This window comes from Pelobates fuscus, chromosome 4, assembly GCF_036172605.1.
Source record: "Pelobates fuscus isolate aPelFus1 chromosome 4, aPelFus1.pri, whole genome shotgun sequence".
In the NCBI taxonomy this organism is placed as follows: domain Eukaryota; kingdom Metazoa; phylum Chordata; class Amphibia; order Anura; family Pelobatidae; genus Pelobates; species Pelobates fuscus.
Genome location: NC_086320.1, coordinates 171077861 through 171211425, shown reverse-complemented (window position 1 = coordinate 171211425; position 133565 = coordinate 171077861). Strand labels below are relative to the sequence as shown.

The following is a 133565-nucleotide window of genomic DNA, read 5'->3' as shown; positions in this document are numbered from 1 at the left end:
ATACATACACTTCAAAGTGTATCCTAATATTATACCTGAGTGGTCTGTAGATGTGAATCAGCTTTTAGCTGTATGGACCCTTCTACCCCTCAGGAGGGCTAACCGGCCCCACATACAGCCCTGTTATTACTAGGGGTGCCCCCCCATCCCCCTGTCCATATTCCTGGGGGTCTACCTGCTACTGGACCATAATAATGGACGTGTGACACCATTGTGGGCTGGATGACCCCCTCCCTCTGGCAACATGGCTACTAATGAGTACCCTGCTGGCTCTACGGTGTCCTGTAGGATTAATGCTGAGGGTGACCCCCTCCTGCTTCCTACACTAATGCTCTGGCAATGTCCTGCTATTATTATACCGAGAGGGAACCCCTCCTACAGTCTGCACTGCTGGATCTGCAGCGTCCGGGTATACCCGTAAAAGAGGGTACCCCTCTCACTGATTGAGCTACTGTTCTTACGGTGCCCTGCTATACACAGATACTGAGGGTGACCCCCTCCTGTGGACTATTCTGCTGGACCTACGGGGTCCTGTTATAACCATAATGAGAGTGACCCCCTCTCGCTGACTGCACTACTGGGTGTACAGACCTCTATGATACCACACTAAGGGTGACCCCCTCTTACCTACAGCTCTGCTGGATCTGCAATGTCCGGTTATGGGTATATAAGGGTGACCCCCTCCTGCCGTCTGCACTGCTGGACCGGCAATGTCTGGCTACTTTTATTATACGGCTAACCACTACGGCACTACTGTACCTACAGTATCCGATTATGTTCAGACTGAGGGTGACCCCCTCCCCTGCTGGCCTATACTGCATAATATGCTTGTGCTTGTTGGGTGACCCCCTCTTGCACGCTGGGTGACCCCCAGCTGGCCGCACCAGGTATCACTCAGACAGTGTTACCTCTATGGCAGTTATGCAATCACGTCTGAAGGCTAACCACTACGGCACTACTGTACCTACAGTATCCGATTATGTTCAGACTGAGGGTGACCACCTCCCCTGCTGGCCTATACTGCATAGTATGCTTGTGCTTGTTGGGTGACCCCCTCTTGCACGCTGGGTGACCCCCAGCTGGCCGCACCAGTGAGGTCAGCCGACAGTGTTACCTCTATGGCAGTTATGCAATCACGACTAACTGACAAATCTCCCATGCCCAGAAGGTCACTTGGCCTGTCCTCATGCCACCCCGCTGACCTCATTGCCAGAACCCATCGGTACCCTACAGGGGACACTCCACCGGCCATCCTAGACGCTACACCAAGCACCCCTGGTACGCGTTGGCTAACGGATGGATTCATCTAGAGGATCAGTCTTCATGACGGAGTCCGGAAAGGACCCCGCAAACACCTGATACAGGGTTGGCACTCTATCCGGGACTAACCACTGGATGTCGACGACACGCGGACACAGATGTTTCCTCGGGACAAATGACGCGTTACAGCTTGGAAAGTGGAAAATACTAAATTCCCTTTGGGAATGGACCTATATGACTTATAGGTATCGCCTAGTTGGTTTCTACCCCTGAGAACCGCAAATGGCCCTTGTCCGAGCTGGACATCAAACTGACGGATTTGGCATCCAAGGGCTGAGTCTGCTCTCCGGAGTTGCCCTCACGTACAAATTGAGCTGACACGTCCCCCCCAGCAAATCATGCGGGGGAGACAGGTTATGGAGAAATCCCCCCCAGCTCCGCCGGCCCCCCTCATGCTGCAGCCGCCCGAGCGCTCTGCAGAGAGCCTCAGGCGGCTGCAGCTTTGCCCGGGCTGGTGCGTCCATGAGGGCGCACCGCCCGGGCGCAGCATGAGGAGAGGGGCTGACAGGAGGTAATCGCTCAGCGCTCCCTCCTGTCACTCCCTCACTGTAGCGTGGCCGAGCCCTGTATGGTCCGCGGGTACAGGCAGCACCTGTCTCCTGTGCCCGGCCGGACTAAAAGGAAGTGCACACTGAGTGTGCACTTCCTTTTAGTCCGGCCGGGTACAGGAAACAAAATCTCCCTGTACCCGCGGATCATACAGAGCTCGGCCACGCTACTATAGAGGTAGGGGAGGGGGGAGGAAGAGAATGACAAGGGAGGGAGGGGGAGAAAAAAGAGAGTGACAAGGGAGGGGGAGAAAAAAAGAGTGTGACAGTGAGGGAGGGGGAGAAAAAAAGAGAGTGACAAGGGAGGGAGGGGGAGAAAAAAAGCGTGACAAGGGAGGGAAGGGGAGAAAAAAGAGAGTAACAAGGGAGGGAGAGGGAGAAAAAAGAGAGTGACAAGGGAGGGGGAGAAAAAAGAGAGTGACAAGGGAGGGGGAGAAAAAAGAGAGTGACAAGGGAGGGAGGGGGAGAAAAAGAGAGTGACAAGGGAGGGAGGGGGAGAAAAAGAGAGTGACAAGGGAGGGAGGGGGAGAAAAAGAGTGACAAGGGAGGGAGGGGGAGAAAAAGAGAGTGACAAGGAAGGGAGGGAGGGGGAGAAAAAAAGAGAGTGACAAGGAAGGGAGGGAGGGGGAGAAAAAAGAGAGTGACACGGGAGGGAGGGAGGGGGAGAAAGAGAGTGACAAGGGAGGGAGGGAGGGAGGGGGAGAAAGAGAGTGACGAGGGAGGGAGGGAGGGAGGGGGAGAAAGAGAGAAAGAGAGTGACAAGGGAGGGAGGGAGATTGACATCCATCACACACACACACACAATCATGCAACCCTTACACACACAGAGACACACAATGCATTCCTTACACACACTCAATGCACCCCGTATACACACTCAATGCACCCCTTACAGACGCACACACTGCATCCCGTACATACACACCTTGCAGCCCTAACACATACAAACACAGTTTCACACAATGCATTCCTTACACACATATCAGGACATCCCCTACACACTCCACCCCCTGTGAGCTGTGTAAAGGACCCCCCAAAAATTGAGCTGCTTCCCGTTCTCCCAGAACATTGATTTTTGTGACCACAGTTACAAACAGCCTCCAGAGAGCCTGTTCTACACCATCATCATCCTCATCTGGTTGTAAGTAGGCAATCTAGTATATTATTTGTGGCACTAATCTCTAAGTTACCTCACATTAAAGAAAAACTATAGTCCCCAGAACCACTGCAGCTTAATGTAGTGGTTCTGGTGTCTATAGCCTGTCCCTGCAGGCCTTTTAATATAAACACGGCGGCACTCCAGCACTGGTGTTAGTTAACATGGCAGAAAAATTTACGGAATTTACAGAATAAGAATACACCCAGCAAGTAAAAATGCTATCCCCCCAGATTTTTTGGGGTTCCTACGCCCATGGACCTACGAAGGAAGGTGCGGAAAACACTAGGCATGTCAGAGATCAGATAAATTAATTAAATATGAATTTCTAATAATTTAGAAAAATAAAAACAACATTGGTACATTAAAAATAACCTAGTAGATAAAATGCTTACCAACAAATTAAAAAAGCAATTGGGGGAGAATAGGATAGGTAAAATAATCCATAACTATAAGCTCTATAGATCTCCTAAAGAGATTGGCCACAGATTTAACAGCTATTATAAAACGCTATAAGATTGCTCTAAGACGCCTAATTCTTGTATGGTATTCAAACACCTAAAATTAGTCTAGAACAGAAAGCATCACTTGACAAAACCATCCATCTGAACCAGGTTATTAAGGCCATTGATACATTTAAAAAAAAAAAAAAAAAAAAGGCCCAGGTCCGGATGGTTTCAGTGCCCACTTTTATAAAATTTTTAAAGCAAAAATAGCTTCCGAATTGTTACAAACGTTTAATGATTATATCAATCAATCTAACTGCCCGGCAGAATTTCTGGCAGCTAATATTCTTCCTATTATCAAGCAGGATCAGGATCCAACGTCTCTGAAAAATTACAGACCAATATCTCTTATTAATACCAATGCTAAAATGTTGGCGTCCATTATGGCGGACAGACTTAAGCTGGTTATTGCTCAGGTTATCTCTCAGGATCAAATAGGTTTTGTCCCTGGTCGGAGCTCTATAAATAATATCCGAAGGATAATTGACATTCTCGACATAGCTAAGAAACAACATAAACAACTAGTTATTACTGCGTTAGAGGCAGAAAAAGCTTTCAACTGGGTGGATTGGGGCTTTATGATGTGGTGTTTACAAAGATTTGGCTTTGGAGATCTATTCTGTAGGGCAATAAAGGCTTTGTATAATGCACTCATTGCAAGAGTTATCGGGCAAAACATATGTGCTGTTCAATCTGGGGAATGGCACAAGGCAGGGTTGCCCACTGTCTCCATTTATGTACCTTTTAACAATTGAAATATTGGCAATTCGTATAAGATCAGATAGAAATATTCACGGATATGTACTACCAGGGACATTTTAGCCGTGAGGCAAACAAGGCATTTGCCTTGGGCGGCAAACGCCCAGGGCAAATGTCTTGTTAGCCTTGCGGCTAACAGACATGCCGGCGGGCTGCTGGGCGGTTGGGCGGCGCTGGCGGGCGGCTGGCGAGGGAGCTGAGTAGAGTGCTCAGAGGAAGTGCTCCCTCGCCAGCCGCCCGCCAGCGCCCCCGACCGCCCAGCAGCCACTGGACCACCAGGGAGAAAGATGACCCCCCCCCAGCATTCCCAAAGGTAAGGAGGCTGGGGGGGTTAAAGAAAAAAAGTGTTAATGTGAGTGAGTGTGTGTGTATGTTAGTGTGTGTGTGTGTGTGTGTGTGTGTCTGTTAGTGTGTGTGTGTCTGTTAGTGTGTGTGTCTGTTAGTGTGTGTGTGTGTGTGTCTGTTAGAGTGTGTGTGTGTGTGTCTGTTAGTGTGTGTCTGTTAGTATGTGTGTCTGTTAGTGTGTGTGTTAGTGTGTGTGTGTCTGTTAGTGAGTGTGTGTTTCTGTTAGTGTATGCGTATCTGTCAGTGAATGTGTGTGTGTCTATTTAGAAGGCGGGGGGGAAGGGTTGGGGGGGAGGGGGCGCCTGAGTTTTGTCCTGCCTAGGGCAGCCCAAAACCAGGATACACCACTGTGTACTACCCCAGAAAGAATATAAGATCAGTATGTATGCTGATGATATTCTTTGTACCATAACAAGGCTTGAGCGGTCACTGCCGCTATGATGGAAGCAATATATAAATACTCTGAAATATCTAATTATAAATTGAATTGTGATAAAACAATAATTACGGCCCTTAACATAGAGGATTAAAAAAAATAGTTACGACAATGCTTTGGCTGTTTTTGGACCGAAGAGTTTACTTACCTGTGAATTAAGAATTCTCCAGAAGTAGGGAACATCTTAGAATTAATTTTTTTGTCCTTACTAAAGGAGACAAACTATGCTCTAAATGGATGGAAGGATCAATACAGTCAAAGTGTATATTATTCCTAAATGGCTGTTTATCTTTAGACATCTACCCATTCAAATACCTGAAAGTTGATTAAGTTTAGCTCAGATATCTAGCTCTCTTTTTGTTTGGCAGGGCAAAATTATTAGGACAAAAGACAACAAATACAGGGTGCGCTAGATAAAATAAAAGAAGGTGAAAAAAGTCTCTATAGGTACAGTGTAGACCTTGAGTAACTGTTCTTCTATTCTTGCTTTGGAATCTCAGTAGTTGAATATGGAATACAAAAGCAGAGAAGGGGGAGACCAATAGTGCAAAACCGTAATGCTGAAAGGATCACGAACAACACAGACGTGGAGAAGTGCCAACTTACAATTTTTAGAGCTAAGCCCAGCTCTAGGTAAAACAGCATACAGTGGTATTTAATACTCCTCACATGTAGGATATTACTGGGCAATTGGAGGTGTCTCCACACGATTCTTTACAACTTCTGAGACAAACCCAATGGTGCAATAACTTAGATAATGCTGCAACAACAGACAACACTGAGGTTCTAAGAGTGCCAACTTACAATTTGAAGAGCTATGACCAGCTCTGAGTAAAACAGCATACAGTGATATTTAAACTCCCCACGTGTATATATTCCTCTAGTGATGCTTCCAGTGCCGGTCTTATGAAAATAAAATCACAAGAGAGGGCCCATAGTGTTTTCCATATCCAGCACAGCATAGAACTCAGAGCTCCATCAGCTGATAGCTCTTCAAATCAGCTGATGGAGCTCTGAGTTCTATGCTAGATCAAGGAGACGGTTATAAGATTATAGAGAAATTGAATAAATTACTTGATATAGACATAAATCGTGAAGAATGGCTCTTGGCCATAAAAAAATATAACAGCGATATCTATTGCACTAATATTCTTGAAAATCAATATAAAATTATTCATTTCTGATACTTGGATCCCTTGTTAGTGAATAAGTTTATCCCTAATTCTAAGTGTTGGAGATGTGATATCGAGGGAGCAGATTATCTCCATATGTGGTGGGGCTGTAAAATTGCGGATAACTTATGGAAAATAACATTTGATAAACTTTGACATTGGGGAGATTCAAGACAGAGCAAAAATCCGAAATAGGGATCTTACATTTCAATTGGCCAGTGCTATCTCCCAAAAATGCCTTGATGTCTACTTATTTTTTTGTAGCTACAAAACTTCTTCTAGCACGACATTAAAGATCAAGAAAATGTATAATTTGGCTAAATCTTAAAAGCCAAATTTTGTCTAAAATAAATAGTATGTACATTCAGCGTTGAATGACCCAATTGAAACCTGTAATTTAAGCTATCAATATATTGTCTCTTCCCATCTGACTAATAGTATCAGAAAGTTATCTGGTTTATTTAGATATGGAAATTGGTCTTTCTCCCGATGACTTGTAGCTAAATGTTTGTATGGTTTTATGTGAGATGTTTGATTGTCTATATATTGTATATTGGCTAATAGGTAACATTCTTTTTTATATATCAGAAATATTACAATATATGGTTTTGTGCATTTGTTTCGGTATATGTATTTATGTTTATTCATAAAAAGGAAATATATAATAAAGAATTATTGATTGAAAAAAAAAAAAAGTCTATTTTCAGCTGAATTCATATTGACAAACCAAATAGTTACGCTTTGCCCAAGTCTAGTAGGAACTTATACTATCCTTTTATCCAGCTCACATACCAAATAAACTGTTGTAAAGAAAGAAGATACTCAGCTGAACACTGACATCTACTGGTGGTATTTACATACACAAATTGAAAGTTTTTTTTTTTCTTATTTTGCAGGACTATCCAGGCTCTAAGAAATGTCTGTCTTGTGATATGTAGGTGATACACAGGGGTAAAGTTTGCTTATTATTTAGTAAACACTGTGAAAACATTCACAGAAGTATTAGCTGAGTTAAGAATTCAAAGTGAATTCAAGGTGAATTTAAAATTTAAAGAATCACTAAAGGTACTCAGACAGCTTCATTTTATTGAAGTGCTTTGGGTTCAGTGGCTCTTTAGTCTGAACTCTTTAGGCTCTTGTCTAAGGGTTAATCTTGCTATATTTAAAATTACCAAAGGTTATACTCAATAAATAAAATACTATAATACTCAATAATGAAACAGCAAAACAAATATCTGTAAATTAGTTCAATATTAACATAGATAAATCAAGAGCAGTATCCTGTTGGTGTCTAGAGGTGGATTTTGGGAGTGGTAGGGATTTCACAGAAATTGTATTTTGGGCTTAAGCTAGACATGTGCATTTGTTTTCGTACGACTACGATTTCATCCACAAATTCATTTTATTTTTGTATTAGTTTGCTAAAACATAAACAAAAGCCCTACATACGAAATATAAACTAAACTAAAAGGCAAATGCATTACCTTTTCGTTTTGTTTAGTTAATTTAATAGACTCAGTGCTGCAGGGGAATTAACCCCCACAGCACAGAGAAAATAACACTGCGCATACGCAAAAAAACAAACAAAAAAAGCGCTACCAGCTCCCTCCTTGTAATAATATTAATTCCTATTGCTCTCCCCCACCCCCCATTAAAATGTGTGGGGTCTCTATGACCACCATATTAATAAAAGGGAAGTTAAATTGTCCCGCTTGCCCCTACTTGCGGCATGTTGCTTAAACAAATTCAAAAGTACTAGTGAATGGGCAGTTATTGGCTGCTCGCTGTCATATAAAACTAAATATAAATCAGTATGGGAGACCCATATTGATAAAAGCGAGTAGGGGCATGCGGGAGGATTTAACCTCCATTTTATTAATTTGGGGGTCATAGTGACTCCCATAGGGTTTAATGAGGGAGGGAGGGGTAGGAATGGTTTCTATTACAAGGAGTGAGCTGGTAGCACTGCCGGCTCCCTCCTTGCTTTTTTTTTTTGCGCATGCGCAGTGCTGGCTAACTCTAATCCTAATGGACGAAAACTAATTATTTTTTAACGAATTTCGTTAGAAAACAAATGGTTTAATCGAGATAGAGCAGTGGTATAGATCAATTCAAGAAGTGAAAAAATCGTTGCATTGTTTAAATATCATAGAGCTCCATTATAAAATTCTTCATCAATGGCATAGGGTACCAAAAATTCTAAATATAATCAACCCTGATAATTCCAAACTTTGTTGGAGGTGTGCTTGTGCTGAAGTTAGCTCTAAACATATCTGGTGGGGATGTAAGCTTTTAAGACCTATATGGAATAAAGCATTTAGAGTTATATCAGATTTAGTGGGAGATTTGGACGATAAATTAATGGTTGCTCTTTTCCATTTTAATTTAAGAAGATTCTCAACTCAAAATAGATATCTAATAATCCAATTTATGATGGCCATAAAAATAGAATTATCAAGATATTGGCTACAGAAAAAGACTCCATCTTGGACCCAAGTGCTAACTCAGCTTAAATACCAACACGATATGGAAAGGGGAATATCTTTTCAATATAATAGCCACTTAAAATTTGATAAGAAATGGTCACCTTGGCTAGATAATCTGATAACTATATACCTTGTTGCGTTCTCTGTTATGAATATCCTTATATATAAAGATCACTCTAGTTCTTCCCTATGGTACTGTATTCAGGAAAGTTATGAAGTAACCTAATTATTATAGTTTAGATGCGCCTAATCCGCTCAGTCCTTTTAAATTGTGATATTTGTGTTTCTGTGTGCGAAGTTTACTCAACAGTTCATATATCCTTCTATTGTAAATCAAAGTCTATATGTCTAATTCTGAACTGTTTTTGTCTGTGATGTTACATATGTAAAATTTTCAAAAAGAATAATAAAAAAGAAAACAAATGGTTTCCGGACGAAATTCCGGGTTGGCGAATGAAATTTTTATTTAGTACGAAACTAAAATTTCACTGGTGCACATGTCTAGCTTAAGCCCCTGGTATTTTAATATGGACTAAAGGGATACTAAAGGCATAAAAACTAATTTAGTTTAATAAAGCAGTTTGGGTATATAGATCATTCCTCTGCAGTCTCACTGCTCAATTCTCAGCAAGTTAGGGGTTAATAGCATGAAAAAAAAATGGTTTAATTTTCAATCAAATTTTAACTTAGTTTAGATGTTTGTATCTCGTGCTCTGTAAATTGAACTTTATTTATACACAAGATAGTCCTACAGAGTCTAGAAGGAGAACAGGAGATAAGAAATACTAAATTAAACAGAATGTGTAAAAAAGGAACCTAAAGTATCTAGGTTCCTTTTCAGGAATTGTTTAGGAAAGCTGTGTAAGTTCCATGTAGCAAAGTGTTACTAGGGCTTTATAAACAAAGTGATTTTACTTCTGAATGGCAGAGAATTGAGCAGTGAGACTGCAGAATTAAGATCTATAAACCCAAACTGCTTCATTCAGTTAACATTTTTTTGGTACCTATAGTGTTTCTTTAATCATCTGTCCTTGACAGAGTATTACAATTCTCCAAGTAATACAGTACCTTTGTACCTGCTTCAGACCCAAGGAAAGGTTGTTCTTTATATTTGTGATTCTATCTGAATCATTGTGGGTTTTTTTTCTTAGTACAAACTGCTTTTAAAATGGTGACTAAAAGCCATACTTCTAAAAAAGAAAAACAAGGACAGTAAACTGGACAAGAGCTTAGTTGGTCTTTTTCCCTAACTGCTCTAAAAGATCAAAGGGAGAAATTTGTGAGTTTCATTTCAGACAAAGCTTTAAATTCTCTGTGTTAAGAAAATATTAAGTGTGCACAAAATGTTAAATACAATCAGCTCAAAACAATACACTTGTGGAAGGTTCCCTTGACCAAAATAATCATAAATAGCAATATACGTTACAAGTGCAAGGCTTATAATACAAAGTGGAGCGTTGTGTGGGAAGGAGTATCTTATCCCCTTACAATATGCAGTACAATAGCAATGAATGTTAGAATAGCAGCATATAAAATATAAAAACTGAGAGAATAACAAATAGTAATGGTAATATTCCTTGGTAAATGTGAACAATGGGGTGCAAACACACTCACATGTAATAGAGCCATAAAAAAATATAGGCTCACTTAATGCATAGTCATGCTTTTCCAGTTAGCACCCAGACTGTCTTCTACTATCTGCCAAAGTATTATTGTGACAGAACACTGAGTCACTCGTGCCCATACCAGGAACAGCCCCACACCAACCCCCAAAGGGCATGATCACTGTAGCCCATCATATGCTTACCACCAATGTTTCCTCCAAGAGACCTTTGTCACGTATTCATCCGCACATAAAAATGTGGTTAATGGCATTTACCGTCCTGACAGGAAGAGCTGTGCCGAGCAGCATTACTGTCCTGACAGGAAAAGTTGTGCCGAGCAGCAATCATGCACATGGAAACCTGGTAATAGCTTTTGGGGTCAAAGGCCGGTCATGGCCAATCAGATCCACAGGAGGCTTATTTAAACCCAATTCTCCTTTTGCTCATTGCCCTGTCGTGGTTTCATCCTGATGGTAATCCGAAAGTGCGTTCCTGATCTTGATTTTCTGGCATTTTACTTTGGCTTCGTTTTGACTTCCCTGAATTCTGGTATCCTTAACTTTTGGCTTACCCTCATCGTTGTGTCTGATTCTGTGTTACTGACCTCGGCAAGTATTTTGACTATTCTTGGATACGTTAAGTCCGGCCATTCTAAGGTCCGCTTATACGTTATCCTTAGTCCTATGTGTGACACAGTTCTGCGTGCTGGATTAACTTACATTACGACAGGGCCATAGATCCTGCAGAATTGTGTCAGCACATAGCAGCTTGTAAAAGAGAAAGTTAGGGGAGAATGATCACTGTATGGATCAATTTGCCCATGCTTTTAACACGCTCCTTACTAGGACAGCTCATTTACAACCTGAGGTTTTTCCCGATTATGTCACCGCTGCCTAATGTCAGGGCCGTTTGAAGGAATTTGGGGGCCCCAAGCAAAAGGGACATGGAGGCCCCCCTAATACCCCCTACACGCACACAAAGCCTACAAGAACCACAGCATAGCCATACAGTTTAAGTTCACCCACACTTTATATAAATTAAAAATTGTTACAGCCTCTTCCTATACCCAGTATCTCATGGTCCCATTTATCGATGGATTTCATTGTTGAACTGCCTAGTTCCAATGGGTATACAACCATACTCATGGTGGTTGACAGTTTTTCCAAAATGGCACACTTTACTCCATAGTCTCAGGTGCACATATTTATACGCGATATTGTCAGGCTACATGATCAAAATATTGTGTCTAACAGGGGTTCCCAATTTGTGTCACGGTTTTGGAGGGCATTCAATAAACAGTTGGGCATTGCTTACCATCCCCAAACTAATGGTACAGCTAACCAATCACTTGAGCTGTATTTACATTGCTTTGTGAATAGTACACAGAATTATTGCCCTGGGACGAATTTGCAAGGAATAACACTGTTTGCAAGGAATAACCCTGTTAATCCTGGAATGTCTACAACTCTGGGGGCTACTTGACTGATCTGGGCATAGTCCATTTTTTGTCAATATGGGTCGTCATCCTGCTGTTTTTTCTGATATGGCTATCCCTACTCTAGATTCTTCTTACCTCTATTCGTGATACCTGGACTAAGGTTCATTCCACTGCTTGCTTTAAGTTTCATACAGATAAACAGCAGAGTGCCAGTTTACCAGGTGGGTGACTGGGTTTGGTTCCCCTCTGTCAGAGTTCTCACTGTGATATCCAGACAACCAGACATGGTCGCCCCAGAAGTGCCCAACAGGAGATTTGAACCTGGGAACTTGGCAGTCCTGGGTCTGCTTTCTACCATTGAGCCACAGCAGCTTTGTTTATCTTCAAGCTATTCCAGTCCTGTTAATCCTGGAATGTCTACAACTCTGGGGGCTGTACCTTGACAATTGCTGTGCTTCACCTGACCCTGATCAGATATCAGCAGGGTATATAAACTCAGCCTTGCCCTGTGATCTGGATCAAGTCTTTGATCCTGTTGTGTGTGTTCCTTACCAGTGTTCCTGTCATTTGATCTTCTACTTATTATTGACCCCGGCTTCTGACTATGTTTACTCTGACCTCTGGCATCCCTTGATTTCGGCTACTCTTCGTTAATCCTGACCTCTGGCATCCTTTGACTTCAGCTATTCCCTGACTATCCTACTGTTTGTGTCCTTGCCTGTACTGCGACTTGGAATCCTGCACAGCCCCCATGCACAGACTCACAGGCCAGGTGAATTCTTACCTGACCACCTTGCCCTGTGTCTATTTGCAAGGGTGAGCAACATATCTGTGAGCCCATTTTTTGATGTGTCCGGACAACTCAGGTAAGATTCCTGACAAAAGACTTGATCAATATGGAGTCCGCAGAAATGTGCAGGCAGCTTACCCAGAAAGTGTCCAGCCTGGCCCAGACTGTTTCGGAGTTACAGCGAGAAATTGTGATTCTTAAAGGCGCAGTGCACCCAGCCCCAGAACCTGCTTATCCTGAACCGTTCGTCAACATGCCCGAACGATTTGATGGTAGCCGCACGTCCTTGAAGTCCTTGAAGGTGGATTGCGAGGTGTTTTCTTTAAAGCCTCGGACATATGCCACAGATTTCATCATGGTCCGAGTGGCTATCAACCTGTTGTCCGGACACATCAAAAAATGGGCTCACCAGATGTTGCAGATGAAGAGTCCTGTCCTTGATAGCTGGGAATCCTTCACTACTGCTATGGACTCGCAATGCAAGACCACTGTGCCCAAGCCTGTTCCACGTACCAGAAGACCCCAGATTCTTATAAATCAAGAGACCCAGTACCAACACTACACCCCAGTGTTGCCTCCTTATGATCCTATTCCTAGGAAAACTCCACTTGACCCTGAGGAACCTATGCAAATAGGACTCGTCCACTGCAAAGTGACGTGTGAGGAAAGAGACCGGAGAAGAAGCCATGGCTTGTGTTTCTTTTGTGGAGAAAAAGGGCATATAATCACACTTTGTCCTATTCGTCCTCCTAGGCCACCAGCTCTACGACTGGGTACTATTGTTCTTCGTCCTGTGTACACTGCATGCCAGTCTAAAAAGCTACATAGAAGCCGTCATTCCTGCCCATGCTTGGCATCCTTGAGAAACTCTCCATCTCCTGCTCCAAAAAGGTCTGCACCTCCTCCTGAAGACACTCCTGTTAAAGCTAATGCCATCACTACTTCCTGCCAGCCCAAAAAAAGAACTACCTGTGGATTGTGTCTTTGCTTCTAAAGGCACTATAGTCCGTACAGTGGATCTACAAATGTTCAAAAAGGCATTGTTGGCCACGAACTCCGCTCCTGCTGAAGTAATGGAAGTACTCACCATCTGTACCCAGATCCTTAAAGACCTTGACTGTTCTCCAGCCGTACCAAGGAGCCCCATGCTGAAAAGGGACTCCACACTGGGGACTTTGACTACAAGGACTTTCTTGATTCAGATAGTGAACCTGAAGAGGAGTACTGTTACAACAAAGCTGAAAAAAAGCTGTTATACAGCTGAAAAAAAAACTAGATCAGTTTTATGGTAGACAGATTAATTAAATACCTTGGAAGAGTTTTGTGGGGATATTTATGGGATAATAATAGTAAACAGTTGAGAATTGCCCACTATTTCAATTCTCAGATCCCAAAGATCGTTATCATGTAAGTGAAATGTATTCCATATAAATAAAATCACAATTTGTTATAAAAATAGATACAACTTATTGTGACAAATTAAATAATAATAATAATAAGTAACATTAGTGACAATAATCAATGAATATTTAGTATAACATAGTATGCAATACAATGGCAATACACATTCCAATGGTTAACATAGCAATTGTCAAGACAAGATTTATGATGGGCTTCACAGAGAAAGAAAGTGAAAGTTTCACACAGAGAAAGCTTCCAGCGAACAGCCATAAAACTTTAGCTTACAGTTAGAATAACCCTTTCAATGCTGGCTAGACCTCCTAGGTAATTAAGAAAGAACACAATGTGTGCTGGCACTCAATTACGCAAGGTGCAGGTGTTTCCCAGGTCGTCCAGGGCAGACTCCGCCGCGGTTAGTCTGGAGGACAGCCGGTTAATCTGGGCTGCAGCGGCATTGTGGGCCACAGCCGTGGACTCCAAAAGTCCATTTAAAGGATTGCCCAGCGACTTGCCAGTCTGACCGGATCATACAGCACACTGATGATGAAGTGACCGCTTTTGCATTAAACAGGAATCTTTTTTCATCCCCTTCTACTACATTACCATCTGTAATCTTCAGCATCCTCCTACTATGGATATCAAACAGCTACTGATACATTGGTGAGATCCAACCATAAATAAGTGAAACATATAGTGCACTATATTTTGGACTGCTACCTAGTCAGGACTGCATTATTATTATTATTCTTTTTTCTTTTTTCTTTTATTCTTATTTTTTTATTTTTTCTATTTTTCATATATTTTTTCTATTCTTATTTTTTCTATTTTTTGGATCATTACCTACTGTATATTGATGTGTATATATTATGAACTTTATCACGGACGAGGGAGGATTCTGTGTGTGTATATATATGTAAATAGTTTGAAATGAGTGTCACTATGAGGAAATACTATTATCTTTATGAATTCATCTAAAATCAACACAATAAATATTTTGAAATAAAAAGCAGGATTAGCAATAAGTTTCATTGCAAAAATCTCTTTGAGTGCGGTATTCATATTTGTTTATGCTTCTAGGTGAATTAAGACCTATTCTCATGTAATTCGAAATAAAATAACACCTAAACCATCTCATTAGTCATTTCCTGGAACCATCCAATAAGAGTAATCTACCATGTTCTATAAGCAGAATTTTAATTTGCCTAAACAGATATTTTATCTTATTTTAGAGCAAATCAATACAGCTGGATAAATATCACGATATGCTAACATGTGATAAGTCACATTAATACATAATTATTCTAATTCCATCTGCAGAATGGAATGGTTATAACTATATATTCTTTAGTTACTAAGATTTCTAAATATCGAAATCTGACCGTGATTTATCCAGTCATATATCATGCTATTAGAAAATGTTTAATTAATTTAGATTAATTAAATTAAACCAGTATAATTACCAGTTAGGTAGATATTCTCATCATATGAGTAGGTAGTCTCAGGAACTTGTTTGGATTTCTCGCTCTGACTATGCTTTTCTTTCTTAGCCTGCAATCCTGACTTCTTACGATCGCCTCCACTGCTCACTTCCCCCGATTCTTTGACTTACCACTTGGTTTGTATATACAAACATTCCTAAGCTCCCAGCTCAGTAGTTAGCGTCACAGAAAGGATAGAAATCTTTGTCTTTTGTTAGCTTGAAAATAACAAAATGGAGTCTGCTCTGTCAGAGTGATTCTGACAATATACATTTTAATTTCTATCATAGCACAAAATGTCTGCCGATATAAATACCCTGACAGTTTTTGTTATCTGGGAGTGGAGGCAGTCAAAAATGTGGATAGAACGATGGAGATACATTTTCAAAGCCATCTCTAAAGGAATGGAGGCTGGAAGTGATTTCATGGTGGGGTAGAATAAACACTATTTATTCATTGTTTATCTAAATGGTCTTATCTTTTTCAGATGATTCCAGTTAAAGTACCTGGTATTTGGCTTAAGATGGTTCAAAACAGTTTTGCTAGCTTCATTTGGAGAGTGAGAAGACCAAGAATCATTAGATATACCCTGGAATCCAAAACAAAAAGGAGGACTTAATATGTCTTTGATTAGAGATCAATGCAAGGCAATTATATTTACTCCTATTTAAAGATCCCAGTTTATATCCTCTAGTCAGGAGATTTGATGGTTAATCAAATGTAATTTACTAAAGGCTAAAAACTGGGAATGTATGATTTAAAAGGTTTGAAGATAATGAATAAAATCTGCAAATCTAACTTAATTGTGAGTAATATGATGGAAGAGTAGGAAAGCTTGATGATAGATAACTAAATTTTGGATTATTTACAATTAGAATCTTTAGAACAGAATATAGAGGATTTACCCATAAAACAATGGTTACATTAGAGGTTAGTATGTATTAAGCCGCTAATGGAAGGAAATTCTATACAAAATAAAAAAAACTTTCATTGTATGCAATCTGAATTGTCCCTTTCAAAACAAGAATTGTTTACACCCTTTAAGAATATTTTTTTTTAATACTTATACTATTAGGTCCCCCTGCAGACCCTATATGCTTACTATGTAAAATAATGAGATATGAAAGTGTTGAAAGATTTTAGAACTGATCAGATTAATCTCCCCAAATATTGCTCCTTCAGCATTTTTTACATGGGAAAAAGAACTGGTATGTCAAATAGATAATTAGAAATGGTATGATGCTTTTTATCTTACTACTTAAAACCATACAATGTTTAAATAATGCAGAACATTAAAGTAATTTATAAATGGTATTATGTCCCAGATAGGCTTAATAAGATATTCTCTTTATACGCAGATGCTCACTAAAATGTAATAAAAATGTGGATACTTATATTGATATATGGCGGAGTTGTCTGGCTATTAAATCAACTTGGAATTTGAGCTTTGCATGTTTGAGATCTATGGGAATCTTTGATCTTCCTGAAACACAAGTAGTGGCTCATTTAGATTGGCCTAAAATGAAAACAACTAGATCACTAAATAATTATCCATTGATTCATCGTAGTTAAAATCTGTATAGCTTATCACTAGAAAGAAACAGTAACTCCTATCTGGGCACATGTTAAAAATCAAAATGTCTTTAAATTATCAATGGAAAAAAAATATTAGACTAAATACATAAGTTAGATGTGATAGAAAGTTGCATTAAAACTCTGGTATTGTTTGGGGAAGGGGGCTGTCAGTTTGTGTATGTGAGTGATTGTGTATGCATGTCTGTCAGTGTGTATGTAAGTAATTGTGTGTGTGTGTGTGTGTCTGGCTGGCAGTGTGTGTATGTCAGTGTGTATGTCTGGCTGTTAGTGTGTGTATGTGAGTGTGTGTGTCTGCAGGCATCTGCCTTGGGTGGCACTTTGCAAGGGGCGGCAAAAAAAGCCGCCCCCCCAAACGCCCAGGCAGATCCCTTGCTTGCCTCACGTCCTAGGGTGCTCAAGAGCTGGCCGGCTGGCCACTTTTAACCCCCCCCCCCAATGCAGGCAGCGAGAGAGCATACTCACCTAAGCACTTCCAGCTCAGTTCCCTCCACGCCGCTTAATGAAGCTGGGCACCAGAATATTACGTCGGACCGGCTCCCGGCATCACTAAGCGCCGCCAACTCAGCCTGTGCGCCCCCTGCCTGCCTCACAAGCAGCACCACTGGACAGGTAAGCAATCCATTCCAGCTCTCCCAGGGATTTAGAATAAAATAAAAATAATAATTTGTAAGTGTTGGGAGAAATGTGTATGTCTCTGTAAGTGTTTGTATGTGTCTCTAAGTGTGTATGTGTGTGTGTTTGTGAGTGAATGTGTGTATGTGTCGGTCAGTGAGTGCGTGCGTCTGTCAGTGTGTGTTCACATAATAGTGTGTGTGTATGTCATTGTTTGTCAGTGTATATGAGAGTGTGTGTCTGTAAATGAGTTTATGCGTCTGTTTGTCTGGGACGAGGAGTGCTGTTGGGGGTAGAGGTGCTGAGTGCGGGGGTAGAGGTGCTGTGTGCGGGGGTAGGGCTGCTGTGTGTGGTGGGGGTAGGGGTGCTGTGCGTGGTGGGGGTAGGGGTGCTGTGTATGTGGGGGAGAGGGGTGCTGAGCTGTGTGTGGGGGTAGGGGTGTGGGTGCTGTGCGTTGGGGGTAGAATGCTGTGCGTGGGGGGTAGGGGTGCTGTGTGTGTGTGGGGGTAGGGGTGCTGTGCGTGTGTGGGGGTAGGGGTGCTGTGTGTAGGGGTGCTGTGTGTGTGGGGTGGTAGGGGTGCTGTGCGTGTGTGGGGGGTAGGGGTGCTGTGTGTGTGGGGGGTAGGGGTGCTGTGTGTGTGGGGGGGTAGGGGTGCTGTGCGTGTGTGGGGGGTAGGGGTGCTGTGTGTGTGGGGTGGTAGGGGTGCTGTGCGTGGGGGTGCTGTGTGGGAGGTAGGAGTTCTGTGTGTGTGGGGGCTTGGGGTGCTGTGTGTGTGGGGGGTAGGGATGCTGTGTGTGGGGGTGGTAAAGGTACATTTAAAAAAAAGTATATTAAATCTGTATCCCCCCCCCTTATTCTTACCTTTGGTGAAGGAGGAGGGGACACCGCTATCCCTGGTGGTCCTGTGGTGGTAAGTATGAGTCTGGGAAGCAGATCTTCTGTCCTACCGCGTGATGCTGTTTGGAGCGTTGCCATGGTAATGCGTGGCAACGCTCCACACAGATTGCTTGCGGGAGGACAGGAGAGCTGCTTCCTAGATCCCTCCCCCTGCTTCCATGTCCTTCCGACAAGTAGGCAGAGTAGGGGTCTGCTGTTTTGGGCAGGCATGTGCCTACTCTGCATTGTTACAGACAGCCAGCGGCCCCCTCCCCTGGTGACTTATAGCTGCGTGCCCACGCGTACCATAGGTTTGTCATCACTGCTATAGGGTCAGGAATATGTGTTTGTGTTCCTGACCTTATAGTGTTCCTTTAAGGATTTTCCTGCACAGTGAGGCAATAATTTAAGGTGTGACGAAAGCCACTTTGCCACTGGGCTTTGGAGAGGACTACTTGCCAGCCTTTTACCCTGTGACTAGGGCCCCTTTAATTTATTTTGGCTGAGAGACCCTAATTGTGCCTATTGGGACTTTAAACATTGGTTCTTCGAAATCCCGAACAGTCAAAGTGGCCGCCATTCGCCATTCGAACATGGGGTGGCGGCCATCTTGCTCGCATGGGCTAAAACCGCGAATAGACTTCAGGGGGACTCAGCCACGAATGCCCTGGAACTATTTTCGGCATGACAACCTTGCGGTTCCCAGTCGGTCCTCCTGCGGCACTTAGCTGCGTTTCTATGGAAGTGTTTTGGGCATGAAATCCTGTGTTCGCCTGGGCAAAACTATGACTTCCATAAAATTTTTGAACCCTTGATCTGATCTGGGTGATTTGGATATGTTGTTCACTCAGATCAGAGCTATTAGGAATATGTTATGTGTTGGGGTACTTATGGGACTTTATAAAAATGTTTTTTTTTTTCTGCCAGTGGATCATTAAGTTAATGCATTAACTACCTTAATTACAGTCAGGTCCATAAATATTGGGACATCGACACAATTCTAATCTTTTTGACTCTATACACCAACACACTGGGTTTGAAATGAAACAAACAAGATGTGCTTTAACTGCAGACTTTCAGCTTTAATTTGAGGGTATTTACATCCAAATCAGGTGAACGATGTAGGAATTACAACAGTTTGTATATGTGCCTCCCACTTTTTAAGGGACCAAAAGTAATCTGACAGATTAACAGTCATAAATCAAACTTTCACTCTTTAATACATGGTTGCAAATCCTTTGCAGTCAATTACAGCCTGAAGTCTGGAATGCATAGACATCACCAGACGCTGGGTCAGGGGAGGGCTGGCAGCCTTAGGCCTGGGGGGCAAAACCAGTCAAGTGGCCCATTGCGCCACCAAATCAGTTCACCATCCATGCCCACCTTTTCCTGGTTTTATAACGGATATTGATGTTATGCTAATCAGTAGCTCTTTGCCATACCCGCTCCTTCACGGCTCTGACTTTCAATGTTGTCAGAGCACAGGCTGAGAATCTCTGAGCCTGTGCTCTGACTCACTAACTGAGCGCCGGAACCACGAGGGAGAGGATATGATCTGACTGCACCTACTGCTGGTGCGCACCAGTGGACCACCAGCGAATCGTTTAAATTAAATATGCTGGTGTACCCAACTTGCGAGCTGTGTTTGCCGCCGGGTGCCTCTGTTGTCATGGCACCCTGCGCGACCGCGCAGCTTGCCCACCCCAACGGCTGGCCCTGCTGACACACACTGACTTTACTACTTAGACATCCCTCAATATTAATACAGACATCAGAGTAAACACCAATAAACTGTGTGATCCCCACAAAAAAGGTTTGCTTAGAGGATTTATTGTAAGATTAAATCATGCCTCCTCCTCTCTCTCCCCCATGCGCTGCTCTGTAGGCTGGGAGGAAGTGAAGAGTAATCACAGTCTCCCAGCACAACGCCACCTGTGGCTGCATGGGGAACAGCTGTTTAATGTAATGCTTGCAGGACGGCCAGCTGCCGCAGAACCTCTTTGTTTCCGTCTCTGCAAAGGGCTCCAGGCACTGCTTGTTGTGAGTGTGACCCACTGTAAATTAGGGGCAGAGGGGCACTTGCACTGCGGTCAAGACGGGTCTGGGCAGGAGGAGAGTGCAGTGCAATCAGTGCACTCCCCTCCTGTGGGTCACCAGTAGCCTGGTGCACCTGCCCAGGATCAGAGCCGGTGCAAGGATTTTTGCCGCCCTAGACAAAATATACATTTGCCGCCCCCCCATGTGACATCACAATGCCCCACCCATATGATCTGCCATATGAACTAACGCCAGTGCTGCACACAGTGTGTGTTTACATTAAAAAGCCTGCAGGGACCAGCTATAGACACCAGAACCACTTCATTAAGCTATAGTGTCCCTTTAATGTGAGGTAAATTATAGATTAGTGTCACTAATAATATACTAGATTGCCTACTTACAATTAGATGAGGATGATGATGGGCTGCAGTTTGGCTCCACTGGTCTGGTGTAGAACAGGATCTCTGGAGGCTGTTTGCAACTGTGGTCACAAAATTCAATGTTCTGGGAGAATTGGAAGCAGCTCCATTTTTTGGGGGCCTCTTACACAGCTCAAGGTCTGGGCCCCAGGGCCTGACGGTGGGCATGCCCATAAGGCCCACTCATAAGTCCACTTATATGTTCCACCCACCCATGAGTTCGCTCACAGGGAGTGGAGTGTGTAGGGTGTGGGGTGATGCAACCCCTATTTGACTGTTTTCTTTTACCTTACTCATCTCACTCACACTAATTCCTGTTCTCCCCTTTCCTACTTCAGATCTCATAGTTTACATAGATAAGAGGGATATATTATTATTTTTAAATGTGCTCAACATAAGAGAAGAAAAAGTGAGGGAATGTGGTGACATTCTGTCTTCAAACTAGCATGGTGACCAGGGGTCATGTGATCAAGTTCATGTAGATCTTTCTTACAGGGGGATAAGCTTTACTTTGATATGGTAATTGATATGGTAATTTACAAGTCAGGAAAGAGATAACCACTCCCCCCACTATCCTCATTTTCTCTCTGTTCCTTCTTGGATGTGCTGCAGAGCAGACGTGGGCAGACACCATGTGCTAGCATGGGGAACCATGTTACACTCTGTTGCTTCCTTTTCTTCCTTGGTGGATGTGATGTTGGACTTGCAGCAGTGAGCCATTACTAGATGTGAAGGCCTAACCGTGGGTGAGATAAAACGTTTGTGGAAGGGGATAACTATATAGATAGATAGATAGATTTAAAAGGGTTGTTGCTCCGTGGGTCTGGGCTGTGTGTTTGTGATACATTTATAGTATTGTGTTGTTGTCTTCTAAATACATACCTTTTAATGTAGACGAACCTTGTGTAATATATATATATTAATTTGGTGATACACCACATAGGGGATGTGTTATGTGTTATTGTAGAGGATCTAATATGTGTGCTTATGGTATGTAGTGTATAGGGATACCAGTTTGTGCAGGTGATGCAGTGTGTTTGTGTGTAGTGGAAGCAGTGTGTATTTGTGTATAAGGGATGTATTATGTGTTTCTGGTTGTGTGTAAGGGATGCATTGTGTGAATCTGTGTTTGTATGCATAATGGATGCAAGGTGTGTGTCTGTATGTGTGTGCATTGAGTGTAAGAGATGCATTGTGTTTCTGTGTGTATGTAAGAAAAACAGTGTGTGTGTTTGCATGTGTGTGTAAGGGTTTGCATTGTATGTTTCTGTGTATGTGTGCAAATGATGCAGTCTTTGTGTGTAAGAGTTGCATTGTGTGTGTGTGTAATGGTTGCATTGTGTGTTTATCTATGTGTAAGGGAAGCATGCTGTGTTTCTGTGTATGTGTAGGGATGCATTGTGTGTTTCTGTGTATGTATAGGGATGCATTGTGTGTTTCTGTGTATGTATAGGGATGCATTGTGTGTGTGTGTGTGTGGGTGTGCGCATAGTGTGAAAGAGCTCCCTGTCTTGCCCCCTGTCCTATAGAGCTGTCCCTTCAGTCCCTTAGAGCTCTCCCCTGCCCCTTAGTGGTCTCTCCTCACCCCCACCCTCCCCTAGCGGTCTCTTCTCACACTCACCCACCCTCCCTGTGCTCTTCTCATCCCCCTCCACCCTCCCTGTGTTCTTCTCACTCCTCCCTCTGTGTGTTCTCCTCACCCCCCCTCCTCCCTGTGTTCTTCTTGCTTCCCCCCCTTGTTCTTCTTACCCCCTTGTTCTTATTACTCCTCCCTTCTTCTTCTTCTTACTCCCCCTTCTTCTTCTTAACCCTCCTACTTCTTCTTACTCCCCCTTCTTCTTCTTACCCCCACTTCTTCTTAACCCTTCTTCTTCTGACCCCATTCTTCTTCTTACTCCATTCTTCTTCTTACACCCCCTACTTCTTCTTACCCCCTTCTTCTTCTTACCCCCTTCTACTTCTTACTCCCCCCCTCTTCTTCTTACTCCCCCTTCTTCTTCTTACCCCCCTCTTCTTCTTACCCCCTTTTTCTTAACCCCCTTCTTCTAATTACTCCCCACTCTTGTTCTTCTTACTCCCCCCTTCTTCTTCTTACCCCCTCTTTTTCTTATCTCCCCTCCTTCTTACTTTCCCCTTCTTCTTCTTATCTCCCCTCCTTCTTACTTCCCCCTTCTTCTTCTTACCCCTTCTTCGTCTTACTCTCCACTCTTCTTATTCTTACTCCCCCCTCTTTTTCTTACTCCCTCCTCTTCTTCTTCTTACTTCCCCCTCTTTTTCTTATCTCCCCTCCTTCTTACTCCCCCTCCCCCTCTTCTTACTCCCCTCCCTCTTCTTTCCCCCTTTTTTTCTTTTCTCCCCTCCTTCTTACACTCCCCCCTCCCCTCTTCTTACTCCCTTTCTTCTTACTCCCCCCTCCTCTTACTCCGCCCCTACCCTTACTCCCCCCTCCCCTTACTCCCCCCTCCCCTCTTACTTCCCCCCTCTTATTATCCCCCCTGCCCTCTTCTTACTCCCTCCCCTCTTCTTACTCTCCCCCTCGCCTCTTCTTACTCCCCCTCCCCTCTTACTCCCCCTCCCCTCTTCTTACTCCCCCTCCCCTCTTACTCCTCCTCCCCTCTTCTTACTCCCCCCTCCCCTCTTCTTACTCCCCTCTCCTTCTTACTCCCCTCTTACTCCCCCCTCCCCTCTTCTTATTCCCCTCCCCTCTTCCTACTCCCCTCTCCCATCTTCTTACTCCCCTCTTACTCCCCCCTCCCCTCTTCTTATTCCCCTCCCCTCTTCTTACCCCCCTCCCTTCTTCCTACTCCCCCCTCCCCTCTTCTTACTCTCCCCCTCTCCCCTCCTCTTCCTCCCCCCCTCTTCTTACTCTCCCCCTCCCCTCCTCTTATTCTCCCCCCTCCCCTCCACTTCCTTCCCCCCTCTTCTTACTCTCCCCCCTCCTCTTATTCTCCCCCCTCCCCTCCACTTACTCCCCCCTCCCCTCTTCTTACTCCCCCCCTTCTTACTCCCCCCCTCCCCTCTTCTTACTCTCTCCCCTCCCCTCCTCTTACTCTCCTCCCCTCCCCTCCTCTTACTCTCCCCCTCCCCTCCTCTTACTCTCCCCCTCCCCTCTTCTTACGCTCTCCCCTCCCCTCTTCTTACTCTCCTCCCCTCCCCTCCTCTTACTCTCCCCCCTCCCCTCCTCTTACTCTCCCCCTCCCCAATTCTTACTCTCCACCCCTCCCCTCTTCTTACTCTCCCTCCCCTCCCCTCTTCTTACTCTCCTCCCCTCCCCTCCTCTTACTCTCCCCCCTCCCCTCCTCTTACTCTCCCCCCTCCCCTCCTCTTACTCTCCCCCTCCCCTCCTCTTACTCTCCCCCTCCCCTCTTCTTACTCTCTCCCCTCCCCTCTTCTTACTCTCCTCCCCTCCCCTCCTCTTACTCTCCCCCCTCCCCTCCTCTTACTCTCCCCCTCCCCAATTCTTACTCTCCACCCCTCCCCTCTTCTTACTCTCCCCCCTTCCCCTCCCCTCTTCTTACTCTCCTCCCCTCCCCTCCTCTTACTCTCCCCCTCCCCTCTTCTTACTCTCTCCCCTCCCCTCTTCTTACTCTCCCCCCTCCCCTCCTCTTACTCTCCCCCTCCCCAATTCTTACTCTCCACCCCTCCCCTCTTCTTACTCTCCCCCCTTCCCCTCCCCTCTTCTTACTCTCCTCCCCTCCCCTCCTCTTACTCTCCCCCTCCCCTCCTCTTACTCTCCCCCTCCCCTCTTCTTACTCTCTCCCCTCCCCTCTTCTTACTCTCCTCCCCTCCCCTCCTCTTACTCTCCCCCCTCCCCTCTCCTTCTTACTCCCCCCTCCCCTCTTCTTATTCCCCTCCCCTCTTCCTACTCCCCTCTCCCATCTTCTTACTCACCCCTCCTTCTTACTCCCCTCTTACTCCCCCCTCCCCTCTTCTTATTCCCCTCCCCTCTTCTTACCCCCCTCCCTTCTTCCTACTCCCCCCTCCCCTCTTCTTACTCTCCCCCTCTCCCCTCCTCTTCCTCCCCCCTCTTCTTACTCTCCCCCCTCCCTTCTTCCTACTCCCCCCTCCCCTCTTCTTACTCTCCCCCTCTCCCCTCCTCTTCCTCCCCCGCGGGGGGCGCGGAACAGGAGTTTCTGTTTCCTGTAACCGGCCGGACTGACAGGAAGTGCACACTCAGTGTGCACCTTCCCATCACTCCGGCCGGGCACCGCGGACCGGAGAGCAGCTCGGCCACGCTACAGGGGAGGGGAGGTGAGGCAGTGCGGCAGCCGCCTGAGTGCTCTTTACAGAGCGCTCAGGTGGCTGCAGCATTTAAAGGGCCGGCCCGCCGCGGCCGGTCCTAAAAGAATTTCGGGTGGCCTGGGGGGCAATTGCCTCCCTGCCCCCCCGGCCCAGCCCGCCCCTGCGCTGGGTTTCATCCCTGGTGATGCTCTGCTAGGCCTCTACTGCAACTGTCTTCAGTTCCTGCTTGTTCTTGGGGCATTTTCCCTTCAGTTTTGTCTTCATCAAGTGAAATGCATGCTCAATCAGATTCAGGTCAGGTGATTGACTTGGCCATTGCATGACATTCCACTTTAGTGATGTCCCGAACAGTTCGGCGGGAACCGTTCCCTGGCGAACATAGCTTGTTCGTGGCGAACGCGGCAGGCGAACATATGCGATGGTCGGTTCGCCCCCTATTCGTCATCATTGAGTAAACTTTGACCCTGTACCTCACAGTCAGCAGACACATTCCAGCCAATCAGCAGCAGACCCTCCCTCCCAGACCCTCCCACCTCCATGACGAATAGGGGGCGGACCGACCATCGCATATGTTCGCCCGCCGTGTTTGCCACGAACAAACTATGTTCGCCGGCGAACTGTTCGGGACATCACTATTCCACTTCTTTCCCTTAAAAAATGATTTGGCTGCTTTTGCAGTATGCTTCGGGTCATTGTCCATCTGCACTGTGAAGCGCCGTCCAATGAGTTCTGAAGCATTTGGCTGAATATGAGTAGATAATATTGCCCAAAACACTTCAGAATTCATCCTGCTGCTTTTGGCAGCAGTCACATCATCATTAAATACAAAAGAACCAGTTCCATTGGCAGCCATACATGTCCACACCATGACACTACCGCCACCATGCTTCACTGATGAGGTGGTATGCTTTGGAACATGAGCAGTTCCTTTCCTTCTCCATACTCTTCTCTTCCCATCACTCTGGTACAAGTTGATCTTGGTCTCATCTGTCCATAGGATGTTGTTCCAGAACTGTGAAGGCTTTTTTAGATGTTGTTTGGCAAACTCTCTAATCTGGCCTTCCTGTTTTTGAGGCTCACCAATGGTTTACATCTTGTGGTGAACCCTCTGTATTCACTCTGGTGAAGTCTTCTCTTGATTGTTGACTTTGACACACATACACCTACCTCCTGGAGAGTGTTCTTGATCTGGCCAACTGTTGTGAAGGGTGTTTTCTTCACCAGGGAAAGAATTCTTCGGTCATCCACCACAGTTGTTTTCCGTGGTCTTTCGGTGTTGCTGAGCTCACCGGTGTGTTCTTTCTTTTTAAGGATGTTCCAAACAGTTGATTTGGCCACACCTAATGTTTTTGCTATCTCTCTGATGAGTTTGTTTTCTTTTCTCAGCCTAATGATGGCTTGCTTCACTGATAGTAGCAGCTCTCTGGATCTCATATTGAGAGTTGACAGCAACAGATTCCAAATGCAAATAGCACACTTGAAATGAACTCTGGACCTTTTATCTGTAAATGGGATAATGAGGGAATAACACACACCTGGCCATGGAACAGCTGAGCAGCCAATTGTCCCATTACTTTTGGTCCCTTGAAAAGTGGGAGGCACATATACAAACTGTTGTAATTCCTGTAGCGTTCACCTGATTTGGATGTAGATACCCTCAAATTAAAGCTGAAAGTCTGCAGTTAAAGCACATCTTGTTTGTTTCATTTCAAACCCATTGTGTTGGTGTATAGGGCCAAAAAGATTAGAATTGTGTCGATGTCCCAATATTTATGGACCTGACTGTAATTAAGGTAGTTAATGCATTAACTTTTTTTTTTTCTTACTTTTTTTTTTTTGCAGTGCATATTAGTTTGACATACGTGCACAAGGTACCCCAACAGCAATCCTCGCACAATGTTTAGCCATCTGTAACAAAGGGGTAGTTGAAAATACATGCACAATTTTTGTTTAAGCAGATAGTCTTGTGTAACTCTACTGAACTAAGTATACATAGTAAAACAGGCTAGATATAACAGTTCCTTTAGATTAGCAATTAGGCTCATGTTTGACTGACTCATAAGGTGGCTATACATCTCTCTTGCCTACCTAAGCTATGAGTGAGTGATGAGTGAGTGATTGCATGTTATGCTAGACTTAAGCTAGAGTGTGAGTGACTTGAAAATAATAAAGCATCAACAAGATGATAAAAGAACATATATGAGAAATATAAGTGCAACATCAACATTTAAGATTAGGCTTGCCACTGGCCAGGTCTGCGGGAAGCAGTGTGTTTAAAGCATTTTCAAGCGCTTTTGTCAGCGTTAGATTACGTTACAGTCCAGGGTCATGCGTTCAGCCTATTCCGGTCGGCAGGTTGCTCTGGGTGTGGATCCTAAGGGGGTCCCAGGTTTCTGCAGCTGGTGCATTGTGGGGGATGTGCCTCCCGCCCCAAGCCGACTTGCAGGCCAGCATCTTGGATCCACGGTCTTGGGGCCTCAAAGGGCCCTTCATTGGGTAGACAGGTGGACCGGATGTTGTGCCTCCGCTGGCTGTGGGCGGTCCTCTGCCCGTGTGGACGATGCACCGTGGTCTTGCCCTCTGTAGCCTGCGGCCTAGGTGGGCCATAATGTGGGTGTTTGTGTGTGTGTTCCGATGGGATGCCCAGAGGCTTCCCGCCACTTTCACTTCCCACTCTGCTCCTGGGGTCCCGTGTGTAGAACGGGTATAGCATGCCCCAGTCTTGCCTCTAGGGTAGTGCAGAGTCGCTGACAGATTTCGTCCAGGTGCTGCAGGAATCTGTCAGTGTGGTCTTGTTGCAGCTTCCTGGTCTGTTATTCACCGACTCCTGAGGCTGCCGCCATCTTTGTTGAGTAGGTCGCGGGATCAGGGTCTGGGGCTCGTTGTTGCAGGCCAGCCAGTGTGGACCGGGATAACCCCCACCAGTCCAGAGGGGAGGAAACGGAGTTGTATCTTGTCCTGCGGACGCCCAGTGCCGCACAGTACAGGCGAACGGCCGTCTCGCCTCTTCGACGGGCTCACTCGGCCTCACTCTCCTCTTTATCGTTTGCAGAGGGAGCTGCTTCCAGAGGCGTTCAGTTTGCTCCAGTAAGTCGCAGACGCAGGTGAGTCTTACATTAAGGGCCACAGGGCACTCCGGAGCTCGTGTAGGGCGCTCACAATGAGGTTAGTTGCCGGAGCTGCCTGATAGTGCTGCCAGTCGCCATGCTGCCCAGGCCCCGCCCCCTTAATACATTAACTTAATGATGAAAATTTATAAAGTCCTATAAGTACCCCAACACATAACATATTCCTAATAGCTCTGATCTGAGTAAACAACATATTCAAATCACCCAGATCAGATCAAGGGTTCATTTCATTTCAAATCCATTGTGGTGGTGTATAGAGCCAAAAAGATTAGAATTGTGTCGATGTCCCAATATTTATGGACTTGACTGCATATCACAGGCAGAGGGGAGGGATTTTTTACTGTATGTGGGACTGTCGTACTGTTAATTACTGTTTTCATTGGTTTACGTCCCTTGTGTCCCTGTCCTCCATCAGGTCCAGTGTGTGTGCCTCTGGCCTGAAAAACTGTATAAAAATCCAACCTGTACCATTAAACTCTCAGATCTTTTTACCCTCAACTCGCAGCCTCATCTTGTGTTGTAGGTAACTGCTTTAATCATCATACTCCCTTGGATAATAACTAGCTCTTGTAAGAGCTGTTCCTGCTACGCTCTCTGAAGGAAGAGAGGTTCACCCACTGGAGCCTGGAACCTTGTCGTAGATCCAGGGTGGGTAGGAGACGGAGAGACCCCAACCAAGCTGCGGCGCTTCGTGGTGTCTGGTGCGGTGCTGATGGCCCTCGGTGAGCACTAGGAGCATCGATTGACGGAGGGTCTGTCACATAAGGCATATTTATAAACTTTACAGATTTTAACATTAGTCTTGGATACAAATTTGTCAGTTATCAACCTTCACATTAGAGCACATATTAACTGCTATGTGTAATGATTAATACGTGGGTTGGAAATGAACTGACACTGTATATTTGATGTTTTCTGTTTTTTTTTTGTTTTTTTTCTTCTCCCTATAAAGTGCACGTTACTGGTGTTGGTCTAATATACCAGTACCATCTCTAGTTTGCAGCGGACCACTGGCATGAAGGCAATATATATACACACCTGCTCCCCCATTCTTTAATTGTTGGTGTAGCTCTTCTTAGGACTGAAGACTATTCACCTTTCATCAGTTCTTGTCTTTTTTAACCTTATAAGGGTCTTACTGATTTGCACAATAACCGTCTAACTTACTTGATATGGAATCATCTCCATCTGTCCATAATTATCGTTAATCACTCCATTAAAACAGATGAGGCTTACTAATAAATTAACTGGTCTCGTAATATCCACAATCTAGCCACATTTCTTTTGCTTTTTTTTCTCCTACGCAACATATATCTTTCTATTTTCCTATACATTTTATACTATTGCCTTGCAGCAATAACGCTCCAATACCACAATATGACAAGCTATGCACATTCCTTGGAACTCTCACATTCAAATCTGGCATATTCCTCAGTTGAATGTGGCAAAGAGGAAACAATTACAATTACTTGTGAAAATTGCCTGATGCAAGGTATATTATCAACCAAATTCAGAGTCAACCTACAGATTAAAAATGGAGAGATAAAAATTATTATTCACTGTGGAGAACAATTTTCCTGTGCTTGTGTATGGTTTTGAGTAATACTCCACTTGTAGTTATGGACTTCTGCTCCTGCTTTGACCGTGAAACTGACCTAGACAGTAAATATATCCCTATCTCAGGGATGTAAGAAGTAGTAATAGAAAAATTGTGAACTAAAGGAGTAGACCTGTATCTTCTAAAAATTATAAACAGGCTTGAGCGATATTCAGATGTACCAAGCTACTTGTGACTCCGGTACTAACAGATGGGGAAAGGTAAACAGAGGTGCATATTAAACTATACAAAGAATGTACTAAAAGAGCAGAGGGAATACATACCTACCTTATTCAGACAGGTTTTAACAATGAACCTACCAGCCACTAAGAAACCTAATGAGTGTAAGGAAGGTCATCTCAGTAAGTTAACTGAACAACTAGACTGGTATAGAGAAACATAAAATGCTTGTCAGCAATACCTAACTTGCAAATTATAGAAGAGGTTTAACATAAGGATCCCTGAATGTCAGAGAAATAGTGAGAACTTAAAGAATATGAGGAAAGTTATGGTAATTTAAGATTAGGAAGCATAGTTAAGTGTAGAGAGAATCATCAATGAAATACAAAACGTAGTAACAATGAGCCATACAGAAACTTTAGGGATTCTTACACCCACAGCCAAAGATAACATATCCCTCTTAAAACAACAAACCCTCTACTATATAATGTACCGAAATATAAAATATATGTATTAGATGTGAAAACATCTATACATGCTATATGAACAACATATATTTACACTGAGTAGTACAGAGTAAGTATAGAAAGAGAGACAACGGAATTGGGAAAAACCCAATATGCTGTCTTAAATAGGGTCAATGAGGCAATATGGGCATAACCCAAGTGAATATAATTAGAAAATGGAGGCAAATAAGGTAAGGAATCTACCTAGAGGGGTAGAGTCCCACCTTACTGAAAGTACCTCATATATTAGATCATTCAAAGGTAATATCAAAAAGATTTTAATATAAACCGTAATACAATACTTTATTTAAACAAAAACCTGAGAATAAAATAAAGTAAATAGAAAAAACCTGTGCATACAGAAGAGGGGAGGAAATGTCTCTAAAGTATATTAAAGAGGGTTTTAGGAAATCCCTACAAAAATACCTAGGTAAGCTGCATGTAAATAAGAGTGTGTAATGTAGCCTGGGTAGGACAGAAAACCAATATACTCTATCTGAACCCCATAGGCTCTTACTGGTCTCTGTTACTTCCACTATCTGCTCTACCTGCAGTATATAAGCTATGCAATTTTCGTTTAGCCTATTGTGTAACTCAAACATATCAAACTCAAAGGCTGACACGGACCAAATAAACAGGTTTTAAGTTTATATGGGCCGCAAAAAAACAACAACAAAACTTCAGTTTTCAGAGGAACTTTATTTAGAAAAGTACAGTATATAAAAAAAAAAGTGCCTGACCCTGGACATCCTCACGCTCGCAGGGCTTCAAAGTAAACAAAAGAGCAGATTTATTTTAACCCCTTAAGGACCGGCCTGTTTTTGCGATGTTTGTACGTTAAGGACCAGAGCAGTTTTAACATTTTGTGGTGTTTGTGTTTAGCTGTAATTTTCCGCTCTCTCATTTACGGTTCCCATACAAGTTATATATTGTTTTTTTCACGACAAGAAGGGCTTTCTTTACATACCATTATTTGTATTATGTCATATATTGTATTTAAAAAAAAAAAACATATGGTGAAAAAGTTAAAAAAAAACATGTTTTTGGACTTTTACTTGAAAAATCTTTTACTTATCTACAAAAGCTAATGAAAAAAAACTGCTAAATAGATTCAAAATGTTGTCCCGAGTTTAAAAACACCCAGTGTTTACATGCTTTATTGCTTTTTTTTTTGCAAGTTATAGGCCTATAAATACAAGTAGGAAATTGCTGTTTCAATATATATATATTTTAAATGTATCAATAGTGACATTGTAACACCATTATCTGTCATAAATCCCCGAAACACACCTAACATGTACATATTTTTTTAAAGTAGACAACCCAGGGTATTCAAAATGGGGTATGTCCAGTCTTTTTTAGTAGCCACCTAGTCACAAACACTGGCCAAAGTTAGCATTTATATTTGTTTGTGTGTTAAAAATGCAAGAAACGCTAACTTTGGCCGGTGTTTGTGACTAAGTGGCTACTAAAAAAGGCTGAACATACCCCATTTGCAATACCTTGGGTTGTCTTCTTTTGCAAATGGTATGCCATCATGGGGCTAATTCTCATTCCTTGGCTACCATACGCTCTCAAAGGCAACCTAACCTATCTGACAAATTTCAATTAAAAAAAAAGTAAAATCAAGCCTTATATTTGACCCTGTAACTTTCACAAACACTATAAAACCTCTACATGTAGCCCCATGTAGCTAGAGCGCAGCTAAGCGGAAAAAGGCCTTGACAGGGGTTAGGAGGCGGGCTTAGGAGGAAGTAAGCGAGGGTTGGAATTATGGGTAAGTGGGATTGGCTATTTAAATGAGCAGCCATTTTAGGTGAGTCATTCTAACTTCCTACCTGGTCGAGTTTGTGTTCGCCTCGGTGTGCGCGGACTTTGCTTGGTCGGATTTCTTTTGTCTCCTCTGCAGGAACAATGGACGACGTGGAGCGTTTGCTGGAAGGGATCAGGTCGGCAGCACGGCATCAAGGTGTGGACTGGCTACGGGCACAGCTTGGCCCTGCCCTGGCGGAGGCGGCGGATCGGGACGGCGATGGCGGGAGACCGGTCCGGGCCCGGAGGCCCCCGAGGAGGCTAAGCCCGGGCGCGGGGCCCGGTGAAGTGGTGCCCGGTAGCAGTGGAGTGCCAGTTACGACCGGCAGCAGGCCCGGGAGCCGCGTGGTCGAGGCCTTGCCTCCCCGTGTGCGGACGGAGCCTCGGATGTGCACTAGGCGGCAAAGGGATATCGTGGACGGGGGCGCGGCTGCTAGCAGGTCGGAGGCGGCCGGGCGGCCCCCTGGTGCTTCGAGACCCACGGAGGGGAGGCCCAGGAGGGCTTCCCCCCCTTCGGACAGCGGAGACGATGAGGAGACTGGATCCGGGAGACCGCATGGCAGGCATCAGGCAAGTGCAGAGGGCTCAGGTCGGGGCCCTCTTGGCGGGAAGGTTGTTCGGGGGAGCTCTGCCACTGGGGGGGGCGGGAGTAAGCCGGTTGGGGGTACACAGGCCTTAGTGGGAAAGGGGGAGGGCCCTGGGGCCCCGAAGAGAAAATGTGGCTCTAAAGGAGTAAGTTCTAAGGGTGGTAGGGGTTCCCGGGAGGGGGCCAGGTCAGACAGAGGGTCTCCCGTAGGGGTGGTGGGTAGTTCGGGGCCATCGGGGTCTGGCAAGCAAGGGGTCAGAGGTAAGGGGGTGGGGGAGGGGGTTTCGGAGGTAGCTAGGCAAGGGCGTAGGGTAGGCCGGGAGTCGGGTCTTTCCGTAGTGGAGGGGCGCAGGGGGGGCCCGGGTTCCAGGAGTAGTAGTGACAGTCCCTCACCCGTTAGATCTCTGGGGTCCCGGGATGCTCGGGGGCGGTCGGGTCGGCACTGCTCCCCCTCGGATAGCTCAGCAGGGGAAGGTGCGGCAGCCCCTCGGTATGGACAGCAGGGGCGGCTTGCTGGTAGAGACGGGAGGAGTCGTAGCCCCAGGGGTTCCCGGGTGCCACGTGGTGGTAGAGGTCAGCGGGAGGCTTCGGTGCAGAGCAGGCGCTCCCGGGGTCGGGGCGGGAGGGGAGTGGATGTTCGTTACCCCCTACCCAGGACTTCTTCTCCTTGTCCTAGATTTCGGAGCCGTTCTGCTTCCTCACAGGCTGGGCACCGGGTGGGCTCCCCGGTCGGCGAGATGGCGGCGGAAGTTCCTCTTCCCGGACGTCAGGCGATCGGTACTGCAGCCCCCACCGCTCCGGTGTCGGGGGGCTTGGCCGGTGAGTCCAGTGGGTCACTACACTCTAGCGCACTAGTTACCACACTTCAGGCACTACTCCACTCATTGGGGGCGGGGGGTGACACTAGCGGCGTTGGTCAGGTGTGGGCTCCGGGTGCAGTGGCTTCAGGTTCTCGGATCCGGGATTCCGCGGGGCCTAGTTCGGGCGGGGATTTGGTGGTGCCGCAGGACGTAGGGGAGGTTGGGAGCGAAAGGGCTGAGTTGTCCGGGGGTATCCCCGACGCGGCTAGGCAGCACGCGTACGTATCTTTTGCGGGCCCACTGGGGGTCCATTTGAAACAGGACGTGAAGGATAAGATTTGGAAGGGCGAGTTCTGTGAGATTTTCTCCCTCCTCCCATTAGAGGACTTCATTGACCTCAAGGAGGAGGATAAGAAGGATGAGAAAAAGGAGGAGGAGGAGAAGAGGAAGCGGTACCGCAAGATACCGAAGTCCTTCGGTAATTGGTTACGGGCTTTTTGTGTGCTGGCTAGCGTGCTCGGCGAGAAATCGCCGGGGTTGTGCTCGTCTTTGTTCTGCTATTTGGATGGCATTTGGGAGGCGTACCGGATTTACGGGGGGTTGGCCTGGTGGAGGTACGACGAGCAGTTTCGGCAGCGGCTGGCGGCTAACCCGGGTATGCGGTGGGACCAAATGGACCTGCCGCTCTGGATGAAGCTAATGATGGCGCAAAAAGCGCAGCCCTTTCAGAGCTCGGCCGGCGCCAGGGGGCAGTCCGCCTCGTCGGCCACCTTACAAAAGGGCTTATGCTGGCTCTATAACGAGGGCCAATGCAAATGGGGAGCCTCCTGTCGTTTCAAGCATGAGTGCTCCGGCTGCGGGGGAGCTCATGGGCTCAACCGCTGCTTTAAGAAGGGTAAGTCCGGAGGCGCCGGCGCGGCTGTCGCGCCGGGGGGAGGGGGTGCATCCGCTTCCCCTGGGCCTAACCCCAGTGAAGCTAAGCGCGATGGAGCCGTGGCTAGGCCGCTACGGTAACAGGGCGGACGCTGCGGTGCTCCTGGCGGGGTTTGCGGTGGGGTTCTTTATTCCGTTTCAGGAGCGACGAGGGGGTCAAGGGAGGCTGCGCAACCTGAAGTCCGTGGCGGACTTCCCGGATGTGGTTAGGGAAAAGCTGGGCAAAGAAGTCGGACTGGGCCGCATGGCAGGCCCGTTTGTAGTGCCTCCGCTGGAGGGCCTGCGGGTTTCCCCACTTGGGGTGGTCCCCAAGAAGGAGCCGGGTAAATTTAGACTCATTCACCATCTCTCATACCCGAAAGGGGAGTCGGTGAATGACGGTATTCATAAGGAATTGTGCTCGGTGTCATATGCATCTTTCGACCGGGCGGTCGATTTGGTCCGGCGGGCCGGGCATGGGGCCCTGATGGCTAAGGTGGACATCGAGGCCGCGTTCCGGCTGCTACCGGTTCACCGGGACTGTCATCACCTGCTGGGGTGTTTCTTTGAAGGGGCCTACTTCGTGGACTTGTGTCTGCCCATGGGCTGTTCCATTTCGTGCTCCTATTTTGAGAAATTCAGCACTTTTCTCGAATGGGTGATACGGGTGGAAGCGGGGAGTCGTCTTATTGTACATTATCTAGATGATTTTCTGTGTGTGGGACCGGCCGGTTCCCTGGATTGCCTGCGCCTGCTGCGGACGGTTGAGTGGGTGACGGGCCAATTCGGGGTTCCGCTGGCGGCGGATAAGACCGAGGGCCCGACCACGTGTCTGAGTTTTCTAGGTCTGGAGATTGACTCTGGGAGGGGAGAATGTCGGCTGCCCCAGGATAAGCTGGCAAGGCTTCGGGGGGCGGTGGCTGCCGTTGCTGGGGCACGCAAGGTGACTCTGGTGCAGCTACAGTCTTTGATTGGGTTGCTCAATTTTGCGTGTCGGGTCATCCTGATGGGAAGGGTGTTTAGTCGCAGCTTGTCGGCCGCTACCGCGGGGGTTAGATCCCCGCACCATTTTGTACGGGTGTCGGCGGCCATGCGAGCGGACTTGGGCATCTGGGATGCCTTCTTGCGGGATTTTAATGGGACGGTGTTGTTCCGGCAGGAGGGCCAGTCGTCGGCCGAGCTGGAGCTTTTTACGGATGCCTCGGGCAGTATAGGCTTTGGGGCATATTTCGGGGGCTCCTGGTGTGCGGAGCGGTGGCCGGACTCTTGGGGTTCGAGCCCTCTTATGCGCAACTTGGCTTTCTTGGAGTTGTTCCCGTTGGTCGTTGCAGTAGCGTTATGGGGTGACAGGCTGCGTGATCGGAAAGTGGTATTTTTCTCGGATAACATGGCGGTGGTTCACGCGGTGAATCGCCAGTCGGCGGCCTCAAAGCCGGTGGTTCAGCTGCTTAGGCGACTGGTATTGCTGTGTATGTCCCGAAATGTTGTTTTTCGCGCGCGCCATGTTCCCGGCTATTTGAATGAGGTGGCTGATGCTCTATCTCGTTTTCAGTGGTCCCGTTTCTGGCTGGCGGCGCCGGGGGCATCGAAGGAAGGGCTGGCTTGCCCGGACGAGATTTGGCAGCTGGGGGCGTCCTGCTTGGAGGACTCGTGAAGGCTTCTCTGGCACCGGCCACTTGGGCCTCGTACAGTAAGGTTTGGGGCTTGTGGGAACGGTCACTGGAGGGGTTGGCCATGGACAGCGGGGAGGCCCTGCGGGACGCTTTCTTGTGGTACACCTGTCAGTTGCTGACAAAAGGGCCGTCCCCTGCCGTGGTGGACAGATCCATGGCGGCTATGGCGTTTTGGTTTCGGTGGCATGGGAAGGAGGACTTTACCAAGACCTTCGTCATCAGGCAAGCCCTGAAGGGTTATCGCAGGGGGCGCAGGGCGCCGGATACCAGGCGCCCGGTGTCGGTGCGGCTGCTGGGGGACTTGGTGGGTATATTGCATGAGGTTTGTTTTGATGGGTTTGAGGCTTTACTGTTCAAAGTAGCGTTTGTTTTGGCGTTTTTTGGGGCATTCCGAGTAGGGGAATTGGTGAGTGCTAGTAAACTGGCGCAAGGGGGCCTGCAATTGTCGGGGGTCCGTATCCTGGATAGGAAGGTGGTGATGCACCTTGGCAGGTCCAAAACGGACGTCCGCGGCGTGGGCCGGGACGTGACACTGGGGGCCTTGCCAGGCTCGGCTTTGTGCCCGGTGGCTGCTACGGTGGAGTATCTGGCGCGGAGGCCAGCGGTGGGGGGCTCCTTATTGGTGCATGCTGACGGATCGTCCCTTTCTCGGTTCCAGTTCACGAAAGTTTTTCGGTTGGGCTTGGGCAGGTTGGGGCTTCAAGCTGCACGATTTGGGACGCACTCGTTCCGTATTGGGGCGGCCACGGAGGCCGCACGGTTGGGATTGGGGGACGAGGTGGTGAAGAGGATCGGGAGGTGGGAATCGGTAAGATTCCGCTCCTATGTCCGGTTGGGTCTATTGGATTAATGGCATGGGACTGTTTCGTAATTCAAAAAAAAAAAAAAAAAAAAAAAATGTAGAACCATCAAATTCAAAAGGTTTGTGTTATGATGTGAGGGGTTAATGGCTATGTTGGGATGTTTCGCTGTGTTGGTTGGGGATGGGGTAGGGGTCTCTGTTGGACTTCCCTCATCATTTGTTTTCTCCCCCCAGGGCGTGTGGCATGGATCGTGGGCCATTCGTTTGTCTTCTGGGCCGAGAGGAGGGCCGCAGCTCGAGCGCAAGGCCAGCAGCTGGGTTTTCCGAGAGGCCAGTTGGCAGTTCGTTGGTTTGGGTATCGGGGTTTTTGCTGGGGGGATGTTTGTGGGAAACTGTTTGGGATGCTGGCAGCAGGGTACTCGCCAGACGTGCTGGTATTACATGTGGGGGGAAATGACCTGGGCCTTACGCCGCAGCGCCGGCTGGTGAAGTGGATGAAGCAGGACATTAATAAGTTAAGGGGCCTGCTTCCGGGGGTAATGTTGGTCTGGTCTGAGATTGTCCCGCGGCGCCGGTGGCGGCACGCTCGGGATCCGGGGGCTATGGAGAGGTGCAGGAAGAAGGTGAATAGCTTGATGGCAAGCTTTGTGCGGAAAGTAGGGGGTGTAGTGGTACGGCACCTGGAGTTGGAGGAAGGGTTGCCAGGATACTACCGCTCGGATGGTGTTCACCTCTCGGATGTGGGTTTGGACCTGCTCAACTTGGGTTGGCAGGATGGTATAAGGATGGCTCTGTTTCTTCGGGGTGGCGGAGCTCAGACAGCTTAAGGGGTCAAGGTCTGAGCTTGTGGCGGGACGGGGAGCTGAAGGAGAGGAAATAGGCTCCCCTGGATGAACGTGAGGTGGAATAAACAGATTGTGGTCATCGGTGGTTGAGAGGTTTCGAGTCCTGGAGGTGGCTCAGAACCTGGTGGGGCAGGGGTATCCGGGTATACCCCTGCCGTGGTTAATGGTGGTTGGCACTTTGATATAAAGTTGGTGTATGTTATAATTATGTATATATGTGTTATTATATGGGGGTCATTGCCTTTTGTATGGTAGCCGAAGGAACAGGATGCGAGGGGGCGGAGTATGGGGGGCAATGACCCATGTTTACCTGTTAATTTATTATCGATATTATTATTATTATTATTATTATTATAATTATTGGTTAATAAAGCTGTGGACAAATTTCCCCATACTACTTAGTGTCTGTGTATTATTGGGTTAGGTTATGGGGGTGGTTTGTCCTGGATTCCGACTGCCCAAATGGCGACTATAGACCTGTCATGTAGCCCCATGTAGCTAGAGCGCAGCTAAGCGGAAAAAGGCCTTGACAGGGGTTAGGAGGCGGGCTTAGGAGGAAGTAAGCGAGGGTTGGAATTATGGGTAAGTGGGATTGGCTATTTAAATGAGCAGCCATTTTAGGTGAGTCATTCTAACTTCCTACCTGGTCGAGTTTGTCCCACCCACCCTCCCTTTGTTTGTTTTGTGTTTATTTAACCCGTTTCTTTCACAGCGGCGGGACGGGGAGCTGAAGGAGAGGAAATAGGCTCCCCTGGATGAACGTGAGGTGGAATAAACAGATTGTGGTCATCGGTGGTTGAGAGGTTTCGAGTCCTGGAGGTGGCTCAGAACCTGGTGGGGCAGGGGTATCCGGGTATACCCCTGCCGTGGTTAATGGTGGTTGGCACTTTGATATAAAGTTGGTGTATGTTATAATTATGTATATATGTGTTATTATATGGGGGTCATTGCCTTTTGTATGGTAGCCGAAGGAACAGGATGCGAGGGGGCGGAGTATGGGGGGCAATGACCCATGTTTACCTGTTAATTTATTATCGATATTATTATTATTATTATTATTATTATTATTATTATAATTATTGGTTAATAAAGCTGTGGACAAATTTCCCCATACTACTTAGTGTCTGTGTATTATTGGGTTAGGTTATGGGGGTGGTTTGTCCTGGATTCCGACTGCCCAAATGGCGACTATAGACCTGTCATGTGGGGTACTGTTATACTCAGGAGACTTCGCTGAACACAAATATTAGTGTATCAGAACAGTAAAATATATCACAGCAATAATATCCTCAGTGAAAGAGCTGTTTGTGTGTGAAAAATGCAAAAAACTTCACTTTCACTGACAATATCATCGCTGTGATATGTTTTACTGTTTTGAAACACTAATATTTGTGTTCAGCGAAGTCTCCCGAGTAAAACAGTACCCCCATGTACAGGATTTAGGGTGTCATAGAAAGTTACAGGGTTAAACACAGTGCTAGCTGGGTTGGCAGGCAGGTTCCTCAAATTGCAATCATTAAAATTACTTAATTAGGTAAAAATATTACATAAATACGCACGTATAATTTTAATATATATACATATTTATATATTTGACGTCTACGTGTATATTTATGAAATTATTTATGTAATTATGTATGTGGACATATGTATATTTCGTATTATTTTTATTTATTTATTTATACATAGATATATATATATATATCATTACATTCTAAGTGTATTTTGATATAAATATATATATCAATATCAAAATACTGTTAGAATAAAATTGCATATATATATATAATTTTTTTTAATTATTAAAAATTATTATTTTTTTTTTTTTAGAAGTTCAAAGCTTTATTTGTATCATCTGAACAGTTACAATAATAAAGCAGAGGAAAACAAAGGAGACTCGCAGGTCCCGTTTAGAAACAAGTAACAGTATTATATGGCATAAGATAATTAAGTAACATTGCTATTGAGTTTAGTGCATCGCTGTTATTAGGAGAAGCATGAGTTGCTACCAAGTAGCCATACTTGTTTGAGTTTATGCTGCAGATCCGATCGTGCATGTTCGAGTTGTTGTGGTGCGTGCTAGATATTATATTGGACCGGGTGGGCGCTCATGTCCCAGCAGTGGTGTCGAGTTGTATAGGTGGTGTAGTGTTACCTAGAACAGCTCTTCTGTTCATAATGCGTTGTGTGTCTGAGGAGTGTGCCGTGAAGTTTGAGTACAGCTTAGGCTGGGTTATTGTTGATATGTTGGTGTTCTGGAAATAGTTTGTTTCAATGTATGTCAAGCGGTATTGTCGGCAGGGCTTTTATTGTTAAGCTTGTGAGAGAGCGTTCTATGACGGGCGTGTCCTGTTGTGCATGAAGGGGGACACGTCAGTCCCGTGAAACTGTTTGTGTCGTTAAGGCAGGCTTGCGTTATATAGTTGCAGCTTTCTAGTTTGGTCGTGGAACGTTTTCTGTTTCTCATCTGTCGGTAGGACTCGTCTAGTTAGCAGTCATCTTGTGTCTATGCCCGTGTTGAGTTGGTAGAGTAAGCAACAATTAGTGTTTCATGTGACTTCAGAGGTTTAATTGGTTTTATTTCTAATGTGGTGTACTATTGGTGTTTTGAATTATGTGGCCATTATATTATTTTTATTTTTTGTTATTTATTTTTATTAACATATTATTTGTATTTTATAATAATATATATATACCATATATATAGTTATTATATATATTGTATATATTCATGTGTAATTTAAATATAAGTGTATTTTTATATTAATATACAAATATAAAAATACACTTAGTATGACATTATATATATGATACATATACATACATTATATATAGGTATATATAGATATAATACATGTATATATATCATATATATATACACATATTATTATTTTTTTTACACTGATTGTTTTTTTTTCACTTTATTTTATGATTTTTTACTTGCAGGGAGACTGCCTGTCAGCACAGACAGTCCCCCTGCAGGCAGACACATGGACCCCTATTGCGGTCATGTGATCGAGTGATCACATGGCCGTGGGGTCCTGATCTGCCGAGGGGGGACTGGCAGTCCCCCTGGACCGGGAGGAGAGCTGATCGCCGCCGTGGGACCGACGGCGATCAGGTAAGTAGCCCCAGACCGTTATGACGGTTCAGGACCGTCAGCGGTCCAAACGCACGTTTTACCGCTGACGGTCCTGAACCGTCAGCGGTCCTGAAAGGGTTAAGGAGATGTGCATTTGCATATAACCAGTGTTTCAATCAGACTACCTTGACATATTAAGAAAAAGTTTGGTAATGGGACTGACATGGTGAATGTATGCTGTTGCACAGCTGTAAAAAACAAATTACATTATCTTGTTGATTTTGAAGTCCTAGGAATGTGTTCTTCACTTTGGCTGAGATAATTAAACTTGATGATCGCAGCCAATCCAATGCTTTCCCATAGGAACGCATTGGGAGCTTTCAGCGCCTCCATGCAGACCCAATCTTATACACTACCCCCTCCTCCATTCTAATACACTGCCCACAAATCCAATACATTTCCCCATACCCAACCTAATACACTGCCCCTTAATATTATACACTGCCCCCACTCTAATTTAATACACTGCCCTCCGTCCCCCCAATTTATTACACAGCCCCCTCCCCCCAATTTAACACACTGCCCCCTCCTTCACCCAATTAAATACACTGCTCTCCTCCCTCCCTCCCCCAAATTAATGCACTGCTTCCCCTCCCTCAAATTAATACACTGTTCCCTTCCCCAATAACACACTACACAGGAAGGTCCTCCAAGCCCATCTTTCCCTATCTTAAGATGAGCCGCCCGTCCTCCAGTTCCAGCCCTCCTCTGCTCAGGCAGGTCAGACGCTCCTCTAGCAATGCGAGCAGGAGGGAAAGCGGAGTGGCTGGCCTGCCCTGAAGACAGAGCGCCACTATGCCCTCTAGTGGCAGGGGGAGGTAAGACAAGAATCAGTTGCAGACACAACACAAAGCAGTCACAGGGCTGGTGGCCCGCAAAAATAATCATTGTGAGCCGCAAGATTGACATGCTTGGTTTAACTAATACTCTGGGTATATTGCTTTTTTGTCCTACCCAGGCTACATTAAACACACTCTGATACATAAATGAAACACTCTGCTATAGTATACAGAAACCAGGAGCTAACCTATGATGTTGGCTGAGTATGGTAGAAGGTACAAGTATAGAGATTGCAGGTATATAAATGCGTACTGTGCCTTTAAGATATAAGAAATGTGTGCTGTGCCTTTAAGAAAACTAACATAATATGCGTGGCAGGTCTATTAGCAAGAAAAAATATAATAACAATAAAAAAACGGAGGGAATAGATGAATAATAGTGGTAAAAACAAAGGATGAGTCCAATAAATCACAGAAAAAAACAAAGAGAGAGAGATGAAAAAAATGGAGAGAGAGAGAGATGAAGAAAAAAATATATAATGATAAATAAAAGCACTAAAATACAATAAAATAAAAAATGATAAAAATAGAAATAGAAATAGAAAATAATAAAAATAGAAATAGAGATAAAAAGTAGATATAAAAAATAAAAATAAAAAATAGAAAATAGAAAATAAAATAAAAATAATAATAAAAATAAATAAAAATAGGTAAATAGTAAAAAATGCAGCCAATGATGTGTGCAGTGCAGATATCTCTATCCCTAATATAAAATAGGGTAGTTGATATCCGCTCCAAATATTATACTTTGTATATTTCAAAGATGCGATTCAAATGTTTAAAAGTATAGTAGCAATACAGTATAAGGAACTGGATGCTAGGGTGGTACGAGAAATGTATCACTGGATATAGAAAGCAATGGTACAAACTGGATGTAAATAACATAAACCAGTTTATTGGTAAAAAGATAAAAATATATAAAAATATAAATCAGGAACAGTTCATACAGTGGTTACCAGTCTAATGAGGCTCAGAAAAGTGCAGAGACCCTTGGATTTGGCTGGGATTGATGTGGATTGACTTCGGCCGATGAGCTTTGGAAATCCTGCTGCCGGTGAGGACGGCGGGCTTCTCTGTGTGCGTCCCGATAAGGATCTCTCTCCAGGGGACGTGCTCTGTAAACGGCTCCACTCAGCAAATGCGCCAAAGGTCCTGTGCGAATGCGGTTCTCTGCTGGTAAACGCTCAGTATGCTGGTACTCAGTCCTGATGAATTACTGTGTCTTGTCTAACGCGTTTCGTAGGAGAGTGCCCTACTTCTTCAGAGACGGGATGTGGACCATTGCTTTCTAGTTACTTATATATACATGCTTGTAATTGCTAATAAAGCCTTATAATCATACATTACATTCTCATTATTAAAAAAGGACTTAAAAGACTCATCGGTCTGTACATAATACATAAACCTCACATAAATTTCCATGTATGTCATGTATGAAATACAAGTTATAACATAATTATGTGAAAATTTGAACCTAATTGTCAGTTCAATTAACAGTGTGATTCTTGATGATTGACAGTTATACAGTGTAATAAAACAAATAACTTGATGGTGCTACAATGTTGTTCTTATTAATAACTGTGTAATCACTCAATGCACAGGGAAAATGATACAAGAAAAATGATACAAGAAAAACAAGATGGTAAGATAAATAAAATAAAATAAATTAATTAAACTAAGAATAGATCTCGAGGAATATAAATGAATGGATGACATGCCTTATATGAAAAGTAAAACAATGAGGGGGGCGTGGCCAACCGCCGAGCTTGATGGACGCACATTAAGCCCTCTGCTTCTGACCCGAGCCTAATCCACAGCAATCGGAGAGAACCATAAAACATGGGCAATCACAGAAAACAGAATAACCCTCAAGGCAACACAGGGAAGACGCCTGTATCCAAATCGGGTTCGTTAACCCGCTATTTTAGAGAAAATCCTGACCGTGCGTCGGAGGCCGCGGCCGCGGCCCAAAACATGGCGGATATGGACTCCCCTTCGAATTCATTATCACATAGTCCCTGTTACTCTGAAAACTCACAACTAACAGATAAACAAGACGAATTAGATATTAGAACTCTGATCAAAAACTTACCATCGAAGGCTGATATCCAACAAATACAGCAAACGCTGGGAAAAATAGAAACCTCATTCCAATCCAAACTGGAAGTAATGGGCACAGACGTCCAACAGCTCAACTTACGGGTATCGGACCTGGAAGAAGAAAAAGACGTATTACAAGCCCAAATTACCAATATAGCAACAACATTGGACTCACAAATTCTAAATTGGGCTGCAACCCAGAGACACATCGACGACCTCGATAATAGAGGAAGAAGAAATAATCTGAGAATCAGGGGGATACCGGAGGCCCAAGGTGAGGACATAACGCTAATACTCGCTGAGCTATTTAACCTAATCCTCGGTTCCCCCGCAGATAATCCTATATTGCTAGATAGAGCCCATAGATCTCTCCGCCCGAGAGGCATAACACAAGACTCACCAAGAGACATAATTTGTAGACTTCACTACTACAACATAAAAGATAATATAGTGAAAGCCATCAGGGACACATCACAACCCCTACTGTTTCAGGGCAACCCCATACAAATCTTCCCAGATCTGTCATGGTACACCCTTCAGGCGAGAAGGGCCCTAAAACCAGTCACAGAATTACTCCGACAGAGAAATATTAGATACCGTTGGGGATTCCCCTTTGCGCTGATTGTAGCCGCCAAGGGAATAGTTCACTCTATCACGTCATTCCTGGATGTCGCTCCATTCCTCAGAGCCCTAGACCTCCCTACCACTACGATCATTGATTGGAATACACCACCTCCGAATCAAGACTCACTCCATCAATCCCAGCGAAATAAGTGGTCCACTCCAGCAAGAAAGAGACGACCGGATCAAAGGTTCCTTTCCCCGAACCAGAGACAGAATAGAATCCCGACTGAAAATACACCTCAGAGACAACGCCCGCAAGACATTGGAACAAACTGAAAACCGCGAAACAAATATCGAAAAATCCTCCTCCTCTAAACTGAAGGGAAACAATACTTGAAAAGCAACCTATTCATCTGAACTGAGACTTATCAACTGGACCTTCATATTTTATCTCTAGTCACAACTTCCTACCTAGAGAACTTTCCTCATATGTGACTCTCACTGATATCCTACTTAGATCATTCCTAATAGAGGCTCCAGGAAACCAGGCCTCACAGGTCGTATAATAATCCCTTTTTTTTTTCTTTTTTTTTTTCTCTTTAACTGACATGTTAATTATGATTTTATAATGCCAAAGTGAGATGACGAGTATAGAAATCCTAAATATTATCTGTTCTATTACTCTAATCGGCTAGACCAAAGCAGTAGACTGTTGTTATCTCACCTTCTGTATGTCAATATCGCTATTGTTTAGACTCTCCAGTGATTGCTGCTTATCTAATTGAACCACACTACAAGGCACCTGTTATTACTTATAAAGTGTAACACCTGAGTTTGCACTTGCACAGGGTTATAACCGACACATAAACCTTAAGAGTAGCTCGTTGTAAACATGTTAAAACATCTGTAATATTTGGTAATGATACTGCCGGGTTTTACTATCTGAGTAACATAACGCTATAGGAAATTTGCATATCTCTAACCAACCGCTAATTTAGGCGGTCTAACCCTAGAATATCTCTAAAGAAATATGTATAATGGTGTAGATATTTTCCACCATTCCTCACCAGACCTGATATGGACGAATACTGGTGACCCTACAGTCAGAACATAGGCACAAAAGGATTATTAACTACACAATTCTTTTTTTTTTTACTTATTTAATATTTTATTCTTTTTCTTGTTATATAGAACATATACATATACATATCAAACATACAAAACAATGACTATACATTAACAAAAATACACAAAGGGTCCAGACTGGGGGCTTTCTTGAGTCAGATTAGATTTTAGTTAAGCAGTTTTACATTCCTATTATAATAACTAGCTATCTCTGTAACATATGTAAGCAGGGTTTAACTATAAACTAATTTTCCTGTATAATACCTAGCCAGTTTTTCAAAGTACTTGGTTCTTTAACTATCCCTATCTCCATTTTCAGCTGATAAATTAGTTGTGATTTTACTTCCTCCCATATTGGGATTTCTCTGGCTTTCCATTTCCTAGCAATTGATATTTTGACTGCTAATAGTGTATGGATTATCAGGACAGCATATTGGTCCAAATTCTGAGACATGTGTAGTTGTAACAGAAATAACTGTGGTTTCTTGTCAACCTTAATTCCTGTCCATGATTCAATATTTATAGTTACCATATCCCAAAATCTTTTTATCTCACCACATTCCCACCATATATGTAGCATTCCTGCCTTATGATCCCCGCAGCGCCAGCATTTATCCGATGCATCCGGGTACATTTTAGCAAGTTTATCTGGCGTTAAATACCATCTGTTCATGATTTTATATTGGAGTTCCACTAAGTTCAGACAGTGTACATTTTTTATGGTCGAATTCAGTGCTATCGTCCAGTCATCATAACTTATGTTATTATCTATTTCCTTCTCCCATTTTGATATCACTAAGCCAATGATTTCTTCTGGGTCAGTTTCTATTAAATTAAGACACTTTGAGACTAACTTTTTAATAATAGTATGGTCTTTTAATAATTGTTCAAGTATTAAATGTTTCGCTGAATAATTTTTTATTAAGTGCTCATTAAGATACCCCTTTATTCTTATATAGGTAAATATCTCTTTGGCTTGTAGCTTATATTCGTCTGTTAAAGTATTAAAGTCTTTTATCTTACCATTCTCTATTATATTATTGATTTTATTGACCCCTGCGTTGATCCAGCTCTGAATGTTTAAATCCCTTATATTTTTTTGCAACTGTCTAAACTCAATGCTAGGAAGCAGTTTACCTTGTAGGTCTAGGTCTTTTCTTAATTTGTACCATATGGGGATTAAATTATTTAGGATTAAGCCCTTATCATATTTACCTTGTCTAAGGTTTTTTTTATGGTCTGTCTTCCAGAAGAGAGAGTATATATCCTCCTTTATTTCGTCGTTTAGTAGACTCTGTTCCATTTTAAACCAAATTTGTTCTTTTGCTACATCGGATTGGGTTATTATTACATGTGCTATGTTACAAGCTCTCCAAGTATAATTTAATTGTGGGATTCCCAGTCCACCCGATTTTATCTTTAATTTTGAATGGTTTCTACTCAATCTAGGACGTTTTTGACCCCAAATAAATTTGTTAATAATTGATTGTGCTAGGGATAACCAACTTTCTGAACAATAGAGGGGTAGCATGCGGAAGAGATACACCCACTTTGGGTATATATAGAATTTTATAATATTTATTCTCCCCCACCATGATACTTCAATTCCCTTCCAATTATTCAGGGTTTTTGCTGTATTTTTCATTAGCCTTAAAAAATTTTGTTCCATAATACTATTCGGTTCATTAGTAATTTCTATGCCCAAAACTTCCATGGTTTTTTTTTCACAATTAAAACCGAATTTGTCAAATAACTTTTGTTTAATATTCGACGTAAGATTGAATGAAAGTGCTGTAGACTTGTTTAAGTTTAATTTATATCCTGAATAGAGTGAATATTCCTCTATGGAATCCATGACCTTTTCCATGGATTTCACGGGATTTCTCAGAGTGAGTACCACATCATCTGCATACATTGTATGCTTTAATGATTCCTTCTCTAATTCTATTCCTTTTATAGAATCATCCGCTCTGATTCTGTGTGCTAGTGGTTCGAGACTAATCAGGTATAATATTGGGGACAGGGGACAACCCTGTCTAGTTCCATTTGTTAGCTTAAACCATTCGGAGGAAAATCCGCTTCCCACTACCCTAGCCGTTGGAGTTGTATATAGAGCCATGATAGCCCTAGTGATATTACCTTGAAATCCGAAGCTGGATAGGGCTTTCTCCAGAAATTCCCACCTTACCCTGTCAAAGGCCTTTTCGGCATCTAATGACAGGGCAAGGAGGGGGATCTTGTGTCTGGTTGCCATATCTGCCGCGTCTATCAATCTCCTAATATTAGAAGTTGGGGCTCTGCTGGATATGAACCCCACCTGATCTTGATGAATAATACTAGTTATTACGTTAGATAACCTGTCTGCTAAAACAGAGGAGTAGATTTTAATATCGCTGTTAAGTAATGAAATAGGTCTATAATTTATTACTAATTCCAAGTTTTTCCCAGGCTTTGGGATTGGAACTATATGGGCTTTTAACAATTCACTGGGAATATTTCCGTATGACATAAAGTCATTAAATAGTTTGGTAAGAGGTTCTATTATATTATCCCTAAAAGTTCTATAAAAGCAGTTACTAAACCCATCCGGTCCTGGTGCTTTTTTTGATTTTAATTTTTTAATTGCAGATTCAACTTCATTTTGTAAGACAGGTTTATTTAATACTTCCAATTGAGTCTCTGTTATATGCGGGAGTTTGAGTTCTGTAAAGAATTTAGAAATGTCATCAGTGCTATTTCCCCCGGGTAGATTATATAGCTCTGCATAATATTTTTGAAATGCTTCACCGATCTTTTCTGGCGACAGGACTACTTCTTCACCGTTTATTTTTATTTTAGAAATAATTTTTTTAATTTTTTCTTTTTTTAATCTATTTGTTAGTAGTTTATCCGCTTTATTCCCTTTATAATACCAGTTTCTTCTTAAACGTTCTAACGCAAGGTTAGATTTGTTTATCAATATGTTATTAATATTTTCCTTTATTTTTTTTAATTCTTTACTTATTTCAAACGATATTTTTTTTTATTCTGTTTTTCCAATCTATCATGATCCATATAAAGTTGTGCCAAGTTTTGTGAATTTCTTTTTTTTTCCTCTGTGCCCATTTTTATAAAGCTTCCCCTGATTGTACATTTAAACGCACACCAGAGCGTAGATAAGGAGATCTCAGAATTATTATTTTCTCTGAAATATTCTTCTATAGCCTTTTGTATTATGTCCACATTTTGTTTTTTTTTTAACAAATTTTCATTCAATCTCCAGTTAGATCTAGTTTTGGGAAATTCTTCTTTAATTTCCAGAATTAGAGCATTGTGATCTGACCATGGGATATTAGTGATCAAAATTTTCTTGACCCTTCTAACGATATTTATTTCTGTCAATATATAATCTATTCTTGAATATACCTGATGCGGGAAGGAAAAACAAGTATAGTCCCTTTCCATAGGATGCCAAATGCGCCAAGTATCCATAAGACCTGCCTTTTTAATTACCTCATTAAATTTTTGGGAGGACTGTTCTAACTGTCTTTTGTTCTCATTTGTTTTTAATTTATTTCTGTCCATATCAGGGTCTAGTATACAGTTGAAGTCTCCCATATATATTATTTTCCCTTGTTTAATTTTTTCAACTTTGTTCACCAGTTTATTTAAAAACCTTATGGGAGCCTTATTGGGAGCATATAGATTTACAATTGTATATCTCTGATTGTTTATCTCTCCGATTATTATGAGAGTCCTTCCTTCATCATCTGTAACTTGATGAATTAACTTAAAGTCTATCTTTGCAGAAATTATAATTGCTACTCCTCTTTTCTTGTTCTTGGGCATAGAGGATCTGAAAATATGTGGGAACTCTTTTGAGCTAAATCTATCTTTGTCATTTTTTAGCCAGTGTGACTCTTGTATTCCACATATATGTATTGACTCTTTCCTAATAAAGTCGGTGAGGATTACTCTTTTCTGCGGTGTATTTAACCCCCTTACATTGAGAGATGCTATTCTAAACATACCTTAACTCTATCTGACCCCTTTCCCCTCAGTCTGGACAACCGAAAAACATAACATACAGGACATTGCACCCCTACACTTAACATTAAAATAAATGGTTCCTTTCCCATAGGAGCCATAGATCTCCCTGCGTTCCTTCCCCCTGTATATCAGGAGGGAAGAAATTTACAATTTAACCACCTTATATGGTTTGGTGATGGGATATACCAACAATTATATCAAACATGTAAGAAAGCAATCCGCAAGTTACCCAGAATTCAAGCGGAGATAGTATAAAAAAAAAAAAACCTTTGCTTTACATTCTTTACCAAAATTCCTTCTCTCTTCTCTATCTTTTCCCCTGTATTATTTATCTTTAGTGCTCATATCCTATATTGTTTACTTAAAGTGTAATACTCTCTTTCCATTTATTATTTATTTATTTTCTCTTTCCTTCTCGCTACTGGTTATACTAATAATATCTATTTTTCAATGCTTAAGTGCTCCCCACTACTATCATTTATTTGTGTGATATTCAAAAGTATCTTAGTTTTTCTTTCTTTCTTTCCCTCTTTGTCTTACTGCCCCACTTCCTCTCTATTTCCTTTCTTTTTATATATTCTTTAATATTTGTGTGAATTATTTAACCATGTGATTTTCTGTTTCTCTAATTGTGTTTTATCTCAGTTCAGTTCACCTCATGTTAATTTCTATAAAGGAAATTATATTAGCTACCCTACTATCCTAATTTTATTTTTCTTTGTTTTAAAACACGTCTTTGTGTAAAGTGCTTATCAATGTTACCTATCTTTCTCTCTCTTCATGAGAAGGCAACCGAGGGGGAAAAGGCAAAAAAAAAAAAAAAAAAAAAAAAAAAAAAAAATATATAAATAAAATAAAGGCTACTTAGAGTTACCTCTTCCCGACCCCTATTCGTGGGGAGGGGGAGGGGGAAGTCTAATGTAAACCCGTACATTTATTATTTAAAAGTTTCCTGAATCCATTTTTGGAGACTCTGAACTTCTCTATACATTTCCACTTTTTCTCCATACGTGAATCTTAATCCAACTGGGAACAACCAAATATACTTGATTCCCATTTCTCTCAATTTGACAGTACAAGATGTAAAATTTTTCCTAGCCATTCTGGTACTTCTAGATAGGTCGTTGAATATTTTGATAGATTCATATTTAGAGTCTTGTAGGGACTTGGATCTCATTGCCCTCATAATTTCTTGTTTAAGTCTATATGAATTTAAAGCTGCAATGACGTCTCTTGGCTGCTGGGCTGGAATGTTACTTGGGTTTGGGATTCTATGTATTCTTTCCGTACAGAATTGGCTAAAGTTCTGCTGGACCCCCAAAAATTTACAAAACTCTTTTAGGAATTCGTCCAGTCCTCCTGAAGTCACTTCTTCTTGGATTCCTCTTATTCTGATATTGTTTCTCCTTGCTCTATCTTCGTTATCCAAGATCTTGGCTTCCATTAACGCCATTTTTTTTCCATCTGTATGATTCTGTCTTCATTTAAACCTTGTTGTAGTTTTATATGGTCCATTTTATCTTCCATTAGATTTATTCTGCCCATTATTTTAGCTATCTCTGTTTTAAAATCCCCCATCATTAGATGTATTTCTTTCTTTATATTTTCTAGTTGTACTTGTAAGCATTCGTTCAAGAGATCTTTTCCAATCAGGCCAGCATCTTTACTCAAAGAGTCCGACATCTCCTGCTCAGGGTTTGTTTGCATTATAGCTTGCATTATGGGTTGGGCTGCTCCATTTATACTGTTTCTTCTTTCTGCCTTCTCTTTATCTTGAGGTGAAAAATAATTTGAGAGTCTTTTTTCATTTCTTTGGTCGATTCTTTTTTCTCTTTTATTTCCCAGCTTAAGTTCACTTTTTTTGTTTGCCATTATAGCACTTACTTGTATGGGGTTAATAAGAGCAGGATAATATGTATCAAAAAGTATATACAAAAAAAAAAAAAAAAAAAAAAAGAAAACAGAAAAAAAATAAATAAATCTTTTTCCCTTTTTTTTTTTTTCTTTTATTTGATTATTCCGTCTTTCTTTCGCTTGATTGTGTCCGGTATCTTGATTTCAGGAACTAGGGTCTCACAGCGTTCCACGGCTTTCAATTGTCAATTGTCAATTGTTCTCTGGCGTTCTCTGGCGTTTTATTACGTTTTTTTCTTAGGCTCCAGTTGTCTTAACTTTCGTTCTTAACAACTTTACATTCATCAGGTGAGCTTTTAGAGATTTTAGAGCGTTTATAGAGGGAAATATATAATTTTATCCAATTTTATCCAATTATCTCTCAGCTCTCCAGATAGCTACAGGCGATTTACAAAATAGTGATTTTTCCTCTCGAGTGTCTATTTTAAACAAGTATATGAAACTTAACGTTCCGTATATTCTGTGTTATTCCATTTTTTTTTTTTTTTTCCCGTCTTAACTATTTTTTGGGTGACGGTTAAGTTAAACTCGCTTTTCCATCCGAGAGGCTCTCTCAACAAAAATCATTTGGAACCTCCTTTACCCACTCCTGTTAACGGAGTTTTCAATAATAAAAATAGGTTAAACACCTATCTTCAGTGGGAACTAGTCTCGCAACTGAGATTAATTTGGAGCCTTTTTCCACGCTCCTATTTGTGGACTTTCCTTAGATCTATATATCAGTATATATCAGTATATTTCAACATTATATATCATCCTATTGGTGGAGTTTTCAGTAAGGTGGAGTTTATCAAGTCTATGTTCAAATGTACCTATGAAATGGTTTTCTGTTGATTATGCAGACATTATTCAGCTTATTAATATGCCTTTTGTATACTTGCAGTTATATTGTCTTCTGCTTATTATTTATGTCGTCTTTTTTTGGCTTGCTGCCGTACTGGATGTTCCGATCTGCTCGTCTGTCCGTCCACCACGTGTGTCTGCTCGCTCGCTCCCCTTCACTGCGTTAACACCAGCCTCAGGCTTCCCTGTCCTGTATCACCATGCCACCGAGATCTCTCCTGCGCTATCTGGACACTGCCACCGCATGTACGCTCGTCCGTCGCCAGCTACCTCCAACTACCGCCAACCGCCGCCATAGACCCTCAGCCTCAGGTACCTCGCGGCTTCCTTATCTTTTTCGCGGCTTTTCCCCTCACCTCCCGCGGTACGTGACCGGCGTGCGTCGTCACGTCATCGCCCCTCCCTCTGATCCCCCGAGCTGCTTCGTTCATAGAGAAAAGGAGTGACTAACTACACAATTCTTATACCCTTTAAAGAAAATATTATGTGTACTCTCTGCAGTTAACTGTCGAGGCCTTACCACCTACAATTAATCATTAAGACCTTTATGGTAATCTTAATTCTTTAACATAGAATAGGTTTTCAAAGAGCTCCCTACTTAATACTAACTAGAGGAGAAATTAATTAATTGAAGTTTCTGCGGCTCCTCTCCACTACAACTAGCAAAAAAAAAAATATATAGGATTGAAGCTTGGGTCTCTAGCGCCAGCGCTACGTTACGACCCCATTTATTTTTTGGTTCAATCTCTTGTGTCGAGACTGAACTTCATTTACACTAGGAAAACTCATTATCTTTCTCTCCTTACCCCTACTCCTTCCTGTTTACTCTTTCTCCACTACCTCCCCCCCTCCTCCAACCTTATACTCATTCTACTTCTTCCCCTCCTTTGTCCCCCCATTAGTTCTAACTTAGACCATTATTAGCGAGTCAAATAAATTCTTGTTTAACTAATAAGTGGAGATTCTACACATCACCACTAAAAACTTTACTCTTTTCTACGAGGTTATCTTTTTTCTTTTTTTTTATCTTTTTTGTTAAAAAATTGTTATTAATTCTTGTATAATATAAGTGACATTACGCTATTGCTTGATACATTGTAAATATTCTGTACCAATTTTCTTTTTTTTTTCTTTTGGACACATTACAATATTTTTTACACTTTGTCCCACCAACGAATCGGATAAGCGATAGCTTATACAGTGGAGAACCAGGATACGGACACATATCTCATTTTCTATAGACAGCTACAGTAAGATAAGCTAAGACTTGAATTTAAACAATCCAAGTAACATCTCTCTGACGTAACAACAAACATACGTCTGATTACGATACACTAATTCCATCTAGTCTCCTACCAAACCGCACTCTCACCCACTCCCACCACTCTCCCAGACACCAACAAATCCAAAGAAACCAAAGACGAACATGACCACCCTAAATATTCTTACACAAAATGCAAGAGGTTTAAACACCCCTGAAAAACGTAACATAGCACTTACAGACTTTAAAAGGAACAAAGCACAGATTGTGTTTATCCAAGAGACGCATTTTAAGAAAAAATCCCCACCCAATCTGCGTAATAAAGACTATCCAGTGGGCTACTTTAGCCATTTCTCTGAATCCAAATCTCGGGGAGTTGCAATTCTCATAAACCAGCATTTATCATTCACTTACCAAGACCACTTGGCAGATGACTCTGGGAGATTTGTGTTTGTCAAGGGCAAAATTGGCAACACCCAGCTCACTCTGGCAAACCTATACCTTCCCAATAAAAAACAGAATCACACTCTCACAAAAATACTACATAAACTCAACATGTTTCAAGATGGTATTCTCATTCTGGGAGGAGACTTCAATATCCCTCTAGATGAGAACTTAGATACCACTTCTAAGTCTAGAAACTACCAGACCCAAACACGAACTCTACTTAAAAAATCTCTCGCCGAGGCCCAATTTTATGATAGTTGGAGAGCTATACACCCAACGCAAAAAGATTACTCCTTCTTCTCCCACCCAGCAGGTACTTACTCTAGGATTGACACCATATTCCTCCAACATAGATACCTCTCTCTCATAAAATCCTCCACGTACGGTCAGATTACATGGTCAGACCACGCCTCTATGACCCTCACCATCTCCATCCCAGCAGTAAATATGCCCTTATCCCAGTGGAAACTAAATGACCTTATCTTGAATGATAAGGAGGTATTAACAGAATTGCGTAAACTAACATCTATTTATTTCATTGAAAATACCCATCCAGACACAACTCCAATTATGACGTGGGAAGCCCACAAGGCAGTCACTAGAGGGGAACTGATTAAAGCAGCATCAATTCTAAAAAAGAACAGAGACAAAAAAGTAGAACTTCTCACCAGGGAAATTAAACACCTGGAATGTAACCACAAAAAATCTCTTTCATTAGATGACTTTAAAATACTCTCAGATAAACGTTCTGAACTCTCGGCTATTCTACATCTACATGCCAAACGCAAACTATCTCTAACGAAAAACCTATATTACTCCCAAGGTGGCAAGGCCGGTAAACTTCTAGCTAGATCTATACAGACAGAAAGACAATCCTCCTTCATTTCTGAAATCAGAAAAGAAGATGGCTCCCTCTCGTGCCATATGTCAGATATTTTAGACTCTTTTCACAACTTTTACTCCCAATTATATAACCTCTCTAATACAAAACCCACGTCAGAAAGTATACTAACCTTTCTAAAATCTAGGATAAAACATACTATTCCAAGTAACGAAATTGCCTTCCTAGATAGCCCCATAACCACAGAGGAATTTTACGATACAGTCAAATCACTCCCACTAGGTAAAAGCCCAGGCCCCGACGGCTTTACAGGGAAATACTATAAAGAACTTTCACATATACTGGCACAACCTTTCATCAATGCCTACAACATGCCACACATAGCGTCACATATTCCAAACTCATCTCTCGAAGCAACCATTACAGTAATTCCTAAACCAGGAAAAGATACAACAATCTGTGGTAATTACAGACCAATTTCCCTAATCAATATCGATCTAAAGATTCTAACCAAAATCATGGCAAATAGACTCAAACCCATTATACCAACACTAATTCACCCTGATCAAGCCGGATTTGTTACGGGTAGGGAAGCCAAAAACAATACCACAAAAATTATTAACATTATTCACTGGGCCCACACACACAAGACTCAAAGTGCTTTATTGGCTATTGATGCCGAGAAAGCCTTTGACAGGGTTAATTGGTCGCTGCTGAAATATACCCTTAGAGTCTTAAATTTCGGAGACAGATGGCTGGAATGGATTAATATGATCTACTCTAAGCCTACAGCAAAACTGAGAATTAACGGTCAACTCTCAAAATCAGTAAGCATAACAAATGGCACGAGACAGGGGTGTCCCCTATCACCACTATTGTTTATTCTAGTCCTGGAACCATTCCTCCAAGGTATTCGGGATAATAACTTAATACAGGGAATCCAAGTCAAAAAACAGAACTACAAAGTCACCGCTTTTGCAGACGACCTTCTCTTCACCATTTCAAACCCAATAACGACTATTCCTGCCATCATTACAGAAATGGAAACATACGGCAAACTTTCATTCTTTCAAGCCAACCTTACTAAATGTGACCTAATGCCTATTTGTTCATCAGATCAGACAAATAAAGCTATTAGATCCCAATTCCCCTTCAACTGGACAACCAAATCAATTAAATATTTAGGAATTCACATTCCCAGCATTCTAGATAATACCTACGCGATTAACTTCCCACCGCTGATAGACGACATCACAAAAGACCTTATTAGGTGGCATAAACCTTGTTTCAGCCTACTTTGTCGTGTTAATATTCTTAAAATGAATATCCTTCCACGAATACTTTATCTCCTCCAAACTATCCCACTCAAAATTCCTACGAAATTCTTCGTCACTGTCAAATCACTCTTCCTCAAGTTTATTTGGTCTCACAAACCTCCCAGACTAGCATACCAAACCTTGATAAAAAGAAGGGAACAAGGGGGCCTAAACCTTCCAGACATAGAAACATATTACAAATCTACCCACTTACAAAGAATCTATGAATGGAATAGAAACCACACTACACTCCAATGGGTCACTTTGGAAAATAGCTTTTTGGACCTTCCACTCCAGGTTTATACCTGGCTTCAAGATGTTCCCCAACTCACAGGGAATTTACTTAAACACCCAACAATATCTCCTACATTCCGCATATGGCTCAAACTGAGGAAACACACAAATATCTCTCCCTTCCCCTCCCCAATTTATCCTCTAACGCTAAATCCTCTTATGCACAAAGGAGTATCAGGAAAACAATTTGGCTTTAAATTCACAGGACCCTACTTGAAATTAAATGAGGCCTTAAACGGGAAGGAGCTTAAACCATTACGAGATCTCACCAAATCTGACTCACACACAGGGATTCAATCCTTCTTCTATGATCAACTAAAACACTTCATCAAATCCCATTATCTCCTACCAGAGGGCAATAGACCACTCACTAGACTCGAAACGATCTGCACCTCTCACCCTCCAAAGATAAAGACTCTTTCAACGTTTTACATCATAATTAGAGAGGCATACACTCAAACTCCCCCGACTTTTACACTAAGGTGGACAGAGGAACTCTCTACCAACCTTACTGAAATGCAATGGAAAAACATCTTTAATACCGTACATAAATCCACTATCTCAACTCACGCTCAGGAATGTAACTACAAAAGAATAATCCGCTGGCATAATACTCCGGCCAAACTCAGCAAGTTCTATCCCGCAACATCCCATCTTTGCTGGAGATGTCAAGCTCCTAATGCACATCATGCTCATATCTGGTGGCAATGCCCGATAATTAATAAATTCTGGTCGAGAATTCATAGATTTATCCAGTTAATTTTCCATAAAACTTTCACTATCGACCCAAATCACTATATCTTTCTATTATCCCCGCCCGAACTTAAAACACTAGAGTTGATATTGTTCCGCAACCTGGTCATGGCAGCTTCCCAATTGATCCCCAAACACTGGAAACAAGCCGACTCCCCCTCAATCAGGGAATGGATAACGAAAGTGGAAGATATTAAATTGATGGAGGGAATAACCTCTTCCAAAACAGGGAGACATGCTAAATACCTATCCATCTGGGATCCTTGGTCCAAATACACCCGTTCCCACCTTCGACCAACTCACTGTAAATTCCTCACTCCCCTCTCCTCATAACGCTCCCAACCCTTACTTTTTGACTTAACATGTCACCCAGATTCTTGGTTCTCCAACATATTCAAAATGTTCATTCAAACACCCACACCTACATATACCTTCTATCAATGTTGTTAAAAAATTGTATTTGCTCATGGTGTAGCAGGACTCTACTATAGCAAGGGCTATAAAGTAGAAACCCTAAACAAAGACTTCACTGCCAATGCACTCGACTTGCTTTTCATGGGCGAACAGCTATCATCTAACCACCTTGCTATTGGAGTGCTCTCAAACACTACTTCTTATTTCAACCTCTACTTTTGCATGAGACGACACCTTCACATATCACAACCTATTGCATATGATTCTTGCTCATGTTATAATATTATATTCTCCTTGCCTAACCATCCTCACTCTAAAATTACTTGTAAAATGGTACACTGTTGAAGCTATATGTCATCTTATAAGTTGTAATGTATTAACTTATTACTGTTTTATTAACTAAGTTGTATAGAAAATGCAACCTCGATGTTTACTCGCTTTACCAAAACATTTTTTGTATTTGTATACTTATAACCCAATAAAAATTTATCAAATAAAAAAAAAAAGAAAAGTAAAACAATAATAATGATAAAACCAGTTCTTGCATAGTGGTATATAAAATACGCTTGATGTCATATAATAGGAATATGCATAAAGATGGGAGACATATACATATAAAATCCTATATGCATGATCGACTATAAATTAATACAAAATGCTATACGATAAGGTATAAAATATGAAATATAAAATATAATATAATATATAAAGTCTTCTCATCTAAAAAGGAAACACATTGGTTAGTAACCAGTAGATGGATGATAAAATCTAAGAATGAATGTGAACAAATAAATTATATCTAATAGAGGGAAAATGATTAAAGTGCCATATGTGAAAAAGTGATAGGTGCATAGTATAGTGCATACCAGATAGGGAGTGAATATGAAGGATATCTAAGTGTGTGGTGTCAAATTAGAGGAATGCATGTAGCATTCACAAAGTGCAAGAAATGCCTAGCATGCAAAAATAATCCCACAATGAGAGAAGTAACCACCAGATTCACTTCATTGATCAGTCAAGAGGAGTATGACTTGAAGAGCAGAATGGACTGTAATACTGCAGGAGTCATTTACCTCGTCACCTGTCCGTGCCCAAAGCAATACATTGGACGCACAAAGAGACCACTGAAAGTACGCATTGCCGAGCACATCAGGAATGTCAAAAAGGGACTCTTAACACACAACCTCTCAAAGCACTTTAACCCCTTAAGGACCAAACTTCTGGAATAAAAGGGAATCATGACATGCCACACACGTCATGTGTCCTTAAGGGGTTAAAGATAAACATGGGGGAGACCCTACGGGTCTAGAATTTTTACCTATAGAAAAAGTTAATGTACATTGGAGAGGAGGCAGCATTGACAAATTACTAGACCAGACTGAAGCAAAATGGATCTTTGAATTAGACACCCTAGCCCCCAAAGGATTGAACATAGATTTTGAGCTACATGCATTCCTCTAATTTGACACCACACACTTAGATATCCTCCATATTCACTCCCTATCTGGTATGCACTATACTATGCACCTATCACTTTTTCACATATGGCACTTTAATCATTGTCCCTCTATTAGATATAATTTATTTGTTCACATTCATTCTTAGATTTTATCATCCATCTACTGGTTACTAACCAATGTGTTTCCTTTTTAGATGAGAAGACTTTATATATTATATTATATTTTACATTTCATATTTTATACCTTATCGTATAGCATTTTGTATTAATTTATAGTCGATCATGCATATAGGATTTTATATGTATATGTCTCCCATCTTTATGCATATTCCTATTATATGACATCAAGCGTATTTTATATACCACTATGCAAGAACTGGTTTTATCATTATTATTGTTTTACTTTTCATATAAGGCATGTCATCCATTCATTTATATTCCTCGAGATCTATTCTTAGTTTAATTAATTTATTTTATTTTATTTATCTTACCATCTTGTTTTTCTTGTATCATTTTTCTTGTATCATTTTCCCTGTGCATTGAGTGATTACACAGTTATTAATAAGAACAACATTGTAGCACCATCAAGTTATTTGTTTTATTACACTGTATAACTGTCAATCATCAAGAATCACACTGTTAATTGAACTGACAATTAGGTTCAAATTTTCACATAATTATGTTATAACTTGTATTTCATACATGACATACATGGAAATTTATGTGAGGTTTATGTATTATGTACAGACCGATGAGTCTTTTAAGTCCTTTTTTAATAATGAGAATGTAATGTATGATTATAAGGCTTTATTAGCAATTACAAGCATGTATATATAAGTAACTAGAAAGCAATGGTCCACATCCCGTCTCTGAAGAAGTAGGGCACTCTCCTACGAAACGCGTTAGACAAGACACAGTAATTCATCAGGACTGAGTACCAGCATACTGAGCGTTTACCAGCAGAGAACCGCATTCGCACAGGACCTTTGGCGCATTTGCTGAGTGGAGCCGTTTACAGAGCACGTCCCCTGGAGAGAGATCCTTATCGGGACGCACACAGAGAAGCCCGCCGTCCTCACCGGCAGCAGGATTTCCAAAGCTCATCGGCCGAAGTCAATCCACATCAATCCCAGCCAAATCCAAGGGTCTCTGCACTTTTCTGAGCCTCATTAGACTGGTAACCACTGTATGAACTGTTCCTGATTTATATTTTTATATATTTTTATCTTTTTACCAATAAACTGGTTTATGTTATTTACATCCAGTTTGTACCATTGCTTTCTATATCCAGTGATACATTTCTCGTACCACCCTAGCATCCAGTTCCTTATACTGTATTGCTACTATACTTTTAAACATTTGAATCGCATCTTTGAAATATACAAAGTATAATATTTGGAGCGGATATCAACTACCCTATTTTATATTAGGGATAGAGATATCTGCACTGCACACATCATTGGCTGCATTTTTTACTATTTACCTATTTTTATTTATTTTTATTATTATTTTTATTTTATTTTCTATTTTCTATTTTTTATTTTTATTTTTTATATCTACTTTTTATCTCTATTTCTATTTTTATTATTTTCTATTTCTATTTCTATTTTTATCATTTTTTATTTTATTGTATTTTAGTGCTTTTATTTATCATTATATATTTTTTTCTTCATCTCTCTCTCTCTCCATTTTTTTCATCTCTCTCTCTTTGTTTTTTTCTGTGATTTATTGGACTCATCCTTTGTTTTTACCACTATTATTCATCTATTCCCTCCGTTTTTTTATTGTTATTATATTTTTTCTTGCTAATAGACCTGCCACGCATATTATGTTAGTTTTCTTAAAGGCACAGCACACATTTCTTATATCTTAAAGGCACAGTACGCATTTATATACCTGCAATCTCTATACTTGTACCTTCTACCATACTCAGCCAACATCATAGGTTAGCTCCTGGTTTCTGCATACTGTAGCAGAGTGTTTCATTTACTTATGTATAGGTTTTAGTGAATCCCTATTTTCCAGTTTTTGAGCGACCTACTGCTAGTCGGACTCCCTCTCCCCTGGGCATTACATTAGGTATACCAGTACTGTTTATTCACACTCTGATACATGCAGCTTACCTATGTCTTTTTGTAGGGATTTCCTAATACCCCCTTTACTATATTATACTTCAGAGACATTTCCTCCGCTCTTCTTTATGCGCACTTTTTTCTATTTACTTCATTTTAATCTCAGGTTCTTGTTTAAATAAAGTTTTGTATTACGGTTTATATTAAAATCTTTTTGCTATTACCTTTGGATGATCTAGTACAGAGTAAGTATAACCTTAAACACTATAATAGCTCAGAGAACATGAGTGCATGAAATGGCAAAAAGAAACGTGCATCAAGGATACACATACATATAGGCTCCAAAGTATAGTGGGACCTCGGTTTACAAACGACTCGGTTAACATAATTTTCGGTTTACAAATAAAAATCCATTGAAAATAATGCCTTGGTTTACAAAAAAAATTCGCAATACAAAGCTTTTGTCCCCAGGATGCATTGCACCTGGGAGGTTTACAGCAGCGCCCCCATGCATGCTGGAGTCTGTGGGTAGCACGTGGCATTGAGTGTGGAGGTGTTGGAGCGGCTTTTGCATCGAGTTTGGGGCCCATTCTGGAAATTGTTTTCAGTTGTTTTGGGACTTTTTGGTGCATTTCTCAGGCTGTGGAAAGGTAGGGAGTTGAGCTTTGTCGTTTGTATGCCTTTTATTGTGTGTTCTGCATTGTGGGTTGGTTTCCATGGCAGCTCATTTTGACTTTTTTCTGACCTCCAGAACAGATTTATTGGTTTTCAATGCATTCCTATGGGAAACTGCGTTTCGGTTTACAAATTTTTCACAATAAGTAACGTCACGGAGAACGCATTAAATTCGTAAACCGAGGTCCCACTGTATACGTATTTCACTTACATGCCATAGGAGATCCTTGTCCTCCCCACAGTGTAAGGGATATTCAAGTTGACAGTATCATAATTATATTACCATAACACAGGACATTGTACTAACATGAATTGATTAGAATAACGCAACATCGACAGCCTTCTATAATGCCATAACCCAAAAATATGTGAAAAGAATTCTACAAATGTAATATGATTTTTTTAACCCCCATTGTAGCCTGACCGAGCGCTAAACATACAATAAATCCAAATATTAGCAAAACCAAGGGAGGCTAACCAGAATGAGGTTGACAAAGGCCCTGTTGTGAACCAAATGTTGCTTTTCATCTGCTCCAATAAACCTGCTCACTGGATTTACCTTAAGTGCCTGGATCATCATTTATTTTCTGCAAATTACATTGTGAGGATTGGCCAACTTCAGGCCCGGTTTCACCCTGGGATCCACAAGAGTGCGTTATCCTTTACAGACATTAGATTGAAGCTGGTGGGTAACTGCTCATGGTCAGTTATGAGCCCTGTGGATAGGAGGACAATAGGCTTACATGGTTCTCTGCTGCTGCAGATTCGGTCTCCCCTATGACAAGGAGTTGGTTGTCATGCTGAGGCACTGCATTCTTGTAGCACAGCTGTGTTTTGGTTCTCATTTTAATTTTCTGCTTTTTTATTCAACGGTTATCTTAGTAACTTAGTTATCTTAGTGACTATAGGTCATTATGCCTGTAAGCCTTAGAACGTACCTGTTCTACCACATAGAGGTATTTTTTCATTGTAATGCTTGTTTTTGATACAAGTGTATATATTACAGCCACTTTATTGTGTGTTGGTAATTACGAACTGTCTATTTTACCTATTGATACAAAAATGAGTCATTATTACACTTTATATAAACTGAAATTAATTGCTATAGTGCATCTGTGAACATTAATTCTCCTTTATATATATATATATATACACTTTCCTTATACTGTATGTTTCATGAACACCTCAATTAATATTTAAAGAGAAAAAAAAATTACAGCAATTTGTGTCCTCATCTATTATCTCTACACCTCATTGAAATGGGCATGCCATAAAAAGGACCTCATTGCCCATTGTGCAAAATGTAATAGCCAGACCATGGACCAACCAGCAACACCAATGCTCTATATTGCTTCTCCATTTTCTACACTGGAAAGTGAGATTACTGAGAGGTTTACTGACCAATAAAGCTCTAAACCACGCATCCACAATTACGGCCCCATAAATGTCATTGAACTACAACTCCCATGATTCACTGGTCATCTGTGCTCAATTTAAATAATTTTAGATGTTGTAGGCGTTGATTAACATCTGGGGGGGGGGACAATTTTTGAGATCCCTAAACAATTAACGCAACGCTCGTTCCAGATTTCTGAAAGAACTCCTGCCACCCTATTTTGTTGTTGTTGAACAAAGCATCTTCTTTTAAGCCATCACTTAAACATCTAAAGTGATTTTGCTAGCAATGAAGCAATGTCTCCAGTGAAGATAAACATGTGAGGAAGAATATGAAGAAGCGGGGAAGAGAGAAGAGGGGACAGGAGCAGGTATGTTGCACAATATTCTTCTTCACTTCCCAATTCTATCATTGATCTGAGGGGTAAGGGAAAGCCAGGGATAATGACCAACAGGATTATATTTGTATTCTAGGACTTATAGGACTAACAACTGGCTTTACATTTTTCTCAGGTCCTTCAATTGTATCTAGGAATTTGCATGTTAGTAATATCACTGCAGAGGATTGCCCATGGAGTCTGGGAGAGCAGGTTTTATGCCATTTAGGAGTTCAGGCATTTTGTTTATGTGGCCCTAATCACACCTTCTCTGGCTGTGACTCACACAGCCTCCCATTTACACTTCCCAAAAAATAAGCTTTTTTTCAAAATCTACATTAGGAGAGTATTCATTGCTTGCAGGTGAGATAAAAAAATAAAAATTCAAAACACTTTACAGGAAGACACAATCATGGTTTAAAATCTGCAACCTTCTCATTACAATAAACACATTTTGTTGCTAATGTCCAAACAGTGCCTTTAATTCATTCATATAACCTGTAAATTAATTAGTATTTTATATTAAGGTTTTTATTTACTAATATCTAATGTCATGCGTGTTTTTAGAGCTTTCTAATGTGATTACTGTGTCCTGAGCAGGATTTGATTGGACGTTGTCTGGCATGAACATGTAAATTAGTCCTGGAAAAAGGGGGTGGATCAGCTTAACTGCAGAACAAGTACATTTGTTTTAAAGGAACTTAGGGAAATGATTTTAATAAACTGATAAATGCATAAAATGCACAATAATATTTGTGGTTGCAGAAACCCAATGTTTTTTCCATTCTCTCAGGTAACTGGTACTTGAGATGAGCAACAATGAGCTCAGTACTGGATAGAGAAACGCAGACTATATTCATATTGGGATGGAAGCCATACGAGACCATAAAGGATGTGCATATTCCTTATTGCACTTGCAAGATTATGTGCAAATTATTACTAAATATTCAAAAAGCCGTTAAGGGAATTTCAAAGTTATAAGTAACCCATTATCACATGAACAACAGCAATGGGATATCTTGGTTGCAAATTAAATCAGAGTATAATTTCTCAATCGTACAGCCAGCAGATACTTTCTTTAAAGTGCAATTTTAGAAAGAATTACAGGTTTGCCTTCTTTCGGAAAAAATTCTTAATAGCCTCCAAGGATTCTTTGGAATTTGCTCGTTTTTGTATAAGTTCAAACTCCTTGTCACATACTTCATGAAGCTTCTCCTTTTCCATATCACGGATCAACTGTTTGGAAGCTGTAAGGCACTTTGAGTAATAAAAGACATAATAAAGAATAAAATCACATGCAAATCATTGTTGAGCATTTCAGTACACTATGCATATATAAAATCAGTTTTATATGAAATGGTACATAAAGACAGACTAATATTAAATGAAATCATATAGAATTGGGGTATTATGCACTTTCCTCTTGAAAGAGCCCTACAGTTTAGAGAAAACCTGTCTGATATTGCTACATAATTTGGTGGGTGGTTTTAGTGAATCAGAGCAAAGACAGAATGCAAATTATGGTTACCGAAAATGTTGAAAACAGGCACAGTACTACATAGACCTTTAATTTCTATCAAATTAATTCTGATGCAATACTATAAAAGTAGACAACCCATATTTATAGATTTGTATATTTATTTTTCACACACACATTGCTTTAACAAAAAATAGGAAGAAGCATTAGTGTCTTGAGTACAAAATCAAATGCATTCAACGTATTAAATGTTTATGGAAGCATGACTGTGTTATGATAGGATTACTAAAACTAGGGATTTATCAACTAATGAAATATATTATATTAGTTAACATCCCCTTCCTATGCCATAACAAAAATGTATCGCTCTTTATAAAATCCCAAACAGTGTGATGTTTAACAAAGACATGGGACACTAGTATCTCTTTTTCCATTCTGGTCAATGATCCTTTTATAATAAACATCTGCGGTGAGGACTCTCTCAAGGCAACCATTAGTCATAAAAAAGTTTACAAATCCAATATATAAATGTGACATACAGAAAATATAAAATACTCAAAATACAAATAAAACAGATAAAAAGGGACAGGGGATGTGTGTGGAAAAGAGAGGCTTAAGATTTACAGATATCCAATTTACCTCAGTTGTTTTATCACACTTAATCCATACATTCTGGTATTTAACGAAACTCTTTTGATCACAATATATGACCTTATACGCTAGTCTTTATTTCCATAGTACTAATAATGCCATTGTAGCTATTAAAAAAGTAGAAAACTACTATGATGATTGCTTATGATAATGATGTATTATATTTTAAGGAGGGCCATGTGCTGCCAAAGGAAACTGCCAATCCAGAAGCTTTTGATATACAATATACTTCTGCCACAATGGTTGCAGTTTTTTGCATGACCATCAAATATGAAACATGGTACCTTTCTCATAACAGCTTCGCCAATAATTAAAACATGTTCTTGGATATATTGCACGTAACAAAGATGAACCCAAATATAATTTAAATAAAAATGTATAATGTTGCTCAATCTAATTAATTTATTGTGTAATTTCTCTGACAGCATGACATGCCTTTACTCATCTTTCTACCAGCTGTACATAACCTACCTCACATTCCCACTTGCCTGATTGGCATCATAAAGGGACATGAATAACTCTGAGACAATTGTTTCTTTGAATGAGACAGATGCCTCACTGTGCAGGCTGAAAAATGTAGGTAAATATGATTTTTTTTCATATGTAGTTTCTTCTTTTTCCACATCCACTGATCAAGCCAGTGTCCTATCCCTAGGAATGCTGGAAAAGTTCATTGGACAAGCCTGACAATATACATGTACAGTTGAGGATCTGTTCACCTTGCAATATGTGACAGGAAAGATGAGATGGAGTCTGATCACTTTAATCACGCACAACAGGCTCTATTGGCAGGTTTCTCTCTCCATCTGTGATGCCCGGTTTCTCTGATTAGTGGACTGGTCTGAAATTATTATTATTTTTTTATGTAGAAAAAAATAAATAAAACAGCACCACTACAATATAACCAAATGAATATTTATTCCGCCATTAAATGTGTCCACTTAATGGTGGAATATATCTTAATTTAATTATATTGTAGTGTTGCGGTTTGTGAAGGTTTCTGGAGAGTACATGAAGAGTGATGAATCTCCAAGTGCACACTATTTCTTTTATGTCATACATAGTTTCTTAATTTTGGTTTGTATATTTGTTTAAATATGTTTGCTTGCTGGTTTAAAAAAAAATATTGTCAAGTCATGCATGTCCCTTTAGTGCTATATGATAACAATAAGCTTTCTGCATATATATATTTCAATAAGAATTTCTAAATATTTAGATTGGATCTGACAAGTATATCCTGCTTCTTTAAAATAGAGCATTTTTGCCTATTTCTAGAGATTTCATGTTTATGAAATTCCAGTTCTTCCAAATAGGCAAAATTATATTTAAATTCCTAATTATATTAGGGATAGTTAATTGTTCATTCGTTGACCAAGCTCTGACAAAACTAGGGAAAAACTGACAAAGCTAATTAGCTACAATCTCCCTCTATCTCTTCTTGACCCGACAATTTCTACCTCTACTTTTTAAGAAAAGAGCTGCACAGTTCGATTATTACAGACACTCCTCACTTACCGACCGGGTTCCATTCTTACGACCCGGTCGTAGAACAAAATGGTTGGTAAGTGAGTTAAGGGATTCCCTGCTCTGGTGCATTTGTCTATGTTCGGGGAAACTTCCCCGAACATAGATGAACGCACCAGAGCAGGGAACCCCTCTAATCCATGCTCTGGGAAATTTCCCCAAAAACAGACATGCGCACAAGAGCAGGGAATCCCCACGACGGCTTATACTTACGCCTGGTCATAAGTGCGAGCCATGGTAAAACTGGTAGGTCACTAAATGAGGACCACCAGTACGGCATTATTTCCTCTCAGTTAATGGTATACATAGGAAATATGTAGTGAATATCCAGCCTTGTAACTGTACTTGTTCAGGCAGGACAGAGACGAGCCGGTTTCAATCTTGTATCGTATTTCAGAATTGGAACCACACCAAGTACAGATCTGGAGCAGATTAACAATTTATAACAACGTTTACTAGCTGTAACACCTATAGGGTTTTCAGGGAATTTTTTGAAAAAAAAACCTCAAAGGGACACTATAATACATGTACTATACATAGCAGAGTAATAGCGGTCTTAATTTTTGAATTAAGATATATTAGACTGATTAGTACTTTATATATTCTTTTCTACATCTTTAAACTTGCCTTACTTTACTTATGTTTAGAAGTATAAGTTTATAAGCTCGTTTTGATGACGATTAACATGTAAAGGATACAAGTAGACTATCCAATATATGCACATAATGAATATGTCATCCCATGTGAGAATGGCATTTAGATACAGCTCACAGAAGCAGTGATAAAACTAGAGAACTGCTAGTAGAACATAATATGACCATTCACTGATCACATCACTAAAGATGGTGCATTACAAAATATTATTAGGCAATTAAATTAAGGTACTTACATTTTTAGGGAGTTTAGCATATTCTTTCAGTTTTGTCCTAACCTCCCGATGGAAACTGCTATCAGGAAAAACTTCAGCAACTAGTCCTACATCACATGCCTCACGTGCCGTAAACTTTCTGTTGAACATTAGAATCTCGATAGCCTTGAAAAGACAGACATCAATTTTCAATGACTGGTTTACTCATTTACATATAAATACAGAGAGATATAAATACTGCATACCTTAAAAACAAACTACAAATACCCACAGACAAAAAAACCCACTCCTCCTCCCCCACTTACACACAACATGGCAGCACATATTTACAAGTTATGGCTAACCTTAGAACTCTAAACATAAACAACAGATTACATGATATAGACAAACATAGGCATGGGTGGAATGCCAGATGCCAAGTAGCCAATATGATGCTTCAGCTGCACGAAACAATAACATTTACACAACGCTGGGCTACAAATTAAAATCTCTTTTTATTGAAAAAAATAAAAATGTAAATATAATGATGAAAATGATAACTCATTGTCTAATGCATGTTGTCCTGATGTCATTTACTAAAGTGAGAATTTAAAGTGAATTCAACTTGAATTTAAAATTTAAGGTCAAAATAGCCAATCTGGAAAATTTCTCTAATTTAGGTATGCTTCAAGTTAACCTACTTTGGCCTTAAAGCTGAAATTCACACTTTAGTGAATAACCCTGTGTGACTCACTAAATATGTAGAGTTCCAAAAGTCAGTTTTCAGACTTACCTTGCTTGGGCCCATGATTCTAGGGAATGTATAGGAGGAGCATGCCTCTGGGTGCAGGGCTAGCTTGCTAAAAGGTGTATTAAATGTAGCCTATGACAAAAAGCAGAAAAAAAAAGTTCTTATTATATAAAATACTAGAGAATTTGAGAGATAAAGCCAATATCATGGCAGCAGAAAATCAAGTTAATATGCTTGACACAAGAGCTAATGCCTTGATTTAATAAGCTTTCCAAATAATTCAATACTGTTGGAAACATTTCCAAATTATTTATCTACAAAATTCCTGTAGACTTTAATGGTGACCTCTGTAGATACATTTATTTAGTTTTTCTAGCAGTGTAAGATTATTTGGAAAGCTTATTAAGACCTGAGTTTGAATATTTTCCTATGATTTAATGCTATAGTTACTCCATATGAATGCATACTAAACCAAACAAAATTAATTTTGTAATCATGCATGAGCCACTAGCTCACATGGAACCAAGATTATCTCATATGTTATCTTAGTCACTGGTCCTTCTGGATCACAACCCATGTTACGGTTTAAAAAAAAAGTTGCGTCTAAAACAACGTTTAATGCTATAGTAACTGCATAAAAGCAGCATGAAATCTGCATGTCAAGCTGGGAACTATGGGCTAGTTGTGGAAACATTATTTCTCTAGTTTCTGTGCCTAAGGAGGACTTTTCAAAGTCCAGCTTGAAATAGGCAGGTGATGTACAACAGTAATTTATCCAACTGCACTGTGGGGAGGTTTATTGTGTTTGGCCTCACCACAATATTTTTGACATCTAGCTACATACTCTCAGAGAGACTTCAACTTCCAGACTAGGACCTGTGCCTTGCAGATGAGACCCAAAATGTCAAAATGCTGTCCATGGTGGTTTCTGGACACTGGTCCTTCTGGATCACAACCCTAAACTGAAGAAATGCAGAGTGCAGACTAAATCAGAATGCTTGACTGTACCCATATGCATGCCAAGCAAGGTTAGCTGTGGAAACATGACTTCTCTAATTTCTGTGCCTAAGAAGGACTTTTCAAAGTCCAACTTGAGATATGCAGGTATTAGTCTAATGATCATGTATGTTTCAACTACAATGAGGACATTTCCAGAGGCCACAAACTTAAATCAATATAACGTTTTATTGAGGTACTTAGCACAACATACCAAATAAGCATTCATTGTGTATTTGTTTATTTTATTGCACTAATTAAAACAATAGTGGTAGTAACTTATTGCTTAAATTATTTCAGTAAGCGTACAACTGAGAATGTGTGTGTGTGTGTATATATATATATATATTTAGAAAAGTTAGAGAATGATTATCAGCATCTTACCCTTTCAGTGGCATACACAGTGTCAAAAAGAGCGAGGACTGTCACACCAATACCTACAGCAGGTCCATTCACCACAGCAATGAGAGGCTTTTGGAAATCAATTATTTTCTTCACAATATGCCTAGGTAAAATAAAAATGTATGATAAATATACAGAGACTATAAGCCAGAACAAGATACAACATATTGAAATTATAGTGTACCATGGTATGCACCAGGGGAATGTGCCTATGGATATTTTTTTGCGAATTACTAAAACATATGTTATTCATTATATAGAATGATTCAAAATTAAACATTATCAATATCTCAAGCAGGAGTATTCCATATAAAAAAGAAACAAAACAATTGTGATACAATATAAGTGAAACAATGTAAAAGGGTAAAGCAGCACCTTACTAGTGCAAAAGCTCTAGTTTAACACATTAACAAAACATAGCAAGAAAGTAAAAAAATCCACCAAAAAACAAAAAAATACAAAATTTACACTGACAACGATTAATTCAAAATCACAATACCTGTAAGGATTTTCAGAATTTACAGGTGGTGCGTCTAGTTGTTCTTTACTTTTCAATGCACTGGTAAGGTCACTGCCACTGCTAAAATAATCACCAGCTCCTGCATACACAATAAAAGAAAGAATAATTTTACTACCATAATTGTATTTTCCATTACCAAAAAAAAAAAAACAACCCAACAATTCATAGGTTAAAAGAATAAGCCAAAAGCAGAAATTCAACAAATACTGAGTCTAGACAAATGAAATTATCAGCCTACATTTCAGTTAATTTCTGCTAAATTTATGTAAACGTTTGTTTGGACCGGTTCAGTCAAATCAAATTCACAAACAAATAAATTGATCCATCCAGGATGTTCCTATGAAGTCTTATTAATTGAAGGCTAGAACCCGCTCAACTCTCCTACAACGATTTACTCACTTGTGCCATTTGAAAGGTACCCTATACATACAAGATTGTTCCCACCCACGAGGGCAGTCTAGATTTGAAACATAGCAAGTCACCACTGCATGAGAGATACTCTGGAGTGATGTTTGTTTGAAATAATTTTTTCCCCAAAGCAATGTTTTATGGTGTGACTTCAAGGAAAGGAACCTCTACGTTATCGTCTCTCAGTCAACCATAAGTTTACATTTTGCTGTGAGGTTACCAGCCCTGCCACAAATTTTACTAATGGCACCTAGTTTCATTCTGGTATTGTGTAAATCAATGAAATTTCATGTAACGAATGAAACTTGTCCAGACCAATATCCAATCAAATGCGCAATGGGTGTATCAATACCCATACTGCATGGTTTTATTGCCACCATGCAGTGTCAGGTTCCTAATCTCAAGGCAGCACCAAAATATTTATGTCTTGGTCTGGCCAGGATTTATTATGTTCCTGGATGGCTGCTGCTGCCACATTAGTTAAAGGGATCCTAAAGTGCCAGGAAAACAAAGCAGTTTTCCTGGCACTATAGGTTTAATAGGTCCCCCTCCCTCATCCCCTCCCTTCAGCCACTTACCCGAATCCAGCACAGATGTCCCTTGGCGCTGGTTTAGGCTCCACCCACACCCCTCCCCCTCCTCGACCAGGGAAACATAATGTGCATGCGTGGCATTAATCAATGCTTTCCTATGCGGAAAATCTGACGCTGGAGGTCCTCATGCAAAGTCTCAAGATGTCCCGCGTCAGATAACGGACCAAAAGTTCATTTGGATTCCAAAAGCGCCCCCAGTGGCTGTCTGGTAGACAGCCACTGAGGGCAGACTTAGAGCTGCAATGTAAATGTTTTACATTGCAGAACAAAGTGCAATAAGGACACAGCACCCAGACCACTTCAATTAGCTGAAAGGGTGTGGGTGCCTACAGTGCCTTTAAGCAATCTCCCAAGACATTTACGCATTTTCATGGTTTCAAATTACCCTGGATAGATTTTCTCTTTCCATGATAGAGATCGATACTTTTACTTTTCAATATTGGGTTAAGCATGAAACTGAGTAATGTTGCAAAGTCAAACAACAGAGTATGATTTATTTTTTAATTCTGATAATTGCTTTACAATTTGCAATTGTCTGGTGATTTCCTAATAATTTTCGGATATGTGAATAACTTTTAGAAGTAACAGTTTATGCATACATTTAAGAATTTAAAACATATATAACATTACATATACAGTCAGTACCTGTGATAACAGTAAAAACAGAGTCATCATTGGCTGCGTCTTCAAGGGCTGCAGAAAGTTCCAAACACATCTACAAAAAAAGGAAATTTAAATATTTATATAAATCACTGGTAAATATGTACATTATCTTGGTAGGTATGTTTATTGTAATGAGGAAATACAAACCAAAAGCAATAATTTATTCCAAGTCAGTTTACATATATATATATATATATATATATATATTGTACTCTTCTATTCAGTCATGATTATAGAACATAGCCTTAGTTATCCTTAGTGCTCAAGTGTAATGTTCAAGGATTTCATAGCAAGGTTGTTGGCTCTGGTATTCGTGAAATCACAAAGCATTGCACATGCCTTACGGCACAATGGATAGCAAAACTGAAAGAGGGCCTTCACAAAGTACCATTTTCAGGAACAGCAGGGGAATGTAGAAGATGGATTGCAAAACCACGTGGTACAAAATCAAATAACTATGCTTAGACTGTCCTTGTCAATCACAACTTGTATAGAACTTAGGGATGCAGTACTTGTATTAGTAGACAATAATAAAGCAAAAGTCCAATGCGTATAATCCAATAGGAGCAAAGCAGAAACAAGGTCAGACAATCCAAAAGGTCAAAATCCAGGCAGCAGAGGTTCAAACACGAAAAAGCAGTCCAAAGTGTGACATACAGCAAGGTAGCACAGAGCAACTGAGCAATGAAAGCTTAGCTGTTCCAGGTTTAAATAGAGTGCCATACAAAAAGCACACCTACTTAACAAGTCTCCATAACACAAAAGTGACTTGTGAAAGTGTAATATTAAAAAGGAGAAACCTAGGGGGTCTGTCTATCTGGTTTGTATATATCAATCACAGCAAGCGTGAGAAAATATACTAATTCTTGATCAACCCAAGTAGAAAGATAATATCAAGAAAGACGGCTGTTTAGTAATAAAGTGTTATTCCAAGTGGAAGGCTAAAATGTAGCCAATTAATGAGCAGCAGTCTACGGGGATCAGAAGAATAAAGCTTCGCGTTTAGACTCAAAATTAGATATATTGTGAAAATTAGAGATATTGGAAAGATTAGAGATATTCAAATAGGTGAACAAAAGGTATGGGTAGATACAATGATAGAGATATTAGAAGATAATGGAAGTAAACTGGAATATTAGTAGAGTTATATAGTTACATAGCTAAAAAGAGACTTGAGTCCTTCAAGTTCAGCCTTCCTCACATATGCTTTTTGCTGTTGATCCAAAAGAAGGCAAAAAACCCAGTTTGAAGCACTTCCAATTTTGCAACAAGCTAGGGAAAAAAATCCTTCTTGACCCCAGAATGGCAGTCAGATTTATCCTTGGATCAAGCAGTTATTACACTACATTGAAAGATTATATCCTTGAATATTCTGTTTCTGCAAGTATGCATCTAGTAGCTGTTTGAACATCTATATGGATTAAAAAAAACACTCATTCAGGCAGAGAATTCCACATCCTTATTGTTCTTACAGTAAAAAAACCCTTTCCTTTGCCTTAGACAAAATCTCCTTTCTTCCAGTCTAAACGCATGACCTCGTTTCCTATGCAAAGGGCTGCAGAAAGAGTCTAATTATAAGGAACAAGAGGGTAGGTGTATAGCGTCTTAATTCGCCACTCCCACCTTAATAATTAGACCAAACTCCACTTATAAGAGGTTGAATATGGGATTTAAAGGGGAAAACAGGAGTGTAGGAGTTCATATCAATAATTACCTACCAACTTTCCCACTACAAACCACAACCCTGATTATAGTTAAAAAAAGAAAAAGATAAAAAAAAAACAAAAAAACACAGCAGTCATTCAGAAGGGCTGGATCAAAATAAATATATATGAGAGGTATCTGGGATTAGTCCAGGTAGCTAACCTAGGTAAATACTGTGTCTAGAGCCACCTAAACCAGGGTTAAAGCATACCCCTTAGACTCCCTATTGACATGCCTTTCTAAAGGTCCTAATCCATAAACTTTACTCTAATACCCAGGATGATACAAGTGTTTAGAGTTAAAGGTAAATCCCAACCATATAAAAATCCGAATCAGTCCCACACAGATCCTAACACATCCCAAATCTCTCCAGCTGCTTCGAGGCAGCTCTAAAATAAAGAAGCTAAGCTTACTATCCTGACAAAGTGCATGATGGCAGCGCCCCTAGGAAACCCTAATAAAATAAAAATCACCTATAATGGCATCCTCCTTTAATATTTTACTTTTCATAAGTCACTTTTGTGTTTTTCCTTTTTCACTATTATGTAGATATGCCCTTTAAATACTAATAAAGTTTATATTTAAATTTTTTGTTTCTTACCAATTATAGTGGGTTATACATGTTATGTGGGTAATCTAACCTTTTTTTGAGAATCGTTACCCATAGCCTTGACTTGGGACTTGTTATTCTTTTTTCAGTTTTGTCTTTTATGGGTTAAGCCCATATTACCCATTTAGTCCACTCTTGACTCTGGTGTCAGGTTTTTCCTGCCCCTCTAGTCGTTTTTTCTCAAGCCTCCATAACACTCTATTGGTGTATGGGCCGTCAATCTGCTGGGTGAACATGGAGGCGAGTATGGGCTTTAATTAAATTCAGCCGCGCTGTCCAGCGGCGTTGAACGATCGCACACCTCTCCCAGGCGTCTATCGTTGCCTGGGAGACGTGACGAGAACAAAGTTCACGGGTTGCGGCCCGCCTCCTGCATTCGCACATGTGTGCGAGCGGCCGCAATCCGTGTATCTCCGTCACAGCAGTGAGGGAACGGAGGTAAGTCGTGACAGTCCTTTTCATTTGTTCAGACCAGAGGCGGCTCTAGACTTTATGAGGCCTTAGGCGAAATGCAAACATGAGGCCCCACTAACAAAAAAGTGTCACATATACACATTGATGCACTGTCTACCTGTGTATGTGCCTGAGAGTGTGTCTGACAGAGAGTATCCTTGTGTGTGTGAATGTATGTCTCTGTGAGCATGTTTGCGTTTTTGTCTGAGACCCTATGTGTATGGGGTAGCTGCTTGAAGTGTGTTGTGTGTATAGGGGGGGTGATGGTGAGAGGGAGAGACGGGTGATGGTGAGAGGGGAGGGTAATGGTGAGAGGGTGAGGGGAGGGTAATGGTGAGAGGGTGAGGGGAGGGTAATGGTGAGAGGGTGAGGGGAGGGTAATGGTGAGAGGGTGAGGGGAGGGTAATGGTGAGAGGGTGAGGGGAGGGTAATGGTGAGAGGGAGAGGGGAGGGAAATGATAATGGTGAGAGGGATAGGGGGTGCGATGGTGAGAGGGAGAGGGGAGGGAAATGATAATGGTGAGAGGGATAGGGGGTGCGATGGTGAGAGGGAGAGGGGGTGCGATGGTGAGAGGGAGAGGGGGTGCGATGGTGAGAGGGAGTGCGATGGAGAGAGGGGGTGCGATGGGGAGAGGGAGCGGGGGGTGCGATGGGGAGAGGGAGCGGGGGTGCGATGGGGAGAGGGAGCGGGGGTGCGATGGGGAGAGGGAGCGGGGGGTGATGGTAATGTGAGAGGGAGGGGGGTGATGGTAATGTGAGAGGGAGGGGGTGATGGTAATGTGAGAGGGAGGGGGGTGATGGTAATGTGAGAGGGAGGGGGGTGATGGTCATGTGAGAGGGAGGGGGATGATGTAATGTGAGAGGGAGGGGGATGATGGTAATGTGAGAGTGAAAGGGGGGTGATGGTAATGTGAGAGTGAGAGGGGGGTGATGGTAATGTGAGAGTGAGAGGGGGTGATGGTAATGTGAGAGTGAGAGGGGGTAATGTGAGAGTGAGGGGGTAATGTGAGTGAGGGGGGTAATGTGAGAGTGAGGGGGGTAATGTGAGAGTGAGGGGGGTAATGTGAGAGTGAGGGGGGTAATGTGAGAGTGAGGGGGGTAATGTGAGAGTGAGAGGGGGGATAATGTGAGAGTGAGAGGGGGGATAATGTGAGAGTGAGAGGGGGGGTAATGTGAGAGCGAGAGTGGGGTGAGGCTGAGGGTGGTGGGAGGGTTATGCTGAGGGTGGTGGGGGTGAGGGTGGTGGGGGGGTGAGGGTGGTGGTGGGGGGTGATGCTGAGGGTGGTGGGGGGTGATGCTGAGGGTGCTGGGGGGTGATGCTGAGGGTGGTGGGTGGTGAGGGGTGATGCTGAAGGTGGTGGGGGGTGATGGTGAGGTGGGTGAGGGTGGTGGGGTGTGAGGCTGAGGGTGGTGGGGGGTGAGGCTGAGGGGGGTGGGGGTGAGGCTGAGGGGGTGGGGGGGGTGGAGGTTGAGGCTGAGGGGGTGATGCTGAGGGTGGTGGGGGCTAGGGGTGGTGAGGCTGAGGGTGGTGGGGGGTGATGGTGAGGGTGGTGGGGGCTAGGGGTGGTGAGGCTGAGGGTGGTGGGGGTGATGGTGAGGGTGGTGGGGGGGTGAGGCTGAGGGTGGTGGGGGTGGTGAGGATGAGGGTGGTGGGGGCTAGGGGTGGTGAGGCTGAGGGTGGTGGGGGTGATGGTGAGGGTGGTGGGGGGTGAGGCTGAGGATGGTGGGGGCTAGGGGTAGTGAGGCTGAGGGTGGTGGGGGGTGATGGTGAGGGGGTGATGCTGAAGGTGGTGGGGGTGAGGCTGAGGGTGAGGCTGAGGGTGGTGAGGCTGAGGGTGGTGGGGGGTGATGGTGAGGGTGGGTGAGGCTGAGGGTGGTGGGGGCTAGGGGTAGTGAGGCTGAGGGTGGTGGGAGGTGAGGCTGGTGGGGGGTGAGGCTGAGGGGGAGACTGAGGGGGTGATGCTGAGGGTGGTGGGGGCTAGGGGTGATGATGGTGAGGGTGGTGGGGGTGATGGTGGTGGGAGGTGGTGTGGAGATGGTGACTGGGGGGTGAGGCTGAGTGTTGTGGGGGGTGATGATGAGCCTACCTTGATTTCCCTGGTGGTCCAGTGGGCTCCCTGGTGGTCCGGTGGCCACTGCTCCCGGTCTGCAGCTCCGCAGAGCTGCAGACCGTGTAGTCTCGCGAGATTTCAGAGCGTTGCCGTGGTAACCCGCGGCAACGCTCTGATTGGCCAATTCTCGCGAGTCACATGGTCTGCTGCTCTGCACACTGCGGAGCTGCAGACCAGTGTCTGCGATGGTGGCCGGGCAGCCAGGAGGGGCCTCGCACCCGGCGGCATACCGGGCAAGCCGCTGGGCCCCCTCCTGGTGTCAGGTCCTCGGTCACTGACCGAGGACCTGACACACTCTGCCAACAGGCGGTTTAGGCGGCCGCGAGGCCCCCGCCAGCGCGAGACCTTAGGCGGTCGCCTAAACCGCCTAATTAGAGAGCCGCCTCTGGTTCAGACCAATTACCGTATTTACTCGAGTATAAGCCGACCCGAATATAAGCCGAGGCCCCTAATTTTACCCCAAAAAACTGGGAAAACTTATTGACTCGAGTATAAGACTAGAGTGAGAAATGCAGCAGCTACTGGTAAATTTCTAAATAAAATTAGATCCTAAAAAAAATATATTAATTGAATATTTATTTACAGTGTGTGTATAATGAATGCAGTGTGTGTGTATGAATGCAGTGTGTGTGTGTATGAATGCAGTGTGTGTGTGTGTATGAATGCAGTGTGAGTGTATGAATGCAGTGTGAGTGTATGAGTGCAGTGTGAGTGTATGAGTGCAGTGTGTGTATGAGTGCAGTGTGAGTGTATGAGTGCAGTGTGAGTGTATGAGTGCAGTGTGTGTATGAATGCTGTGTGTGTGTATGAATGCTGTGTGTGTGTGTATGAATGCAGTGTGTGTGTATGAATGCAGTGTGTGTGTATGAATGCAGTGTGTGTGTATGAATGCAGTGTGTGTATGAGTGCAGCATGTGTATGAGTGCAGCGTGTGTATGAGTGCAACGTGTGTGTATGAGTGCAGTGTGTGTATGAGTGCAGTGTGTGTATGAGTGCAGTGTGTGTGTATGAGTGCAGTGTGTGTATGAGTGCAGCGTGTCTATGCGTGCAGCGTGTGTGTATGAGTGCAGTGTGTGTATGAGTGCAGTGTGTGTATGAGTGCAGTGTGTGTGTATAAATGCAGTGTGTGTGTGTATGAATGCAGTGTGTGTGTGTATGAATGCAGTATGTGTGTGTATGAATGCAGTATGTGTGTGTGTGTGTGTGTGTGGTGCAGAGCCTTGGTGGGGGGTGGGCAATTTTTTTTATAATTTTTTTTATTATTTTAATTTTTGTTTTATTATTATTTATTATTATTTTTATGTATTTAATTTAATTATTATTTTTGTATTATTATTTATTATTAATTATTATTTTTTCGTCCCCCCTCCCTGCTTGATACATGGCAGGGAGGGGGGCTCTCCTTCCATGGTGGTCCAGCATTGGTAGTTCAGTGGGGGAGAGGGGGGCTGGCAGAGCTGTAACTTACCTGTCCTGCAGCTCCTGTCAGCTCTCTCCTCCTCCGCGCGGTCTGTGCAGCTACCTCTGTCAGCTCCCAGTGTAAGTCTCGCGAGAGCCGCGGCTCTCGCGAGACTTACAGTGGGAGCTGACCGAGGTGCTGAACGGACAGCGCGGAGGAGGAGAGAGCTGACAGGAGCTGCAGGACAGGTAAGTTACAGCTCTGCCAGCCCCCCTCTCCCCCAGTCTGTATTATGGCAATGCAAATTGCCATAATACAGACTCTGACTCGAGTATAAGCCGAGTTGGGTTTTTTTAGCACAAAAAATGTGCTAAAAAACTCGGCTTATACTCGAGTATATACGGTATGTAACCAGTTCAATTTCCTTTGAATTATAAAAGCATTCCGTGACTGCTCATTTTGAAAATCTCTCCAGTTCAAGTCTAAGAGAAACACATTTTACCACTTACAAAATGAAACTTGAAAGTTGTAAACTTTACAAAAAAAAAAAAAGGAAAGAAAATTAAATTGATAATGTTACATACTTTGTGGGTTGAAATCCAAAAAAAATTTCATTATGCAACAGACATACTTTTTCTCTCACCCTCGGCCATCAAAAAAAACAAAAAAAGCAAAAAAATATATAGTTTTGGCAGATTTAGGTTTTGTTTGTATAGTATTTAGGTTCTTACAAATTTCGTCCATGCAATGGATGCAGGAAAAAAGATTTCCAAATTAGTTAGGTACTTAATAATAATAAAAAAAAAAAAAATAATATATAGAATACATAGAAGAAAACTGCTAATTGCAGTTATTTTGACGAGCATAAAATAATTCCACAGAATGTGACTCACCTGAGGACTCATGGCATTTTTCTTTTCTGGACGGTTCATTGTTATTGTAGTGATACAATCTTGAGTGGTAACCAATAGCGTTTCATAATTTGAATGGCCAGGTTGTGTATATTTCTGTTTCATGGCCTCAGAAGACACTGCATTGGGCACAATGTTAGCTTCCCTCTTCATACTGCACACCTGTAGCATGAGACAAGGAGTTAAGCACAGCAGGTTCAGTTTCACTTACATACAGTTCTGATCACATGTACACATAACTACAATAAAAAGTCTGAAAGACAATCTAATATCTACATACACTATTGTGGTATTAAAAATGTACAGTCTTTGAAGATAAATATATATTTTTGTTTTTAGAAATTTGACAGCCTAGCCCATACACATAGGCTGGAAATTGAAATTACATACAATAATTATAATAGATATATGTGCCTCTCACAGTTCATACACACACCGGGTTTTATTCAATAAAACACTAAATTGTAGCAAATCCATAACCAAACTGTTGTGGTAAATTACCAAACTCTATAATTAATGTACGCATACACTCTTTCAAATACTTGGGTATGATGTTAGACCCCAATCTATCTTTTGGCCTGCACATAGAAAAGCTTGCATCTAAGCTTTATCCAAAACTAGGTGCCCTGTACAGAAACAAATCCTGCCTAAGCCCTACAGTAAAGGAAAAGATTGTACAGCAAATGCTGATGCCAATCATTGATTATGGGGATGTAGTATATACATCTGCACTGCAATTCCACATTAATAAACTCAATACATTCTATAACTCGTTCTGCCGATTTGTGCTACAATGTAATTACAGGAATCACCATTGTGACATGCTAAAATAACTAAACTGGCTGTCACTGGAATCCAGACGCACCCTTCATCTTTCCAGTCTTGTGTTTAAGAGCTTTTCTGGGAAACTCCCACCCTACCTGAACACAATGCTTTCCCCGGCTGTTCCCACTTCCTATAACCTCCGATCCAGTACCAACACTTTAATTAGTCTACCTCAATACAAAAAGAAAGCAGCCCGATCCTACTTCTCCTACAGAGCGCCGCAATTGTGGAACGACCTCCCGCACAATTTAAAATCTTCCCCAAGCCTAAAGTCCTTTAAGAGATCCCTCTCTACATACCTCAAAACAGAATGCACCTGTCATGGTTGATTATATATTTCCTACCTGTTCTATGTTAAAATCTGTATTTATTGTGTATTAATATTGTTTTTGTATTTTATTGTACCCTAATGTAACAATGCAATGATTTGTGGACCCAGGAAATACTTGAAAACAAGAGAAATCTCAATGTATCTTTCCTGGTAAAATATTTTGTAAATAAATAAATAATACACATATAAACTATGTGTGAGGAACTGACTCTGCTAGGTTTTGAACCCTGGTTTACATGCTGCGAAACCTCTTCCTTACCAGTACACCAGCCTGCCTTTTGCAAATTTACCTGAAATCTAATAACCTTGACTCTACAAGCAATGGTATCAGTGACTACTCTTTTCAGCTGTGTCTGGTCAAGTGTCTGGTTCTTGGCCTATAAAAGCCACTTCCTGTCTCTGTACCTTTGCCAGATTATTCCTGTAATCTCTAATCAAGCTTGTTCCTGTTTCTCCTACCTGTTGCTGAATTTGGACCGTTTTGACTTTGCTGCTTCTCCTTCCCACTGACCTTGGCTTGCCTCACTATGATTATCATCTTTCTGTTCCAGTCTCCCATCTCTGCTTAAGACCATACGGCCACTCAAGGCTCAGGGGCTCAACCACCTGGGTAACGAGTGGCTACCTGTAGCAGAAAACATTGTTGATCTGGCTACTGGACTCCAAAACCTTGTAACATCAATATCATTACACTATGGTCCGTCTACTTTAACAAATACTTATTCAGAGACAAAACAACAACATACAAATAATGATACACAATCTAACTAACTATACCAACAACAGCAACAACAATCTACCTAACTGACAAAAACAACTAAATCTTATAAAGTCACCAGATCCCACTCACAGTTCACCATTCTAAAAATTAGCCCACGTCTGCTCAGTAGCACAGCCAAGAAGGAACAGGAAGGGATGGGGGAAAGTGGTTCTCTCTTTCCTGACTTGTAAAGGTATTGAATTACCCAATTACCGTATCAAAGGGTAAAGCTTATCCCCCTGCAAGAAAGACATACATGAGCTTGGTCCCATGACCCCTGGTCACCATATTAGTTTAAAGACAAAATGTCACCACATTCCCTCACTTTTTCTTCTCTTATGTTGAGCACATTTAAAAATAATAATATATCCCTCTTATCTATCTAAACTACGAGATCTGAAGTAGGAAAGGGGAGCACAGGAATTATAGTGAGTGAGAGAAAGAAAACAGTCAAATAGGGGTTGCATCACCCCACAGCTGTAAGCATAGTTTTTTTGAAGACTGGCCAAGACTAGCCCACCAGAAAATCAGGAGAAATAGTCCACTTTTCCCTGTGCCCAACTATGCCACAGAACTCTTTCCTTTAAAAATAAAAAGTATCTCCGTGGAGTAGATCTTAGGGTTTGCAATGAGGAGGTGCAAATGAGGAACAGTGGCAGCCAGCTGCTCCCTTCTCATATGTACAGTGTGAGCAGATGCCAGGATACGTGATGCCATTCCCGGTGACCAGAGTAGAGTTTAACCCCTTAAGGACCAAACTTCTGGAATAAAAGGGAATCATGACATGTCACACATGTCATGTGTCCTTAAGGGGTTAAGGCAGTGAACATGGACAAGTATGGGGTTCAAGAGACTATTTCCTTAATAATATGGAAGGGAAGAACCTAAACGGCTATCAGCAGTAAGTGTGCCTGTGAAAACATGTATAAATCAGTGAAACTGTATCTCAGTAATAGTGCGTATGTCAGTGAAAGTGTGCCAATTCCTAAATATTGAAAAAAAAAAAAAACGATACATATATATATGTAATATTGTGCCAAGCAAAATATATATAGTGTGTCAGCAGTAAGTCCTCTCTGTCATATAAAAAAATAAGTAATATGTATAAGTGCATGTATTAGTAAAACAGAAAAATACAGTGTAACAAACACATAGCATAAGGACTTGCAGGACGTCCTGTGGGCGGCTCCCTTCCTATGGAACAGCCGGTCTACCGCCATCAGACTGTCCCCTAGTCTTCAATCATTTAAGAAGTGCCTTAAAACCCATCTCTTTAGGAAAGCTTTTGGTCTCCCAGAGTAATCTCTACCTTACTTGTCTCTTGCGCTCTCCTAAAGGGCAACACTCTACTCTCTTCTTCAGCTCTGCCTCACTCTCACCTTATTTGATTATTTTCTGTCCTAACGTGTTTTATTCCCCACCTCCTATAGACTGTGAGTTCCTATGAGGAGGGTCCTCTTCAACCTATCGTTCCTGTAAGTTTTCTTGTAATTGTCCTATTTATAGTTAAATCCTCCCTCTCATAATATTGTAAAGCGCTACAGAATCTGTTGGCGCTATATGTAGGCCAATAATAATAATAATAATAATAAATGTAAAGGCTTGACCTGCAGTTGTGGGAGGGGCTTGTTTCCCTAATTAAACTCCCTACTCACCTTCCTCCTTCCTTCCTCTCTTTCCAGTCGCCATTACCTCACCTTGCCATGCCCTTGTGGCTTCCTTACTGGCCTGCTGGTTTTCGGTCCTGTTCGGTCCTTCTGGGCTCTGCTCAGGCTCAGGTGTTGTCCCAGACGATTCTTCTGATTCGTGAGTTACTTACCCTACCGTCGCGCCGTGTCGCAGTCCCACGGCATCCTCACGGTTTGGGTCTACCTCTCCCCTCTCCACCCGTTAGTCCTTTCGCTTGTTGGTTTGCTTTTCTTTTCGTTTATTCTCCTCCTGTTGTTATGCCTGTTTGGGAATTTCCCTCGCTCCTCTTGCTGGCTGGTTCGGGCGCACGAATCACGTTTTCGCTGGCAATAACAGACCGCTCGTAATAATCACTGGGGCGCCAGAAATACATTGCCAGGTGGGAGTGGGACACTAACCGCTAGTCCGAGACTCACTCAGCCGAGGCTGCAACTCAGAAGTTTCAGGCCTCTAGGAAGTACTAGGGTGGGGAAACGTAACGGTTAGCGCTTATGTTTCCCAGGCAAATGACAGGGTTGTTTGTAGATAGGCGTATCAGCGCCCTTCTGGTTTGATCGATTTCCTTTCTACGTTGTTTCTCTCTCACATAGGAACTCTCATATACCTATATATTTTTTTTTTTGGGGGGGGGGATGCTTGCTATAACAGTATACTATATACTCCATGGAGTACCTTTGGTGACCTCCATCCTGCAGCCACTGTTACCCGCGAGACCCCCGACTCTCACAGGTGGTAACTTAGCTTTGGCCTGCTTCGTTGTTGCGGAGACAGACATTCTCACGTTGAGCTTGACCCTTGCTCCCAAAAGGCTGCAAATATCTTGTCTAGGTTGGTCAGAGTAGCTGGACCACATGAGGTCAAAGGGCCTCCCGAGCAGAGCACAGCGTCCGCCATCTTGGACAGGTCGGAGTCCAAATGAGTGCACTCATCTCGGATTATTCCAAATCAGTTTCTGCCAACTGTTTTAGTGGATAATCCATCTCCTTCAATTGTCTCACTAAACCTTTTCAGTAGTTTGGACTGAGAGTGATGGAATTTACACTACTACATAATATTACCTTTAATACTTTTACTAATGATGTCATGTTATTTTACTATTGTGTTATCTTACTAATCATATTTGAGAGATTTTATTCCCCAAGGAATATTCATGAAAAACCGAAACCGTTTGTACTGCATAAGATGAATAAAACATGGAGCAGTGCTGGCTGATTTATTCATGGGGAATATATCATGTGCCCCTGCAGTTTCAGATTGCAATAAATTGCAGGCTCATAAATCAGGGTCAGGGGAATTAAATGGTAGCCCCCAGAACATTGGGAAAAAAAGTGAGGGTGTATCTCGTTCGTGTTTCCTTCCCTGCTGTTTAAATACGCAGTTTTTAACTACGTAGTTGCTGCTAACGAGCGGTCTTTGGTCCCATCATGGGGTCTGACGCGGGTTTAACTTCTGGTTTTGTTTCTCTGCTTGGCTGGGCCACGTCGGCCCGCCATACCAGTGCTGCATTATTTTACTGAAGGAACGTTTTGTTTTGTTACCGGGCACACGTTCTGGCCCTATGAGCCCCGTGTCCCTATTTCCTTGTATACTCTATACAGCCTGGACTCCGATGGCCCACTCTGCCCTCCAGTAACGGTCGGCCCTACGTTTTTCTTCCCGTACCCCTCCCTCTTTCTTTTTCGTTCACACTGTACGTCCCCTCTCTCATGCATTACTCTCCCCTCTTAGTTAGCTGTTGCTGGCTGTCAGGGTCCTAGATGTCCACTAGTGGTAAGTCCCCTTGGCTTCTTCGCCTTAGGTAGTGGTCCCGCAAGGCCAACACCCATCCTCATACTCGGAGGTATTACGCCCCTCGGGCCAAACCATAGTTAGTCGCCTCGCATTGTGGCATAGAGAGGGCCTCACCTGTCACTCCCATTCTATCTTATGTTTAACTGTCACCGAGAGGCCGACACCCCGCCACAACGTTCAGTGGCCACGTTATCCCCTCGCGCCAACGCATAGATGGAGCCTCTCATGCCGCTTGGCATCTAGCAGGGCCTCACCTGTCACCGAAACTAGTTTTAATTGTTTCGCCTTTTGGCATTAGCTAGTATGCCAGCACTCACTCACACGTGCACACACACACACTCGCACTGGGTCTCGTGAGCCCCGTGGTTTTACACCAACACTGATTTTATTACCTATTGCCGGGCTTGCTCCTTTCAACCTGTCCGCCTGGACTCTGACGTGCTTACTCTGCTTTTAGTTACAGTCGGCCCTGCGGTACTTCCTCGTTCACGCCCGCGTTTTTTTAGATACACGTTCATCAAATCCATCCTCTCACGCTGCCTCCCCTCCCCTCTTAGTTAGCTGTGGCTGGCTGTCAGGGTCCTAGGTGTCCACTAGTGGTAATTCCCCCTGGCTTCTTCGCCTTAGGTTAGTGGTCCCGCGAGGCCATCACCCATCCTCATACTCGGAGGTACTAAGCTCCTAGGGCCAAATCATAGTTAGTCGCCTCGCATTGTGGCATAGAGAGGGCCTCACCTGTCACTCCCATTCTATCTTATGTTTAACTGTCACCGAGAGGCCGACACCCCGCCACAACGTTTCAGTGGCCACGTTATCCCCTCGTGCCAACGCATAGATAGAGCCTCTCATGCCGCTTGGCATTTGGCAGGGTCTCACCTGTCACCAAACCTAGTTTTAATTGCTTCGCCTTTTTGGCATTAGCTTGTATGCCAGCACGCACACTCACACAATTTCACACTCATGCGCACGTTGGGTCACTTGGGCGCTGTTAGTCTCTTTTTCTAGCAGGTCTCCGCTGTTAGGCGTGGGTATGGTATTTTTCCACCCGGGCTCTTTGGCTAGGACTGGTTCTAATCGCGCTGTGGAGTTTCGGCTACTCCTACCTTCTTTTCGGGTCCTGGGGGCTTCCTCGCTTTGCTGCTGTTCTCGTGAGTCAACTTATCCCCCCCCCCTCTCCGGGCAGCCTTCCGGTCAGCTGTACTCTCAGTGTCTGTCTGCCCCCACGGGTAACGCTGTTGCTGGGGGCTGTTGCTCCTGTAGCCGATACCATTCCCGGCGTTTTGGGGCCTGATCGCGGGCTGCCAGCCTCGTGCGCTCGGGGTCGTCATCATTCACGTGTGGCTCTCCTTTTTTCTAGCACTCACGGTGCTTGTGTTAGGTCCGTTCTTACCCTTGAGGCTCCTTTCTCACATATACTGTCTCTGGTGATTATGTTGTCTGTGATTGATTTTTGCTTCTTTTGCCACCTCTTACTTGCATCCACTCTACTTATCCAGTCTACAACTTCACATGTTGTTCAGATTTCATTCACACGCAGTTTCATCTCCTCATACCAGAATTTTACCATATTCAGGCGTTTCAGGTTCCAGGAATTTTCAATTTACAGATTTCCCATCAACATCCAAGGATTTCATATCACTATCAGACCTATTTCATGCCTGTCATCAACCTTCAATGTAGGGCAATAACTGCTTGATCCAAGGATAAATCCGACTGCCGTTCTGGGATCAAGAAGGAATTTCTCCCTAGCTTGTTGCAAATTGGAAAGCGCTTCAAACTGGGTTTTTCGCCTTCTTTTGGATCAACCGTTTTTTGTTTTTTTATAATTCTTTATTTTTGTTGTGCGGGAGGTTACAAACATGTCAGCAGACGCCACAACAGCGTATCTCAAGATTTACATATATTAAACAGTGGCACGATATTTCGCACATTTTTGTATAATTTACACACTTAAATAATCCGTTGTATCATCATAGACAGGTGTAATTAAGATAATTAGCATAAAGAAAACATAAATTTATATATGTATATATTGGAAGTCGTTTGGCAACAGAGAGTGTCGGCTAGTGGCACACAGAGTAGGTCTAGTTCGCTGTTTTGGTTATGAAATACACTTCAACGTCTGAACTTATATACTTGTGGAATGAGTATGTGCTAATATATTGTTAGACATGGGTTAAAACAAGTTAAGGGAGGTTAGAGTGCGACTTCTGAGCATTATCGTATTTCCATTGCTAGAGTCGTGCACGTGACCCTTAGTGAGCATGAGAGAGGGGAAGGCTGTTGCTTATTCTCTGGTAGTGGAGGGTGCCCTTACACCTGTACATATTTAACATAGTAACACAATAAACTTTGAGACAGAATCGTGGGGCTATACACTGGAGAAAGCAAGCAGGTTAGGTTCATTCGTGGCTTTGAGGTACAGCAATGAAAAATTACAGTAGAGGAGGTGGCAATAGATTGTCAGGCACAGTTTTGGTTTTCGTTACAACTTTACATCCAGGCACATTTTGAAATTAACAAAAACATTAGTTCAACCGTGTGGAATCCCGCATATGAAATTATGCTGTGAGAGCATTAAGACCTTAGGAAAACAATGCCACTGAGGCAGCGCTTATAACCACACTATAAATAATATAAACCATATAATTAGATGCTGATTCGTAGATCACGCTAGTGTGGAGGAACTGTTTAAGTACGGATTATGTAGCAACAAGCTGACCCGTTGTTCCCTAACTATCTGCGGGCGTGGAATGCATTAGACACGCTAGGTAAACCCAGTGTCGTTTCCTACTGGTCAACCTGGGTGGGCACGTTTGCCTCAAAGTCTTTAGGCGTAGTAGAGTAAGGGGTTTTTGTATGTTAACTTTGGTTGCTAACTTAGTGTCTTGCTGTTTTCATGTTTTCTATTAAGTAAGAACATGATGGCTCCCCAAGGAGGCAAGGTTGTAGCAATAACAGTTAAGGTAAACGGTGAGAATTATTAATCATGGAGCAAAGATTTGAAGCAGGTGATAGAACAAAAAACTGTACAGTAAAGGAAAAGTAAAGGGTGCAAGCCATATGGGGGCTATGGATTGTCTGTAGGGAGGTTGTCAGCCTATGCCTGTGTATGGATTGTCTTGTCAGTTCTGCGCTTCTGAGCCTTTCAAGACGATAGAGGTCAGTGAAGGCGGGATTGCATGCATGGGGTTACCTGGGGGCCTGCCGTGCCTCTCCATCATATATTATCATATACCCCAGCAGGGTAGTAATAGTCTGGCAGGTAGCGTGGGGCATTAATATGGTAGGCAAAAGGATTCCTCTTAGTTATATGCGAGGGATAATAAATGCAACCCTGGGACTTCTCCAGCTGTGCTAGAGCTCCAGAGATATTTGGGGATGGGGCCTGTGAGCTAACTGAAGGTGACATGTCTGCGTGCATTCCCAGGTAAAATCTAGTTATGGGAGCGTGGTTAGGCAAGAGGGCCAGGAACTGAAACAATAACATAAAACTAACTTGAGGTTCAGGATAGGTAGGCCTCTTATGAGATGTGCAGCTAGTCCTAAGGAAACGACATGTGGGGCAGCCCTTGGTTTGGGGTAGTTAACTCCCAATTTACCTTGCTGTGTCAAAGAGGACCAGTGCTATTCTGTATGCCAGTATATGGTAAGAGCTACCTCTTTCAGAGCAGTAATATAGAAAAAAATGTCCATCAATCAATCAAGGATTGTGGGGTCTCCTATGAACTTTTAGTCAGATGTTGGTGTATGTTATTCTACCTATTTGTGTCCATAGTCCATTTATTTGTATTGTTTATGCTGTGATAATCTGCGTCCAGCCGGTAGGGCAGCACTTTACCGTTCCGCATGCCCTTCAGGTGGTGAGTGCCACGTAGGGTTCGGGTGTGTGACCTGTCGGCACAAACGGGCCGGATCTCGCCGGATCCCATGGGTGGTGAGGGGACGTGGCGCTCTCTTGGGCTGTCTGTGCGAGGGAGTCCAGTGGTAGGCCCAGTACCTGTAGAAGCGGCGTTGCGTCGCTCAGATCCCTGATCTGATAAGCGGTCGTCCCCTGTTGTACGGTGAGTGTGTGGGTCGCTTGCCATCGGTACTTGAGGTCTTTGTGGCGGAGAAGCATGGTAAGAGGCAGGAGGGAGCGTCTCCAAGCAGGGTGCCTCTCGAGAGGTCGGAGAAAAAGGTCAAAGTCATCCCTTCAAATCGGAATGGCGCCTTTCCCTTCAAGGCGTTCTGGACTGTGGATCAACCGTTTTTAATAACAAATGTTAGGTAGGCCGGACTCGGGGGACGCTACTCTTATTTTCAGCTAGGTAACTATGTCAGGTAGTTGTCGAGCCGCTATACCTACTTTCACAGTTTCTTGGGGGCCCACATATTTCCCACAGCCACCATGTCATCTCGCAGCATTGTCTCAGGAAGTCTCACCTATTCATGCAGTCTATAGTTTACCCTCTCTACCCCACACTTAGTTTTTCCCTTGTCCAATTTAGAGTGCCGGATAAAGCGCCGGGGCACCTAATTACTTGCGCGGCATTTACCATACAGCTAGGCAATTAAGGTTTTGTTGATTGTTTTTAAGTTTCTGGCAGGCCTCTATTTTTGCCCTCTTTTATTTACAGGCCTACCACGACATCGGTTCCGGCACACCACAACCGACTTATTTCCCCTTTTCCTATACGGCCTTATTTGCCCCTCACACAAATGTAAAGGCTTGGCCTGCAGTTGTGGGAGGGGCTTGTTTCCCTACTTAAACCCCCTACTCACCTTCCCGTACTTATTTTTAGCGTTTCGCATGTCCCCACCCTCCGCTCCCTCTAATTTATGCTTTTCATTACACCTCATGGGTGGGCCCTCTTTTATGTACAGGCCTACCATGACGTCGGTTCCGGCACACCACAGCCGACTTTTCCTATACGGCCTTATTTGACCCTCACACATTAATAATAATAGCAATAAAGACCTTCGTCACAAACGTCACTAATCGTTAAAATAAAGCAGTTCTTTTGTTTATCTAAAAAAGTCTTGTAAATGCAACCATTTCACATTAAATAAATCATTTTATTTTCCTACATGTGTACAGAAGCAATGCATTTTACGACTGTATAAACATTTTTCCAGGAACCTTTTTAATTCCAGTCTAACTCTGCTTGAAGAATTATTTTGCATGTGTTTTAAGTTTACAATATGGTGTTGATAAATAAACAGACTTTTATTATGAAAAGTCCCAGTCCAGATTATGGAAAATACTCCGGCATTACTCAGACACCAAAATTCAATCTACAATCAGCTTCACTATATGCATTTACGCAATAAATTGGAGTGCTGGTCACTGGAAATAGATCAAGTGCGTCAGACATTGTTATTGGATACTTTATTAGTACTGGCAAATCAGGGTTAACCTTGCAACCTATTTTAAATAAAATAAATCACTTTTATTTAAGTACAAATACAAAAAGAGAAGTCCTGCGCTCACTCCCATTACTACTGGGCCGGCAGCAAGGACTACAATACACATCAGCCCCAATATATAGTGAAAACCAAAGAAAAGAAAAAGTTACCTGCGCTCTTTCCTTAATCCCTATCAGGGCCGGCGCTTCCTATAAGGCGAACTAGGCAGCCGCCTAGGGCGCCATATAGGAGGGGGCGCCCTGTGCCCCCATCGCCGGACCTTTAAATGTTGCAGCCGCCTGAGCGCTCTGTAGAGAGCGTTCAGGCGGCTGCCGCACTGCCTCACCTCCCCCTCCCTGTAGCGTGGCCGAGCTCCTCTCCGGTCCGCGACCCGGCCGGACTGACAGGAAACAGAAACTCCTGTACCGCGGACCGGAGAGGAGCTCGGCCACGCTACAGGGGAGGTGAGGTTAGGAGGAGAACTGGGGGGGGTGGGGTAAGGAGAACTGGGGGAGGGGAGGTGAGGAGAACTGGGGGAGGGGGGTGAGGAGAACTGGGGGGAGGAGAACTGAGGGGTAAGAAGAACTGAGGGAGGGGAGGTGGGTAAGAAAAACTGTGGGGGTAAGAAGAACTGTGGGGGGTTAAGAAGAACGAGGGGAGGGCGGTAAGAAGAAGAGGGAAGGTGGGGGAGAAAGAAGAAGAGGGAAGGTGGGGGAGTAAGAAGAAAACAAGGGAGGGGGGGAGTAAAAAGAAGACAAGTGGAGGGGGGTAAGAAGGGGGAGGGGGAGTAAGAAAAGGAGTGGGGGGAGTAAGAAGAAGAGGGGTGGGGGTAGTAAGAAGGAGGGGGGAGTAAGAAGAGAGGAGGGAGTAAGAAGAAAGGGGGGAGGGGGAGTAAGAAGAAGACAAGTGGAGGGGGGAGTAAGAAGAAGAGGGGAGGGGGGAGTAAGAAGAAGAGGGGAGGGGGGAGTAAGAAGAACATGGGGGTGAGGAGAGGGGGAGGTGAGAAGAACACAGGGAGGGGAGGTGAGAAGAACACAGGGAGGGGGGAGTGAGAAGAACACAGGGAGAGGGGGTGAGGAGAACACGGGGGGAGGTGAGAAGACATGGGGGAGGTGAGGAGAAGGGGAGGTGAGGAAAACACAGGGAGGGTGGGTGGGTGTGAGAAGAACACAGGGAGGGTAGGTGAGAAGAACACAGGGAGGGGAGGTGAGAAGAACACAGGGAGGGGGGAGTGAGAAGAACACAGGGAGGGGGGAGTGAGAAGAACACGGGGAGAGGGAGGTGAGGAGAACACGGGGGGAGGTGAGAAGACACGGGGGGAGGTGAGGAGAAGTGGAGATGAGGAGAAGGGGAGGTGAGGAAAACACAGGGAGGGTGGGTGGGTGTGAGAAGAGACCCCCAGGGGAGGTTGGGGGGAGAGGAGAGACCACTAAGGGGAGGGGAGAGCTCTAAGGGACAGAAGGGAGAGCTCTTTCACACTACACGCAATCACACAAAAAATGCATCCCTATACACAGGGGCGTATTAGCCGCGAGGCAAACAAGGCATTTGCCTTGGGCGGCATTTTCCAGGGGGCGGCAAAAAAAGCCGCCCCCAAATGCCCAAGGCAAATGTCTTGTTAGCCTTGCGGCTAACAGACATGCCGGCGGGCTGCTGGGCGATCGGGCGGCACTGCCTGGCGGGCGGGCGGGCGGCCGGCCGGCCGGCCGGCGAGGGAGCACTTCCCCTGAGCTGTCTGCTCAGCTCCCTCGCCAGCCGCAGAGTGAGGCTGGGAGGCGGAGCCGGAATATGACGTCATATTCCGGCTCCCAGCCTCACTCTGCGGCTGGTGAGGGAGCTGAGCAGACAGCTCAGGGGAAGTGCTCCCTCGCCGGCCGGCCGGCCGGCCGCCCGCCCGCCCGCCAGGCAGTGCCGCCCGATCGCCCAGCAGCCACTGGACCACCAGGGAGGAAGAGACAACCCCCTCCCCAGCATTCCCAAAGGTAAGGAGGCTGGGGGGGGGGGGGGTGTTAAATGAAAAAAAAAAAATTTTTAAAATAAATTTTAAAAAAATGTGTTAATGTGGGTGGGTGAGTGTGTGTCTGTGTCTGTTAGTGTGTGTGTCTGTTAGTGTGTGTCTGTGTGTGTGTCAGTGTGTGTGTGTCTGTTAGTGTTTGTGTGTGTGTGTCTGTTAGTGTGTGTGTCTGTTAGTGTTTGTGTCTGTTAGTGTGTGTGTCTGCTAGTTTGTGTCTGCTAGTTTGTGTCTGCTAGTGAGTGAGTGTGTGTCTGTTAGTGTGTGTCTGTTAGTGAGCGTGTTTGTCTGTTACTGAGTGTGAGTGTGTCTGTTAGTGTGTGTGTGTTTCTGTTAGCTAGTGTATGCGTATCTGTCAGTGAATGTGTGTGTGTGTATTTAGAATGCGAGGCGGGGGGAAAGTTTGGGTGGCACGGGGGGGGGGCACCTCAGTTTTGTCCTGCCTAGGGCAGCACAAAACCAGGATACACCACTGCCTATACATACACAGAAACACACAATGCATCCCTTACACACACATGCAAACACACACACACACACACACACTGCTTCTCTTACATACACACAGAAGCAATGCATTTCTTACACACACTCAATGCACACACTTACAGACACACACCTTGCATCCCTTATGCATACAAACACAGATTCACACAATGGATCCCTTACACACAACCACAAACACACACTGCTTCCACTACACACAAACACACTGCATCACCTATACAAACTGGTATGCCTATACATTACATTCCATAAGCACACACATTAGATCCTCTACAATAACACATAACACATCCCCTACACACTACACTCCCGTTGAGCGAATTTAATGGGTGGAACATATAGGTGGACTTATGGGTGGGCCTTATGGGCATACTCACTGTCAGGCCCTGGGGCCCAGACCTTGAGCTGTGTAAGGGGCCTCAAAAAATGGAGCTGCTTCCTGTTTTCCCAGAACATTGAATTTTGTGACCGCAGTTACAAACAGCCTCCAGAGATCCGGTTCTACACCAGACCAGTGCCAAACTGCAGCCAGTGCCCATCACCATCTTCATCTGGTTGTAAGTAGGCAATCTAGTATATTATTAGTGACACTAATATCTAATTACAAATATAATGTAGAGAAGTGGAACGATATAGAGTAGATAAGCCCCTTTTACCATAAATCAAAACATAGAAAAATATACTTATATTTCTGCTGGATCAAGCTCAATCTCATATGTGGCATATAGAAAAAAGAGAAATCAGAAAGATCATAGTACACATCTGTATAAACAGTTATGTACTCTTGTATATGTACACCAAATCAGCTGGATATAAAAGTACAATTTATTTGGATACAATGTATAAAATCTAAATATAAAACACAGCTGAAAAACAGCATAAGTAGTAATACTAAAAGTGCAAACAAATTGCCGCTTACTAGAAACAGTGGTGAGTAAAACGGTATGTGTCCCCGTTACTCACAGCAAGGCTATCCCACACTGGGAGATGTCTCCTGGGCAGAGAGGATTCAGTGAGGCTCTATGTAGTAGGTTCCGGGTTGGCAGCTGAAAGTTTCAGTGGTGACTGCTCTGTGATCCCGGCTCGCATTCAGACTCCGCCTCTTCCTCTTGCGTAATCATGTTGCTGTCTACGCGTTTCGCCATTCTCAGACGGCTTCGTCAGGACGTGATGTGCTGGAGTCCATTCTCACACGGATTTTTATATGCTCAGTCTCAAATGTAATTGGTCCGGTCTTCCAGTCCTAATTAGCATACATACGGTGCCCCAGAGGGAACAACCGGATCAGCAAGCAAATCACATAAATGCAGAGCTGCTTCACCTTCGTTCTTCATGGGGATTTAACTCCTTATGCACTAGTTCTTTGTATGTTGTACATCAAAAATCTTTTATATGAAATCAACTTGAAACAAATATTCATACACAATTAATAAAATTGCTAAAAATAATGATATAAACGAAAATAAAATACAAAAAAATTTTCCAGCATGTTTTTCGTGTATTCACTTTACATTTACTTTCCATTACATAATATTTCCTTTTGCCAACATGATTTTTATGAAGGAAAAGAAAAGAGAATATATGTGTTAGCAAAATCAACATTTGGAATATTTGTTAATAACACATAATTATTATCACACACCGTGACTGGATCCCATCACACCTATGGATTCTTAAAGTGACATAGTGAAATCCCATCACCAAGTTCGCCTCCCAGCCACTTCCTTCTCCTAAATGGAGAGATTCCCAACGTGTCATAAATAGGTTCGCGTAGCTGGGGGCGAACTTGGTGCCCATGGCCGTCCCACAGGTTTGGAGGTAGAAATCGTGATTAAACCAAAAGAAATTATTCCGTAAAAGGAAGTCAATGGAATCAACTATGAACTTAATTTGGCTGCTTGGATAGGAAGACTTTTCTTCCAAGCTGTATTTTATAGCTTGAATACCGAGTTTGTGGTCAATGTTGGTATATAATGCGGCCACATCTGCCGTGACAAAAAGCCACTTGTCTTCCCACTTGATGTTTAATAATTCTTGTAAAATATTTGTTGTGTCTTTCAAATATGATGGGGAGGATTTTACTAGGGGTTGCAATAAATGATCTATGTATTCTGAGAGTCGGCACGATATAGAATTAATCCCCGAAATTATCGGTCTCCCTGGAGGTCTTTCTTTATCTTTATGCAATTTCGGGAGAGAATAAAATACCGGTACCCTCTCGAATTTAATTTCTATATACTCCCTTTCTTTTTGGTTTAGCACCTCCTCCTTAAATCCTCTTTCAATTAAATCTAGGAATTTTTTCTTAATTTCCTGTGTGGGATTCTGGGATAATTTCCTATATTTCCTATTAAGAAAAGTCGTCCTATCCAAGCAGCCAAATTAAGTTCATAGTTGATTCCATTGACTTCCTTTTACGGAATAATTTCTTTTGGTTTAATCACGATTTCTACCTCCAAACCTGTGGGACGGCCATGGGCACCAAGTTCGCCCCCAGCTACGCGAACCTATTTATGACACGTTGGGAATCTCTCCATTTAGGAGAAGGAAGTGGCTGGCAGGCGAACTTGGTGTTATATAAACGCTACATCGATGACCTCTTCTTCATTTGGAGAGGAGGAGAAAATCTTTTGAAGTCTTTCATTCAACACATTAATTCAAACAAGTGGGGAATAAGCTTATCATTTGATTACAGTACAAAGGAAGTCAATTCCCTAGATCTTACTGTATATATAGAGGAAGGAAAAGTTAAAACCAAATCCTTCTTCAAATCCATTGATGTGAACAGCTACATAGATGTAGGTAGTTGCCACTATAGTCCATGGCTCACAAACATCCCAAAAAGCCAACTAACTAGAATAAAGAGAAATTGTACTGATCAGACAGTTTTTTTACATCAAAGTCAACAAATTGTTTCCGATTTTAGGGAGAGAGGCTATGGTGACCGTATTCTATGTAAGGCTGTAGAGGATATTCAAAATGTGAATAGAGAAAGTATTTTGAAGTATAGAACCCATAAAGAAAACACTAAGCAGGAAGTGTGCGTTCCATTCATTTGCCAATTCTCAGGGCCTCAAAATAGTCAGCTCAGAAAGATTATTTCTGAACACTGGCACTGGTTATTGAAAGATCCAGTATTATCAAGATTCTTACCCTCCAATCTTAGGATAATACATAGAGGAGTCAGGAATGTGAAAAGAATTCTGACTGACAATGTTCAGAACATGCCTACTGTTAAACCTAGTTTTCTAAATCAATTAAATGGCTTTTTCAGATGCGGCAACTGTAGTGCTTGCCGCAACACACAAAGTGAAAAACAGTGTTTTAAAGAATTTATAGCAAATAGAAAGGTATATAAAATAAAAGAACTTATAACGTGCCAAACACAAAATTTAATATATATGTTGATCTGCCCATGTGGACTAAGGTACATAGGTAGAACCACCAGGCAATTGCGAATTAGAATATGTGAACATATATATAACATTAAAAGAAAATTTCAACAACATCAAGTCTCTTTACACTTTGAAGAGTTTCATAATTCTGATCCCACCCTTCTAGAATTCATGGGAATCCAACAGATAAATAGGAATTGGAGGGGAGGCAATTTTATCCAAAATCTAGGTCGAACTGAAATGAGGTGGATATTTGAGTTGAACACCCTCATTCCCAGTGGACTGAACAATGACTTTGAGATCTGTCACTTTCTGGAATAGAGGTCATTTTTTAGAATAGATGTCTATGGAATATACCATATGTTAAAGTTATATGTATATATATGAGTTAATATACACTGATGGGATTTCACTATGTCACTTTAAGAATCCATAGGTGTGATGGGATCCAGTCACGGTGTGTGATAATAAGTACCGTATGTGTTATTAACAAATATTCCAAATGTTGATTTTGCTAACACATATATTCTCTTTTCTTTTCCTTCATATAAAATCATGTTGGCAAAAGAAAATATTATGTAATGGAAAGTAAATGTAAAGTGAATACACGAAAAACATGCTGGAACATTTTTTTGTATTTTATTTTCATTTTTATCATAATTTTTATCAATTTTATTAATTGTGTATGAATATTTGTTTCAAGTTGATTTCATATAAAAGATTTTTGATGTACAACATACAAAGAACTAGTGCATAAGGAGTTAAATCCCCATGAAGAACGAAGGTGAAGCAGCTCTGCATTTATAATATGATTTGCTTGCTGATCCGGTTGTTCCCTCTGGGGCACCGTATGTATGCTAATTAGGACTGGAAGACCGGACCAATTACATTTGAGACTGAGCATATAAAAATCCGTAGGAGTGAGAATGGACTCCAGCACATCACGTCCTGACAAAGCCGTCTGAGAACGGCGAAACGCGTAGACAGCAAAGTGATTACGCAAGAGGAAGAGGCGGAGTCTGAATGCGAGCCAGGATCACAGAGCAGTCACCACTGAAACTTTCAGCTGCCAACCCGGAACCTACTACATAGAGCCTCACTGAATCCTCTCTGCCCAGGAGACATCTCCCAGTGTGGGATAGCCTTGTTGTGAGTAACAGGGACACATACCGCTTTACTCACCACTGTTTCTAGTAAGCGGCAATTTGTTTGCACTTCTAGTATTACTACTTATGCCGTTTTTCAGCTGTGTTTTATATTTAGATTTTATACATTGTATCCAAATAAATTGTACTTTTATATCCAGCTGATTTAGTGTACATATACAAGAGTACATAACTGTTTATACAGATGTGTACTATGATCTTTCTGATTTCTCTTTTTTCTATATGCCACATATGAGATTGAGCTTGATCCAGCAGAAATATAAGTATATTTTTCTATGTTTTGATTTATGGTAAAAGGGGCTTATCTACTCTATATCGCTCCACTTCTCTACATTATATTTGAAATCTTGTTTTTGGTGATGGGAACACTTTTTGAAGTGTGGAAGCTGTATTGAAAAATTATGTACAATTGCTTTTTATAGAAATTCTACTCTACCCCTATTAACTCTAGTGATTCTTAGTGCTCCAGTAATATTGATTTACTAATCTCTAATTAACCTCACATTAAAGGGACCCTGTAGTCCCCAGAACCACTGCAGCTTAATGAAGTGGTTCCGGTGTCTAGAGCCTGTCCCTGCAGGCTTTTTAATGTAAACACAGTGTGCAGCACTGGCGTTAGTTCATATGGCAGATCATATGGGTGGGGCATTGTGATGTCACATGGGGGGAGGCGGCAAATTTTTCTTTTGCCTAGGGCGGCAAAAATCCTTGCACCGGCCCTGATCCCTATGTATATTTAGACAAATGGAGGTCATTTAGTTGCTCCAATGGCCACTGGAGGGAATGCCCGCTGCCAACGTCAAGGCAGACCCCCCTAAGCGGGTCCTATCACTGACCCTTCAGCCTGTTTCCTTGAGCTTCTGGCAAAGACATCTCCAATGAGACAGAGAGGGGTATTTTTTATATACACCCCTATATACTTATTAACCCTTAATAGGGAACACATGGGATGGGCGGCAGCATTGTAACCAGGCTGTGTGATACAAAGTAAATACAAATACAAAAAGAGAAGTCCTGCGCTCACTCCCATTACTACTGGGCCGGCAGCAGAGTGAGCGCAGGACTTCTCTTTTTGTAGGGAAGCAGGATGAAGGGTCAGTGTTAGGACCCGCTTGGTGGGGGTCTGCCTTGACGTTGGCAGGCAGGCATTCCCTCCAATGACCATTGGAGCAACTAAATTACCTCCATTTGTCTTAATATACATAGGGATTAAGGAGAGAGCGCAGGTAACTTATTTACGTGGCTGACTGCCTTTTCTCTTTAACCCCTTAACACCGTTACGGCGTTCTATGCCATCGCGGCTTTAAAGGGTTTTAAAGCCGTTGCGGCGGCATAGAACGCCGTAACGGCTTAAGCCCCCAGGACCTCGGCGGTACTCACCTCCGCCGCGATCCTATTCTGCAGGGCTGCCTGACAGCCCAGGCAGCCCCCCCACGGCAAATGAGGCCCCCAGAGGCCATGTGATCACTCTCAAAGAGCGATCACATGGCCCCCTATAGCTGGCTGTGGATCTACCAGCAGGGGGACTTTCTGAAATGTCAGACAGTCCCCCTGCTGGTAGGAAGAATAAAAAAACCATTAGACATGTGTAAAATTAAATTAAAAGTATTTATTATATATATGTAACGTCATACAAAGTGTATTTTAATTTTAAAGGAACACTATAGCCACCTAAATTACTTAAGCTAAATAAAGCAGTTTTAGTGTATAGATCATTCCCCTGCAATTTCACTGCTCAATTCGCTGTCATTTAGGAGTTAAATCACTTTGCTTCTGTTTATGCAGCCCTAGCCACACCTCCCCTGGCTATGATTGACAGAGCTTGCATGAAAAAAAAACCTGGTTTCACTTTCAAACAGATGTAATTTACCTTAAATAATTGTATCTCAATCTCTAAATTGAACTTTAATCACATACAGGAGGCTCTAGCAGGGTCTAGCAAGCTATTAACATAGCAGGGGATAAGAAAATCTTAATTAACCCCTTAAGGACCAAACTTCTGGAATGAAAGGGAATCATGACATGTCACACGTCATGTGTCCTTAAGGGGTTAAACAGAACTTGCAATAAAGAAAGCCTAAATAGGGCTCTCTTTACAGGAAGTGTTTATGGAAGGCTGTGCAAGTCACATGCAGGGAGGTGTGACTAGGGTTCATAAACAAAGGGATTTAACTCCTAAATGGCAGAGGATTGAGCAGTGAGGCTGCAGGGGCATGTTCTATACACCAAAACTGCTTTATTAAGCTAAAGTTGTTCAAGTGACTATAGTGTCCCTTTAATATTAGTATATATATTAATATTAAAATACACTTAGAATGATGTTACATATATATATAATATGTATATATATTATATATATAATAGACATATACACATATATTATATATATTTACGTATAATTACAATAATAAATAAATAAAATAAATAAATAAAATATTGAAACAAAATTTAAAATAAATTATATATTCATATGTAATTTCATTCTAACTGTATTTTATTATTAATATATATATTGCTAACAAAATACACTTAGAATGACATTCTATATATATCTATCTATATATAAAATACAAATAACCGCAAATATATACCGTATATACTCGAGTATAAGCCGAGTTTTTTAGCACATTTTTTGTGCTAAAAAACCCCAACTCGGCTTATACTCGAGTCAATTGTCTGTATTATGGCAATTTGCATTGCCATAATACAGACTGGGGAAAGGGGTGCTGGCAGAGCTGTACTTACCTCTCCTGCAGCTCCTGTCAGCTCTCTCCTCCTCTGCGCCGTCCGTTCAGCACCTCAGTCAGCTCCCAGTGTAAATCTCGCGAGAGCCGCGGCTCTCGCGAGACTTACACTGTGAGCTGACAGAGGGAGCTGCACGGACGGCGCGGAGGAGGAGAGAGCTGACAGGAGCTGCAGAAGAGGTAAGTACAGCTCTGCCAGCACCCCTCTCCCCCCACTGAACTACCAATGCTGGACCACCAGGTAAGGAGCCCCCCTCCCTGCCATATATCAAGCAGGGAGGGGGGACGAAAAAAAAAAAATGAATAATAAAAATAAAAAAAATAATTAAATAATAAAAAATAATACAATAATAATAATAATAATTAAATAAATAAAAATAATAATTAATAACAACAAATTTTTTTAAATAATACAAATTTAAATAATAAAAAAAAAACCACCCACCCCCACCAAGGCTCTGCAACTCTCACACTCTCACACTCTCACACTCTCACACTCTCACACTCTCACACTCTCACACTCTCACACACTCATACACTCATACACTCATACACACTCACACACTCACGCTGCACTCATACACTCACGCTGCACTCATACACTCACGCTGCACTCATACACTCACGCTGCACTCATACACTCACGCTGCACTCATATACACACACACACTGCATTCATATACACACACACACACTGCATTCATATACACACACACACACTGCATTCATATACACACACACACACTGCATTCATATACACACACACACACTGCATTCATATACACACACACACACTGCATTCATTATAAACACACACACACTGCATTCATTATACACACACACACACACTGCATTCATTATACACACACTGTAAATAAATATTCAATTAATATATTTTTTTTAGGATCTAATTTTATTTAGAAATTTACCAGTAGCTGCTGCATTTCTCACCCTAGTCTTATACTCGAGTCAATAAGTTTTCCCAGTTTTTTTGGGTAAAATTAGGGGCCTCGGCTTATATTCGGGTCGGCTTATACTCGAGTATATACGGTATATAGAGATAAATACATATAATTACATAAAAGATTACATTAGTATACACGTAGAATTTAAATACCTATAAATGCATATATATTAAAATTCTACGTATATATTTAAGTATTTTTTTTTTAACATAATTATGTCATTTGATTAATTAAAATTTTATTGACATGCCTGACAACACAGGGAGAAAGTGCAGAGAATTTAATTCGCAAGCACTATATTTGACCCTGTAACTCTCCAAGACACCATAAAACCTGTACATAGGGGGTACTGTTTTACTCGGGAGACTTCGCTGAACTCAAATATTAGTGTTTAAAACTGGTAAATTGTATTACAACGATGATATTTTAAGTAAAAGTGAAGTTTTTTACATTTTTTACAAACAAACTGCACTTTTATGGACTATATTATTGTTGTAATATGTTTTACTGTTTTAAAACACTAATATTTGTGCTTAGTGAAGTCTCCCGAGAATAACAGTGCCCCCCCATGTACAGGGTTTATGGTGTTTTGGAAAGTTAGAGAGTCACATATAAGGCTTGCGTTTCATTTTTTTGACATTGAAATTTGCCAGATTAGTTATGTTGCCTTTGAGACCGTATGGTAGCCCAGGAATAAGAATTACCCTCATGATGGCATACCATTTGCAAAAGAAGACAACCCAAGGTATTGCAAATGGGGTATGTCCAGTCATTTTTAGTAGCCACTTAGTCACAATCACTGGCCAAATATTAGTTTGACTCCGTCCTGAAGGGGTTAACCCCTTACATAACGGAGTCAATAGTACACGTTCTGATCAAAACAAAACGTAAACAATAACTGGAATTTGCGCTATATGTCTGTTCAACCGTAATTCACCTCTTTCATATTAAATGCACCCACACTTATTATATATCATTTTGTTCAGGAGAAACAGGGCTTTCATTTCATATAAAATATTTGTATATGAAACAATTTATTATGAATAAAATTAAAAAAAACTGTGAGAACTTAATTTTTTTTTTTTTTTTTTAGTTCCGCCTCACATTTTAGCTGTAAATGTCATAATACTGTTAGGTTTTACTGCAACAAAATGCACATATTTGTAATCAGCGATGTCTCACGAGTACAACAGTACCCCCCATTAATAGGTTTTATGGTGTTTTGGAAAGTTACAGGGTCAAATATAGAACGTTCCATTTTCAAATTGAAATTTGCCAGATTAGTAATGTTACCTTTGAGACGGTGTGGTAGCCCAGGAATGAGAATTACCCCCATAATGGCATACCATTTGAAAAAGTAGACAACCCAAGGTATTGAACGTGGGGTATGTTTAGTTTTTTTTAGTAGCCACTTAGTCACAAACACTGGCCAAAGTTAGCGTTCATATTTGTTTTTGTGTGAAAAAAGCAAAAAACTAATATTTGGCCAGTGTTTGTGACTAAGTGGCTACTAAAAATGACTGGACATACCCCATTTGCAATACCTTGGGTTGTCTACTTTTGCAAATGGTATGCCATCATGGGGGTAATTCTTATTCCTGGGCTACCATACGGTCTCAAAGGCAACATAACTAATCTGGCAAATTTCAATGTCAAAAAAATGAAATGCAAGCCTTATATGTGACTCTCTAACTTTCCAAAACACCATAAAACCTGTACATGGGGGGTACTGTTATTCTCGGGAGACTTCACTAAACACAAATATTAGTGTTTTAAAACAGTAAAACATATTACAACAATAATATAGTCCATAAAGGTGCAGTTTGTTTGTAAAAAATGCAAAAAACGTCACTTTTACTTAAAATATCATCGTTGTAATACAATTTACCAGTTTTAAACACTAATATTTGAGTTCAGCGAAGTCTCCCGAGTAAAACAGTACCCCCTATATACAGGTTTAATGGTGTCTTGGAGAGTTACAGGGTCAAATATAGTGCTTGCGAATTAAATTCTCTGCACTTTCTCCCTGTGTTGTCAGGCATGTCAATAAAATTTTAATTAATCAAATGACATAATTATGTTAAAAAATTACTTAAATATACACGTAGAATTTTAATATATATGCATTTATAGGTATATAAATTCTACGTGTATACTAATGTAATCTTTTATGTAATTATATGTATTTATCTCTATATATATATTTGCGGTTATTTGTATTTTATATATAGATAGATATATATAGAATGTCATTCTAAGTGTATTCTGTTTCCAATATATATATATTAATAACAAAATACAGTTAGAATGAAATTACATATGAATATATAATTTATTTTAAATTTTGTTTCAATATTTTATTTATTTATTTTATTTATTTATTATTGTAATTATACGTATATATATATATAATATATATATGTAGATCTATTATATATATAATATATATACATATTATATATATGTAACGTCATTCTAAGTGTATTTTAATACTAATATATACTAATATTAATATTAAAATACATTACGTATGACGTTACATATATATAATATGTATATATATTATATATATATAATATACATATTATATATATATAAAAAGGCATTTAATTTATTTTATAACATGTTAATAATTTTTTTTTTACACTACCTACCAGCAGGGGGACTGTCTGATATTTTAGACAGTCTCCCTGCTGGTGTCAGGATCGGGACAGGGATCCAACACGCAGAATACAAACAGGAGCTAGGTACGTATACTGGACCTTAGAATGGCCGGACTAACGTAAGGAGAAAGCAAAGAATGGTCAGAGACAAGCAGAGGTCGAGGGAACGAGAGAACAGGTAAGCGAGAGACGAGCCGAGGTCAAAGGACAAGAGAGGTAAGCAGGAACGAAAATACAAGCAGAGTCAGAACCAAAAAGACAAACAGTAATAAGAGCACTGAGTGACCAGACAAGCTAGAACCACGACAGGGCAATGAACCATTACACACATCCCTATTTTATACCTTGGCTCTTTAATTGATGACTCCGCCCCTGCCGAGCCCTGATTCGTTGTTCGGAACTAGATTGACAGGTCGGGACGTGATTGCCGTCATGACGTCGGCTCCTGAGCGCCGCGTCATAAAAGGAGGCGGGGCTATCGCGGCCGGCGTGTAAACCGCTATGAGAGCTGTGAGGATTGGGTGAGTCAGCCCCCCTGAGAGGACGGCTGTCTGAAAGTCTAACCTCCTCCGAGGTAGAGACTTCAGGTACCCTGACAGCTGGCAGATCCATAGCCAGCTATAGGGGGCCATGTGATCGCTCTTTGAGAGCGATCACATGGCCCCCGGGGGCCTCATTTGCCGGAGGGGGGCTGCCTGGGCTCTCAGGCAGCCCCCCAGAAGAGGATCGCGGTGGAGTTGAGTACACAGTACCTCCTGGGGCTGCAAGCCGTTACGTCGTTCTATGCCGCCGCAACGGCTTTAAAGCCCTTTAAAGCCGCGACGGCATAGAACGCCGTAACGGCGTTAAGGGGTTAAGCTTTATAAATGTCAGAATTTGAGTAACAACCATTGAACAACAATTCAATATGATCTGGATTTCATCCTTTAACTTCAAATGAATGGTTGAACTACAGAACTAAACAACTGAATTCTCATAATTTTCAGCAGAACAGTCCTCTTTCTTCCTATAAATTTGTTTCAATGGAATTTACACAATTTGGTTGAACCCCGAATTCACTGTATAAATCTGCCATTGGCACCATTGAAATTAACTCCTAGGGAGAAACGGGTTAACACCATGGAGGTGTACATTATACCCCAATAACTAAAAGATAAAAGTTTAGGTTATAAAATGCATGTTATCTGATTATTTTAGAAATAGGATGTATTAAATCAAACTTTGTTTTATATCTTAAACCTTTGCTTTCTGGCTGCTTGTCCTCCCAACGAACAAACAGTGTGAATTTGTTAAGATTGCTGCGAAAAAAACTGTTGAAATTATTAAGCAAACTCCCTTTAGAGGATTTGTTCAGAGTGAATCAAATATTTATGCAATATGCTAATATATTTTATGAATGACTCATTTTAAAGCAGAGACTGACTGGTACCGAATGAGATTTGCTTTCTTGAAAAAAAATAAAAAAAATAAACGCTGCCTTTAGTAAATACGAGAATTACAAATTTGGTTGCAATTCAGTTATTTTAACCAAATTTGCTGATGCAGACCAAATTTAGTCATTGGTAAATAACGTGGGATAGGCATAAGACTATCGTAGATATAAGACTAATGAAAGTATTTAGAAAATTTAGCAAACTAGATGGGCCATATGGGCATAGCATGTATGGTAATTTATTATTTTTCATTGAAGTTTGCTTTACTAACTAGAGAGTTTTCACTTGATATGGTCTATATCAAGTGAACAAAATAATACAGATATTACAATATACAAAATAATATTATACTAGCTATATGACATATTGCCAGCATAACATTTTCCTATGGGATATTTGCCACATTACATATTAAATCACATTTAATTAATTAGCAACTTGGTTTCATACACATTTGAAACAGTCATATTGAGATAGGCTATCTAAAAGGGTTATTCAAGAACACACACACAAATATCAGGAATTCAATGTGAATTTCAAATTAGGCTAGAGCAGCCCATATAAAAACCTAGCTGACCTGGAGAATGTTTAAACAACTAAAATTAAAATACAACTTTGAATTCCTGAAAAAAAACAAAAAACAAAATTTTTTTTTCTACAATTAAATACAAAATTATAAATGCTAAAGTAGGATCTTACCCATTAAATCAAAGGAAAAGTAGAACATGTGTTGTGTATTTTGCAAACATTTTACAATTTTCAGAAATTTAAACCATAAAAAAACCAACGATGAACTATGCTCCCACTAAAATGTGAAGATCTTTTAGAAAGAAATCAAAGTTTAGTTTAGATAGGTCACGGAGTGGTAGGAATGGATTTATTAGCTTTGATTGCTAGATATGGAAGTGGATCTGATTATGTAGCATATGATACAACCTTTACACTAGATGTATTTGTTGCCAATAATATCACTTACGTGCAATAAATTCACAGGAAGGTTACAGCTGCACACACTTCAGTAGCCTGTGTTCTTTAGGGTTTCCCAGGTATCTGGGTAGAACTGCTGAGATCGTTTACTGGGAGGGACAGGCATTTAGTTTCCCCCCTTTTTGTTAAGGCGTGGTTTGGTGTGGCTGCTTTCTTGGTTAATTGGCAAACTTACTTTGTTGAAAATTTCTATAACTCCATAACGACCTAACCACAACTTTGATATTTTCAATTTGGTTTTAGCATTCGGATTTAATTTGAAAAAAATTGGAGTTTAGTGGAAAGCCCTGATAGTGTAGACCAGTCTAGCAGTGTGCTGTGCCTCAAATCCCCTCAAAGTGAGCCATGAACAGATTACATTCACAGGAGTAAAAGATTGAATGTAGTTCTTAAAGGGACACTATAGGGTCAGGAACACAAGCATGTATTCCTGACCCTATAGTGTTAAAACCACCATCTAGCCCCTCTGTCCCCCCCTTACCCTCCCTAAGGGTGAGTGGACAATTGATGACCCACTCACCGTTTCCACTCTAAGAAGAACAAAGCTTTACCACACTTCCAGTCTTTAGCGTGAGTGACTGTCCTCCAGTGTGGAAACGAACAGTTCCCTATCATCTTATACCAACTATGTTGCAACACCACTATACTGAGCAAGGCATTACAAAACTACAACCGCCACCATCAACACATTTCAGAATACATTTTGTGTTGACAATAAACCCTCAGATCTGCTGAGTTCCTGTTTTACCCTCAACATAGAGCCTCGTCTCATGTGTGGGGGAAAAGGCTGCATCTACACTGGGGGATTGCTATACTCTGTATACTCCCTGGGCTATAATCACTAAGCTCTTTCAAGAGATATTCCTGCTTAACTCTCTGGAGGAAGAGAGGGTCTCCCACTGGAACCCGGAGCCTTGTTGTAGGTCCAGGGTGGGTAGGAGACGGCGAGTTCCCAGCCAAGCTGTAACGCTGGACATGGGAACTGCGGTGCTGATGGTGTCTTGTTCAGTGCTGATAGTCCTTGGTAAGCACTAAGAGCATCGATTGACAGAGGGTCCGTTACACCTGCATTTGCATATAACAAATGTTTCAGTCCAACTACCTTGACATATTAAGAAAAGTTTGGTAATGGGTCTGAAATGGTGAATCTATACTGTTGCACAGCTGTAAAAAAAACAAATAATGTTATCTTGTTGATTTTAAAGCCCTATGAGTGTGTTTTTCACTTTGGCTGAGATCATCAAACTAGGAAAGCATTGGGAGGCTATTGTGCATGTGTGGCGAAAAGCTGAACAGCCAATCAGCATCTCCACGGGGAGTGTTCAGCACCTCCATGTAAAGTCAATATCCCCCTATTCTAATACACTGCCCCCAAATCCAATACACTGCCCCCTCCGTCCATTCTAATTGAATACACTGCCCTCACTCTAATTTTATACACTGCTCCCACCACTCAAATATACTGCTCCCCTCCCTCCCCCAAATTAATACATTGCCCACTCCCACCACTCTAATACACTGCCCCCTCCCTCCCTCAAATTAATACACTGCCCCTCATCCCAAATTTAACACACTTCACAGGAAGGTCCCCCAAGACCCTCTTCCCTTACCTTAAGAAGACTAGCCTGTCCTCCAGTTTCAGCCCTGTGCTTCTCTGGTCAAGCAGGCTAGACGCTACCTTGGACAAGGGAACAGGTGGGAAGGGGGAGTGGCTGGCCTTCTCTCCAGAAAGCCACTCTGCGCTCTAGCAGCTGCGGGATCATGCAATCTGCTGTGGGAGGAAATATAGCTTTCCTGCGTTGAGGCTGGTCGCAGCCACAGCAGAAAGTGTCCCCAGGGCAGGTGGGCTGCAAGTTTGACATGCTTAATCTACACCCTTTCCCTAGCTTTCTCTGCATGGTATAAAACTTCCATAACCATTCAATGGATGTAGGAAAGGACATCAGGATCAGGTTATTGAGGACTACCTGCTGCTTTCAAGCAGGACATGCAAAGTATTTTCCCTGGTATAACCTTGGCATCACAGGCTTCACAGAACGGGGGTCTTATCCTTTTTCTTCTTATAGAAGGATGGTCTATGATCAGAATGAAGAAGCCAATGTAAGACAAGAGAAATGTGCACTCTTTTATATAACATTTCCAAAAACCAATAAGCACAAAAAGAGTGACTTACTCCAGACCTTTTCTAAGCTCTAGCTTTCATTTACCATATAATAATACCATAAAACAACTCCACAAAACACCAATCATCTGATAATGAAAATAGGAATGCTAAAAAGAAAGGAGCTTAGCTGCAGCCAAGTACCAAGAGAAAACCACCGCAACACACATGAACAAAAACAAACTTGCAGTAGGAATGAAAGCTTCAGGGACTTTTCAGAAAACCAGAACCGGTTGTTACAAAACCGTTATTAACCTGGATTATATTGACTATTTTATGATACTATGGCTTCGGTACTTGAATGCTGCATCCTTTTCTCGAATGGATTATATATACCCCGGTTCGTCAAACGAACAACCGACCACCCTGCTCCTGGCATGTGCCGCCACTTAACCCCGGTCACCTCTCCAACTACCGAACGGTCGACCACCCAGCTTAGAGCGTGTGCCATCAATTGATCACCCAGGGAGTTGCGATTTGCGGTTAACCGCAGGCTAATTGACGGCCCCAGTATATATCCGTTCGTGCCTTATCTACCGATGGTTAAACTACTGAAAGAGGCACGAACGGGGACCACCTTCAATCTGGCGTGTGGCATCAATTAGAACATAGAACATTGCGGTTAACCACAGGCTAAGTGCCCCTTCACGGAGGGCTAACTTCGGATACCGAACAGCGATCACAGCCAGGCAGAGAGCGGGGATTCGGGCACAACTCTGGCCGTTATTAGTTCTACGAGTTGACACCGAGGTCCCGCTGCCTATTGTTGCACCTAAAAACATGGCCGCCATTTTCAGCCTGTGACCCAAATACACGAACAGACTTTCTTTTGATGAAATACAGCTACGGGTTCGTGGGTTTGAGTCACTATTCGGTGGATTAGTGCACACGGACCAGAGCTATAAAATGAGTGGTGGAAGTACCGAAGTATCTATGAAACTGTTAGAGTTATGTATTTTTAATGTGTTTTCTGTGTGGAAGATAAACATGGGTTTTGGGCGCTTGGAGATAATTGTATTACTGTAACCATTGGATTCATTATCTCCAAGCTGGGCGGTATCAAATTCAAATGATACATTGTATTCCCATTGGTTGATGTCTTGTTTTATCCCTGTATCCCACCAGGTCCAGAGGGGGCTGTCCCTGGACCTGAGATTTTGCATAAATACCGATCCCTGTGTGCCATTAAAATCAGTTCTTGTTTGACCTTCAAATCGCAGCCTCGACTCGTTTTGTGGGGAAAGAGTATCCTAGCTGTAAAATAGCTAGTGGGATTGTTCTACACTTACAGGATCCTTCTGGATATCGAGACAAAGCGGCTTCTCTCTCTCTCTAAACTGGGATCCAGACTTTCCAAGCGCTCCAGCTTCCAGCTAGCCTGGGAGTAACCGTAACACCGGTCATATAGGAAACCGTAATGACGTCATATAATGTGTGTTCCACCTATGTTCCAGAGCCATAGTCGGCTATTGACTAGAAAACTGAAAGTGGGAAATGCAAAAAAGCTTAACGCGCATGCGCGTAATAAAATGCATTCCACTGCTGGAACGCTGAAGGCCCAGACTAAAACGGAGAGAAAATGGAGGGAACAAAATTAAGAATATACTGAAAGGAACCCAACTTAATTGAGTTTCCCCAGACCTCTTCCCCCTTTAGCCCTCTAAGTCATAGAGAAGTGTCTTCCAAAGTTCTCTGTAGGGACATCCAAATGGTGAAAATGCAGGTAGTAATCCATGTCCAGGTAGGTGTTCCCATGAGGGACCTTAGTGGGTCTGCAACATCCGGCTGCTACCTACATGATCACAGCAGCATATGACTGCCGGTGAGGCGCCGTGTCCTAAGGCTTCCATGGGAAAAGAGGCTGACCTCCTCATAGGCAAGCGTTACTATAGCCGCAAGTAAGTCACAAAAGAAAAAAGCAGATGCAAAGCATCCTATTTCCAATGTGAAGTGGACTGCAAAAAAGACCTAGGTGGTAGGGGATTGAGTCTCTCTTTTATTGTTTAATTATCCAATTAAGGAGAGGTAGGAGCTATACCCATCTGTAGTTCTGCCATGGATATATCTGGGAAATGTTCTCTCTCTTTTTTTTTTATAACTAACAGAGTACAAGTATGTAGAGTTGAGTGGACACCTGGATGTTCGGGTGAACTTTGAAAAAAAGTCCGGGTTTGGGCTCGAACTTGACCCTGAACCCCATTAAAGCCAATGGAGACCCGAACTTTTGGCCACAAAAACTCCTGGAAGGGGCTAGAGAGCTGCAAAGGAAGTAAAATGGGGGTAAGAGTAGGACAAATACCCTGCAAACAAATGTGGATAGGGAAATCACTTAAAATAACATAAACATTTAAAATACAGCTGAGCCATAAAATAGCACTAGATGTAATCTTTGATTTTAGCTTTGGAAGAACATAAATCAAAATCTAAAGCATGGCTGTCAGGAGGATCAACAGAATTATCCATTTGAGAGAAGGTTGGAGTGCAGGGTATTCTCTTTCATTGTTCAAACTGAGCTCAACTCCTGATGCATGGAGAAAAAGCCTTCACAAGCCTCTGCTATTGTGTACATAGTTTGTACTAAGTGACCCATAAGGTTGAGGAGGCTGTGACCGTGGCGGTGTAGGTGGAAGCAGCGGTGGAGGAGGAGGATGAGGTAGCCAACACTGTTTTTATATATATATATATATATTTTTTTTATTATTGTGGTAGCCCCCAAAATATTGGGACATATAAAAAAAAAAAACATTTGCAACCTGCGGTGCATTTCTTGCAGTCCTGATGCATGGAGAAATACTCAACTCCTGATACATGGAGAAAAGGCCTTCACAAGCCTCTGCTAATGTGTACATAGTTTATACTAAGTGACCCATAGATTGAGGAGGCGGTGACTGTGGCAGTGTAGGTGGAACCAGCGGTGGAGGAAGAGGATGAGGTAGCCAACACTGTTTTTTGTTTGTTTTTTTGATTTTTATTTTATTTGGGGTAGCCCCCAAAATATTGGGACATATAAAAAAATTAACATTTGCGACCTGCGGTGCATTTCTTGCAGTCCTGATGCATGGAGAAATACTCAAACTAGATGGGTGATGGCACTTTTGCAGAGGTCGAAATATAGACCGGTGGATCAGTGTCACAATGCCCTGTAATAACTCTCCCAGAAGGGAATAACCCTTAATTGTAAATGGATAAGAAGAGAAAGTAGGACTAGAAGGAGTCCCTGAGGTGGAGAGTTATAGTGAAAAAATGGGGAGTCCCTACCTTTAATAGTCCTAAGGGGAAAAACAAAAATAGGGAAGGATTTGGACAGGTAAAACAAGGGTTAGGGGTAGTGCCATCAATCAAGGGACAAGTAGTATCACAGGTTCCCCCTTAAATTGGAAGGTTACCTGACTATGTCCTTAACTTGAAAGGCTCCCCTTGACCATAACCCTTGTGGAGGGATCTGAGGTAGTAGGGGAAACTTGCTGCTGTGAACGGAGGAGCAGTGAAGGGAGAATCCTCTATCAGGGGACACACAAAGGTCCCAATGTAAACCTTAGCAGGACTACTGAGTAGAGAGGACTGACCCTAAATACCTCGGCACTATATGAAAAACACTAGTGCCTACTGTAACCAGAGTCCCTATAGCTCCCCCAAACCAGAACCCTTATAGTGCAGAGAAGCGAGAAACCTCTAAAGAGGGACACACAAGATCCCAAATTAACCTAAGCAGGAATGCTGAGTGGAGAGGTCTGACCCTAAATACCTCGGCACTGTATAGGAGCAGCTAGTGCCTACTATAACCAGAATCCCTGCCTGTCCTAATAGCTAAAAATAAATTAAATTAAATTAATAAATCAAATCCATTAGTGCTACCAAAAAAGTGCTAGTAAATTATAAATTGAAAAAGGAAGTCTAGCTCGACGCGCGTTTCGGCGTGTCAGCACGCCGTCGTCAGGAGCAATGAACTGTTTAGGTTCCCAATGCTGGTTTAAATACCTCTCTGTGTAATCGTTCCGTAAGTGTTGCCGGCTGTGTATACCACGTGGTCTGCCGTGCTTCCTCGGTGCTCATTGGTCTGTTCATGGTGCTAGTCCCTCCTCTCTATAGTGATTGGTCTGACTCGTTTACGGTCCCTCCTCTTGCTAGCCGCGTCATCTGACGCGGTTCCAGTCATACGGGGGAGAGAGTGGGGCTTCCATTCATTGGTACTCAGCCCATCTGTCATCTTTCGGACACACCCCATTAGCGGTTGCGTCATATGACGCGGTACCCGGCATGAGCCGTGGGTAATGGTAATGGGACTATGGGCAGAGCCCACATATGGGTAAAATGAAGGAATGATTTAACCCCTGCAGCATAAATCTAAAAGCTGCATGTGGTGGTCAGTTTATACTGTATATGAGAGGTACTGGGTATTTATGGTGCTGGATGCATCCATAAAATAAGGCACCAGAGTTGTTATAAGTTCTATATAACGTCTATAGAGATGGAACAAAAGTGAGTTACCTAATAATTGGTAACAGAAGTATAACATCTATAGAGATGGAATGAACGTGGTTACAAAAGTGAGTTACCTATTAAATGGTAACAGAGGTATACCCATAAGGGAAAAAGCATCCCTTAGTAAAGATATGTACAAAGTTTACGTGTAATTTATTTACAGTGACTAAATTTGTGTCCCACAACAGGACTGGTGGGATTCACCATTATTAGAACATCCAGAAATGAGAGGAGGATAGAGAAGATATTAGAGGAAGGCTGAAAAAGAAAAGCCCTCATTCAAACCTGCCGGGGAGAGGGTTTTGAGTTTATAAATCCAATAGGATTCACGTTGTCTTAGTTTCGTATCCCAATCCCCCTTCCATTGAGTCTGTGGGATATATTCAATCCCTATGAATTTGAACTTATTTGCTGAGTTTTGATGATGAATTTTCCTAGGCACCTGGGAAAACTATATTAGTTCTGCCCCACATTTGAGCCATTTCATGGCAATGGTCTTCTGTTGGAAGCGCTATATAGATGACGTGCTCATTATTTGGACCGGCACTGCACAAGACTTCGAAACTTTTGTAAACCTTCTAAACAGGAATGATCTTAATCTTAAATTCACCAGCGAGATAGGGGGTAAACGACTTAATTTTCTAGACATTACCATATCCATTTCCGAAGGGGGCATTGCAACAACCCTCTTCAGAAAGCAAACAGCTACTAATAGCCTTCTGAATTGGCATAGTCACCATCCTCGCCCCCTTAAAGCTGGCATACCAATAGGGCAATACCTAAGATTAAGACGAAACTGTTCTTCTGTGGACGACTTCAAAATTAAAGCATGGGAACTCAGACGTGCCTTTAAGGACAAGGGTTACCCCAATAGGGTCTTACGCAGGGCCTATAGCCGAGCAATCAGCACTGAACGTGAGTCCCTCTTGACTGACAACAAGATACAAGGGCAAGATCAAAAACTAATCCGCTGCATCGCCACCTATGATGCAGGATGGGACTTCATGATGAGCACCCTTAAGCGGTACTGGCCCATTCTGACTTCTGACTCTCAAATCAAGCAGGTAGTCACCACTTTTCCCTCTGTGACGGCACGCAGGGGCAAAAATTTACGTGACACTTTGGTACAGAGCCATCTTGCCCCCCTAAAGAAAGGAGGGAACAACTACCTACCTAAGGGGACGTACAGATGTGGACACTGTAGCGCATGTCAATTCATCAATTTAAAGTCTAAGAACTTTACAGACAGTAACAACAAGGACATTTTTCCCGTACGCTCATTTTTCAACTGCAGGACAGAAGGGGTAATCTACTTACTCACCTGTTCATGTGGTATGAAATACGTGGGTAAAACGTTCAGACCCTTTAAACTAAGAATCAGGGAACACGTCAACTCAGTCAGAAGACCCCTGGAAACCCCAATCTCACGTCATCTGAAAATTCATCATCAAAACTCAGCAAATAAGTTCAAATTCATAAGGATTGAATATATCCCACAGACTCAACGGAAGGGGGATTGGGATACGAAACTAAGACAACGTGAATCCTATTGGATTTATAAACTCAAAACCCTCTCCCCGGCAGGTTTGAATGAGGGCTTTTCTTTTTCAGCCTTCCTCTAATATCTTCTCTATCCTCCTCTCATTTCTGGATGTTCTAATAATGGTGAATCCCACCAGTCCTGTTGTGGGACACAAATTTAGTCACTGTAAATAAATTACACGTAAACTTTGTACATATCTTTACTAAGGGATGCTTTTTCCCTTATGGGTATACCTCTGTTACCATTTAATAGGTAACTCACTTTTGTAACCACGTTCATTCCATCTCTATAGATGTTATACCTCTGTTACCAATTATTAGGTAACTCACTTTTGTTCCATCTCTATAGACGTTATATAGAACTTATAACAACTCTGGTGCCTTATTTTATGGATGCATCCAGCACCATAAATACCCAGTACCTCTCATATACAGTATAAACTGACCACCACATGCAGCTTTTAGATTTATGCTGCAGGGGTTAAATCATTCCTTCATTTTACCCATATGTGGGCTCTGCCCATAGTCCCATTACCATTACCCACGGCTCATGCCGGGTACCGCGTCATATGACGCAACCGCTAATGGGGTGTGTCCGAAAGATGACAGATGGGCTGAGTACCAATGAATGGAAGCCCCACTCTCTCCCCCGTATGACTGGAACCGCGTCAGATGACGCGGCTAGCAAGAGGAGGGACCGTAAACGAGTCAGACCAATCACTATAGAGAGGAGGGACTAGCACCATGAACAGACCAATGAGCACCGAGGAAGCACGGCAGACCACGTGGTATACACAGCCGGCAACACTTACGGAACGATTACACAGAGAGGTATTTAAACCAGCATTGGGAACCTAAACAGTTCATTGCTCCTGACGACGGCGTGCTGACACGCCGAAACGCGCGTCGAGCTAGACTTCCTTTTTCAATTTATAATTTACTAGCACTTTTTTGGTAGCACTAATGGATTTGATTTATTAATTTAATTTAATTTATTTTTAGCTATTAGGACAGGCAGGGATTCTGGTTATAGTAGGCACTAGCTGCTCCTATACAGTGCCGAGGTATTTAGGGTCAGACGTCTCCACTCAGCATTCCTGCTTAGGTTAATTTGGGATCTTGTGTGTCCCTCTTTAGAGGTTTCTCGCTTCTCTGCACTATAAGGGTTCTGGTTTGGGGGAGCTATAGGGACTCTGGTTACAGTAGGCACTAGTGTTTTTCATATAGTGCCGAGGTATTTAGGGTCAGTCCTCTCTACTCAGTAGTCCTGCTAAGGTTTACATTGGGACCTTTGTGTGTCCCCTGATAGAGGATTCTCCCTTCACTGCTCCTCCGTTCACAGCAGCAAGTTTCCCCTACTACCTCAGATCCCTCCACAAGGGTTATGGTCAAGGGGAGCCTTTCAAGTTAAGGACATAGTCAGGTAACCTTCCAATTTAAGGGGGAACCTGTGATACTACTTGTCCCTTGATTGATGGCACTACCCCTAACCCTTGTTTTACCTGTCCAAATCCTTCCCTATTTTTGTTTTTCCCCTTAGGACTATTGAAGGTAGGGACTCCCCATTTTTTCACTATAACTCTCCACCTCAGGGACTCCTTCTAGTCCTACTTTCTCCTCTTATGGAGAAATACTCAACTCCTGATGCATGGAGAAAAGGCCTTCACAAGCCTCTGCTAATGTGTACATAGTTTATACTAAGTGACCCATAGATTGAGGAGGCGGTGACCGTGGCGGTGTAGGTGGAAGCAGCGGTGGAGGAGGAGGATGAGGTAGCCAACACAGTTTTTTTTATATATATATATATATATATATATATATATAGAAGGCGTATGCCTGAAGTTGTGGGAGGGATTTATGGCCTATATAAACCCAGCAAACCCCTTGCTTACCTGTCTTCGTCGATTCCGGTTCAAGGAGACTTCCGACGTCATTTTTTCGCGACGCGCTAAAAATACTGTCAGGAAACTGTACCGCTAATTCGTGAGTATTACACACGGACAGAGGCATTCGTTGAGTTCTACTATAACTGTAAGTAACATTCAGCCATACGAACAGGCTCATTCGTCTTAAAGCATTTTCGTGCGTTTAGCAGCCATTATATCATAATTCATACGAACGTTGTAAACATTTCGTCTCAAACCAATGATCAGGAAATCATTTGTATAAACTAATTCATTAAAAGACTGTCAACTCTAATGTTTCTAATATGAATACTGTGCGATGCTATTACAGTTTGTATGTCCTTTTGATATCGAGTACTTTTCGCAACGCATGTAAAATAACAGTGTTTTAATATAAGCAAGAGCAGACAAACGATCAAAGAAAGAATGTTCTGTAATTTACAATCAGAGTCTGAAATATCAATACTAACATGAAGCGCTCGACTTTCACCTGATATCAGTCACATCCAACAATCTCATTATTAATTCAGGTCAATTAATATATCTATCTGCTTACAGGAACACACCGTGTGCAGCATGTCAAACGTTGTCAGTATAGCGCAGTGCTTCTACCAAAACAATATATATATATCTTTTGGGGCAGCCACATATATCTTTCTCTCCTGCACTGCGTTATATGCATTTGTGGTGCCTCATTTATCATTAGATATATATATATATATATATATATATATATATATAAGCATTACTGACAACTACTGTAGCATTTAATCGGTCTAATCTTTATAGCAAGCGCTATCTTACGCAACTATCGTGGATTGCAGAACGTTTTGCACACATTATTAGGTTAAGGTCTCTGAAAACATTTGAACAGGACCTTTTACCAGTCTGTATATACTTCAGTTAATTACTGATACTGATTTATCAGGCAGGTCTTGCAAATACCTCTCTTCAAATCTGCTACAAGTACTGTTACATTGTCTTCGTACTATAGGTTTTGATACAACCACATCCTTCTACCGAAATATTGACACTGTTTGATCAGACTGTATAGCAAGCGCTATTTTATTCAGCCACTGTGGATTGCAAAACTGTTTTTTGCACACACTACTAGGTGAAGGTCTCTGAAAACACATGTACAGGACCTTTTACCAGATTGGATATACTTCAGTTTATTATCGTTACCAATTTGTCAGAATGTATATACTTTAGTTCATCACCCTATGTATGGATATGGATTTATTAGACTGCAGATACCTTAGTTTATCATTTTGTACACGTATCTCTATAGCTAACGCCAATTACCTAGCTATTGTGGTTTGCAAAACGTTCCTCGCATATACCACTAAGGGAAAGGTCTCTGGATCTTTTGAGCAGGACCTTTCTTACCCCTGTATTCCATCATCATTGCATTTACAGGGTCTTCCTATATATTGTTCCATTGACATACACTTATCAGATGGTTTATATACCTTAGTTTATTATTATTTGAGCATTACCCTCACTATGGATAGCTATACTAGATTTTAACCACTACTATTAAAGGTATATTTTAATGCATCTAGGGCACTCGGCTTCATGCGCACACGCTCTGCGCACATCATTCATATATTGTATATAGCATTCACATATTAATAGATCAACACGCCATAACATTTTGGTACACTTTACACAGTTGTTCATTCATACAGTACAAAACACAGCATTTACACACAGCCTGCTGCATCCACACACTACATTTCTAGAAATTTATATGCACTCAAACACTTCACGCATTCAAACAATTCACATGATAAAAAACTACAAACACTGACACAAATATTTGTTCAACAATGTGGCAGTCTTTCTTGGAAGTAAGCTTAAAACCATGCTGATACCTTACAATCTGTATCACCCTATAATAACCCATGTAATATCATGTCTGTTACTGTCATTCTTATGCTCTCACTACACGTAGCGATCCCATGATAGGGATAATGGTACTGGTGGTTTCTCAAACTATTCTAAACTAGTAACGGTATTCTACTCAGATCAACATTTCTCCAACCACAGCACAAGCTCGCTGACGATCCATGTGTATTCACTCACACAAACCATAAGCTGCGGGACAGCCATCATGGTTCATTTCGGGCTGTGTGCCACTACCTGAGTACGCCCACACAATGTCGAGGCACCCCTGGGGTCCCTCCCCCATCCCCCAATACCAACATTGCATAAAATCACCTAAGCGGCTTTCTTCTCAACGCACATTCCATGTATATGCACTACGCTCAAAAAAACAAACAAATAAACCAAAAACAAAAACAAACAACAACTGACCATCTGGACCCAACACGCTCACAGGGCACTCCAGTTACAGTCAGCCTTACAATTCTACTTCATTATCCCTCATGTTTCATCCCGTGGTATGTCCTCTCTCTCACTAACTAACCTTCCCTATTAAGCAGCAATGGCTGGCTGTTAGGTTCCTAGGTGTCCACTAGTTATCATTCCCCCTGGCTTCTTCGCCTTAGATTAAGTGGTCCCGCGAGGCCAACACCCATCCTCATACTCGGAGGTACGACGCCCTTCGGGCCAAATCATAGTTAGTCGCCTCGCATTTTGGCATAGGGAGGGCCTCACCTGTCACTCCTAGTCTATCTTATGTTGACTGTCACCGAGAGGCCGACACCCCGCCACAACGCTCAGTGGCCACGCTATCCCCTCGCACCAACGCATAGATAGAGCCTCTCAAGCCGCTTGGCAATTAGCAGGGCCTCACCTGTCACCAACCTAGAGTAATTGTTTCGCCGCATTGTGGCACTAGCTAGTCAGCCAGCACACGCACACACACACACGTAGCACTTTGGGGGGCCACACCTGCAGACCCCGTTATGCATACCCACTATGTTTCAGAACCGATGATCTGACCAGGTATCTTAGCGCCTCGTTATAGCTCTAGTTTCGAAGGTGAGTCTATATACCCTTACAGTAATACAAACAGTATGTCAGAACTATCATACTTGGATAATCCATGCTTTCAATACGTTAATCACTTACGAGCTAAGGGTCTACTACATAATTAATTTAGCAGTATAAGGATGATAAAAAAAAAAAATAATAATAAAAAAAAAATACATATTCCCCTTGCATCGGACCGTCGTCAGGTCCTCAATACGCTTCTGTACATATAGTGACTGCTTCCAGATTTATTCATTACAAATATACTGCTATTAACTGGCAGCCCATTAGGGGCATTTCGGTACATTAAATTCTAAATTACCATACGTTGACTCATACTGTCGATTAATTATCACGTCTACGTAAATTATATAAGGCAATGCAGGTAAAAGCATTAGCTTTCTAATAAAGACAGGGTGGACCAGAGTTCCCACTTGTTTCATGTCGGTCATCAAGGCATCATTTAGCCTTCATTGCGAACAAACAAATACAATTCAAATCCCTGACAGCTAGTAGAGACTTGTCTCGGCACGCCTGACGTTCACAACGTTCTCCATGCGCATTCAATCATTTGGGTACGCTATTTTACGCTGTTATCCTCATGGAATGGTAGGTCATTATTCATTCCCCCCATCTCCGACGATTCCCCAGTTATCTGGACAGACGCTGCAGCTTCAGTCGGGTATGCGGCAATATTTGGGGACAAATGGGTATATGACAGTTGGCCACCTGAAACAGATACACTAGAGAACTTCTACAAAACCTCAGCGCTATTCGAAATCTTCCCCATAGTGGCAGCAGCACACACTTGGGGAGGAAATTGGAGGGGTAAAGCTGTTAGGTGTTATTCTGATATCTTAGCGGCCTGTGATATAGTTAACAAAGGCCGCTCTCAGTCCCTGTCTGTTATGTATCTCGTACGAAGCTCACATGGTTGGCAGCAAAATTACAGTTTTACATTTGTTGTATGCGTGTTCCAGGAATTTTCAATAACGCAGCTGACGTTTTGTCACGTTCTAATTTGCAGGAATTTTTTAGACTGCACCCTACAGCGAACAAGCAACCCAAAACTCCCCCGCAGTTCAAATAACTAATCATGCTTTAAACCAATTGTTAGCTCACAGAAGAATTCTTGCTCAGGCAGGTTTATCAGTGGAAAAAAAAATATATATATATGGTAGGGCATTTGACATGTTCAAAATATTTGTTCGCGATTTTAACATAATAATCAATTTTCTGTAGAAACCATGGTTGCATTTACAACTTTTTGCCACATCTCATTAAAACTAGCATACAATACCATCAAACCATACTGGACAGGGATACAGCACTTCATGCTTACTCTCTACCCGAACAAGACTCCCTTCTTATCCACATACCCCATTAAATACATTCTAAGCACTTACTACATAACAGTTCATGCTATACATACGTTCATTATTACTTAGACTTGGCCTTAATCCAAATTCCTTCTCGGGTCATTCATTCCGGATCGGGGCCGCCACTGCGGCATCAAGTAGTCAAGTGCCAACACATATCATAGAGAGAGTGGGACGCTGGAAATCTTCAGTGTACAGCCGGTACGTTCCAAACCCAGAGAGAGAAATCAGACTCGCTTTCTACAATATGTCTAAATTATGTTGTTATTGTGGTAATAAATAAAACGTTGCATACTTTTTGGCCCTCTTTTTTGCAGGCCTAACCTCTCGTCGGTTTCGGCACACCTCAACCGACTATTATTTATCAAAATTACACTCACTTTAAATGTGCGCCCCCTTTCATAATCCCGTAAACAAATATATATATATATATATATATATATATATATATATATATATATTTTTTTTTTTTTTTATTTTTTTTTTTTTTAATTGAGGTATCCCACAAATTATTGGGACATATAAAAAAAGACAACTCTGTTCCGCAGAGTAGCTGTTGACATTATAGTTGCGCAGGCCCTTTGTTGACTCTAGAGAACCTCGGGACAATCGCACACCCCAGTGACGGCGACTTTGCATTCGGATGTCATCCATATCAATTTTCGATGCCAGTTTCTGCGCCTACCATGTGACCACGGGTAACGGGGAATCAGGGTTCCATTCCATACAGGAACCCTGAGAAACGGCTACCACATGCAAGAAAGGCAGCAGGCGCGCAAATGACCCACTCCTGACGCGGGAAGGTAGTGACGACAAATAACAATACAGGACCTTGATTCCATGTGGGGTCTACGACCTCATCATCCTCCACATCATCTTCCACCCACTCCTCAACCCTGCTCTCCTTGCCGGTATGCACACTGCAGAAAGCCACAGCAGTTGGCACATGTATTTTTCCAGCATGCAAAGTCTGCAAAGGACATATGGAAATTGTTTTAGAATTGTATCCAGGCAACAGTTTTCCCTATAAACTGACCTCTCAGTTTAACTTGTGAGGGTATTGCCCAGAATTACAATATTTTTTAAGTAACTCTTACCTATTGATAACTAGTTTAAATATAGCAGCTTGTTATCTGGTTTTATCTAGTGTAGAAAATATCAATCTGTTTTCTATCACTAAGATTTGTGTAACAAGTGTTGTAGGTGTGAAACATTATTACAAGTGACCGATGTAGTAAATTCGAATCAAAGTGCACACCCCAAATATACTATTTAGCACCAAAAAATAAATAAAATTTTTTGACTTTTTAAAACTCCAATGTAAGCAGCAGATTAGCAGCAAAACAATAAGAATGATTACAACTGCACAGTAAGCGCACTTTTTGACGCTTCTATTTGACTCTCAGATATGAAGTGCACCGCAGGCCGCAAATGTACTATTTAGCAGATTAGCAGCAAAACAATTAGAATGTTTACCACTGCGCTGTAAGCACACTATTAAACGCTTCTATTTGACTCTTAGATATGAAGAGCAGGCCCCAAAATGTACTATTTAGCAGCTTAGCACCCAGAAAATAAGAATGTTTACCGCTGCGCTGTAAGCACACTATTAGACACTTCCATTTGATTCTCAGATATGAAGTGCATGCCCCAAAATGTACTATTTAGCAGCTTAGCACCCAGAAAATAAGAATGTTTACAACTGCGCAGTAAGCGTACTATTTGACGCTTCTATTTGACTCTCAGATATGAAGAGCAGGCCCCAAAATGTACTATTTAGCAGATTAGCACCCAGAAAATAAGAATGTTTACAATTGCTCTGTAAGCACACTATTAGACGCTTCTATTTGACTCTCAGATATGAAGAGCACGCCCCAAAATGTACTATTTAGCAGATTAGCAGCAAAACAATTAGAATGTTTACAACTGCGCAGTAAGCGCACTATTTAAGTTTTCTATTTGACTCTCAGATATGAAGTGCATCGCAGGCCGCAAATGTACTATTTAGCAGATTAGCAGCAAAACAATTAGAATGTTTACCACTGCGCTGTAAGCGCACTATTAGACACTTCTATTTGACTCTCAGATATGAAGTGCACCCCACGAATGTACTTTTTAGCACCCAAAAAATATAAAGTTTTATAACTGCAATGTGACAGCAGTATTTGACGCTTCTATTTGACTCTCAGTATGAAGTGGACCCCACTAAGGTACTAGTTTGCAGAATTATTTCCTAATCTGTCCCTAAAAGCGGCAGCATCCTCTCCCTACACTAATAAGAGCTCAAGTGCGTGCGGCGCTACGCGACTCCAGCTTATATATAGAGGTTGGGTCACATGGTGCACTGGCCAGTCACAGCCATGCCATTAGTAGGTATGGCTGTGATGGCTTCTAAGGGCACACACGTTAAACACTTGTTGATTGGCTGCCCTGCAGCCTTTCAAAACGCGCCATTAGATATGTCCGTGTTCGGGTCCGGGGTCCAAAAAACGTAATGTTCGGTACGAACCCGAACTTTACAGTCCGGGTTCGCTCAACTCTACAAGTATGCGACAAACCTGCTCTGTTTGCTGGGAACGTCGACTAGTTTCTACTGTGCATAACAGGTAACAAGACAAAGTTCAGTTGGCAGATCACTAGATAATGGGAAGATTTTTAACATGTAATCGATAACCTAGCATGCAAAATTGAGAAAGTGGGGCTAATTATGTATATTAATATATATGTGCATGCGATAATTTAGACCTTTTGCAAACAGTATCACTTACTTGCAGTAACAAATTTCCAGCAAGATCAGAGCCCTACACTCTTCCACACACCGTTCTCGTAGCACTGCCCAAGCTTTCCCTGCAGCACTACTGAGAGAATTCTGTGGGAGGAGACAGAAATGTGCTTTTGTTTTTTGAGTTTCCCTTAAAGGCATATTTGCTTTGTGCTATTTTTTCTCTCTTTTATTATGTATTGTACACAAAAATAATTCTTTCTAAACATCTTATGAGGCACAAACCCTCCAATTCCTAATTGGTGAGGGAAAGATCCTCCCCCCCAAAAGCAGAATGTAAGGTTGGTTTATTCCAGAAAATATATTATTTTTGTTTTCACTTTTAAAGGGATACTCTGGACTCCTACAACATTTCAGCTTGCTGAAGTGCTTTTTGTGTCCAGAGTGTGTCCTCTTTTTCTTAATTTTACCAAAAAAGCAGACTTCAATAGAAATTGGCACTTATAAATGAACTAAACAGTGAAATGTAGGCAATTGGAAATCAACCGCATAATTTAGGTTAAATACACCAAGCATTTTTTTTTTAACTAAACAGTGAGCTGGCAACAGAATTTCAAAATCAAAGAAAACTCCAAAGATCATAACCACTACAGCGTGCTCTTTTGACTACAGTGCCTGGAGTAGCCTGGTACCCCCGTATTGGAAGTTATCAAGCCATTTTAGAATGGTTTGATTCCTTGCCTGGAGTCTGCAGGGCACGACTTTCTGTTATTTCTTCACCTGTCTGTGTTAACTTTTAGCACATTGTACGTGCAGCCAGCAGCAGAGCCCCCACCGGTGCAACTGCACTGGGGACCTCACACTATGGGGGCTCATCGTTTGACCCATGCACTTAATTTGGTTGGTCTATGCTATCAGGGGCTGGAGTGTGTGCTGTGGCCCTTTAACAATGTAGTTAGGCCCCTTTTATACCCGCATCCTGGGAGAAATTGAGAGCTTGTCACTTCCTTCAGAGCAGTGGAGAAGGCTGAAAGGTGGGGGCACAAAGGGGTGAACCAAGAGAGCCAGCCTCTGACTCCTAGTAGACTCAGCCAGCAGACTGAACTGCACGGAAGCCACCCTCCTGCAAAAGATAGGAAACTGGAGGTTTTGACCTGCATGCGTATCTGTATGCGTGTATCTGTGTGTCTATGTATCTGTCTATCTCTATGTGTGTCTGTGTATCTGTATGTGTATCAGCGTTTATATCTGTGTGTGTGTATCTGTATGTGTGTCAGTGTGTGTATCTGTATGTGTGACAGTATATGTATCTGTGTGTCTGCATTCAAATGCAAACATTACATAGAAGTAAACTGCATTTCAATGGCAATGGTACACACAAATATACCCCTACATGCACACATTCATTCCATACAAAAATATGATAACATTCAAAAACACTACTCACAAATAAAGCCCTTCAATGATGGACAAATGATAGATACCAGGCTGGTATGGCATTGTGGGAGTTGTATGACAGATGGGGACCTGCCTTTTGGCCAACCTTGCACTAGATGGAATAAAAAAAAAATGATTGCACCAGATCCCATACTATATTAGTTCCACCACTGTGTGCAGCATGAAGGAAACATGTTTTTAGAGCTTATTTGCCCAACAGCACATAGAAACATGGAAACATAGAATGTGACGGCAGATAAGAACCATTCGGCCCATCTAGTCTGCCCAATTTTCTAAATACTTTCATTAGTCCCTGGCCTTATCTTATAGTTAGGATAGCCTAATGAAAGTATTTAGAAAATATGAGCAGACTAGATGGACGAATGGTTCTTATCTGCCGTCACATTCTATGTTTCTATGTGCAGTTGGGCAAATAAGCTCTAGTTCATGGAGAAAGTAATACCATACTATACCATGTGGTGGAAACATTCACAGATCCATCTGTGATTCCATGTGTGGAATAAAAACCATTCAAAGAGATACGTTGATGTTACTTTATTGAGTTAGTTCACGAACTGGGATCAGCAGGTAGCTTGGCTCCCACCTGGCTCCCTGGAAGAGGTAACAGAGAGCGCAATTCCACACAGTATTTAACCCATTTCCTTCAGAACGCACTATGCATAAATATCTTGTCCCCCCTCCCCATAGCATTACCTTCTTGCTGATTGAGAGACCTGCTTGGCAACCAAAGCAGTCCCCCTGCAGCCAATTGCTGTGGTCCAAGTTATGTGAATGAGGTGGCAGCCTGACACTGCGATCACTGATACAATGTTCAATTAAATAAAACATTGTGCAATGCTTCTTTTTTCCTCAATTTTATCTGAATCGAGAGAGAGAAATATCATTGCTACAGTGTTCTGTATGGTCTAAAACATTTTTTTTAAAGACAAAAAGGATTAGGGGCACACCCGAAAAATGCATTCTACATGAATGGTACTGCCGTAGTGACCAATATTCATACATGATACAGATTAAATTACGGCGCACACATAAAAATACACTAATAATCTTATAAACACTAGCACATATCAGGATTATGACTAGCACATATCCTGTGAAAATGAAATTCATGTGTGTGAAAAGACACAAATGGAAGTAAAACCACTAAATTTGGCCAGCATTTGCAATAAAGTGACTGGACCAAACAAAACATCCATTTTTTTTCTATTCTTTATTAAGTATCATAAAAAAGCACAGCTTTATGATTCTCAAATATAAAAATTTTCAAGAATTAGTTTAGATAACATAGGTAATACAAGATATACGTAACTGCCGCATAAGAAAAACAACAGATATAAGGCGAGATCTAGAGGAAGAGAAATAGACAGTAAAGGACCTAAGTTCAAATCCCCTGTTGGGCACTTCTGGGGTGACCACATCTTACTGTATGGATTTTATGGTTAGTACCTGAGACAGATGTCTGCAAGCAGACAGAGAATAGACAGGATAACAGAAATACACAGAATCGGTATCCAGTTCAGTGCTTTAGAACTCAGAAAATACATAATTTCTGTGATTGCATGGTGAAGGACATATTTTGTACCATATACACTATAGTATTAATTCCCATTTTATTTAGGGATTTCCCTCATTTATATGGGAATTGAGAACTAAAAAGAGGTTACTTCCAGCTGGGCCAAAAATCATGTGCATATCAATCTCTTTGAAAATAATTGTGTCATTGTGTCCATACATGTTTGGTTATAGGCAATAACTCCTTCTCCATTTAAAGTTTATGTGAGATTTGTTTTTTAGTATTTTCCAAGTTGGGAGCTCTGTCTCCAGAATCTTACAATAAATGTAAAAGCACTATCAGAGGAGAGAAAATCAAGCATATTCCCGCAACTTCTTCTAGAATTGCATATGATATTTTTATTTTCTGGCATGTCCACCAGATATGAACGTAAGAGCCTTCCACGTTATTGCAATGCCAGCAAAATATAGAAGATGTGGAAAACATCTTATTCATTTTCTTTGGGACAAGACACTATCTTGTTGCTATCTTTTATTGGAATTCGAAGAGATTAAAGCAATGTATACATTTATTTACTTCTGGTATGTTTTTAACCATTCTGTGGGACTGATCTCAACATCCAACTCATTTTTCCATTTACTTATTAAAGTCGAAACAGGTCTACCTGATGGTAAATCTTGTTCATTGAACAAAATGCTTTTCATTACAACTCTACTTTAAACTCCATATTTTAAAAAGAAATCCAGTCCCTCTATTTCTTTATCTCTCTTACATATATAGTTGGACATATGGCTCTTAATTCTTAAATATATTTAAGGATTGTGAAGAGCACAGCAAGTAAGCACCATGGATTTGACAAGTGCAATGTCACTGTCATTCCTCTTCATAAGAGAGATTAAATTCACTGCAGAGATTTGGAAGGATTTTATATGCTGTGCATTTAGAATAATGCTAAACTTATGCCTCGTTTCCACTGAGCAGATCGGGTCGGTACAGTTTGGAAGGTTTTGAATGGTCCGGCCTATTCCAGCGAGCGTTTCCACTGCAAGTTGGAACGCCTGGAGGCTTGCGTGGTTTACGCCAAATGCCTAGTGTGGCATCATACTAGGGAGACAACATACGTGACGCTACAAATAACAATAATGGAGGTCATCCAGCAGCTCGTCTTTGCTCTATTTGGCTTTTGGTTTTTTGAAATCAAAGTACATGCCGCACTTTATGAGAGAAGGTTGCAAGCGGCGAAGAGAAACACAGCAGAAAAGAGAAGAAAACTTATGGCTTGGGTCTTGAGCCGGGAGGAGAAGTACACCTTTGTGTGGCAAAGACAAAGACGGCAGCGCTATAGGGTAAGCAACTTTATGCCATTTGTCATGTAGTTCTACACGTATTAAAAAAATAAAAATAATACAGAATATGTAAAAAATCGAATATAAGATGAGAAGGATTTACATTATGTATTTAACAACATACATGTTGCACACATATGTAAAAATCGAGAATTACACCTTATACATAAATACTCCTTATGTTATTTATGTTGCTCGCTTTTATACATGATGCTATCTGTCCGTGTAAAGTATTTTATGTTTTATGTTGTATTATTAGTGATATGGTAACATCTGTCCTTTTTTTATTTTTATTTTTAGATGCTTCTCCTTTTGTCAAAACAGCGCCGCCGACCAGTCATTTGGGCTCTCCGCCGCGCCAATGAGTGGTGGGATGTGACCGTCCCTGGATTCACACACACACAGTGGGTGCACAATTTCAGAATGTCGGAGGAAACATTTTTATACCTTTGTGCAAAGCTACGTCCAGCGATGGAGAAGCAAACCACCAACTTCAGAGCCTGTTTGCCTGTGAGGAAAAGAGTTGCCATTGCACTGTGGAAGCTGGCTACCAACAGTGAATACAGAAGTATAGGTCATCTTTTTGGTGTCAGTAAATCATCAGTGTGCCGGTGTGTGCAGGAATTCTGTAAGGCTGTATGCACATTGCTAGCTCCTGAAATTATTCATTTTCCGGACTGGCAAAAGCTTAAAGACATGGCTGACTACTTTGAGAACAGGTGGGGCCTTCCACAGTGTGTTGGTGCTATTGATGGGTCACACATACCAATAATAGCACCTCAAGAATACCACACTGACTACTTCAACAGAAAAGGCTGGCATTCCATCATCCTCCAAGGAGTAGTGGATGGAAAAGGACTATTCTGGAGTGTGAACGTAGGAAAGCCTGGGAGCTTGCATGATGCTCGGGTTCTACGACTATCCACATTTTGGGATTGGGTTGGCCAGGGAGGCCTGTATCCTGTTTGCACTAAGAACATTGGGTGGGTGAATGTTGGCTATTATGTGCACGGGGACTCTGCCTACCCTTTACAAAACTGGCTCCTGAAACGATTTCCTGACAATGGCCGCCTGACACCAGAACAACAAACCTACAACAAGAAAACATCCAGGGCACGGGTCATAGTTGAAAATGCATTCGGAAGACTTAAGGGTAGGTGGCGTTGTCTTATGAAGAGGAATGACAGTGACATTGCACTTGTCAAATCCATGGTGCTTACTTGCTGTGCTCTTCACAATCTTTGTGAAAGACATGGAGAAGACTTCCACCAGGATTGGAATACGTCTGCAGAAGAGCCAGGACGGGTAATTACACAGGATAGCGAAGAAGAGTGCAGTGAAATACGTCAGGCTCTCATGCGGCACCTCAACATTTAATTTCTTACCCTGGTTTTATTAACGTTTTATTAAGGTTTTATTAAAGTTTTTAGAAAGTTTTAATAAAGTTTTACATTTAATCAGACACACACAAAAAGTCTCTCCTGTTTTTTATTCAACTAAAAAAGTGATCTTTCAAAATATACTTACAAGTACAGAGTAAAAAAATATATTTACAAATAAACCTTTTTTACAAAAACCAAAAATAAATATATTTATCAAAAAATAAAAATAAAGAAGTGTACAGGTCCTGTGCTAGATGAAAGGCACTACTGCCTGGGCGGTGACCTGGGATCACGACTGCCTCCCAGCACTTGAACAAGCTGCCCAAGGACACCAAGGAAGGCCTGGTTGAAGGTAGCCAACTGCTCCATCTGCTGCCGGGCGATTTCTGCCTGCTGGCGCCTCGCTTGCTGGGCATCCTGACGCAGTGCCTGAAAGCACCGCTCAGAAAGGTTCTCCATCCTTTCCTGCTGCCTTTCCTCTGCTGCCCACATATCCTCCATGACTGTGCGCAAATCCAGCTGAAACCGTCTCCTATCACCTGGAATATACAAAAGACCATAATAGTGTTTTTTTTTGTAGAAATTGGTACAAAAAACAGGTGGATATATATTATTTAACATAATGTAAATAAGGAAAAGATGTAACACATAAGAACAGTATAAGCACAAAGTAAAATAAACACACTAAACACAATATACTTAAGATAAGCTCAAAATACAATGAAATTTAACCCCTTAACACCGCAGCCAAATGTACAAGTTGTGAACAGAACAAAACGTAAACAAAACCTGGCATTTGCGCTATATGTCTGTCCAACCGTAATTCACCTCTTTCATATTAAATGCTTCCCCCCTTATTATATATCATTTTATTCAGGGGAAACAGGGCTTTCATTTAACATCAAATATTTAGGTATTGAACATAATTTAATATAAAAAATATATAAAAAAATGGGAGAAAAAAATAATTTTTTAATTTTTTTTAGTTCTATGTGACATTTTAACTGTGGATGTCAAAATACTGTTTGCTTTTACTGCAATACAATACACATATTTGTATTCAGCGATGTCTCACGTGTAAAACAGTACCCCCTATGTACAGGTTTTATGGTGTTTTGGGAAGTTACAGGGTCAAATATAGCGTGTTACATTTGAAATTGAAATTCGCCAGATTGGTTACGTTGCCTTTGAGACTGTATAGTAGCCCAGGAATTAAATTTACACCCATAATGGCATACCATTTGCAATAGTAGACAACCCAAGGTATTGCAAATGGGGTATGTCCAGTCTTTTTTAGTAGCCATTTGGTCACAAACACTGGCCAAAGTTAGCGTTAGTATTTGTTTGTGTGTGAAAAATGCAAAAAACGCCAATTTTGGCCAGTGTTTGTGACTAAGTGGCTACTAAAAAAGTCTGGACAAACCCCATTTGCAATACCTTGGGTTGTCTACTATTGCAAATGGTATGCCATCATAGGGGTAATTTTCATTCTTGGGCTACCATAGGGTCACAAAGGCAACGTAAGCAATCTGGCGAATTTTAATGTGAAAAAAATGAAACACAAGCCTTATATTTGACGCTGTAACTTTTGAAAACACCATAAAACCTGTAGATGTGGGGTACTGTTGTACTCGGGAGACTTCGCTCAAATATTTGTATTTCAAAACAGTAAAAAGTATTGCAGCAATAATATCGTCCGTGTAAGTGCTGTTTGTGCGTGAAAAATGCAGAAAACGTCACTTTTACTGGCGATATCATCGTTGTAATACATTTTACTGTTTTGAAACACTAATATCTGTGTTCAGCAAAGTCTCCCGAGTAAAACAGTAGCCCCCATGTACAGGTTTTATGGTGTCTTGGAAAGTTATAGGGTTAAATATAGTGCTAGCAAATTAAATTCCCTATACTTTCGGCATGGGTTGTCAGGCAGGTCCCGCTAATTGTAATTAATTAGGATACCTAATTATGTAAAATTATTACATAAATATATGTGTAGAATTAATATATGTATATATATACATATGTGTATATATACGTATATATATATATATATATATATATATAATTTTTTTTTAATATTTTTATTTATATATAGGTATATATAGTGATATATACGTATATATTTATGAATATAGATATATATATATATTATGATATATATATTATTTTGTTCTACGTGTATTTTGATATAAATATATATATATTATTATCACAATACAGTTAGAACGAAATAACACACATCTATATATTTTTTAATTATTTATTTTTAAATATTTTTGTAATTTTATTTTTTTACGTATTTACATATATTTTTTTTTTATATTATATATAAATATATATATATATAACAATAATTATATATATATTTAATCAGTATCAGTCTACGTGTAATTTGATATTAATATATATATATATATATATATATATATATTTATTAATATTAATACACGTCGTGTATGTGTAAATGTGTGTGTGTGTGTGTGTATGTGTATATATATATATATACTTAGATCATATATATATAATATATATGATCTAAGTATATTTTATTGGTAACTAATTTTTTTAATTTATTTTTTTAACTAATATTTTATTTTTTTTACAGGACAGGGGGCAGAGACAGTGTCAGCCAGTGATTTCACATCACTGGCTGACACACAGGATCAGTGATCACAGTGACTGCCTGTCACTGTGATCACCTCCTGCAGATTGGGTAATTGACCACAGGGGGGAGTGCCTGGGTGGAACAAGCACTCCCCCCTTCCAATCTGCAGGGGGATCACTGTGCCAGTTACATGTGTCAGCCAATAGGCTGACACATGTAACACTGATCGCAGTGACAGGCTGTCACTGCGATCAGAGTGCTTTGAGATCGCAGTGACAGCCTGTCACTGCGATCAGACTTAGCAGATCGCGGTCACTGACCCCAGGGGGACTGCCTGGGGGGCCAGGTAAGTCCCCCGACCGCGATCTGCACAAGGGGAGAGCTGCCGCCACGTGTGTCAGCCGATTTGAAATCGGCTGACACACGCTGAATACTGGTCGCAGTGACAGCCTGTCACTGCGATCAGAGACTGCAGATCGCGGTCACCGGCCACAGGGGGGGTTGCCCGGGGGGCCAGGCATCCCCCCCGACCGCGATCTGCAGCGGGAGAATACCGCCGGCCACGTGGGCGGCAATAAAAGCGAGGACGTACTATTACGCCCGCCGGCGTTTAGAGCCGGTTTCTGCGTGGCGTAATAGTACGACCTCCGGACTTAAAGGGTTAAATAGCAGTATATACAGACAATGTACAATTATGATTATGGATTTAATTATGCAAACAAACTACATATAGAAGCATTTTGAGTGAGTTCACAGTTTGCTGTAAATTAAAAGTTAGGAAAATGCACAATTACAATTTTCACTCTGAATATCATGTCTTACCAGTGTGCCGGGGTGCATTGGGCATACTCTGTGGTTGGGTCTGTGTTTGGGTCGGTGTTGACGTAATCGTACTGGTGCTGCTGAACGACGTTGATGGCTTGAGGTATCATTGGAGAGTCCTTCAACTGTATCTGAAAATGCACAGATCAATAGTTCAGTACACTGTACAAATAAAATGTGTTTTTTGGTGCAAATAGTTAATGGTTTTGTGCAGTGAATCTATAAATGGTTAGCAGAGCGAAAGCCAATGCAAAGTAGGAAAAAAAAATCTTACCAACGGGTTCTATCATGGATTCGAGAAGTGCAGATGCAGAGTCCAGACCTCCCTCCCTGCCTTGGTTTGCAGGCCTATGGCCGTAAATGGCATCCATGGCGTCGTACCACTTCCAAGTACTTCGACTGTTTCCACTACGGCTGTTGGCATCCCTAATTTTTTTATATTGGCCTTTCAGCTTTTTAAGCTTTGCCCTACACTGACTCGATGTCAGTTCAAATCCCTCAGCTGCCATCCGCTGAGAAATATCTTTATACACCTTTTCATTTCTCACTGATCCATCAAGCTCACTCTGAATAACGCTATCGCCAATTATGGTTAGGAAAGTGGATAGTTCCTGAGCAGACCACTTTGCTGTTTGCAGGCATCCTTCTCCTATTATCTGGACTAAACGGCAACGTGGTGTTTGTTTCGCGCCTGCCTTTGACGTGAGCATT

General features: G+C 41.8%; 2 protein-coding genes across 3 annotated transcripts; one reads left to right on the top strand and one right to left on the bottom strand.

Moving 5' to 3' along the window:
* Window positions 1-64453: 64453 nt before the first annotated feature.
* On the bottom strand, window positions 64454-123859 carry LOC134607945 (enoyl-CoA delta isomerase 3, peroxisomal-like). 2 transcript variants are annotated; one of them, XM_063450545.1, is made up of 9 exons: window positions 106588-106645; window positions 79926-80105; window positions 72738-72807; window positions 71071-71170; window positions 70554-70674; window positions 69216-69305; window positions 68465-68608; window positions 65029-65180; window positions 64454-64754 (listed from the first exon to the last, which is right to left on the bottom strand). In XM_063450545.1, exons 2-9 carry the CDS (start codon window positions 80094-80096, stop codon window positions 64625-64627), a joined length of 978 nt encoding a protein of 325 aa, XP_063306615.1. In that variant the 5' UTR covers window positions 80097-80105; window positions 106588-106645; the 3' UTR covers window positions 64454-64624. The 2 variants fall into 2 exon arrangements, with proteins under 2 accessions (XP_063306615.1, XP_063306614.1); XM_063450544.1 differs by lacking the exon at window positions 106588-106645 and adding an exon at window positions 123775-123859 and having other exon boundaries at window positions 64456-64754.
* Window positions 123860-128468: 4609 nt separating this feature from the next.
* On the top strand, window positions 128469-129422 carry LOC134609390 (uncharacterized). The gene has a single exon (XM_063453066.1). The coding sequence runs from the start codon at window positions 128469-128471 to the stop codon at window positions 129420-129422; it is 954 nt and encodes a 317-aa protein (XP_063309136.1).
* Window positions 129423-133565: the final 4143 nt, after the last annotated feature.

What these genes read in the sequence shown, in the direction of transcription:
- LOC134607945 (XM_063450544.1), bottom strand. Translation starts at nt 80,096, where the DNA reads ATGAAGAGGGAAGCTAACATTGTGCCCAATGCAGTGTCTTCTGAGGCC. An exon ending in GAATCATGGGCCCAAGCAAG is followed by an intron (nt 68,609 to 69,215) that starts GTAAGTCTGAAA and finishes TGTCTTTTCAAG; the next exon opens with GCTATCGAGATTCTAATGTT. An exon ending in ATGCTAAACTCCCTAAAAAT is followed by an intron (nt 65,181 to 68,464) that starts GTAAGTACCTTA and finishes TATTACTCAAAG; the next exon opens with TGCCTTACAGCTTCCAAACA.
- LOC134609390 (XM_063453066.1), top strand. Translation starts at nt 128,469, where the DNA reads ATGTCGGAGGAAACATTTTTATACCTTTGTGCAAAGCTACGTCCAGCG.